The sequence below is a fragment of the Pelophylax lessonae genome (genome assembly GCF_965119305.1).
Source record: "Pelophylax lessonae genome assembly, chromosome: 2".
NCBI lineage: Eukaryota > Metazoa > Chordata > Amphibia > Anura > Ranidae > Pelophylax > Pelophylax lessonae.
The window spans coordinates 581198730-581302375 of NC_138769.1; the positions used below are offsets into that span (position 1 = coordinate 581198730).

Here is a 103646-nt window from a genome sequence, read left to right on the forward strand (position 1 = left end):
TTATTTCCCTTTTTTTTTTCTTGATAATTTCTCCGGGCATCATCCTTGATTCCCATTAACGTTATTACTCAAATTCAAAAACGCTCTCTTGGCTTAAGCCTGCATGAGTCGGACCCCCGCTTACATACTAGTGCAATGTGGTTTGGGGCCTTGTTTTGCATTGATGTTTTCCATGTGATTGGATCTATTATGTTCCAAGAGACATACAGTATAAGATGACAATGTTTCTGATGTGCATTGGATTTTTCATTATTCTTATTCTTGTGTGCCACATGACTGTAATTGTTATGCCTGTTTCGTAGACTACTTTTTGTTGTAATGTACTGTGTACTTTGCTGAAGAGTGAAATAAAAACTATAAATTAAAAAAAAATCACTTTTATATAATATTACTGTGATTTTAAACGTTGTTTTCATGCTTTTTAAATACTGTATGTAGCATTCATTAAAATATGCTCAGTAATCATGCCATGGAGGTGCCTGTTCAGGCATGGTGACAATGATCTTTCTCAGTCTCTCACCTGCTTTATTGCATTGTGTATGTATTTATATAAGCTAGTTTGGACTTTGTGGCCATGTTTCTGGTCATATCCATATGATACTGGTTTTATCTCTGTGGGCATGTGGATGGTTAGTATGGTACTGGTTCTGTCTATGTGAGTATATTTCTGGCCATGCCAACACAGTAATGGTTCCACCTCTAGGGAGATATTTCTCATTGTGTCCACAGTGTGTACTTTGTGGAAGTGATTATTTTCTGTTGCTTATGTGGAATTACTCCTGTGGTGTGTGCGTGGGGAGCGGAGGGGAGGTAAAGTCCAACAAAGTGGTTGAAGAAGGACAAGGGATGATCACAAGGTAATCAGTCTAGGGGTAAAAAAAAGGCCTTCATGTACTACCATACCTGGAAGTACTGGGTATTGGTGAGGTAATGTGAGCATGTCCATTCTGGGAAAGAAAGAGGCTTTAACCACTTGCCTACAGTGCACTTTCACCCCCTTCCTGCCCAGACTGATTTGTGAAAGTTATAGAGTCCACAAGTTATGGTGCTAATCATTGAAAATTTATCACACTTGATCACACCTGATGTACTGAAGGCCTATCTCATTTCTTGAGACACTAAAAAGTCAGGAAAGTACAAATACCCCCCAAATGACCCCTTTTTGGAAAGTAGACATTCCAAGGTATTTAATAAGGGGCATGGTGAGTTTTTTGAAGTTGTAATTTTTTCCCACAACTCTTTGCAAAATGAAGATTTCTTTTTTTTTTTTTTTACAAATTGACGTATTAACAGGTTATTTCTCTCACACAGCATATGTATACTTGCAACTACACCCCAAAACACATTCTACTACTCCTCCTGAGTATGTCGATACCACGTGTGAGACTTTTTTCACAGCCTGGCCACATACAGAGGCCTAACATCCAAGTAGCGCCGTCCGGCATTCTAGGAGCATAAATTACACATAGTATAAACAAAAAAGTCCTGGCGCTGTGGTTGCGATCATCAGACGGCGGGGCTGGGATAATGGGGTCGGACAATGTCCCAAAGGGGTCTACCTTGAATGTCACGTCCAAGTCTGGGCTGCTGCCTACCCTAACCCAGATTCCAACTGGGTGGAGAGAATAGCAACACAAAAAATGGGGTATGATGGCGCTCCCGGACAAAATGACATGAAAAAGAAAAAACTTTTGTGCTGCTCAGGATCTGGATAATAAACTTGTTTATTAAAATCAATAAAATTGCCTCCCGGTCAAGGAAAAAACAATGGTGTGCCAGGGAAGTAATGCTGAGCATGTAGACTCAAACAGCAAGGAGGACCCAGAGGCAGGGAAACAACGCCTTACCACCAGTAAGGTCTGGACAGTGTGTCACCTGTGGATGGGCTGACCGACAGCCTCGATCGGATCGGGAGCCTTCGCTGCGGGTGAGTCTCCAGATGGGGCGATGCCTGGGGTGAGGAGAGGTTGATGGAGGGATGGTATCCTCAAACCCCGACCTGCAGCTCCGGTGGTGGTGCGCGCCCGAGGTGGAAGCGGCCGCTGCTCGTCAGTCCCTGCTGACGCGGCGCCGGGAGATGACGTCACCAGGCGCCTAGTGCCGATGTGCACACCAGGGGCTGAGCCCACGATGTAGCCGGAAATGTGGAGGTGGCTCAACAACGACCCAGCTCTTGCATCACCAAAGAGTCACCTGGCGGAGCTATTGGAAAATGCCACAATTGGAGGGAAATGACATGTTTCGGGCCAAGCCCTTCTTCAGATCTGAAGAGCTGGGTCGTTGTTGAGCCACCTCCACATTTCCGGCTACATCGTGGGCTCAGCCCCTGGTGTGCACATCGGCGCTAGGCGCCTGGTGACGTCATCTCCCGGCGCCGCGTCAGCAGGGACTGACGAGCAGCGGCCGCTGCCACCTCGGGCGCGCACCACCACCGGAGCTGCAGGTCGGGGTTTGAGGATACCATCCCTCCATCAACCTCTCCTCACCCCAGGCATCGCCCCATCTGGAGACTCACCCGCAGCGAAGGCTCCCGATCCGATCGAGGCTGTCGGTCAGCCCATCCACAGGTGACACACTGTCCAGACCTTACTGGTGGTAAGGCGTTGTTTCCCTGCCTCTGGGTCCTCCTTGCTGTTTGAGTCTACATGCTCAGCATTACTTCCCTGGCACACCATTGTTTTTTCCTTGACCGGGAGCCAATTTTATTGATTTTAATAAACAAGTTTATTATCCAGATCCTGAGCAGCACAAAAGTTTTTTCTTTTTCATGTCATTTTGTCCGGGAGCGCCATCATACCCCATTTTTTGTGTTGCTATAAATTACACATATAATTTCCTGACAACCTATTGCACTTTTGAAGGCCCATTTTGGAAAGCAAACAGCCCAACGTATAATGTTTGAGGCATAATGAGTCTTTTGAATATGTCATTTTTTTCCACAAGTTTTTGGAAAATGTGGAAAGAAAATGAAAACGCATTTTTTTTACACAAAGCTTTCCATTTCTGCAATATTTCTAACACATAGCATGTACATAGCAAAAATTGCACCCCAAAATACATTCTGCTATTCCTCCTGAGTATGGCGATACCACATGTGTAACACTTTTACACAGCCTAGCCACATACAGAGGCCTAACATCCAAGTAGCACTTTACACAAAGTTGTCCATTTATCCACTTTAAGACTGGGCCTATTTTTGACACTTGGTGTTTACAAGCTAAAATCACACCATATTTGCGCAGCAGTCTTCCAAATGCAATTGTTTTGAAAAAAATTAACTTTTTTTAACTAAAAAAATTTGAAAGTAGTAAATTTTCTTTCCATAATGTGAAAGATAATGTTACGCTGAGTAATTAGATACCCAACATGTCATGCTTCAAAATTGCGCATGCTCACAGAATGGCGCCAAACATTGGTACGTAAAAATCCCCATAGAGTTACAGAGGAGGTCTAGGGCTCAAATTATTGCTCTTGCTCTAACGATCGCGGAGATACCTCACATGTATGGTTTGAACACCGTTTACATATGTGGGTGGGACTTGAGTATGCGTTTGCTTCTGCGCGCGAGGGACAGGGCGCTTTAATTTTTTTTTCCTATTTATTTTAGTTATTATTTTTTTATTTTTACACAGTTTAAAAAAAAAATGTTTTGATCATTTTTACTCCTCATTTTTACTCCTATTACAAGGAATGTAAACATGCCTTGTAATAGAAATAGGCGTGACAGGTCCTCTTTATTGTGAGATCTGGGGTCAAAAAGACCTCACACCTCACAACTACACTAAAAAAGAAAAAAAAAATTGTTGAAAAAGAAAAAAAAAAAAAAAAAAAAAAAGCGGCCCTTTAAACCGACTTTTGACGTAGCTCCGGTCCTCCAAGACCATAGAGTCGAGTGAGGGCCATCTTGCCCTCACTCGACTTCCTGTCTCTGAGGATCCGGGACCGGATAGTTTTCCCCGCTGCCGGCGGGTCCAGTAAGCTGGGAAAACGTCGACGCGGCGGGAGGGGGGGCACCTCTTCCCCTGCACCGTAAGGGTATTTCCGCGGTGAATCCGCCACTGGGACCACCCTTATCTGAAAGCCGACCACCCGCCGTTTAAAAAAATACCAGGGTTATGGCAGCTTTTTTCTGCCATAACCCCAGTATTTAGCTTTTAATGGCCGACGTATATAGTCGTTAGGCGGTCGGTAAGTGGTTGCATGTATATAGCAAACAGGTGACGATGACTGATGGGGTGACAGGTGACGATGACTGATGGGGTGACAGGTGACAATGACTGATGGGGTGACAGGTGACAATGACTGAAGGGGTGACAGGTGACGATGACTGATGGGGTGACAGGTGACGATGATTGATGGGGTGACAGATGACGATGATTGATGAGGTGACAAGTGACGATGATTGATGGGGTGACAGATGACAATCACTGACGGGGTGACAAGTGACGATGATTGATGGGGTGACAAGTGACGATCACTGATGGGGTGACAAGTGACGATGATTGATAGGGTGACAGATGACGATGACTGATGGGGTGACAGGTGACGGTGATTGATGGGGTGACAGGTGACGGGCGATGGTCACCGATGGGTGACAGGTGACGGGCGATGGTGCACGGCGGTACTGATGGAAGTCTATGGTGACAGGTGCACTTTAGGCTATGTTCACATGTGTGCGTTGCCCGTGATTTGCAATAGCACCCCAAACGCTGTGCGATGTTGCAGCGATTTCCGCCTGCCGAATCGCGGTAACATCGCGCAAACAACGCATGATGCCCCAAAGAAACTCTTGTACCTTTTTTGGGCGTCATGCGTTGTTTGCGCGATGTTACCGCAATTCGGCAGGTGGAAATCGCTGCAACATCGCACAGCGTTTGGGGTGCTATTGCGTTGCCAGTGATTTGCAATGATTTCCAGATCGCGGCAGAATCGCGGTGATTCTGCCCGCGATCGCTACGCTCACATGTGAACGTAGCCTTATGGGTGTCAATTTCTGGGCACTGATGAGGTGACTGTTGGGTGACAGGTGCAATTGGGGGGGGGCTGAGGACTGTGTGGGGACATTTATTGCTGTGATTTTACATTTGACAGGTGTACAGAGCAGTAACTCACTGTTTCTGGCTCTGCTCTCCTCACACTGGAAACTGTATGAGGGGAGAAGAGCTAGTAACAGTGAGTTACTGCTCTGTGTTTACATTTTGTGATCGGCTGTGAATGGATTCACAGCCGATCACATAGTAAACAGTCACTGTCAGTGACTGTTTACTACTGCCGGTGACTAGCTGTGTTCCTAGGGAACACAGAGCCACCGACATGACCGCGCTGCGCGCTCCCGATCGCGCATGCGCAGTCTTCTTCCGGGCTTTCCCATTGTGATCGGCTGTGTCATTGGAACACAGCCGATCACGTGGGAAACAGCCATGCCCATTGGCTGTTTCCCCCCTGCCGGCAGTTCAGGGCGGCGCGCACACGATCGCGCGCCTGCCCTGCATGAATAAGATCACGTCATATGACGTCCGCCCAGAACAATGGCCGCACCGTCCCGCCGTCATTTGACGGCGGGCGGGCGGCAAGTGGTTAAAATAACATTACAATAAATCTGCTACTTTGCCTTGCATTGTGCATTGTAACCAAATTGACTAAGCTGAAAGTTAAACTAGGCACCACAGACAAGACAAAGTATTTGCTAGCATATAAGCCACACCTCCCAAGAGTTCTGGGGTCCAGGTTCCAAGCTTTAACACAGACCCAGCATCCCACACATTTGGGCTGTGTTCTGCTGCCAACTGGATGTTGAAATGTTCAGCACCAGCTTCAGCTTCTTTGATGCTCTTTTAGTCAGAGTGGATTCCTGTTCAAAAGGAGCACTATGGCCCTGACAAAGGGAAGTAAGGACGCAGGACACAGAGTGTGGATAAGTAGATAATCCATTGACACCAATGACCTCCTTGCTGTGTTCAATTGGGGACCATTTTGGGCCACTATATATTTAATGAAATCAAAGAACCAACATTTATATTCATATTCATCCCTGTGCACATCCTGCTTGTTTATACTGTTACTGACGGTGCAGCCCTGTTGCATACACGTGTGAGCGCACATGCATAACCACATATATAGCCCACAGGAAGCTTGCAGGCAAATGCACATACGCGCGCACACATGTACGCAACATTGCTACTGTACACCATCCACATATATTTAAAAGGAACCCTCATCTGATTTAACGTGTGAGTCCAAACAAGAACTATATATATATATATGTATGTATCACACGTTAAATCAGATGAGGGTTCCTTTTAAATATATGTGGATTGTGTACAGTAGCAATGTTGCGTACATGTGTGCGCGCGTATGTGCATTTGCCTGCAAGCTTCCTGTGGGCTATATATGTGGTTATGCATGTGCGCTCACACGTGTATGCAACAGGGCTGCACCGTCAGTAACAGTATAAACAAGCAGGATGTGCACAGGGATGAATATGAATATAAATGTTGGTTCTTTGATTTCATTAAATATATAGTGGCCCAAAATGGTCCCCAATTGAACACATAGAGGGGTAGAGGCTCTGCAAGTGGAGATAGCAGCACTATCAATACCCGAACACTGCAATAGGAGCGCCTATGTAGAGTGTAGTGGAATAGGATGCTGTACATGGTGGGCGGTATCTGTCGGGCCAATGCCGGGATAGAGAGAGTTGCCCTGGAGACGGACCGCCCCTCTGTACACTGTTTTCGTCGATACAGGAAGTGACGTCGGCGGATGTGACATCGGCGGAAGTGACGATGGGTGGAACGCATGACGCAATAACCCGGAAGTAGGGCAGCGACGTGCGTTCCACGGAGCCGGGGATCGGTGCAACATGACCGATCAGCTCCACGGTCTATTACGGTCTGTGCCCCACTAGTCTAACGAAGCAGGTTAGGGGCACTGAGTACACTATCGTCCCTCTACTCCCCTTTGATCCCTCTTTTCAGTGTAAACCCCCCCCCCCCCAACAGGATGGAAAACATGGAGAGGGAGGAACACCACCACTATGAATAGAGGAATTTCTAGCCTAGATCAGGTACAGCAGAAGGTACATATAATAGAAAAATTGTGGGGTAATTACCTAACAAAACTGATATTGGTTGCTCTCTACTGTCAATTCAGGGAGCATCTACATTGATTTTAAGTGCACTGTGAAAGCAATTTTATTTATTTATTTGTTTTTAACATTAGCCCATGGTGGTTTTTAATCTAGATTTTGTTGTACTGTTTTTATGGACATGTGTCTATTTCACGTATATAATGGTATTATTTTAGCACTTGTATTGTACGTTCATGATTGATGTATGCCACTGCATACTACTATTAATGTCACAAGAGAAGGTGGGTGGTGCTCTAGCCGCACCCCCCTGGGGGAGGAGGCACTCCCACTTGGGGGTGGTGGCTGGATCGCTACTTCACCACATTACTATTTAAACCAGAGAGGTAGTCATGACACAGTGGCTCTGAGGAAGAGGCTAGGCCTCGAAACGCGTCAGTCATCTCATCATGGACAACCATATGGACTAAAACACGGACTTTCGAGCAATCCAGCTTGATATGCTTTACTTTTATCTACGTCTGTGAGTAGCCATTTTTTATGTTATTTAAATAAAGCCTTTTATTGAGGATAATGCGCTAGGTCGGTGCGCCCTTTTTTGTTCTTTTTGCTTCTAGTATTGGTGGACTACCCCAGTCCGACAAGGGCAGCAAGATCCTAGCCATCTGAGAAGCCAGTTGTCAGTCCCGTGAAGTGTGTGGCCAAGGGGCCTGGATACCAAGCGCAGGAGAAGGGTGGTTACACCTTATTGTTTTTTAGAGCCATCGCCTCTCGCCAGTTTTTCCTCCCACTGACCACTGTCATTTTCTCCTCCTGATCATGGGCATTTTCCTTTCTGCTGACCAGCAATAGTAAGACACATACTGCTAAACATCACATTATATACACTGGGGTTGATTTACTAAAACTGGAGAGTGTAAAATCTGATGCAGCTGTGCATGGTAGCCAATCAGCTTCAAACTTCAGCTTGTTCAATTGGGCTTTGACAAATAAAACCTGGAAGCTGATTGATTTCTATGCAGAGCTGCACCAGATTTTGCACTCTCCCATTTTAGTAAATCAGCCCTATTATGTTGCTGTGACGGTATTCACCGTCATTGGAAGTGAAAAAAACTGATAATTGATGGTTTTAATTGCTTCAGATTGGACAATAATATTCATCAGAAATATCTCTTAGGAAATGTAGGAAGATGAATGGTTTGACTTTTCAGATTTCTAGATAGTGAGATGGGGTGGGGTTTTTTATTGGTAAGTGTCTGTATTCCTTTGTTCTATTGTTCCTGTCTGCCTTAAGATAAAATTATTATGGGATGTATATGTGTATGTGCATTGGCTGCTAAGGGGGATATCCCACAGTTTATATCTCTTTGTGCATGTGTTTGAATAAACAGTCTGTTTTTACCTCTTCATGAAGTCTCGACTCATGTTTGGGGGAACCTGCTACGAGGGATTGCTATGCTCTTTATACTCCCTTGGATAATCACTAAGCTCTTGTAAGAGCTTGTTCCTGCTTCACTCTCTGGGGAAAGAGAGGTTCACCCACTGGAACCTGGAGCCTTGTCGTAGGTCCAGGGTGGGTAGGAGGCGACGAGACCCCAACCAAGCTGGTTCGTGGGGTCTGAGATGGTTATGGTGTCTGGTAAAATGCTTGGAGCCCTTGAGAAGCACTAGGAGCATCCGTCAATGGAGGTACCCAGTCGGGGTGCCGGTTGATCAGTTACAGTTGCACATAACAAAAAGTGCTCACAGCTGTACATTACATACCCCTGACCAAAATGCTTATTGCTTCAATAGTTTTAGGTTAAGTATTTTCTGACAATGTAAATAAAATTCCTAAAAGTAGGGCCAGACAAAGTGTTAGCTCTCTGTTTGTGTTCTGTTTTATTTGTTAAGAGGCAAATATATTTTTTTATTGATCCCTTACAAAAGTAGACAAGAAAAGAAGCTGTATTGCAGAGTCAAAAAGAGTTAATAGACTCAATAAGATACTGGATGACCAGGTGAAAAATGCACAATAAAATGGATATAAAGAAGTACAATTTATAATGCAAGCAATGATTGTCAACATAAAGCACCTATATCCTTACAATAGTAAGGGTAAACATAAAAGGACAGTCATAGGTAAGGAAAACCACTGCATGCCCAGTAAGATGCCCAACTGAATATACTGGGATGCTTTATTTGTTTAAAGTGGAACTTTACTCATAACAACTTGATAAAAATGTTGTTCTTTAGCAAGGAACATACATTCCACATTAATAATTATGCTAACAAAATGTCTGTGCTGTAAATTGCCTCCAGCATTGCTCCTGTTTCTTTTTGTAGGAGGCTGCCATTTTGCTGAATCCCAGACCCCCTGAACAGCAGTAAATCTAAACCAATGGATTTAACAGTTTAAAAAAAAAACAGATGGCAACTCTGACATTCCAGGAATGTAACTGACACATTTGCTTGTGTTCTCAAACAAACTGTCAAACCATCAAATGGCCAGTGCCATAACTGGTCACATGGGTCAGCATCAGGGAAGTTGCAGATCCAACAGAAGCAGCTTCCCTGGCTGTAAAGGATAGGATGGTTTAATTCTGCTTTAAGGCTGTCAGCATATCGGCCTCTACAAACTCGGTAGTGTCAAAAAATGCCTAAAAATAGAGAGCAACTGAGCATGTGCAGAGCAGGGTGAGACACTATATTACTGGATTTAAAACAGTATAGGCACTTATTTTTAATGTTTTACATAGATATGCCTGCAAAAGCAGCCAGCCTGAAGTCATCTAACAGGACTTAATTTTCTGACTAATGTTCAACTTTAACGGTGACCCTTTAAGTTTGCATGTTTATGAATTTCTCACTTGTGCTACAGTAGATAAGGAGTATTTTGTAGGTACAAGGACTGCAGCATATGTGCTACTGAAGCAGTCATGATTGGATGACACAAAGCGTCAAGGGCGTGGCCAGATGACATCACTATGCTAGCTGGAAATCGGAAGTCAGTCATCTTAGATACGTATCTGAAGCCAAAGTCTAACCTTAAGGGAAAAATGCTTGTTTAAAGAGGCAATCATTTCTACGCGCACTGGGATTCTTTTTGTTCCTTTGAGCTAAATAGGGAGGAATGGTGTATACATGCAGATAAAGACTCAGATCAAACTTGCATTGAGACAGAGCCCTCTTTAAAGGGCAAGGTATATACATTGACCTTATTTTCAGTAGGTCAAATTCTGAGGTAAGCAGCCAGGTTGGAAGGTGGAGGAGGCGCTTTTGTGGTGGTGATTTGTTAGACTATTCACTTGTTCTTCTACTGAGGTGCAAGAATAGGTGGGCAATTATTAATATATATTTTCTCACATTTTTTTTATTATTTTCACATAAGTGGATAATACACTGAATTATGGACTTTACACTTTATATTTAGTGATGATAAATACTGAGAAAATGTTTTTTATACCTTATTAATCAGCTATATGAATTGATTATATATACATATGGTTTAGGTTTTAGGTGTCACAGTTCTAGATTTGTTTGATTGCGCGGAGTTAACTTTTTCATTTTATATGTGTGGAATGCGTATTGATTCTGTCTAACCGTGTTCCTTTGGGCCATGCTCTATATTCAGCACAGTGTAACCATAGTGACCTGTTATATAGCTTTTGGCACCACTCAAAGTAGAGGTGAAAATATATTCCTGGTCCCAGAGCATTGGGTGCAGGCTTCTCCTGATACCAACCCAGAGGGTTAGTAAATATAAAGAGTAAAGGATTGCTGCTACTCCTGACCAGCCCAGGTTAACAAACGATAAGGAGTGACCCCAGTCTACATGTCTCCACCATACACACACCCTGATGTATTTTGCCCTCCACACCGGGGCTTAGTCATAGGGGGACTTATGATTAAGCTCCGGTGGGCGTAGCGAAATGCATTAGAGGGTATGACATGGTTGAGACGTAGGCTGAGGTCACTCCTTATCATTTGTTCACCTGGGCTAGTCAGGAGTAGTGGCAATCCTTTCCTCTTTATATTTACTAGGCCACGATGTAAACATACCTAATTTTTGACACTGTGCACAGAGCGAGTCACTTTTCTTTCGTTTCTGGGTTTTTCTTTTTTTGCAGATGTAATATTTTAAGAGATATTCTGAATCTTACTGTAGCCGATGGTTATGTTTTCGACATTTACTTTTTAAAAAAAACTGACCCGCGAGTCTCAAATAAAAGCAAAGATTTACCAGCCACAAGGGCTATCTCTCTAGAGGTAAAAGGTAACTACTGCTCTGTATGATTGTCAGCCTATGGGCTCTGGGTGGGTCACATGCCACTTTGTTGTTTTATGATGGTTCATCTGTAAATATGTTCACAGAAACACTTCGGAATGAAGCCAAGAGTGTTTAAAATATAATTTCTCTGGTGACCTTGTCCTGACAGGATTCCCTGGATGACATTTGTACAAACACGTACAGCACCAGCTCACAGCTTCTTAGACTACACCAACAACAAATTAAAAGAGGCTTGCAAATTAAAAGAGGCTTGTAACGTTGCAAAGAGGTTTTAGAACAATCATTTTTGACTATGTAATTTTGAATTCTGTGTGTGCCAATTTTGTCTGTTGATACAATATAAAATGACAACATTTGCACTTCCAGCATGATACACCAGTGGAAGAAGATGTGACTGATGGGATGGCCTTATATGTAGTGAAACCTAATCAATGAAAGATGGGCTAAATGTGATTCATTTATCTTTATACCTTCTCTCTGAAGATGACTCTTGGTTTTGGGTTTTTTCGACCCAAAAATGCATAGGTCTTCTAAATTGTAAAGGATCTCCATTTGTTTGCACGCAATTTAACATGAAAGGTATTACACTCTAATGAGGCAGACAAAAATAGGGAGGATGACATGTCCAAATACGCTAATTTCTCGGTGACTGATTTTAGATCTTTTCACTCTTGCTGGAAAAAGTGGATTCCATTGATCAGATTGATTTAGAAGATGTTAAAGAACAATCAGGCAGCAACTTCCATCCCCCAGTCTTTGCGTAATAGGTCAGATAAATTTCCCCCCACTTAATACCAACCAAGGTATTGCCACTTATGTTTGAGTGGTAACTAAATAAATTGAATCTTTAAACATTAAATCTAATAGTTCCAAGAATCTGACAGATGCACAAATGACACCCAAGGGGAAGTTGACTAGATTGCTATAAAACCTAAGGGAGGCAACACAGTAAATACGGACAATTTCGAGTATTAGCGGATGTGTATGAAGATTCTAAACAATAAGGACTGGTATCATCCTTTTTTTCCCCCTTTTGATTCACAGTTTGCACAGTAAGTTTTAGAAATTAGTTAATGGAGCTTTTGAGCAGGGAACGGTTTCCAAAACTGTATCGGATTTTATCCGCATCGTGTTCCCTAAAACTTCAGTTTTGCATGCTTTTTCCAAAATACAGAAAAATGTGTTAGATCCTCCAGGCAGGCCCATTATCTCGGTGTGAGGTTTGATTTCCAAAAACCTTAGTCAGTTGGTGGACTCCATCCTTAGGCCCTATGTAATGAGATTTCCTTTCAATCCCTGTCTTGTTAAAAGGTATCAGACAGCACCCAAAGAGAGGGGAAATTGCAAAAGGGAAATAGTATTTTGATTCTGACATAAGTTGTACCTCTACCTTGCTCTATTAAAGACAAAAAAAATTGTGAAATTAGATTTTTGTACTTATGCAGAAACCAATGTGATTCTTGGTATTATTGTAGCAAAATCCAATGTGTCCTTTTCCAATACACAAAATACAGTGGGGAGAGTAAAGTAGATTTTACATAAAAAATTAAGGTACTGCTATTTCGTGGAGCTCCCATGTAAAAACAGTTGTAAAATTATGCAGAAAAAAAAAGGGAAAAAATAAAAAGCCACCTTATACCCCAGCTTTTTCCATCTTTGCTTAGGCACAAGTGACATTTTACCTTTCCAACATTATTTTGAGAAAACTGAAGATCCCAAATCTTGCAAGAATGCGTTTTCCGATTTGTTATTAGCGATTTTATGTCGGAGGGCTGGGGTCCACTGATTAGTGTACTGGGAAATTTTTTGTTAATGTGCTAAGCCCCTTCCATGTGCACCTCACTGTAAAGGCTAGTTATAGATTGGGGTGGTTGCCACTTGCCACTTATTTGCACAGCTTGTTGACTGAATCGTGCATGGGGATGCATTAGATGCTTTAAGCTGCATTGTGCTCTTGCTGGGCATCCAGTTTGCCCCTGCGCCTTTAAGGAGGAGTGGGCTCCCTCCAGGCAAACCTATCCTTAATTTATCCACTGCTATATACGCTCCAACTTGGAGACTCCCAAAACTATTGAGTTAGGACTATAGTATACAGAGGAGCCCTGACAAGGCACTGTGGCTTTTTCATAAATTATTTGCAAATGTGTGCAACTAAACCCTCTGTCTTTAACAATTTTTTTTTTTTTTTTGTGTGTGTTTTTATTTTTATGCCGCTGGTAATTGTGCTGGGATTTTTTTTCTGTTGTTTGTAATGTGCTAAGCCCCTTCATTGTGCACATTAGCTGTAAAGGCTAGTTTTAGATTGGGCTGGTTGCCTTCAAAGTAATATGCCTGTATTCTGATGTTTTAATGCAAAGCCAATTAGTTCCAGGTATTTTACTATGTACTGCTGATTTATGAGTTAATAATGACCCAAATGTATAGTACAGCTGATGGTCAAGTACAAGGTAAATATTTAACATGTACACAGTGATGTGGGTGGATGCGCACAGAAAGCTTATGCAATCCTTGCACCTGGAATGTTTCCAAAAGTCATTAGCCCACAAAAGGCAAAGTCCCAAGTCTTTACATGGGCTGATTATTATCTGAAAGGATTCCCAGCCATGCCACATTCTCAAAGCAAGCTGACCAGCCGTTAAGCTTGATAGCCTGCAGATTTGTCTGCATCAGTTCAGTAAACACATAACTAGACATCCACAGGGCCTCATACACACTTAACTGAACTATAAAACATGATGTGTAATGTGCTACAGGTTGTCCCTTACTAGAGAAACCATGAGCAAGGCTGCTGTCATTTTTTTAGTACAAATGGACACACAATTGCCAATTGTTGGTCACCAAAGACCATTTTATACCTAAGTTTATAATAACTGCCTTTTGCATTAATCTGCTCTTGCAATCTGTTGGTAGGAAAGCCCATCCATTCATTAACCCAAATATGGCAGACGCTCTATTCATGATATGTACAGATCTTCCTGCTGTACAGCCATGGTGTTGCCAAGATCTCTGGTGGATGCATAAAAGATCATAGATGTTCAGTTAGCCAAAGGGGCATAAAAGAATGATTTTTTGACAAACATTATGATCCTAAAATGGGGGCTAAACTATTTTTTTCAACTTTTTGTTGAAATTGATCCCTAATGTTTCAAGGTGTGGCTTACTTTTCAGTGCTTTTAGGGGCCATTTAGTTTATTTTGGACCTACTTCCCAAAAGCTAACTTCCTGTGTATAGCTAAGAATCCAGGTCTAGAAGGTCTACCCATATCTTTTTTCTTTAAACTCTGTTAGTGAATGGCTTCTGTCCATGAAACACTACAACTGTGTTCATATCAGAAAAGTCCACTCAATTTACCTTTTTTTTAGAGTTGTATAAAATTAAGATTTAGAATTATTCTGCACGGTTCAACCTTACTCTTATTTATTTACAGCACTTTAAGGTCCCAAACTCACATTCATACATATATTAGGGCCAATTTAGACAGGATCCAATTAATTTACCAGTATGTCTTTGGGGTGTGGGAGGAAACTGGAGTACCCAGAGGAAACCCACACAGGCACAGGGAGAACATGCAAGCTCCAAGCAGGGAGTGCCATTGTTGGGATTCAAATCAACGAATGCTTCTAGGCTGTAGTGCTACCTAATTAGTCACTGTGCTGCCCTTGTGCTGTAACATGTGTGGATTTAGGCTACAGTGGGTTGAAAGAAAGGGAAGCTCATGAACCAGTAAACACTATACTGGGGGAGATTTACTAATACTGGAACACTCAGAATCTGGTGCAGCCCTGCATGTTAGGCAATTAGCTTCTAACATCAGCCTTGTTCCACCCAAAACAGGAAGCTCCGCTTGTCTGCCAACTCCACCCCCTCCACTGCCAATGTTGGCACCTTTTGGAGGGGAGCAGGTACCTGGTTTTGACAAGTAACACCGCTCCCACTTCCGACTCAGTTCGCCGCGGCTCAGGTGAGGACACCGCTGGATGCCTGGACAAGTGCCCTAATAGTAAAAGTCATTAGCTACAGTATTTGTAGCTGCTGATTTTTAATTTTTGTTTTGGGTGTGAGGCGGAACTCCTCTTTAGGCTTTGACAATAAAACCTTGAAGCTGACTGGTTTCTATGCAGAGCTGCACCAGATTTTGCACGTTCCAGTTTTAGTAAATCCCCCAGACTTTGTTGAAGTTCTGTTCATGGCTATTTAGATGCTAAGGCTCCGTTCACATATTGGTGCATTAGCGGCTAGCTTAGTGGCTAATTTTAATTTTGGAATTCATCTTGTACATCAGGCTGCCTTGTCTTGTAAATCCCCACAGTTGCTGGAAATATTAGGCCCCGTTCACATATTGGCATCGCGGAACACCGCTCCCACTTCCGACTCAGTTCGCCGCGGCTCAGGTGAGGACACCGCTGGATGCCTGGACAAGTGCCCTAATAGTAAAAGTCATTAGCTACAGTATTTGTAGCTGCTGATTTTTAATTTTTGTTTTGGGTGTGAGGCGGAACTCCTCTTTAGGCTTTGACAATAAAACCTTGAAGCTGACTGGTTTCTATGCAGAGCTGCACCAGATTTTGCACGTTCCAGTTTTAGTAAATCCCCCAGACTTTGTTGAAGTTCTGTTCATGGCTATTTAGATGCTAAGGCTCCGTTCACATATTGGTGCATTAGCGGCTAGCTTAGTGGCTAATTTTAATTTTGGAATTCATCTTGTACATCAGGCTGCCTTGTCTTGTAAATCCCCACAGTTGCTGGAAATATTAGGCCCCGTTCACATATTGGCATCGCGGAACACCGCTCCCACTTCCGACTCAGTTCGCCGCGGCTCAGGTGAGGACACCGCTGGATGCCTGGACAAGTGCCCTAATAGTAAAAGTCATTAGCTACAGTATTTGTAGCTGCTGATTTTTAATTTTTGTTTTGGGTGTGAGGCGGAACTCCTCTTTAGGCTTTGACAATAAAACCTTGAAGCTGACTGGTTTCTATGCAGAGCTGCACCAGATTTTGCACGTTCCAGTTTTAGTAAATCCCCCAGACTTTGTTGAAGTTCTGTTCATGGCTATTTAGATGCTAAGGCTCCGTTCACATATTGGTGCATTAGCGGCTAGCTTAGTGGCTAATTTTAATTTTGGAATTCATCTTGTACATCAGGCTGCCTTGTCTTGTAAATCCCCACAGTTGCTGGAAATATTAGGCCCCGTTCACATATTGGCATCGCGGAACGCAGGCAGAATCACTGCGATTCTGCTCGTGATCCCGAATCATGGCAAATCGTGGGACACCCGTGCGATTCCCGTCCCTTCCAATGGCACCTCAAATGTGGTGCGATTGTCTCCCGACAAATCGCGCAAACAGAATCGCCGGATGCCTGTCGTCCAAAAGAAGTACAAGAAATTCTGTTTGCGTGATTTTACCATGATTCATTGGGCAACAATGGCGGCAAAATCGCGCTGCGTTTGGGGTGCCATTGGAAATTACAGGAATCGCACGGCCGTCCCTTGATTTGCCGTGATTCAGGATCGCAGGCAGAATTGGACGTCAATATGTGAACAGAGCCTAATAATTCCCGCAACTGTGGGGATTTACAAGACAAGGCAGCCTGCTGTACAAGATGAATTCCAAAATGAAAATTAGCCACTAAGCTAGCAGAATTTATATCCCTTGGCGCAGGTTACATTTAAAATCTTGCAGTGCATCTGAAGAAACAAACAAATGTGCATTGGCATACACCATTTAATTGTGTGTTGCTTTCATGTAACAGCTGCTACAGTATACCTACAAAGGCCTTCTTATGTGATTCAGGCAGAATAAACCAGTAATTGTTTACACATACATTTTACATTGTCTAATTATTTTCGAGTTATCCTTGGCATTAACAAGGTCCCATCTGGTTTATTTTGGTAGAAATGGAAGAAAACCACGTAGTTCAGATGTACAGAAGCTCTTAAATACCCAATACAGGCTTTAAATGATGGAAGTGTGTGCACTCTGTGAAACCCAAGTGTTTCTTATTTATTTTAAAAAGAACAAGCATACAAAATTGCCAAGAAAATGATAAGTGGTCAGATGGCATATTTGTTGCTGTAAGTGGACGTTATCGATAATTCTTCAGTGCTCTTTAATGGTGAATGGCTCAAAAGAGCGTGTTTACTTGGAAGACAGAACATTCTTTTATATAATACTGAGACATTGTGGGTCATTGTATCAAGTAAACAAGCAACATGTATTTGGAAAAGAAATAGTTTTTTGGTTATCATTTTTAGCTGCATAGTTCTGTTCGGGTAATAGATTTTAAAGGGAAAGTCCACGAAAAAGTAATATTTAAATTATAGATAGAGCCTGGTGGACTGAGTAAGCCAGTGGCTTTTTAAATGATTTGATTATTCCCAACACTGCGGAGGTTCTTTATTGTGGTTTGTTCCCAGCCTGCATGCCTCTCTTGAATGCGAGGTTTGTTTGTTAAGTTTCCTGTGTGTGTGGAGCCCACAGGTCACACATTCCTCACTAGTATGGGTGGAGTGTCCCCTCCTTTTCCTGTCAATGAGACACAGTTAATGTTGTAGCCACCACCCCGGGTAGTTCTATTTATACTGCGCAATGTTATGTTCTGACCACTCCCCTGACGATGTCATAGATGATGAAATGCATAAGGAGGAGTCGTGATGTGTGACATCATTGCGTACCGGGACATGACGGCCATCTTGTTGGTTGGAAACAATTGGTTTACTTGTTTCAAAGTCCAGAATTTATACAGCTCAGAAAACAGAGGCTGGAGAACTGAAGTTACACTCTGCAGAGATTAATGAAAGCTGCTTGGATGGAAGGGAAACCCCCCCCCCCCCCCCACACACACACAGTGCACAGGAACAGAGTGGAGGCTAGAGATCCCTCCCCTGTCACCTTTTTTCTCTTGGTATCAGGAAAACTTGTCAGAAGCGACTCATGCAGATAGCAGAGGAACAAAGCAGCAGAGAGAAATTACACTTGATGCTCTTGATTGAGACAAGTACACACTACAGAGGGATATCCTTTGTTCCTATTTCATGTCTGAAGTTTACAACCAGTTTAAAGTACCCAATATAAGAAATTGTCTGGTGCATGCTGCAAAGAATGGTGCTCACATATTGTCTTCTTAACCTTAAAATAATTTTCAAGTTCTCTGGGAACCCCTGCTAAAAAGGATTGTACCTACAGCTCATGGTAAATAAGCATGATCAATAATTTATGATTTTTATTAAATAAAGGAATCATTTATGTTCCATACTTAGCATATATGACACCCAGGGCAGAAAATGTCGTTACAAACCCTCTACAAAATTTTTTTCAGTAATATTCTTGAAAAAGTATAATAATATGTGCAGAAAAAACAATTCAGAAAGTAAAAATGGTGGTGTCTTTATCTTTGTCTCTACCTTTAGTGTAGAAGTGAGCCCTTGCATTGGTGGTTAGTGGAAAATTGCCCCTTGTACTAGTGGTCAGTGTAGGTGGGAGGTCAACTCCTCATTTTGCACTGCTTAAAAAAACTCTAGCAAAAGAAAACCTCTAGCAACCTCAGGAGGAACCTTAGTTAACAAATACTTGCAGTTTAATGACACACACATTTGTGTTGTTTAACTGGAAAGATTACTGAAGGCAGGGGGTTTTAGTCTGGCTCATGTTTATATCTCTACTCCTGTGATCAAATCAGAGGTCCACTACTGAGCACTTCACTAGGTACCAAAGAAGCTTTTTTTCCCCAAAAAAACTGCATGACCACCACGCCACTAATACCACACCAATAACTCTCATGAATTACCCAAACATGACACCAACTGTAATTTATCCAGTTTACATCAAGCAAAGCTCTCTGGTTTGACAGACCATCATTTTCCACAAGTTGGAGGGTGTGTGCCATGCAATGATGCAACTAAGGTCTGACACTTGAGCAAGCCTCATTCCTTTCACCATGTTCGCTCAGCTGTCTCGAAGCACAAGCATCACTCTGTCTTTGGTGATTCCTCAGTCTTCAAGCATGCCTATAAACCTTTCTCTAATGTACTCCCCAGTGTGGGATCCTTGCATCACTTTTGTATTCAACACCAAATGCCTTCTTGTCTATCCGCTGTCAATGAAGTGGCAACTAAGACTCATTAGTGACTCTGTTTGTCCTGACCAGCAGTCAGTGGTGAATGAGAGTGAGTTGCCAGCATTCTCTGGTTTCAGCATAGCCTTTACTTTCTCAACGACCTTTTGGTGAATCTTTCCCAGCATTTTGGTTTGATAATACTTCTCAGTCTTCAGTGTGTACCTTGGCTCAACTATGGACATCAACCGCTTAAATCCAGAGTCAGAAACCATTGTAAATGGTTGGTTATCAGTGACCATCATCTTTATGATTACTCTGCCCAGCAGTTGGGATCTTCCATCCAAATTTAGCCACTTGTTTTTTTTCTGAAACATATGTTATTGTTGCCTGGGATGCTGGTATTTCACCTTGTGATTTATTGTGTTTTTTCTGTGATGCATGATATAATTTAACATGATGAACTCTTAGATGGGCCCAAAGATTTTACATATTTTTGGTTTTTGCAATGGCTGATCCCATGCTTACATTGTTTGTGCACGTGTTGCACACTGCTGCTTTTCCTGGAGATGGAGACGAGAAATAGTCCCATATCACACTTTTACTTTTTCTATCTGCATCCATCTCCATTGAAATTTGAAAGACACTACTAAAATGTAATATAGGGTTTATACAGGGCCTTTGGGTGGCTGGCTGTCTGGCACCCTGTGGTGGGTGGCTGGCTGTCTGGCACCCTGTGGTGGGTGGCTGGCTGGCTGGCACCCTGTGGTGGGTGGCTGGCTGGCACCCTGTGGTGGGTGGCTGCTGGCTGGCACCGTTTGGTGGGTGGCTGGCTTGCTGGCACCCTGTGATGGGTGGCTGGCTGGCACCCTGTGGTGGGTAGGTGGCTGGCACAGGGGCTGTGGGTGGCTGGTACAGGACCTGTGGGTGGCTGACTGGCTGGTACAGTGCCTGTGGCTGGCTATCTGGCACCCTGTGGTGGGTGACTGGCTTGCTGGCACACTGTGGTGGGTGGGTGGTTGACTGGCTGGCACCCTGTGGTGGGTGGGTGGTTGACTGGCTGGCACCCTGTGGTGGGTGGCTGACTGGCTTGCTGGCACCCTGTGGTGGGTGGCTTGCTGTCTGGCACCCTGTGGTGGCTGGCTTGCTGGCACCCTGTGGTGGGTGGGTGGCTGGCACAGGGTCTGTGGATGGCTGGCTAGTACAGGGCCGGTGGGTGGCTGGGTGGCTGTCTGGCTGGTACAGTGCCTGTGGCTGGCTGGTACAGGGCCTGTGGGTGGGTGGCTGGCTGGTACAATGCCGGACCTGTGGCTGGCTGGTACAGGGCCGGTGGGTGTGGGTGGCTGGCTGGCACCGGGCTGCTGTGGGTGGGTGACTGTATGGCTGTGTTACACTCCTGACTAGTCCCGATGGTTAGGCCCAGTGAGTGGAGGCGCATGGCGCAACATACGCAATGACGTCATGACAATATCGGTAATATCGGCAAGTTTCGGGGCTGATAACGATATATCTGGAAAAGTGAATATCAGCCCTCCGATAATCGGCTTTGGCGATAATCGGTCGATCCCTACTAGGGAGACTCATCCTTTTTATTAGTCCTGGTGACCATTGTCACTGCAACAGAAAGTGATGGCAAAAATAGAATTTTACAGTTGTCACCAGAAGAGGAGTTTTGAGGTGGTAAAGTCTCCTCCATGGCACATCAACATCTAAAACCCCTAAGGTTTCTACCTTTTTCTGTTCTATCGAAAAAAAAAATGTTTCCTATATATATATATATATATATATATTGTAAGGGATTAGCTCGGTGGCGGGTGTGGATGACCCCTTGGGGGGTGCGTTTTCCCAGAGAGGTAGCCAACAAGTGCTTGCAAACAAACAGTGTGGTTTATTAAATGGTGTTTTCTTCACCAGGCTGTATGCAGCAAAACATCCAAAATAAAATAAAACAGAAAATAAATCCTTGCCTCTGTGGGCGGCTACCTTCTCACAACTGGAACCTGCCTAAGTGTCTGTCTCCAACCTACCGTCGGGCAGACTTCCTTGTCCTACAGCGGACACTCAATAGTCCTTTTATAATAGCTTCACAGGGCAACACAGTCCTTTTGTTTCTTTCACATCAACAGTTCGTCTTCTCACCTTTGAGACGTATTCACCCTTGGTTACCGTCCCGGGCACACATCACTCCGGGGGGTCTTCTCCCAGGCCCACACATCCTGTCGGGAGGCACACGCTGACTGTCCTCCTGCTCCCAGCCCACATGGCTTCAGGATGCAGCTTCTGGAGGCAGCAAACAATAGGACTTTCTCTGAACAAATTATAGAGCCTTAACTCCCTCATTCTGAACAGGTGAAGGCCTTTCAACTTCCTGCTGGCTAGCTCTGTAGCCAACACCCTAAATTAATTAATGGACTTTCTAAATCAGGTGGAAATGTATCTCCTTCCTGTGACTACATTCCCAGATTTAGCTGACTTCCTGTCACATACCCCCCCCTCTTGTTTCAACCCTAGGGTTGGGACACATATTTCCAGGCACGCATGTGTCAGGCACTGCTGACTCACTGATAAGCCTCCTATTATCCTCAAGCTTCCGGATGAAACTGTTTTGTCATCTTCATTGACGGATTTCTCATAAATGCCACACAGTTTGTCTCTCATCTCATATACACATTCTTCAACTGCATTTTTGGCATCATTTTGCTCCTTCTCGTTTCTGTCATCTTCATTGACAGCTTTCTCATAAATGTCAGACAGCTTGTCCCTCATAACCGTCTGTCCAATCCACCATGGAGGACCGTGATCCATAGGCAACTCAATTGGGCTAGTCTTAATGTCTTCAACATTCTTAAGACGCCTCTCTCTGCAATCCATAAATGTTTTCCACAAAACTTTGAGAACCTTTGCTTCACTAAGCTTTGTTCCAAGTAGGGACTCTTGACATCCCTCTGTGACTTGAGTTGCCTCTCCATACAGCTGTACACAATCATTGACTTTTTGTTGTAAAAGGGAATGATCTTCCTTCTTGAGCTTTGCTTGCTCTAAGATGCTGTGCAGAGGATTTTCCAATTGAGACAACAGGCTGTCACACATTTCTTCAAAGTGACCCCTGTTCCTTTTCCCAGAGATATCAATATCATTCACCAAACATTTCATATTCATAGGCAGATCTGAAGTATTTGCACTCATCAACTTCTTAAACTTTTCGCCCTCCTGAGCGAGTCGCAGTAAAGGCCTACTATTTGATTTGATATTCAGTTTATATTTCTTGCCAAACTCTTCACAGAAGAAGCCAACCAGAACATCATCAACTTTCCTTCCACCAACATAGGGGTCAAAGGCAACAACACAGTTGAACCCAGCGATCTGGGTGGTATCCATTATAGACCTCCTCTCTGCATCAGTGAAGAAGCATGGAACTGCAACACATTCTTTTACAGGTTTCTTCAATGCACTTTCTGCTGAACTATTTGACCGCTCAAGGTCACCTAGTTCTTTTTCTCTATCTGAATTCCACATGGAATGCATCTCAAGATCACGATCAAACTTCTGCCACCCGTCTTTCACCAGTTCCATTTTGGAAACACTCCCTGAAAGGCACTTATTCATTTGCTTCACGTTTTCACCAACAGCCTTAGTTTTCTCCACTAGGTGGCGTTTGCTTTTTTCTCCCAGATTTATATCACTTGCTTTAGTTTTCTCCGCTTTAGTTTTCTCCACTAGGTTTTCAGCCTGAACTGAGAAATCATCACATTTCTTACACAACTCTTTTGTTTGCTGAAGCTCTAATGATACATTTTCCAATGCTTGAAGTTTTTGAAGGAACGGTTTATTCCAAAGGGGTGATTCAAGCCACGTGTCATCACATTTCTGAGGCTCACTCAGGACAGACCCCAAAACACTGATCCTTTTAAAAACTGCATCAGGCACACTATCCCCTCTTTGGGACAGATCCTCTGTTGCCTGGAATTCCTCTTCCAGTTCCTGCAACGGAATCTTCATCTCTTCTACTTGCTGTTCTAAGGCTCGCTTAGACTTTTCTAGCTCCTGAACGCTTTTCACAACATCATCCTTGGAGCTGACCAAATCTTCCATTTCTGTACGCAGCTGTTTGTTAACACTTTCTAGTTCAGCCTTACACTCTAGAGCTTCCTCCAAAGAGCGAGCCAAGAACAGGGCTTTGCTCTCGTTATCACGCACCTCCGTTTCTGCACGTGCGCGTTCTTCTGCATATTTTGCAGACACAGTCTTCTCTTCACCAAGCATCTGATCAAACTTCTTTTTCACATCTTCAACACACTGTAATGAACCAACGCTTTCTTCCATGCGTTTTTTCATATCCGCTATCTGAGCTTGCAATGTTGCGACTTGCTCTGATAGGTTTTTCTTTGCTTCTGCCTCCTCTTTTAATTGTTCCAGGAAGCCATTTTTCTCATCTTCCATTTGTTTGAGCTTTGTGCTAAAACTCAGCCTTTGACACCTCTCTTCCTGTAAGAGTTCCTGCGTGTCTTGCAGCTGCGATTCCAAGATAGAAAAATCTTCCGCAATTTCTCTAGATTTGCTGTCTGCTTGAGAAAGCTGATTTGTAACATTGTCCAACTCAACCTGCAGTCGGTTTGCCTTCTCTGACAGCTTAGCACACAATCGGTCACCTTCTGACACCTTGACTTGCGATTCCAGAAGCTGTGCCTCTACTTTTTCCCTCTTATGTTCACAATCTCCTTTTCCCTGCATAAGAGCCTTCACCTCATTGGCTAGCATCTGGGAATAAGAATGTAATTCTGCCACACAGGCTTCTTTCTCCTTTAACTGCTGCTGGACACGTTGGGCTTCCCCTTTCCAACTTTCACAGTCCGCACGCCATTCATTTACCACATTGCTCAAAGTAGTGTGCTCATACACAGTACTCAGTAATTTAGCCTCTCTTTCACTTTTCTCTTTGTCGCTGAGAGACAATGTCGCTTTCAGAGCAACATTCTGTTCCTGCGACTCCTGCAGGTCTATTTTTGTAGCTCCCAAAGACTGAAGACTTTTTTCCAGCTGATTACGCAACTCCAACATATCAGCCATACTTTGCTTCTGCAAAGTCTGAATTTCACTTTCCTTTTCCATGAGGATGGTATCTTTCTCCATTATAGTCTCTCTGCGTTTTTGCAACTCGACCAAAAGAAGAGCAGTGGATTCTTCCCACTGTAACACATGAGACTTGAGTAGTTCATTCATTTCCTGCAAGTTTCTATGCTCCATTTTAAGCAATTCCAAGGCTTGTTCCTTTTCTTCCATTTTCCGTTGCAAGGCATCCAACTCAGCCCTGCACACATACTCGGTTTCCTCCAAACCGATGGCCTCCATTGGCTGCTGGCGTCTCTGTTTCCAGCCTGCCATGCTCTCTTGGTGATCCTTTTGTTGAGCTGCAAAGCTCCGCTGAAAATCCGCATTTGCCTGCTGTTGAGCTGCATTTGCTTGCTGTTGAGCTGCATTTGATATAATCAGATGTTTCAACATCTCCTCCATTTTGAGTTTACTTTTCATCTGAGCACACTGCGTCTCCATAGCGGTTTCATCAGTGTTGCTAGGGACAACAACCTTCCTCTTTAGTAGACTCTCTTTAGGCATGGATGGGGCTGGTTCAGACGGCAACATCCCCTCCATCCATAGAATCCGGTCTCTCATTTCATCTATCTTTGCATTCTTCAGGCGTTTTGAACGCCCCATCTTCAATAACTCCACAAACAAATTTTTCACAGTCCAGCAAAAATTTTTCAGACCACTGTCTCTTTAACACATGTAGTTTTTCTCTCTCTCTTGCAAGATCTCTTTTCCTGCACACACAGTTTGTGCAGTCACTTGCACCAGACACAACAAAGTTCATCAAATAATTTTGAGACCGCTGTCTCTTTAAAACACTTTTTTTTTTTCTGTCAGGATCTTCTCTCCTGCACACATAGATTGTGCAATCTCATGCACCAGATAAAGTTCATCAAACATTTGCACTTCCTTGCAGGGATCTCTGCTTATGCCCACTGCATACCTCCACCATATGTAAGGGATTAGCTCGGTGGCGGGTGTGGATGACCCCTTGGGGGGTGCGTTTTCCCAGAGAGGTAGCCGACAAGTGCTTGCAAACAAACAGTGTGGTTTATTAAATGGTGTTTTCTTCACCAGGCTGTATGCAGCAAAACATCCAAAATAAAATAAAACAGAAAATAAATCCTTGCCTCTGTGGGCGGCTACCTTCTCACAACTGGAACCTGCCTAAGTGTCTGTCTCCAACCTACCGTCGGGCAGACTTCCTTGTCCTACAGCGGACACTCAATAGTCCTTTTATAATAGCTTCACAGGGCAACACAGTCCTTTTGTTTCTTTCACATCAACAGTTCGTCTTCTCACCTTTGAGACGTATTCACCCTTGGTTACCGTCCCGGGCACACATCACTCCGGGGGGTCTTCTCCCAGGCCCACACATCCTGTCGGGAGGCACACGCTGACTGTCCTCCTGCTCCCAGCCCACATGGCTTCAGGATGCAGCTTCTGGAGGCAGCAAACAATAGGACTTTCTCTGAACAAATTATAGAGCCTTAACTCCCTCATTCTGAACAGGTGAAGGCCTTTCAACTTCCTGCTGGCTAGCTCTGTAGCCAACACCCTAAATTAATTAATGGACTTTCTAAATCAGGTGGAAATGTATCTCCTTCCTGTGACTACATTCCCAGATTTAGCTGACTTCCTGTCACAATATATATATATATATATAAAAGAGAAAAAGTCCACAGGGATTGCTGCACAAATATATATATATATATATAGCCTTTAAGATGGCTTGATTGCTTTGCACACAAATTCAACAAACCATTGCTGTTGTGCTGTTCACCGTACCTGTGAAATATACAGTGTATATATATATATATATATATATATATATATATATATATATATATATATATACAGGGCTTTTTTTCAGCGGGAACGCGGGGGAACGCAGTTCCGGCACCTCCAGCACTGACTGTATGTAATAGCAAGAGGAGCTGCGGTGCACTACAGGGTCTGTTGATGCTGGCTGCTGGGGGGGGGGGAGGGGGTTATTCCACCTGGAGAGGATCTATTTTTGCAGGGGGGTCTATTGACCCTGAGAAGGTCTGTTGTTGCTGGTGGGGGACCTACTGTTGCTGGGGGTGGGTCTTATACTGCTGGGGGAGATCTGCTGTTGAGGTAGGGATCTATTAATGCTGGCTGTGGGAGATCTGTTGTTGCTGCTGGGAGTCTATTGTTGCTAGGGGGGAAATTTTGTTGGGGGTGGTCCATTGCTGTTAGGGGAATCTATTGTTGCACACGGGGGGCTATATTAATACTGCCTGCCAGGGATCTATTTTACCGCTTTTCTTATTATTACCATATTCCATACAAATTACTTAGCACCACAAAATGATTCTTGGCTCTGTATTCTCTAAAAGGGCAGTACTTGGAGGTGGGTAAGGAGTGGAACCAAGGAATAGGGCTCGGAGGTGAGTAGGGGCAGAGAAAAGGGGTGACTCGGAAAAGGAGAGTTCCTTCTCCTATTCTCTGAGAAAAAAAACCCTGTATATATATATATATATATATATATATATAAGGTAATATTCAAGAAATATTAATTTTAAGACCATTAACTAGTCACAAGATTAGTTATTCAACGGTAAAGCTGTGAGTCAGAGTAGAGAGCAATACACCAATATGTTTGGAAATCTGAATTTGATAAGTAATACAGAAATCAGCAAGTACAGTTCCAGTGACTGCAGTCCATTATTGGAATACTGTGTTTTTATGTGTCTACATTTATTAATGCATTAATTCAATTAAATTTGTAATGTCTGGAAGTGCACTTTTATTGGATTCTGACCAGAGATGTATAGTAACGAAGTAGAACTACTTAAGTACTGTACTTAAGTACCGAAATGCGGTATCTGTACTTTCCTAGAGTAGAATTTTTTTCTCCTACTTCTACTTTTACTTCACTACATTTTTTCGATGATTTCGATACTTCTACTCAAGTATTTTTTTTTTGTGCTGCATAGTTACTCGTTACTTTTAAAAAAATTACCACTGCCAGAACAGTAGATGGCAGGTTGCATAAAGCTCAAAAAAATGTGTATAATGTCATTTGTAAATCAGCGCATACGAAAAAAAAGGCTGTGTATAATAAAAGCTGCTATACCAAATCTTTCCAATAAAAAGAAAATATGAAACAAACAAATAAATGGTGCTACAGCGCTTGAAGTGCATCAAGAAACTACTAACAAACACAGGTTAATCATTTGAAATAATAAAAAACAATATGATGTTCAAACGTTTGACTTCTTTCTTTAATAACTACATAACACAGTACTTGTACTTCTACTTTCAGTACTTGAGTAGAATTTTTTTTTCAAAACTACTGGTACTTTTTACTTTTAGTACTTAAGTAGCAAATTTTTTGAAAAAACTACTTGCAATACTTAAGTAAAAAAAATGTTGAATACTTTAGTACTTCTACTTAAGTAACTTTTTCTGCGAGCACTTCTACTTCTACTCAAGTCACTTTTTGATCGAGCACTTGTACTTTTACTCAAGTAGAAATTTCGAGTACTTTATACAAGTCTGATTCTGACTCATTATTTTATTTAGCTTACTGCATGCTGAACCACTCAAAGGGGTTTGATATTGCCAGAAATACAGATAATAGGGCTGACACATACCAGAGGCATCAAGTAAAAGCAAAGCCATAGCACTAACTGCTCACTCCTGGTACTTGTTGATCGTGTTTTTGTTCCCTTTAGCACCCAGAGAAGACCTGAAAAAGGTTTACCGCTCCATGATCCATTCAGCTATAATAGCGGTGATATCATAAGATCCTACTTTAAAAGAAAAAGAACAATTTCTAGAGCTATCATCAGACAAAACTCTCCAGGCCAAATTAACACCTTTCTGTAAATTCTGGATGTCAGTTAAGACAAATACCCAGAACTGACAATATAGCGGTTCTTCATTTAGATAACACTTTTGTTTTTAAAATTAATCTAATGCCTCTGCTATTCCAAATTTCACAGCTCTTACAGTTTAAAAAAAAAAACTCTTCCTGTGTAGCTAGGATTTCACATTTTCTTTGTGCCTAACCTATGGAAAGACATAATCAATCAGGTCGTTTATATCATTAACCACTTTACCCCCAGCCCTATTTCGGACACTTTTTGTTCACAAGTTAAAATCAGTATTTTTTCCTAGAAAACTACTTAGAACCCCCAAACATTATATATATATATTTTTTAGCAAAGACTCTGGAGAATAAAATGTCGGTCATTGTAAAATTTTTTGTCACGCGGTATTTGCGCAGCGGTCTTTAAAACGCCATTTTTTTGGAAAAAATTTGAAAAATCACATTTCACTGCATTTAAAAAATACTAAACAGTAAAGTTAGCCCATTTTTTTTGTATATTGTGAAAGATGATGTCACGCCGAGTAAATAGATACCCAACATGTTACGGTTTAAAATTGCGCCCCCCCCCCCCGTGGGATGGCAACAAACTACGGTCAATAGAGATCTCAATCTGCGACGCTTTAAATTTATTTAACGGTTACCAGTTTAGAGTTAGAGTGTAGCTCTTTTTTTTAAATTATTGCCCACGCTCTGGCGATCGCGGCGATACCTCACATGTGTGGTTTGAACAGCGATTTCATTCGTGGCTCGACTTGCGTATACGTTTTTTTTTGTGTGCGAGCTAACGGTGACGGGGGCGGCTAAATTTTTATTTTTTTTTTCCTATTTATTTTTTCTTTTTTTTTAACTTTATTACAGGTTTTTTAAAAAAAAAAAAAAAATCTGATCACTTTTATTGCTGTCACAAGCAATGTAAACATCCCTTGTGACACCAATATGTAGTGACAGGTACACTTTATGGAGGGATCGAGGGTCTAAAAGACCCTAGACCCCTCCACTACACTTCCCTGTATGCAAAATGCCGAAAACGGCATTTTTGCATACAGCCGTTTTTCAAATCTGCCGCCTTTTGCAGCACAATAACCCGGAAGTGACGTCATGGACGCCGCCTACGGGTTACGTCATCGGAGACCCGATCGATGCCGTTTCCGGCATTCATCGGGACTCCATCCAGCCGGCGGATGTGCCGGCTGGGTGCTCTGGGCTCCCGGTGGGACGGGACCCCCGAGCAAAGCCACGGAAGGCGGCGGGAGGGGGGGCGTCCCCTCCCGCCCCCCCGGGTAACGATCGTGCGGCTCCCGAGCCGCATCGGTCATTACCGACGGAAAGCCAACTGTCGGCTCTAAACAACGGTACCGGGATGATGCCTCTAGCTAGAGGCATCATCTCGGTATAACCCCTTAAAGTCAGCCGACGTAGGTCTACGTGGCTGGTCGTTAAGTGGTTAAAAGACATGAATAATTGTACTTAAACTAATTAGAGTTCTTATAAAACCACGTCGATTAGATTCCAAAAGCATAAACATTTTTACAAAGATTTACACAGATTTAATTACAATGCAAGTGCTCAAAAAATGTAAAAACAAAAAAAATAAATAAAAAACAATTTTAATTTCTTTAAATCAACTCTTCATGTTGAATATGACCATAAATATGCAACTGTATAAATGTAGAAATATATAATACTGTATAAATGGTGTGCCAAATGTACTGCGGGTTTTACATTGTAGTATTGTTCTACGTATATTCTATATTGCCCCAACTGTTTCCCCTAACATGTAAAGCCAGCCATAGATGAAGCGATTTTCTTTCCTGCAACCATGGGTTGCAGTAAGGAATATCACTTGCTTGATGGGGGATCCCTCCCATGGAGCTATTGTGTTCTCTTCTGGCGGGGGGGGGGGGGGGGGGTCGGGATGGGGATGGTTTAGATGGTTTAGTAAGCCATTCCACCACCTCCTCTGCATGCTGTGGCTCAGATAGTTGGATAGTTACTGCATGTGCCCAAAGAATGAGGTCAGCTGACTACCTGAATATACTGAATGACCAGGTTATTCCATCAATGGATTTTTTATTCCCTGATGGCACGGGCATATTCCAAGATGACAATGCCAGGATTCATCGGGCTCAAATTGTGAAAGAGTGGTTCAGGGAGCTTCAGACGTAATTTTCACACATGGATTGGCCCCCACAAAGTCCAGAACTTAACCCCATTGAGAATCTTTGGGATGTGCTGGAGAAGGCTTTGTGCAGTTGTCCAACTCTCCCATAATTGCAGAAGCTTATCCAAACAATGCCACAGCAAATGCGTGCCGTAATCAAAGCCAACAAAATATTACAGTGCGTGACTTTTTTTTTTTGATGGCAACTTTTTTTTCTTGGCCAGGCAGTGTATTTACCCGGTGCAACGCCATATTTTAAATTTTACCACAAATTTGGGTATGCACACATTTGTCTCTGTGTGCATTCAAATTTCTTAATACTGTGTGACATAAAAACTTGCAAAACCCACCATTTTTTTCTCTAGGGCCTCTGCTACAAAAATATATAATGTTTCGGGGTTCTAAGTAATTTTCTAGCAAAAATACAGATTTTTACTTGTAAACAAAAAGTGTCAGAAGAAGGCCTGGTCTTAAAGTGGATAATGCCTGAAGGATTTTCTTGGATGTTGCGCTACTCTATGTGGCCAGGCCGTAAAAAATGTCTCTCACATGTGGTATCACCAAACTAAGGACGAGTAGCAGAATGTGTTTTGGAGTGTAGTTGCAAGTATGTCTATGCCGTGTGTGAGAAATTACTTGTAGATATGAGATTTTTGTGGAAAAAAAATGTCCTAATATTCCAAGGAATTGTGGGAAAAAATTACAACTTCAAAAAAAACTTGTCATGCCTCTTACTTAATACCTTGGACTGTCTAGTTTCCAAAAAGGGGTAATTTGTACTGTCTTGACGTGTTAGGGCCTCCAGAAATGAGATTTGCTGTCAGTACATTAGGTGTGATCATATTTCAATGACTGGTACCACAGTTTGTAGGCTCTATAACTTTTACACAGACCACATATTATACACTGATTTGGGTCATTTTTACTAAAGAAATGTAGCAGTATAAATTTTGAAGAAAAATTACTTATATATATAATGTTTGGGGGTTCTAAGTAATTTTCTTGCAAAAAATACAGATTTTTAACTTGTAAGCAACAAGTGTCACAAAAAGGCTTAGTCTTTAAGAAGTTAAACTGCCTTCACTTACAGATGTAAGTTCATTCCTTAGATCTAAAAGAAGGAAATTATACATTGTAAAGCATTGTGTTTATAGGTACCGTGTTTTTCTGAAAATAAGCCCAGGTCTTATATTATTTTTGGCACCAAAAGACACAGTAGGGCTTATTTTCGGGGTAGGACTTATGTGTAATGTGCTGTCTTCTCTCTCTCCCTGCCTGTTAGGAATCCCCTATGGGAACCTAGTTTGGTGTTTGTACAATCCTAGAATCCACTTTATTACTGTTTTATATATTGTCCAGTGTGTTTCTGTAATCTAATAGTGTGAAATACCTTCAGTACAGCGCCGCTCAGCTAATCTCCTGCTCTGCTCTCCTCTCCTTCTCTTCTCATAGCTGTCAATAGGGGATCTCAGCCCCTCCCCTCAGAGCGGCTCACAGAAGCGCCAAGCATTATATTTTAATAGTGTAAAATACCCTTGGTACAGCGCCGGTGCTCAGCTGATTTCCCGCTGCTCTTGCTTCTCTTCTCCTCCGCTGACATCTGGGGGTCACGGAAGCACTGAGCGGTGCTGTACTGAAGGTATTTCACACTATTATAATATAATGCTCGGCACTTCTGTGACCCGCTCTGAACACTGCAGAGGGGAGGGGCTGAGATCCCTCGCTGACAGCTTTGAGAAGAGGAGAAGAGCAGAGCGGGTAATCAGCTGAGCTGGGCGCTGTACCAAATGTATTTCACACTATTAGATTACAGAAACACACACTGGACATTATATAAAACAGTATAAAAGTGCATTCTAGGATTTTACAAACAATAAACTAGGGCTTATTTTCAGGGTAGGGCTTATATTGTAGCACTCCCCAAAATTACAGTAGGTCATATTTTCAGGGTAGGTCTTATTTTTGGGGAAACGGTATCTAGCAGCCTTAACAATGTTGATAAACATTTGCTGAAGGCTTTTTTTTTTTTTTTTTTTTACAGTTGTGAGTGAGCAGAGAACAGCTCTGTAAGAATTGAGGACATGCAGTTTTAAGATCGTGATTTTTTTTAATGATTAATCGTGAAGCTCTAGGCAGCAGCTGTGCGCAGGATCAAGTATATATACGTGATCCTGCACTTCCAGGTAGGTGGCATGAATGCACGCTGCCGGCGGCTTGTACCCGCTGTGATTACACACAGTGGGAGCCGATCAGGACTTTCCCTAGAGCGGGCCGCCCAGCCAAACTGAGCGATCAGGGCAGAAGGGCTTTAGTCAGGGAGGTGACCAAGAACCCGATGTTCACTCTGACAGAGCTCCAGCATTTCTCTGTGGAGAGAGGAAAACCTTTCAGAAGCACAATCATCTCTGTAACACTTCACTAATCAGGCCTGTATGGTAGAGTGGCCAGATGGAAGCCACTACTCAGTAAAATGCACATAACAGCCCGCCAGGAGTTTTCCAAAAGGCACCCTAAGGACTCTCAGATCATGAGAAACAAAATCCTCTGGTCTGATGAAACACAGATTGAACTCTTTGTCCTGAATGGCAAGCATCATGTCTGGAGGAAACCAGGCACCGCTCATCACCTGTCCAATACCATCCCTACACTGAAACATGGTGGTGGCAGCATCATGCTGTGGGGATGTTTTTCAGTGGCAGGAACTGAAGGAGTAGTCAGGATCGAGGGAAAAATTAATGCAGTAATGTACAGAGACATCCTTGATGAAAACCTGCTCCAGAGCGCTCTGGACTTTAGACTGGGTTGAGGGTTCATCTTCCAATTGGACAACGACCCTAAGCACACAGCCAAGATAACAAAGGAGTGGCTATGGGACAACTCTGTGAATGTCCTTGAGTGCCCAGCCAGAGCCCAGACCTGAACCTCATTTACCATCTCTGGAGAGATCTGAAAATGGCTGTGCACCGACACTCTCCCCATCCAACCTGATAGAGCTTGAGAGGTCTTGCAAAGAAGAATGGGAGAAACTGCCCAAAAATAGGTGTGCCAAGCTTGTAGCATCATACTCAAAAAGACTTGAGGCTGTAATTGGTGCCAAAGGTGCTTCAACAAAGTATTGAGCAAAGGCTGTGAATAATAATAATTATTATTATTATTAAGGATTTCTATAATGCCAGCAGTTTACGCAGCGCTTTACAATATTAGAGGGAGACAGTACATTTACAATACAATAAAATACAAGAGGATTAAGAGGGCCCTGCTCAGAAGAGCTTACAATCTAATGGGGTGGGGCAAGTGTTACATGTACATGCGATTTATATTGTTTTTTATTTTTAGTAAATTTGCAAAGATTTCAAACAAACTTCTTTACGTTGTCATTATGGGGTATTGTTTGTAGAATTTTGAGGAAAAAAATAAATTCAATCTATTTAGAAAAAGGCTGTAACATAACAAAATGTGGAACAGGTGAGCACTGAGAATACTTCCAGGATGCACTGTATGTAAACAAGGCAGATTGCCGTTCTGTCAGTAGGGAAAGCATGGATCAAGTGTTTCTGCAAAGCAGGAAGTAGGAACTCAAGTTTAGTAAAACACTAGTTAGTCACACAATTAACCCTTTGATCGCCCCGATGGTATCCCTTCCCAGCCAGTGTCATTAGTACAGTGACAGTGCATATTTTCAGCAACGATCACTGTATTAGTGTCACTGGTCCCAAAAAAGTGTCAGTCAGTGTCAGAATGTCCGCAGTGCTGCTGATCGCCGCCATTACTAGTAAAAAAAATAAATAAAAATATCCCACTGATTGTAGACGCTATAACTTTGGGCAAACCAATCAATATACAGTACGCTTATTGGGATTTTTTTTACCAAAAATATGTAGTAGAATACATATTGGCCTAAATTTATGAAGAAATTAGATTTTTTCATTGGATGTGTTTTATAGCAGAAAGTAAAAAATGCCGTTCCTTCAGAGCGCATGCGCAGATGATGTCATCGGCTGCATGTAATGTAAAGTCTGAGTTATTACCTGATAACTCGCTTTCCAGGAATCCTCCAGAACGGTCATATGAGAGATAGGCTCCTCCTCCTCCTACAGGAAACACAAGCACAGATATGTTTAAAATGGACGCCCCTCAGTTGTATAAAGATGAGCTGAACAGCATAGGCTTTTAGCCTGAAAAAATCCACCATTCCTGGAAAGGGAGCTATCAGGTAATAACTCACCCTTTCCCAAGTCATCCTCCAGGACGGTCACATGAGACTCCAATAATGCATACCCAGGGTGGGACTACTGCTTGTAGGACCTTACGACCAAAGGACAGATCTTGGGCGGAAACCAAATTAATTCTCTAGTGCCTCAGGAAGGTAGAGTCACTGGACCAGGTGGCTGCTCGGCAAATCTGGTCCACAGATGCCCCAGCCTTTTTGGCCCAAGATGTAGCTACAGAGGGGGTGGAATGTGCCTTAATATCTGGAGGAAGGGTCTGACCTTGGGTTAAGTGGGCTGCTCCTATAACCGACTCGATCCATCTGGCTATAGATACTTTTGAAGCCGTTTACCCTTCTGAGCGCCTCCAAACAATATAAAGAGGTTGGACGCTTTCCTGAATGGTTTAGCGACTTCCAAATAGTGCAGGACACACCTCCTAACATCTAGCATAGCGAAAAGTTATTCCCCCTGGGAAAATGGGTTTTGACAAAAAGATAGGAGTACCACATCCTGCGAGCGATGGAAAGCCGATGCCACCTTGGGGAAGAACAGGGGGTCTGTTTTGAGCACCAATTTATCTGGAAAAAATGTCAGAAAAGGTTCCTTCATGGACAGAGCTTGTAGTTCACTCACGCACCTGGCTAAAGTAATGGCAACCAGTAGCGCAACCTTAAAAGTGAGGTGTTTTAAAGAAGCCTCCTTGAGAGGTTCAAAGGGGTCCCTGACGAGTGCCTTGAGCACTAACGAGAGATCCCAGGGGGCTACCTTTAGGTGCTTACTGGAATGAGTCCTTTCAATAGAATTGAAAAATCGTTTACCAACAGATTATCGCTAACCTGCTTTTCCAGAAATACTGATAAGGCGGCTGTCTGGACCTTGTTGGTACTCACAGCAAGTCTCGTCTCTGCCCCATCCAGGAGAAAGTCCAAAATAGTGCCAATGCTTTTCAAATTTCTATCTTTGGACTGCATCTTTGAAGTATATACTTTGCATACCTTGTACATTTTCCTGGTTACCGGCTTCCTACTTTGGAGTAGGATATCCGCTACCCTGGCAGAGAGACCTTTATTCAGTAGCAAGCACCGTTCAGGTTCCACGCTGCTAGATTCAGGGTCCGGATATGCAGATGATGGTCCCCTGATTGAACTAGAAGGTTGCTCTGGATTGGAAAGATCCAGAGGTCTTCTTCCGCCATCTTTTTTAGGGGTGTGAACCATGCTAATTTTAGCCAGTAAGGGGCTACCAGGATCACCCTTAATCTTTCTAACTGGATCTTTCTGATTGTTCTCGGAATGAGTTGGGTTGGGGGAAATGCATAGGCGAGGCTGAATCACCACGGAAACCCCAGGGAGTCTATCCCTAGAGCATCCTTCTATCTGTGCAGAGAGAAGTAGTTTGCTACTTTCTTGTTGTCTGCTGTGGCAAATAGGTCGACCTCTGGAGAACCCCATCTCAGAGTGAGTGCCTCGAAGATCCGATGGTTCAGTTCCCACTCCGTTGGATCCAGCTGTCTGCGACTTAGAAGGTCCGCTAGTACGTTGACCGTCCTCTTTATGTGGACAGCTGATAGGGAAAGCAGGTGAGTTTCTGCCCATGAAAGTAAGTCGTGGGCTACCCTCATGAGATGTTTTGATTGTGTGCCCCCCTGGTGGTTGATGTAAGCCACCGCCGTGACATTGTCCAACAGTATCTGGACATGTTTGCCTATCATTTCCTTTTGGAACGAGAGTAGGGCTTCCCGTACTGCAGCAAGTTCTCTTATGTTGGAAGAGATTTCTGCCCCAGAGTGGAACTGGTACCTTGTCTCACCTGGTGCCCTATGTGGGCTCCCCATTCAAAAGCATTTGCGTCCGTGGTGACTCTGATCTGAATGGGTGACAGCCAGAGTCTAGCTAGGGACTTCCTGATGATCGGGGGGATTGCGATCTTTTCCTCCAAAGAGGAAGTTTTTCCATCCCAATGGCCCAAGAGCTGGCACTGCAGGACTCTCATGTGGAGTTGGGCCCATTGGACTGCTGGAATGGAGGTCCACATGAGACCTAACAGGACCATTATGTTCCTTCTTGTTGCCCTGGGCACTGAGATCAACTGTTTTGTCGTGTTTACCATTTTTGTATTTTTTTTTGCCCAAGAAAAATATCCTTTGAGCTACTATATCGATGGTGTAACCCAGAAACACCACCCTCTGGGATGAGGTTCTGTTGGACTTTTGTCTGTAGATCTCCCAGCCTAGGGAGGTAAGAAAGGTTTCGGTCATCTGAAGGTATTGATAATACTTCCGACTCTGTCCGACCATAAATGAGGAAGTTGTCCAAGTAAGGAACTATCTGGACTCCCTTCATTCTGAGCTCCTGCATCATCTCTGCCTCGATTTTTGTGAATATGCAAGGAGCTGAAGAAATCCCAAAGGGGAAAGCCTGGAACTGAAACAGGCAGATCTGCCTTTCCGAACGGATAGCAAATCTCAGGAATGTCTGATGGCTGGGATGAATCGGGACATGTAGGTAGGCGTCCTTCAGGTCTAAAGTTACCAGAAAAGCTGCCTCCGAGAGCAAGGATCTCACCGAAAAGATGGATTCTGTACTGAATTAAATGGTTGAGACCTTTGAGGTTCAAGATTAAGTGGTGTTTGCCCGAGGGTTTTGTTCTGAGGAAAACTTGAGAGTAGAAGGCCGAAATATGATGAGAAGGATGAAGCTCTTTGACCACCCTCCTGATTAGTAGATTAGTGACCGCAGCCTCCATGGCTTCCCTTACTTCAGGTGATTCTGGAAGGGATGTGGTCCGAAAGTTGTGAGGTGGTTTTATCATAAATTCTATTCTGTAGCCCTCCCTGATGATCTGCAGGATGAAGGGGTTTGAACAAAAGCCTCGTCGTTGACAGAAAAAGTACAGAAGTCTTCCCCCCACTGGAAAGCTGGCGTCGCTGGGGTTTGTTACTGTTACCCCCTGGATTGGGGAAGAGGACGCTCAATTTTCCCTTGTTTTTGTTAAAGACCCATTTTCTTTGGGGATTAACCTTTTCTCCTTTTGACTGGGTTTCTACTCTTGAGCAACGAAAATATTTCTTCGGTTTCTCCTTTTTTTTGGACAGAAAACCTTGGACTTATCGACTGATCTTGCCCAGTACTTTGTCCAGTTCTGAGCCAAACAGAAGGCTCCTGTCAAAAGAGATGTTACATAGCTTGTTTTTTGACGTGTAGTCACCATCCCAAGTTTTGAGCCAGAGGGCTCTTCTGGACGCGTTGATAAGGCCTGTGGTGCGAGCTGATATTTTGACTGCTTCTGCAGCCACATCAGCCATGTACGCTACTCCTTTTGCTATCAAAAGTAGGGAATCTTGAGCCTCTTCTGTGGGAAGGACCTTTTCTAAGTGCCCCCGCAGTTGCTCTAGCCAAAAAGCCACATTCCTGGCTACACAAGTATTGGCCATGTTGGGCTGGAACCCAGCAGCCCCTGCTTCGTATGCTCTTCTTAGTGTCACGTCGATCTTTTTATCCAGAGGGTCTTTAAGAAGGCCCATGTCCTCAAAGGACAAGTTTGATTTTTTGGAAACTTTGGCCAAAGATGCGTCCAGCTTAGGGCATTTGTTCAGGACTCCTTTCGTTTCTCGAAAGGAAATCTCCTTTTTAGTGCTTTAGGGAAGAATAACTTTTTTTCCGGGCACTCCCATTCCTTACTAATTATCCTTTTCAGGGATTGGTGGACCAGAAAGGATCTGTTCTTGGGCTCTTGTAGACCCCTATATAACTGGTCATGCACCGAGTTGGGAATCTCAACCTCCTGCAAGTCTTCAGTGATGTAAATGGCTTTAAGGAGTTCCTCTACGTTTCTTCTGCTGGGAATAGATGCCTAGCTATTTTGGGAGGCACTGCTCTGTCTAGTTCATCGGAATAAGAGCGGTCTTGAAGTAGAATCTCCCCTTCTTCCTCAGGCGTTTCCGAGTCGAAGGAAGAGATTTGTGCCGGAGGAACGGTTGGTGGTCTTACTGTCTTCATTCAGAGTGCAACCCTAGAAACACTTGATGAAGTAAAAGGTTGATCCGCGTTCTTGATCTCAGAAATGGATGTCTGTAGAGATTTTAGCATTGAGATTATTTATTTTTTGAAGTCTAAAAAATCCTTAGCCAGAGGTTTGGTTTCTTCACTGACAATCTTTTTAATGCATGTAAGACATAATAGTTTGTTGGTATCCGCAGATGCGGCAATACTTCTTCTTCTTAGTTTTGTCCCCTGCCTCTGTAGTATCTAAAGACTTAGGCTGGTAGAAAAGAAGACAACAAAGCAGTGGGGAAGGAAGGTCAGCATAAAATACAGAAGCTAGCCCCACCCCCCCCTCCTCAGGGGTAGCGCCCAAGGGGACAGCACTCCAGAAAACTTCTCCCCTCCACTTACCATAAAAAGGCTGGGGCTAGGATCAGCAGCCTCTGGTATGAGGGCCAAGTCCTCCGCCATTAGGACCGCCTGGAGGAAAGGTAGCACACCAGCTTCTGGGAATGCACATCGGCGCTATTTTGCAGGCTTTTTATTAATAGGCTGAGGGAAGAGAGGGAAAGGCCCTAGACCGCCTCCCCCAAGCAGCTACCGCCAATCCCAGACAGGGAACTTTTTTCCCCTCCTTGACATGCGCCTTTCCCTGATTCAAGATGGCCGCCGCACTACTGCTGGTAACGACGCCATCTAGAAATCATCACTTCCGCTGCGGCCAGCTGGCATCCTGCACACTGAGACTTGGTCCCCTGGAGCTCCGCGCACGAGCCGTAAAGAGAGGGGTGGCGGGCAGCCTTGCACAGGATCTCCGGCTGGCTGTGAGAAGAAATTCCCCCCCCCCACTAAGGCTCTGCATAAACCCAAACCAACCTGAGCAGAGGTAAGTGCAATCACCTTGCCTTAGGAGGACACAGTCCCCTTAGCCCCTGCCATAGCCAAACACCCCTGGTGTACAGCAAGGAAAACGGGGAGCAAGACCCAAGAGGGGGAGACCTGTAAGGATTGCAGGGTTTAACCCCTAAGAAATCGCCTTCCTCACCCCAAAAAGAACCTAAAGCAGGGGGTCTCACCAGCTGGATACAGGCGGAGGGAGGAGGTGTCCAGGGACACCTGCCGTGGACAGGGTATAAAAAAAAATAATAATAAACAGGGGATGGATGTTACTTCAGCTCGTGTATTCAGGACAGGAAACACTAGAACTGAGGGGGCAACCATATATCTGTGCATGTTACTGTACTGGAGGTTGACTTGGGAAATATCTCCTAAACGGTGCATGTTTAGGAGATATTTACAATACCTATAGGTAAACCTTATTATAGGCTTACCCATAGGTAAAATTTATTCCTTAGAGTTTACTTCCTTTGAGGGATGAGCTTGGGCGTGTTAGTGTTCGCACGTGCCCGATCCCGCCAGGAAGTAGACACTGCACTCCGCTAATCATAGACATTGAGACATTTCTTGATCCGCAGCTGCACAGACCGGGAAACGTCTCACTGTCTGTAATTAGCAGCTTGCAGTGTCGACCTCCTGGCGGGATCGAGCATGTGCGAACACTAACACGCCCGAGCTCATCTCTGCTTCCTCTTTAACCACTTAACAATTGCCCACCGCAGATTTACTGAGGCAGGCAGCCACTCCTGGGCAAACCGACATAGTAGTAGTACGTCGCTCGCTCAGGAGACTCTAGGGGGCGAGCGCGCACCGCCAGCGGCACGCTCCTGCCCGTCAGCTGGGGAGCCAGTGCGTGTGACCGGCGGCTCCGATGGCCGCCGGCAACTCACGATCTCCCGTAGCAGGACAGACGGCTGATGTAAACACAGCCATCTGTCATTCTCCCTTAGATGATCACAGAGGCTATGCGATCCTCCTATATAGGATTGCATGTCTCTGTGATGACTTCACAAGCCACGCTCCCTGACAGTTAGATTCACACCCCTAGGGACACATTTAACCCCTTGATAACCCATACTGTTAACCCCTTACCTGCCAGTGTCATTTTTTACAGTAACAGTGCACATTTTTAGCACTGATTACTGTAGTAATGTCACTGGTACCCCTAATAGTGTCAAAAATGTCAGTCAGGGGTCAGATCTGTCCACCGCAATGTCGCAGTACCACAAAAAATAGCAGATTGCTGCCATTACTAGTAAAAAAAAAAAAAAAAAAGAAAAACAATAAAATCATTCCCGTAGTTAATAAACGCAATCAATTTTGCGCCAACCAATCAAAATATGGTTATTGTGATTTTTTTTTACCAAAAATATGTAGCAGAAAACAAATTGGCGTAAAATGTTGAAAAATTTTGATTTTTACATTTTTTTTGAGAATTTCATATAAAAGAATGTGAAAAATATAATTTTTTCAAAAATTTTGCTTTTTATGTTTATAGCGCAAAAAATACAAAATCGCACAGGTGATCAAATAGCACCAAAAGAAAGCTCTGTTTGTGGGAAAAAGGACGTCAATTTTATTTGGGTACATCGTCGCACGACCGCGCAATTGTCCGTTAAAGTCGCGTAGTGCCGAATTGCAAAGTAGGGCCTGGTTATTAAGCAGCCAAATCCTCCGGTCTTAAAGTGGTTAAATGGACTGTAGCGCATGCACTAAAAAGCGCATAGGTGTGAACGGGGCTTAGGAAAGAGATATAATTCAGCATAGAGGGGTGACATTCAGCATGGAGAGGGGGCCCCCCGTAGAGGGTCCAGGACATTGTCTCCTTGGTGTGTGAGTAATAGGCCCACATGGACTCCTCCATAGCTCTGCACACAGACTATTCAGCTTTGTTCCTCACACGTGGCGCTTTATCCGCCCGCTCTATGACGTGTCCCAAACAGGAAGCAGCATGGAGTGAGATCGGCCATGTACATGGAGGAAGAGAGCGGCCTGAGGGATGTGCTGCCGCGGGATCTGGCCTCTCTCTTCTCCGACACGTACACGGAGGAGAGCTGCTATACGTTCTGCGGCCAGCGCCTGTCCATCACTCAGCATTACGGGGCCAACCTCGGGGTGGCGGCTCCGGTGTGGGAAGCTGTGAGTAAGGGGAGGGGATATTATTATTGCTGGGAGATGTGTACAGCGAGATACTATTTCCTCGTGTGTGCACATAGCCTGTCCTACTAACGCTGTACACTCCACATGGGACCACACTCTCCTCTGTGAGGAGAAAATCCTATTCATTGCTAAGGAATTATCAGGCATCATAAGGGAAGACAGCCTTTCCATAGTAATGAATGGGATGCAGGCGCACTGACCGGGGAGGGATGATTGCTGCAGGAACAGCTGTGTGTCTGTCAGGTGCAGTGTGTGTGTAATATAAAAGGGTGCAGTGTGTGTGTGGTATAGAAGGGTGCAGTGTGTGTGGTATAGAAGGGTGCAGTGTGTGTGTAATATAAAAGGGTGCAGTGTGTGTGGTATAGAAGGGTGCAGTGTGTGGTGTAGAAGGGTGCAGTGTGTGTGTGTAGTATAGAAGGGTGCAGTGTGTGTGTGTGGTGTAGAAGGGTGCAGTGTGTGGTGTAGAAGGGTGCAGTGTGTGTGTGTAGTATAGAAGGGTGCAGTGTGTGTGTGTGGTGTAGAAGGGTGCAGTGTGTGTGTGTGGTGTAGAAGGGTGCAGTGTGTGTGTGGTGTAGAAGGGTGCAGTGTGTGGTGTAGAAGGGTGCAGTGTGTGTGTGTGGTGTAGAAGGGTGCAGTGTGTGTGTGTGTGTGGTGTAGAAGGGTGCAGTGTGTGTGTGGTGTAGAAGGGTGCAGTGTGTGTGTGTGGTGTAGAAGGGTGCAGTGTGTGTGTGGTGTAGAAGGGTGCAGTGTGTGTGTGGTGTAGAAGGGTGCAGTGTGTGTGTGTGGTGTAGAAGGGTGCAGTGTGTGTAGTATAGAAGGGTGCAGTGTGTGTGTGGTATAGAAGGGTGCAGTGTGTGTAGTATAGAAGGGTGCAGTGTGTGTGTATGGTATAGAAGGGTGCAGTGTGTAGTATAGAAGGGTGCAGTGTGTGTGGTATAGAAGGGTGCAGTGTGTGTGTGTGTGTAGTATAGAAGGGTGCAGTGTGTGTGTGTGTAGTATAGAAGGGTGCAGTGTGTGTGTGTAGTATAGAAGGGTGCAGTGTGTGTGTAGTATAGAAGGATGCAGTGTGTGTGTGTGTGTGTGAGGGGGGGGGGTGAAGAAGGATGCAGTGTGTGTGGGGGGGATATGGAAGGATGCAGTGTGTGTGGGGGGGATATGGAAGGATGCAGTGTGTGTGTGTGGGGGGGATATGGAAGGATGCAGTGTGTGTGTGGGGGGGATATGGAAGGATGCAGTGTGGGGGGGGGAGATATGGAAGGATGCAGTGTGTGGGGGGGGGGATATGGAAGGATGCAGTGTGTGTGTGGGGGGGGGTATGGAAGGATGCAGTGTATGTGTGTGGGGGGGATATGGAAGGATGCAGTGTGTGTGGGGGGGATATGGAAGGATGCAGTGTGTGTGTGGGGGGGGGATATGGAAGGATGCAGTGTGTGTGTGGGGGGGGGGGATGGAAGGATGCAGTGTGTGTGTGGGGGGGGGATATGGAAGGATGCAGTGTGTGTGTGGGGGGGGATATGGAAGGATGCAGTGTGTGTGTGTGTGTGTGGGGGGGGGGATATGGAAGGATGCAGTGTGTGTGGGGGGGGGGTATGGAAGGATGCAGTGTGTGTGGGGGGGATATGGAAGGATGCAGTGTGTGTGGGGGGGATATGGAAGGATGCAGTGTGTGTGTGTGTAGTATAGAAGGGTGCAGTGTGTGTGTGTGTAGTATGGAAGGGTGCAGTGTGTGTGTGTGTGTGTGTGTAGTATGGAAGGGTGCAGTGTGTGTGTGTAATATAGAAGGGTGCAGTGTGTGTGTGTGTAGTATAGAAGGGTGCAGTGTGTGTGTAGTATAGAAGGATGCAGTGTGTGTGTGAGGGGGGGGGGTGAAGAAGGATGCAGTGTGTGTGGGGGGGATATGGAAGGATGCAGTGTGTGTGGGGGGGATATGGAAGGATGCAGTGTGTGTGTGTGTGTGTGGGGGGGGGGATATGGAAGGATGCAGTGTGTGTGTGGGGGGGATATGGAAGGATGCAGTGTGGGGGGGATATGGAAGGATGCAGTGTGTGTGTGTGTGTGGGGGGGGTATGGAAGGATGCAGTGTGTGTGTGTGGGGGGATATGGAAGGATGCAGTGTGGGGGGGGGGGGATATGGAAGGATGCAGTGTGTGTGTGTGGGGGGGATATGGAAGGATGCAGTGTGTGTGGGGGGGTATGGAAGGATGCAGTGTGTGTGGGGGGGGGGTATGGAAGGATGCAGTGTGTGTGTGTGGGGGGGGGGGATATGGAAGGATGCAGTGTGTGTGTGGGGAGGGATATGGAAGGATGCAGTGTGTGTGTGGGGAGGGATATGGAAGGATGCAGTGTGTGTGGGGGGGTATGGAAGGATGCAGTGTGTGTGTGGGGGGGATATGGAAGGATGCAGTGTGTGTGGGGGGGGTATGGAAGGATGCAGTGTGTGTGTGGGGGGGATATGGAAGGATGCAGTGTGCGTGGGGGGATATGGAAGGATGCAGTGTGTGTGGGGGGGGATATGGAAGGATGCAGTGTGTGTGTGGGGGGGGGGGGTATGGAAGGATGCAGTGTGTGTGTGTGGGGGGGCGGGATATGGAAGGATGCAGTGTGTGTGTGTGTGTGGGGGGATATGGAAGGATGCAGTGTGTGTGTGGGGAGGGATATGGAAGGATGCAGTGTGTGTGTGGGGGGGTATGGAAGGATGCAGTGTGTGTGTGTGGGGGGGGATATGGAAGGATGCAGTGTGTGTGGGGGGGATATGGAAGGATGCAGTGTGTGTGTGGGGGGGAATGGAAGGATGCAGTGTGTGTGTGGGGGGGATATGGAAGGATGCAGTGTGGGGGGGATATGGAAGGATGCAGTGTGTGTGTGTGTGTGGGGGGGGGTATGGAAGGATGCAGTGTGTGTGTGTGGGGGGATATGGAAGGATGCAGTGTGGGGGGGGGGGATATGGAAGGATGCAGTGTGTGTGTGTGGGGGGGATATGGAAGGATGCAGTGTGTGTGGGGGGGTATGGAAGGATGCAGTGTGTGTGTGTGTGTGGGGGGGGGGGTATGGAAGGATGCAGTGTGTGTGTGTGGGGGGGGGGGATATGGAAGGATGCAGTGTGTGTGTGGGGAGGGATATGGAAGGATGCAGTGTGTGTGTGGGGAGGGATATGGAAGGATGCAGTGTGTGTGGGGGGGTATGGAAGGATGCAGTGTGTGTGTGGGGGGGATATGGAAGGATGCAGTGTGTGTGGGGGGGGTATGGAAGGATGCAGTGTGTGTGTGGGGGGATATGGAAGGATGCAGTGTGCGTGGGGGGATATGGAAGGATGCAGTGTGTGTGGGGGGGGATATGGAAGGATGCAGTGTGTGTGTGGGGGGGGGGGGGTATGGAAGGATGCAGTGTGTGTGTGTGGGGGGGCGGGATATGGAAGGATGCAGTGTGTGTGTGTGTGTGGGGGGATATGGAAGGATGCAGTGTGTGTGTGGGGAGGGATATGGAAGGATGCAGTGTGTGTGTGGGGGGGTATGGAAGGATGCAGTGTGTGTGTGTGTGGGGGGGGATATGGAAGGATGCAGTGTGTGTGGGGGGGATATGGAAGGATGCAGTGTGTGTGTGGGGGGGAATGGAAGGATGCAGTGTGTGTGTGTGTGTGGGGGGGGGGGATATGGAAGGATGCAGTGTGTGTGTGGGGGGATATGGAAGGATGCAGTGTGTGTGTGGGGGGATATGGAAGGATGCAGTGTGTGTGTGGGGGGGATATGGAAGGATGCAGTGTGTGTGTGGGGAGGGATATGGAAGGATGCAGTGTGTGTGTGGGGAGGGATATGGAAGGATGCAGTGTGTGTGTGGGGAGGGATATGGAAGGATGCAGTGTGTGTGGGGGGGTATGGAAGGATGCAGTGTGTGTGGGGGGGGATATGGAAGGATGCAGTGTGTGTGTGTGGGGGGGGGGGGTATGGAAGGATGCAGTGTGTGTGTGTGGGGGGGGGATATGGAAGGATGCAGTGTGTGTGGGGGGGGTATGGAAGGATGCAGTGTGTGTGTGTGGGGGGGATATGGAAGGATGCAGTGTGTGTGTGGGGAGGGATATGGAAGGATGCAGTGTGTGTGTGGGGAGGGATATGGAAGGATGCAGTGTGTGTGTGGGGAGGGATATGGAAGGATGCAGTGTGTGTGGGGGGGTATGGAAGGATGCAGTGTGTGTGGGGGGGGGATATGGAAGGATGCAGTGTGTGTGTGTGGGGGGGTATGGAAGGATGCAGTGTGTGTGTGGGGGGGATATGGAAGGATGCAGTGTGTGTGTGGGGGGGGGTATGGAAGGATGCAGTGTGTGTGTGGGGGGGATATGGAAGGATGCAGTGTGTGTGGGGGGGGGGGGGTATGGAAGGATGCAGTGTGTGTGTGTGGGGGGGATATGGAAGGATGCAGTGTGTGAAGTATAGAAGGGTGCAGTTAGTGTTTGAGGTATAGAAGGGTGTGGTGTAGTGTGTGTGGTACAGCAGGGTGCAGTGTGTGTGCGCACCCTTCTATACCATGCCCTTTTATACCCCACTCGCTGCGCCCTTCTATACATCCTAGCAGCATAGGTAGGTGGAAATGGCCACCTGCATCCTAGCAAAAGAGGACACTAGTGAGGAGAGCCACCTGCATGCTTGAAACGGAGGACACTATTATAAATAGAAATTTGCATTCTAGCAACAGGGGACACTTGGCACCAAAAGCCAACTGCATCCTAGCAAAAGAGGACACTAGTGGGAATAGCCACCTGCATCCTAGTAAAAGAGGACACTAGGAAGCAAGGTGATACTACTTTCCATGGGCTATGTTTGGTCATTACTACCAATTATTCCTGTATATACCACAGCCAAAACTAGAATAGGATAGTCTCTCATCAGAGCTGCTATACGCACTTGTCTGGTGTGATCATCTGCGAAACCGTTGGAAACCTAAACTATCATGTAACTGTGATAGAACGGCAACAAAGGACACTAAGCAGAAATGACCACCTGCATCCTAGCAACAAGGACAATAGTAGGAATATCTGCCTGCATTCTAGCAACAGAGGACACTAGGCAGCAATAATCACCTGCATTTAGCAACAGAGGACACTAGATGGCAGTAACCGCCTGCTTCCTAGCAACAAAGAACACTAGTGACAGGAGCTACCTTAAAGAGGAAGTAAACCCTCCTCTGCAACTTTTACCTATAGGTAAGCCTATGATAAGGCTTACCTATAGGTACTGTAAATATCTCCTAAACATCCACCGTTTAGGAGATATTTACCTTACATGCAGCCAGTGACATCACTGGCGCATGCGCTCTGAAGGAACGGCCGCTGGTGCCGTTCTTTCAGAGCCCCGTGCTGTGACCGTTGGCTCCCACGTGTGTGCGCGGGAGTGACGTCACTGCGGCTCCGGCCAATCAGATGGCCAGATGCCGCGATCCCGGGCGACTGAACATGTCGCCCGTCATACAGGTAAGCGGGCGGCACGGCGGGGGCTCGTTCTAAGGTAAGTATTTCATAATGAGATAGTATGTAATGCATACTAGCTCATTATGTGTTTCTCTTTCAGGTTGAAAAAAAAAACAAAACATTTAATGAGTTTACAACCTCTTTAATCCCAGCAAGCAATAGGCTGCATTAACGCTGTACGCATATAGGAGTTAAAGGGTACGTTTTTACCTTTTTTAAAAAAAAAATAATAAATGTACTTTTTTATGCAGGTTTAAAAAAATTGTGGTTTTACAATTTTTTTTTCTTGGGGGCCTGTAAAGCATTGCGCCTACGATCAGCAGATCACTAGTGCAATGCCAGGCTCTTACAGACTGTCAGTGTAGCTGTCTGCCCATACCTTCAATACAGGCAGGAAGTTACTTCAGTCCAGGAAGAATTAATGAACAAGGATGCTCACCAGCGCCCTCCTAGTTCATAGAGAACTACAAACCATCAGCAGCGAATGCTGTCGGTACTTGTAGTTTATTCATTCACAGAACTCTGTGCATGAATGATGTGGCCACGCTCTTTTCAAATTGTGACAGAGGGTGAGGGGAGAAGATCTCCAGACACTGTCACGGGGGGAGACCTGCAGGAACATGTTATACTGTATGTTCCACCCTAAAAACAGGTGGAACATAAACTTATATTTAACAGTGTGCAGTGCCTTGTGAAAGTATTCACCCCCCTCCTTTTTTCTGTTTTATTGTATTACAACCTAGACTTAATATAGATTTTTGGGTCTTTGTACAAATGTGCAAAATATTTATTTTTGTCACACAAACAATAATTAAAGGAGTCGTAAAGGCAGGAGAGTTTTTTTCTTTATCTTAATGCATTCTATGCATTAAGATAAAAAGCCTTCTGTGTGCAGCAGCCCCCCAAATAGTTACCTGAGCCCCATCTCTGTCCAGTGATGTCCACGAGTCCCTCGGCCGTCTGCGACTCTCCCTTCTGATTGGCTGAGACACAGCACAGTGCCATTGACTCCTACGGCTGTCAATCAAAGTAAGTAGCCATTCAGGGGAGAAAGGGGGCAGGGCTGAACTGTAACACTGTGTCTGAATAGAAACAGGGAGTTGCACCTCGGCTCGGGAGCCCCCATAGAAAGCTGTTTGCTGTGGGGGGCACTTGACAGGAGGAAGGGGCCTAATTCTAGACTCTGATAGCTGCATGTGTGTTTGCAAATAAGGCTGAGTGCACAGGTGAATTTTTCTAGTCTGCCTGTGATTTCTCACTAGTGATCACATGCAGTTGTATGTAGTAGCAACCACCCTAATTTTCAGCATTGTGCTACTATTAGGGATTAAAGGCTAACTCTACCTTTTTCTACATTTCATATTTAGGATCCGACTTGGAGGCGACTTCCATAAGTCTATGGGTACAAGTCAGATAGAAGTCACCTTGAAGTAGTACTGGAACCTTTTCTTATGTCAGCACAACGTCAGTAGTGCTAATTAAAGACAGCTCTCCTGATTGAACCTGGGCTTTTCAGCAAAAGCTTCCTACGTTATTTTATCTTGTAATGCGGTTGCTGTTTTAACAGTTGCTTTAATAAACGTCATCACTGACCTATAGCTGCAGGCACTGTGGAAAAATTATTCTTCAACAATACAGTAGTAGCACTGAATTGACAGCTCCTCTCTGCTTACTTTTTCTGGAAACCAGGACTAGGCAGCCTTCCAAGTTTCTAATGTAAATGGACAGCAGATGCTCATAAGCTCCTCTCCTCCTCTTTGAGGATTATTTAATCCTGAGCACCTGCAGCTGCTGAGGTCAATGAGGGCTTTGTTTTGAAGCTCTTTTTGCTTTTTTTTTTCAAAACTGTCCAGTTTTTATATTGGCATTTTGTACCTGCTGAGGAAAGTCGCCCTCTCTATTTATCCTGGTGACCATTGTCTCTGGGACTTAGTGGGCCTGTTACCACTGGGCCGCTTATAAAAGGCCAGCCCTGTAAAAGAAACCCGTCTACACACACCTTCCTGGATATCTGTGTCTTAAAATGCCCCCACTTCACTGATCCCTTGTTGCTGCAGCTATTCACCCCTTTTGGGCAGGTTGATTTTTTGTGTCACCCACCAGCTTGTACACAACTGCAACAGCCAGGGAGCAGTAATGGATTTTCTTCAGAGCTAACCTTATTGTTTGTTTGCAGCAACCTTATTGTATAAGTGACTGTGTGTTGACAGGGTACCTTGAAGTCCTGGTGACAATGGTCACCAGGCTAAATATAGAGGGTTAGGGCTCTTTCACATGGTCCGCCTCCGCAGGCGGATCCGTGTTGCTCAGCGGGGATCGATCCGCGATCCCCGCTGAGCCGGGCGGATGACAGCTCCGTCTCCGCTTGCAGAGCGGAGAGGGAGGTGTCTCAGCACCCGCTGCCCTCTATGGGGGATCGGAGGAGAGCGGACCGCTTGTCCGCTCTCATCAGATCCGCTCCGCTCCGATTACTGAACGGATGGAAAAATAGGGTTTCCATCCGTCCAGATTTCAGCACAGGATCGGATGCGGAGGGCAGCGGGTGTCAGCGGAGGTCACCTCCGCTGACACCCGCTGCCCCATAGAGCTGCATGGAGGATCCGATCAGATCCGCCTAAAAAACTGACAGGCGGATCTGATCGGACCGCCCGTGTGAAAGAGCCCTTACCCTCCCAAGTAGGGACACAACAGTAATAAATTGACAGAATTGATAATACTTATTCACTCTGTCCAAACTGGCTTGAAATACATTTTAGATGCATGCTGAATTCTGTCCTATAGTTTTACATGCTATGGTTTAGGCCTGTGTGCTTGGGTGAGGTTAATCTCTAGTCATTAGTAATGGTATTTTATTAATTTGATCTGATTTTGCATTACAGGCTCTGAATTTGTGCGCTTACTTTGAAGAGCAGAAACTGAACTTCAAAGGAAAGAAGATTATTGAGCTGGGTGCTGGAACTGGGATTGTGGGGATCCTGCTATCTTTACTAGGTATGTCAGTAAGATAAATGCAGTGTCAATAAAACCCTTGCACTGCTTAGTGGTTACTGTCTGAATTGACCTAAATAATTAATGCTGAAAAAGAATATTGGTAAAGGTTATTATGAATTATAGATTTTTATAAACTTTCTTTTACCAGAATTTTTGTGATTAATGATATTTGGATACAAGATGGATACAGAGGTTCAGTGCAAAATAATGCAAGATCAATACACACGTACATAACAGAGGTCCAAAATTAGGCATTAAGGGTAATATGCTGAATACTATTTTTGCCCTTGTCCCCCAAAGATTAGTATGCTTTCAGTAGCTAAAGTAGAACTATAGGCAAAACTTTGTATTTTTTTTTTTCATTTTGGATAGAGTAAGGGAGAGTTCTAACCCCTGTCACATTTTTTTTTTCTGCAATCTCTGTCCTATTGAGGAGATTGCCCTTCACTCCCTGTCTCATAGCCAAATAGGAAGTGAGAGGAAATCCCTGCAAATGAAGGGTATTCCTTGGAAGATTTCCCCTCTATTACTTTTCTGAGGACAACCTAAAATTTGGGATTGTCTTTTACTTTGACTTTCAATAATAATGGTAAACAGGACAAATAGAGAGGGTCAATCTCTTTAACAGGGGCACAGACAGCAATAAAAAAACTGACAGGTGTTCTAATCCCTTTTTACTCTATCCAAAACTAAAAAACAATTTTGCCTTTAGTTATACTTTAAGGTAATAGAAGGGAGAAGACAATCACAGGACATCCTATGTGTGCCATAATCTGTTACAGAGACCACAATATGTGTACTGCGATGATTGGATCCATGAGGATTAACCGTATAATGCAGGTACAACAGGCACATCGCAAGGTGATTGCTTCAATCACTACTTAAGATTTTTACCTTGATACATTCTCTTTATTAAAGTAAAAAGCCTTCATTTTCCAGGATTCCCCCATACTTGAGCCCAAACTTGATCCAGCTCTGTACAGAAGAGCAGCTCTCTTCCCTCCTCACAGGGCAGATTAAAAACAGCAGGACCCATTGGCTCCTGCTGCTGTCAATCAAATCCAATGACAAGGGAGCAGGGGATGGGACAGTGTCTATGGAAACAGGCAGCAGGGCTTGGGAGTGAACCCACACAAGTACTCCCCCAGCAAGTAGGATACTTGGAATGCATGTTGAGCCAGGAGTGCTGACAGAAGACCCCAGTAAAGGAGGATTGGGGCTGCTCTGTGCAAAACCATTGCACAGAATAAGAATGACAAGTTTTTGTTTTTAAAAACAAAATTTTAAGGTTTACAATCACTTTAAACTCTGCTGCAAATAGAAATGATCTGACGTCTACATACCTCAGTGCATCAAGAACTGCTTTCTGCAGCATAGCCGCATAAGCACAGTACAACAAGTTCAGACATAAGAAGTCTGAGTGCTATAGTATTTTTTTCTCTAGATCCTACTGGTGGGCGGACAAGAAATGAAAGAGGCACTTAGCTAAAGGTACATTTGTCTTTTCAGTTTTTGTTTCCTTAGTTGCAGTCTTTAAAAGCTTAAACAGAACTCTTTTTGTTTGGTGCGAGTAATGGGGCCCATTAACATTTTAAATCTGGTGCAGGGAATGCAGGGAATGTTCTTCAAAGTGTTGTGTGGCTCCTCGCATGAACAGAGAAGTAGTGAAAATTCAGTTGTTTAGAACAGCGTATATACATATTACACCCACATATGGTTACTTCAAATTAAAAAATGTTTTTTTTTTGTGAGTGCTTTGGTGGTAGAAACATGCGATATTGTAAATCCATTCCCTGTTAATGATTGGGGTCTGATATCAAGAGCTGTTTGCTGCCTCCAAGAGGCTACTGGGCAGAGCTGTTGTGTTTTCAATCAGCAATGATTTTCTAAATGGAGAGGTTGTGTCAGGTCAGACATCTGGCAGACAGTACTGAAGCTTTTAGCAGGCCTGTCTGTGTTAATTGATTTAAAGTTACTGTATGAAAGTAAACAAGTTGTTGATGTGATCTTCGTATCTTTATCACTAAATGCAGGCAGGTTAAATTCTACCTAATCATTTTCTCCATTGGTACATAGATACCCAGAATAAACTTAAAACATTTCTTTGGGTAAAATTTAAAGCTGAACTCTGGGCAAAAAAACCTTCATATAAATGTATTCCTCAATAGCCACAAAGGGACATCAATCCACTCTGTGTGCACCAGATGTGTTTGCAAATCCATTTATTACCTTGTAAATGTAGGGGTGACATAATCACTGTGCTGCACATAGCCTGTACGTAGAGCTGTGGGTGGAGCCCATGGAACTGATGCTCATAGGAAATCAAAATATTAAGCAAAGTACAGTCAGAATTTGTGATGGTTGGGCAAATGCATGTGACATTTGCCCAACAATTTTTTATTTTTTATAAATGGACCCCTAGATATCAGCTAGTGTTGGAGCTCACAGGAATTTGTGACAGTGCTCAGGCCTAGCAATTGCCCACTTGACTTGAGAACTGCATTGTGGAAGAAAGTCACAATTTCCCCCATACCCAGAAGCTGGTTGTGACAAAAAAAAAAAGAAGCAGAAGGGAGCACTATAAAGGTAAATAGAACCAGGGCCAGGTCTAGCTTGTCTAATATGGGGGTGCTGTTAAAAATGTCAGGGGCAGAGGATAGGCTCAACAATTTGTAGGGCAGTGTACAGGGGTACGCAGGGCAAAGTACAGTGATCAGCAGAGCTGAGGACAGGAGTCAGCAGGGTAGAGAACAGGGGTCACTGTTGGCAGAGCACTTGGCAGTGGACAGGGCTCACTGCTGGCAGGGCAATCCCCCCACACTGCACACAGCCTGGGTACAGGCAGCAGATCTACTCCCCACCCACTACACATACCTGAGATTGGATTCCCTTAAGCCCCGTACACACGTACCGATCGTCGTCATACAAACGTTCGTCTTTTCTCCCCGGGATGTCGATGTCTGTTGAAAAGTGCAAAGACAGCACAAGAATTTTGTCCGCCGACTTCAGCTGACTGCAGAAGTGATGTCATGTAATGGTTAACTTTCCCTGTGTTTTTTCTTTTCTGAGCATGCCCAGTCTTGCAAATCTGCGGTCTGTCGGCTGATTTCTGTACTGACTGGCGAACAATCGTCCGTTCTGGTGTCGGCATACAAAAATTTTCATGTTTGCAAGAAAGACTCTTGTCCGCAGAATGTGCGCAGACAGCTGTCGGAGGCACCATACTAACAAGCGTACAATCGGCAGATCTTTCGTCCGCCGACGTTTGTATGACGACGATCGGTACGTGTGTACGGGCCTTTACACTTAGCCACGATCTGCACAGTGTGTAGCTGGCTACTGCAGCTGTGCTGCCATTCCAACCAGGGAATTTCACAGGTTAGACATGGCAGCCAGCTACACACAGTGCAGTTTGTGGCTGTGTGTAAGGAACTCTGATCCCAGCTATGTGTTGTGTGGGTAAAAGCTCTTCTGCTTGTGCCCAGGCTGTGTGCAGTGCAGGAATGGGACAAGGAGTTCAGCACAGTTGCCAACATTTTAAAAACTTTTCTAGGGTCATTTTTTTTGCTGTGCATCCAGAAAACAATTGTATACAGAGAATATACTTTATTTAGGGATGGGGCATTAACCACTTAAGGACTGAAAGGTTTTACCCCCTTAATGACCAGGCCATATTTTGGAATACGGCACTGCGTTACTCTAACTGAAAATTGCGCGGTCATGCGACTCTGTACAAAATTGATGTCCTTTTTTCCCCACAAATAGCTTTCTTGTGGTGGTATTTGATCACCTCTGCGGTTTTTATTTTTTGCGATATAAACAAAAAAAGAGCCACAATTCTGAAAATATATGTTTTACTTTCTGCTATAAAACATTTGCAATAAAATTAATAAATCAAATTTTTTTCATAAATTTTGGCCAATATGTATTTTACATGTTTTTGTTTAAAAAAATCCCAAGAAGTGTATATTGATTGGTTTGCACAAAAGTTATCGCGTCTACAAACAAAGGGATAGATTTATGTCATTTTTAATTATTTTCTTTTTACTAGTAATGGCGGCGATCACCAATTTTTTTTTTTTTTAGCCGGACTGCGACATTAGGGCAGACGGATCAGACACCTAACTGACACTTTTTAGAGGACCAGTGACACTAATACAGTAATTGGTGCTAAAAATATGCACTGTTGCTGTACTAATGACACTGGAAAGGAAGGAGTTAACACGATTTAAAGGGTTAGGTGTGTCCCTAGGGAATTCTTTCTAACTGTTTTGGGGATCGACTCATTGGATGAACACAGAGACCTGTGTTCCTAAATAGGAGGAACACAGGATCCCTGTGTTCATCGCTGACAGAACAGCGGTCTGCCTTGTTTGCATTGGCAGACCGCTGTTCTGTCTCCATGGGGAGCGATCGTGGGTGGCCGGCGAACATCGCGTTCGTCTGACCCGCTGATTGGCTCCCCCTCTGGCCAATTGGCGCGTATGCGCTCCTTTGGTGGCGTGAGCGCCCCCACTATCTGCTGCATGAATCAACGCACAGGTACGTTGTTTCACGTAATGGAGCCGAACTACGGCGACTGGTTGGCAAGAGGTTAATTTTAAAGCAGGCATGGTTTCACAAGCAGCATATTATTACCTTAATGCCATACTTTAAAAACACAGCATAGTGGCAGGTTAGGGCAGTATAGTGGCAGTGGCAGGCTGTATGTAGTGACAGTGTGCTTTAGTCACTTACAGCATAGCTGGTGATGAAGACTCCCGGGCTGCTGTGTCCACTTCTCCCCTTTCCTCTACTTCAGCTGTGAGATCAGCCTAAGTAAAGTAGTCTGTGGAGGAGGCAGCCACACCTCCGGTCCTGCCCACCAACACTGGCTGTTTCAAGAGCTAGTGAAGATCCACAAAGGGACCATCTAAACTTATTAGGGGACAGGTACAGGCAGCCCCCACCGCCCTGCTGGGCCACCTGATGATTGTCTTAGCTGGACAAGACACCGTAAAACTGCAATGACAGGGAAAGTGCAGCTGTCTAAAGTATGATTTAGCGGGCAGGCAGTGTCCGGGGGGGGGGGGGCTCGGGTGTGGTGTAGCCCACCCCAGCACCCCCTTAGATCTGGCCCTGAATAAAACTAGATCAGATAGTGGGATTTTGAGGAACTGTTGCTGTACCCTAAATGGGCAAAGTGACAGGATCTCTTTTAAGTGGCAAGGTCAGCATGGTAAGATCGAGCACAGTGTTAATAGGCATCCATTGCATCCTCAGAACTTCTCTAAATGCATCTTCCGTTTTACTGAATTGATGTAAGGCTCATAGTAAATCTAAGGACTGTGCTGGGGAGGCCTGGGATGTTGCCTTAAAGCTAAATGCAAACCTCTGGGAATGAGCCAATTATACAAGCACTGGTTGGGATTTTTGGGGTGTTTTTTTACACACGGTTTGCAAAATGCCCATACTATTGCCATGAGGGAAGCAACATTTGCTTTTTTTTTTTTTTTCCAAGAACCTGACAGGGTCGTTTTGGAGAAAACACAAATGTTTTCAAAACTGACAAAAATTCAAGGGAAAAGTTGTTTGCCTCTTCAGCGGCCCGTGTTTTCTTTCAGCCCTGCAGCTTCTGCAGTCCCTTCAGCATTGAAACTTTCTGGGAGTGTCTGTGGTTCCACTGCTGAGTCCTTTAGTAATGTACGGGTCAAGGGAACCACAGCAAATAGTGGAGGACACAGTTCAATTGCAGTGTTCATAGAAAATGCACATAGTCTCCTTTAGTGCAGCATTACAATAAAATAAAAGTAATCTGATCAGGATTATAGAATCCTTCAGACCTTGCAATGTTGGCAAAAGGCTGCATTGAGGGGAATAAATCAAAACTGGAGCAGGCAGTATCTGGAGCAGCTGTGCATGGCAACCAATTGGCTTCTGTCTTTTTATTTTCAAAGCTTAAAGCATTTGTTATCCTAAAAAAAAAAATGGATCCTGCTCCTTTAAAGTATGTTATACAGCACAGTGCTTATGCTGTGTCATTTGGTCCCCTTTATCACCTAAAAAACCTGGCTGATCCTGCCCTCCCCTCTCTACACTGACCACAGTGTATCATGGCTGCTGAGCCTTGACACCATGGTCAGTGTACGTACCCCTGTCATCCAGGGCCCTGCTCTCTGCTCTCCTCTGTCCCCCTCCCCTCCCCTCCCTGCCTGTCAGCTCTTACCAATCCCCCCCCCCCCCTTCCTGCTGCTGAAATACCTTTAGACCTCACACACAATCTCCTCTGTTACACTGCAGCATAAGAGGCTTTATATGTCCTTTGTAAAAAAAGATGCCTATTTCTATCTGATTTCACAGCGCAGATCGGCGGTCACATAACTCCTTGAGGCTCCCCTCCTCCCGGCTGATGTTTTGGTTCTCTCCTCCCAACTGACGTCAGCGGGGGAATCTTGGCCCCTCCCGCTCTAGCTGTCAGATCGAGAGAGGAAGCCTTGGAGTTACGTGACCCGCTGATCTGCTTTGTGAAATAAGGTAGAAATAGAATCTTTTTTACAAAGGACATACACTGCAGCATAGGAGGCTTTATAACAGAGGAGATTGTGTGTAGTTTATGAAGTGGCTTAACAACCACTTTTACTGAACAAGCTTAAGATAAAAGCTGATTGCCATTAAGCCTGCAACAAATGATTATTTTCATAATCGATTAGTTGGGTGATTTGTGTCGATCCATCAGATAAAAACCTAAAAAAAATTGCAGTGTAAAATTTAGGTAATATGTAAAGTTTAAAACAAGACAATTTAGTGTTGAGTAATTATATGTAGTGGTAAATCTAAATAACCAGCTATATGGTTAGGGAACAAAATATCTAATCCAATCTGCGAATAACAGACAGAAGAGATGTGTACACTATTAGAAGTTGGATCTGGTACATGTCATCGGACTCGGAGATCAAAATGTAACTGTTGCTTTAAAAACTTTTTTTATTGCTGTCACAAGGAATATAAACATCCTTTGGACAGCAATAGGCATGTGACAGGTACTCTTTATGGAGAGATCTGGGGTCTATAAGTTTCCAAATCCTTCCTCATAACGCCAAAAATCAGTGTTTTTGACTGATTTAAATTTTTTTTAAAATGGCGCTATTGACATCCAGGTAAACTGGAAGTGATGTCATGTCATCGCTCGCGGATTACTATAGCAGGGAGCCGATCAAAGCCGATTCTGGCTTTGTTTGACTATACTGCCAGCCGACAGATGCAACAGCTGGTTACTCTGGTCTCCCAGTGGGACGGGAGAGCCAGAGCAAGCTGCAGCAGGAGGGGGGGCGGTGTCCCCTCCTGCTTTTTGTAAAAGCAATTCAGCGGCTAGTTAGACAACTGGGATTGCTTTTACAAGAGAGTAGACCACTGGCTCTAAAAAAACGGTATCGGGGTGGTGCTGGTCTAATCACTGAAATTTCAGCACTGAACGAATACGTCGGTGGCTGGTAAGTGGTAAAACGTGACGTGTTTGGTATGTATTTACTCGGCATAAGATTGTTTTTTATATTTTACACAAGAAATGGTTATGTATTGTGTTTTTTTTTTTTTTACATAATTCAAAAAAGTTTTTTTCCCATAAAATTTTGTTTAAAAACTGCTGTGCAAATACCATGTGACAGAAAAAATTGCAATACCCACCAATTTATTCTCTATATTTTATTCATTATATATAATGTTTGGGGGTTGTGTAAATTTTCTATAAAAAAGAAAAAAAAATGTATTGCATGTAAACAAAAAGTGCCAGAAAAGGCACCGTATGGAAGTGGTTAATTTCAAACATAGGTGCCCAGTCTGGAGTGTCTTTATTGTGTTTGCAATCGCCTGTCTTACCACCCCAGTGGTCACCAGTGGTGAGGCTGCCTGAAATACTCATGCTCCTGGCTGCGGATATACAATTATATGATAATGCTACAGTTTAGCGCCTAGAACCCTATTTAGCTATTTTTGTCACTAAAGGCTCTTATACATTATAATAAAATCGGGGGAACATTTTTGTCCGAGGAACTTTTGTACGATTTTCTTATAGTGTGTACACCACTTTCTACAGCCGATTCTGATCTTCTGAACCAAAATTTCCAAAGGGACAGGCTCCAAAAAGTTTTCTCATACGGGAAAAGAAGGAAGGATTTTCCTTTTTTAAAGTGTACCATTTTATTTTCCTACAAGAAATATCAGAAACGAAAGACTGCGCATGACCAAAAAAAAAAAAAAAGCCTTTTGTCGTGCAAGTATTTTCGTACAGATTTTTCCTTCATTGGTTCCGATTTGCTGTGAAATGACAGGGAAAACCGAATAATCAATTCACCCAAATTTTCTTATAGTGTTTACCCCACTTAAGACACTTGGTAGCAGCAGCATGTTTCGCACCTGTCATTATGAGGTTAAAAAAACAGCAATTATCTCTTTACAGTACAAAAGCCGCAGATAATCACTGCTATGAAGGTTAATTGTTATATATATGTATATGTTCTCATTCAAAGAGTTTTCTTTATTTTCATGACTATGAAAATTGTAGATTCACACTGAAGGCATCAAAACTATGAATTAACACGTGGAATTATATACATAACAAAAAAGTGTGAAACAACTGAGTTCCCAGAGATGCTTAGCACTTGTTGGCCCTTTTGCCTTCACTCTGTGGTCCAGCTCACCCCAAACCATTTCGATTGGGTTCAGGTCCGGTGACTGTGAAGGCCAGGTCATCTGGGGCAGCACCTCATCACTTTCCTTCTTGGTCAAATAGCCCTTACACAGCCTGGAGGTGTGTTTGGGGTCATTGTCCTGTTGAAAAATAAATGAGGGTCCAACTAAATGCAAACTGGATGGAATAGCATGCCGCTGCAAGATGCTGTGGTAGCCATGCTGGTTCAGTATGCCTTCAATTTTGAATAAATCCCCAACAGTGTCACCAGCAAAGCACCCCCACACCTCCTCCATGCTTCACGGTGGGAACAAGGCATGTAGAGTCCATTCGTTCACCTTTTCTGCGTCACACAAAGACACGGTGGTTGGAACCAAAGATCTCAAATTTGGACTCATCAGACCAAAGCACAGATTTCCACTGGTCTAATGTCCATTCCTTGTGTTCTTTAGCCCAAACAAGTCTCTTCTGCTTGTTGCCTTTCTTTAGCAGTGGTTTCCTAGCAGATATTCTACCATGAAGGCCTGATTCACACAGTCTCCTCTTAACAGTTGTTCTAGAGATGTGTCTGCTGCTAGAACTCCATGTGCCATTGACCTGGTCTCTAATCTGAGCTGCTGTTAACCTGCGATTTCTGAGGCTGGTGACTCGGATGAACTTATCCTCCACAGCAGAGGTGACTCTTGGTCTTCCTTTCCTGGGGCGGTCCGCATGTGAGCCAGTTTCTTTGTAGCGCTTTATAGTTTTTGTGACTGCACTTGGGGACACTTTCAAAGTTTTCCCAATTTTTCTGACTGACTGACCTTAATTTCTTAAAGTAATGATGGCCACTCGTTTTCCTGTACTTAGCTGCTTTTTTCTTGCCATAATACAAATTCTAACAGTCTATTCAGTAGGACTATCAGCTGTGTATCCACCTGACTTCTGCACAACACAACTGATGGTCCCAACCCCATTTATAAGGCAATAAATCACACTTATTAAACCTGGCAGGGCACACCTGTGAAGAGAAAACCATTTCAGGTGACTACCTCTTGAAGTGTGACTCTACAATTTTCATAGTCATGAAAAATAAAGAAAACACTTTGAATGAGAAGGTGTGTCCAAACTTTTGGTCTGTACTGTATATCTACACACACACACACCTTCATACCAGTGATTATCTGCGGCTTTTGTACTGTAAAGAGATAATTGCTATATATGATAGACAGCACACTGGGAAATTTAAGTAAGTGATGGTCCAGGAGGCTGGGCTTAGTTTGACAGAGGCCTGTGTTTCAAATCCAAGCTGTGTAACAGCTGGAGATCCCCACTCTGTATGATCACACCGGCTCTCCTCTCCCTTCTCTATGGTTTCCAGCCGAACACTGGGAGATACACACACACACACACACACACACACACACACACACACACACACACACTTTATAGATGAACCTTTACAGTAGTGATTTCCTCCCTGTGATCCCATGCAGTAATAGGCTGCACGGGTGGGCACTGATAGGCACTGTTAAAGTTGTTTTTGGTAATATTTATTTTTGTAACTTAACTCTGCATAAAATATTTAACAGTGTCTTTTCATGAGAACATTTCCGAGGGCGTGCCTAGGGTCGGGGTTGGCTGGGGCAGCTGGTGGTAAGTAACTCTTAAGACCTGGCTAGTAACTCAGGACTTAACATTTTGAACTGTGTGTGTGTGTGTGTATATGTGTATAAATAAATTATATATATATATATATATATATATATATATATATATATTATGCCGTGGCAGGCTATGAAACCTGACTCTGGTTTTGCTAGTCTGTTTGTAATTGTTTATTGGAAGTTTCAATCGGTGGATTTATGTTGTAAGCAGTTGAATACTCCGCGGGAAATCCCGAGGTTGTATCTGAGGGGAAAGGTGCTGACAGTCAGCGATTTGTCTTGAGAAAATATCGCAGGCACATTAATGAACAGAATTACCAGCATGTATGGAACACCCACAATCCAGCATTCTGGTGAAAACCAGTGTCTTTCCAAAATAGAATTCATCTGTCTATTTTATTTGAGCCCTAAAGACCCTTTGCAAGTCGGTGTACAGTAGCAGTGTGGCAGCATCAAGCAGGTGTACTGGCGTTTCATCTCACCAGTCTTAAGCCTTATTGACCCCCAGACTGAAATAGCTGAGGGTCCATTACTTCTGGTGAGTGGGGACACAGGAGGGAAGTGAAACACCCCGCACTGTTTGATTTGTTTGAAGCACTCCAGCATTTTTATATCTTCAAGCACTTTTTAACACGCTTTAGTGGACATTTTGGAGCACTTCTAGCACTTATTATTATATTAGTAATTTTTTGGAACACTTTAGCACTTTATTGATATGTATGTACTATATTTCTGCACATGCACACTTTATTGTATACGTTTTATGATAGCTATATATTTTATATATTAGGGCAAGAGCTGCTGTTGTTGTTCATATTTCTGAGTTTTATTACACTTGAACAGCAGCTGCACATTATATCACTTTAATTTGTTGTATATACCTAGCATGGGTTAATTTAAATATTTTCAATGAAGTATACAGGTCACTCAAATGTGACAAGTGTTCTGTAGGCCAGGAGGTCCAAAAAACAAACTATTTAAAATTTCAGGGGAATTTAAGTTCCCAAACAAATGGATGCCAACTCGCCAAAATTGTAGGTGTGGGGGATATGATCAAATATCGCTTGTATAAAGATAATCCCGGGTAAAAAAGCGATCTGTCTCTCCCCACGTGGCATCAATCCAAACAAGTCAAAACTGAGAAAGGATGAGAGGGGCAGCAATTTACCCTACATAAAAATGTCTATATTATCAAGTTTAAATAGTACCAAACAACCCCACAAAAATGTAGTCAAACCCTTAACCATTCAATTGAAATTAAAAAACATTGTTGTCCTACAACACATCCATCAGTCCAGACCACATCATGAGCCACTGAGAATATGCCCCAAAGTCCTATATGACTCAAAATCAATATTTATAAAGCGAGTTAATATGTATGACTGCATTAATCTAGACACAGTGCCCCTCATCACCAGCAAATCCACCTAGATGCCTCTATTATTCATGTTGACATGTATCACAAATCTATAAGCTACCAAAAGATATGTATTCAGCAAGCAGAGAGCTTATAGCAGTGTCTATTAAACGGAAAGTCCTTAGCTAATTAGTAACTTGTGCACATAGCTTGACTTGCAGATCTATAGGCAGGCTGATAATGCACCTTTTAGCAGGTAGTATAGATGTGACAGTTTAAATGAATCAAGAAGTCATCGGCAGGTTAGCAGTAGATTAAAGCAGAGTATAAGCACCGTACAGTAGGTCAGAGAGCAGTCAGTGGAAAGTGCAGCATCTCCAGGGTGCAAACTCCACCAGTGAGTATGTATACAAACAGAAACTGACACAGCTAAGCTAAATTCCACAGCCTCCAGCTTTATCATCACCAGGCATCAAGTATATCCACAACTAGTTCTCCATGGTTTTATGTCAGCAACCTAGACTATCAGTATCTTCTGATAGTTGTAGTAATTGCTGCGCTTGGCAAAGAACTGAATTATAAATGAATGGAAGAAATAGCAGCTAGCACAGTATTGTCTATCAACAACAGAATATAGGATGTAAAAAGAAGGTGCAACGCTAAAATAAACAAGCGAAGTCCATAATTGATCAACCATAGTTGAAAATAGTTGAATAAGATAGCCTTCACCAACACCCAATCACACAGCGCCTTACCAGAGAATGTAGACCTTGCTATTCAAACGCCACACTTATCAACACACCGGGATCACCAGTATTCAATGTGAGTGGCTACTTTTTAATTCAAATAAAATACATGCACTGTTAACACTATGAGAGGTTTTCATCATCTTTCCACATATACCTGGTGAATGCTGATGGGGCTGCCTATGGTTCTTGAGAGAAATTAGGATATGGCTGGATACTGATAATTTCCAAATGAGCCTGCATCTTGGTTTCCATTGGGATATTGTGTATCTATGACCATCATGCCCAGATAGATCTCTGTAGTGGGGGGTCTGCGTTCTCTGGTAAGGAGCTGTGTGATCGGGTGTTGGTGAAGGCTATCCTATTCAACTATTTTCGTGATTCGTTCATATGGATGGTTCATCAATTATGGACTTTGCTTGTTTATTTTAGCGCTGCACCTTCTTTTTAGATCAGTATATTCTAACTGCTTCATTCTCACGCACTTGAATCTGTCCTGCTCCTCTGCCGGCATCCGCCTTGGTTTCTGTGCTTCTGCCTCTCCTCCAATGTGGCTCCAGTGCTACTGCTATCCCTCAGGGGCCACGTAGGGGGAGAGGGATCGCTTTTTTTTTTTCCTGTGATCTTCACTTAGGGTGTTCTTTGTAGGAGGTCCTCTAAGTCTGCATTTCCTCAGTGACTGTAGGTTTAGAACAGGTACCAGTGAATGTTCCTGTGGGATAATCGCATACAAATTAGGCAAACCTGTACATATGCGTCAGTGCAAAGTGCAAGCTTTGTGGACAACTGTGTGTAAGCCACAAATATCTAACTGGGTATGCAGCTCCACATTTTGCAAAGCCATAATAGAGCTTACTCTTTATCTCACTCACCATCTGAAAGACCACCCCTAACAATCTGAAGGATCACAAACTGGTCCTTTGTGTGAGAACTCCTACTACAGAGAGTCTGACATCTGGCAGACTCTTGGATTATGGTCTACATTAATCGTCTGTGAAGCTGACTTTAAACCAGAAATGTACTATGTATTAAATATTGGGACAATGTAGAATGACCAAGTTCAAAGGTAATTACTGGAAATAATTGTTTCTTATTCTTGCAGGTGGTAATGTGACCCTGACCGACCTTCCACATACTCTTTCACAGATTGAGAAAAACGTATCCGCCAATATTCCCGATGGCCATTCACTTAACGTGTGTGCATTGTCTTGGGGACTGGACCAGACCAAATTTCCACAGGACTATGACTTTGTCATTGGGGCAGATATTGTGTATCTGAAGGAGACCTATGACCACCTTCTCCAAACATTGCAGCACCTCTGTTGTCCCAGCACCACCATATTCCTTTCTTCTAAAATGCGGGCTGAGCATGGTACTGTGGACTTCTTCCAGGATGTCCTGCCCAAGTATTTTAACGTGGAACTTGTTAGGAGAAATGCTGAGGATAACATCAACATCTACATTGTGACCCGGTATCAGAACTAAACTCAATCATTCTTAAACACACAATTCCTTCTATTACATTCCAGAAAATTAAAGTAAGCCCAGTAATGTGAAACCGAGGGCATAGCGTTAAAGATGAACTCTAAGCAGATACAGGCAAACGCCATTTATTACAGTTGTGTAGTCACCGATAAAAATTATTAATTGTAGAATACATTTAACTTCTAGAAGTACCTTCATCTAACTGTGAATCCTTGTAAGTACAAATCAGACTAGCAAAGGGAGGGGGGCAATATGAGGAGATTTTCAGCCAGCCTCTATAGCATTGCACGGTGCTATTAGTCTCCCTACCCAAATATGCATACGGGGAGGGGGGTAAGGGGGTAGAGCATAGGGATGACATCATCATTGTGCTGCTTCTTTGGCCAATCAACAGGCTGGTGATCCAGCTGGATTGTATAAGTGAGGTGGAGCAAAGTTTGGTCACCAACTCAGCTGTGCTGTCTGAGAAGAAGTTAGAACAGAATTAAAAATATTTTGTTGGGTAAGACCGTTTACATTCATGTATCTCAACAGTGTATTTACCTGTTGCCTTGGAGTTCACCTTTAATGCTTTGCTGCACATAGGAAGGGTTCCCCGGGAATTTGGAAAGGAAGATGTTTTTAGAGAAGAGGTTTTAGGACACGTTTTAACGATGAATTTATACCTAATGAATGCATATGGGTCTGTTCAAGAAGATATTTCACAGAACAGTGATGATGAGTAAACTTGTAGCAACCAATCAAATTTCATTTTTGGGTAGTCTGACCAATGAAAGATGAACTTTAATTGGCTGGAGTTAGCGCACATTACTTTATAGGATTCTTCCACTCGGCTAAAACTGGTAGAGTTTTCTGATTTTTGCATTACTATATGCTGGATTTGGCTGTACCTTTTACTGAAAAAAAACAGAGCCCAACCTACTGCTAAATTTTGCAACTTTAAGCAAAGCCGGTCAAGAGGATATTCGCATGTATATGCGTGTAAGGGCAGTACTTGATCACGTAAGGAAGGGGTGGGGGGTTCACATTTACAGAAAAGGGGTATATTTTTTTTATTCCAGGATTTTGGCTTAAAGGTTAGCAGGCTAAATACTCCCACCCGAAGAGAGAACTATTTCCACCAGTTTCAGAGAAGCCACTACAGTCAAGCAGTTATCAGTCAATGGGATGACAGGAACCTGAGGGAAATGTATGACTGTACAATTTTTTTAGTCTTAAATAAATGCGGTAGTAAACCACCGCCTTTTTTTTTTTTTAACCTGCAAGGCAAAGATAAAATTTGCTAGCATGCATCGCATACTAGCAAGTTATGTGAAATTATCCTTAAAACAAAGCCCTCCAGCGGCGTGCTGTCACCGCTAACATGGCTTCCACCTTCACCCGGTATTCTTTCTGGGTTGGTGGGCTCTGGTCCTTTGATTGGATGAGTCGCGATGATGTCACGCGGCACAGGTATCCTGGTCTTTCAGAGACCATGCACCGGTGACGTCAGCGGTGGCTTTGCAAGTAAATATCTCCTGAATGGTGCGTGTTTAGGAGATATTTACAGTACCTATAGGTGAGCCTTATTATAGACTTACCTATAGGTAAAAATCAATCAAAGGAGTTTACTCCCACTTTAAGGCTGCACTATTTTAAAAACTACACTTGGAATTCCTGGACTACAATTGGCATTTATTGATAAAGACCAGTTTATGACACCAATAATGGATCGGACACTGGCCTTGGTCAAAGGTGTTAGAAACTTGCTGGGATTTTCTGTGTTTCTATATGGGATAGTCTAAAGCAAAGGTGAGAACCCATTTAACTGAACAGACATTAACTGATTTACTAAAACTGCTGCACTCAGAATCTGGTGCAACTGTGCATGGTAGCAAATCAGCTTCTTACCTCAGCTTGTTCAATTAAGCTTTTATAATAAAACCTGGAAGCTGATTGGTTTCTATGCAGAAGTGAGCAATTTAGCAAATAAATCCCACAGTAACAGCATTGCTAAGTGCTAGTTTATATCATCCCTATGGGAGTAATATTTAGCCTGTGTAACCCCATAACAATTTGACTTAGGACTGAGTTCACAAACCAGGAGAGCCTTCTGTTCTACAAATGGCACTCTTATCCCTGTCAGGATATGTCCAACAATAATTCACCTATGGATTTAAAGGGTGTTGGCCAAAACAAGTATTTAAGTTTTTTGTTAATACTGTACACTAGTGCTAAATTCTCTTGTTCTTACTGAGGCTTCAGTGGGGAGATTTCTGCACTTGAAGTCCCAGATCTGCACATTTGTAAAAGAACAAGGGGTCCTACTCTACTATTTGGATTATTGTTTAATATATTGACAACTAGTGGATGATTTGGCATAACAAACTTCACCTGCAACATAATGTACAGTAGCACATGACCTTAATTCCTGTAAGTCCTGCAAATTTCCATACCTCCACCTGGATGTAAGAGTTGCTAATGACAGATTATATACCATATGCACAAGATAAAGTCTTCTTAATCTATATTTGTACTCCAATGTGAGACTGGTTTCCTGAAATACTTTGTAATTAAAATGCACATACCATTTTGTAAAAATAAATATTTTTTTAAGGAAATTAGATTTTTTTATTACCCACAAAATACCAAATGAGTTTTATCATTTTCAGATGTACTGCTGTTTTTAAAGAACATAAATTGAAGATTTTATGTCCATTTGAATACTGTAATGTTTTTAACAAGTAGAAAATAAATGACAATATCACATTAAGCGGCATGTGTTCTCTTAGTGGGAAAAGCTAGTATTTTTGCATGATTTTACAGCTTGCTGTACAGCACATTTGAATACATTTCTAAAGTGTACCAATTCATGACCCTAAAATGAGTCACTCTGCACATGCTCAGTTTTGTGTGTATTGCTAGAGAGTTTTTTTGGGAGGGTACATGTGATCAGCACATGACAGAGCATCAGGAGTCACGCAGCCTATTAGGACAGTCAGAGGAGAATGAAAACGTCTTCTTCAAGCTTTAACCAGATGCTGATAGAAGTCACAAGACTGCTATATACTACTGATGAGAAAAGGTATTTAGCAGTTTACATTTACTAAAATAATTGCATTACCATGTTCTGTGTACTGTGGGAGATGAGATATAATGAATGCAAGGTCATGGGTTTAGTAACACTTTAAATTCTTTCCAGATTCTCTCTTACATTTCTGTATATTGCAAAATGCTAATTTCTCTATTGTTCACAGACAGACGCAGCTCCATCTCTTCAGAGACCATTGGTTAATGATCCTCCAATCAGGAATAGGCACTAGGCCGGAAAAAAGTCTAACCACGCCTATGGGGCTGTCCCTGCAGGCATAACCCCACACACACTGCTATCAGCAATCGGTTTGTTTTTGCCTAGTTTTAGGAATAGGACCTAGCTCCCTGCTGGGAGTTCGGTCTTAACTTTTAATAGGAAAATTAGTGTCTGGGTCTGATGGTATCAACCTTCGAGGTGGTTCTGTTTGCTCAGTTCCATACCAGACCTTTGCAAAGGGAGATTATTTTGTTAAATGGAACAAGGATCCGAAGTCCTTGGACTCTTTGATTTGGTTGAGCCACAACAAAAAGTCTGCTCTGTTATGGTGGATTCAGTCTCCAGCACTATGCCGGGGCAAGTCCTTCCTCCCGTTGTTTTGGATGGTGGTAACCATGGACGCCAGCCTGTTTGGCTGGAGCGGGATGCTGGGGAAGCTCTGTGCCCAGGGTTCCTGGACAGTGCAAGAGTCGAAACTACCAATAAACGTTGTGGATCAGAGCAATAAAGCTTTGTCTGAGCCATTGGATGACTCGTCTGTAAGATTGTCTGGTTCGGATTCAATCGGACAATGCCACAGCTGTGGCTTACATCAATCACTAGAGGGGCCCAAGAGTGTATTGGCGGCCAAGGATGTGGCCAAGATTCTGGCCTGGGCGGAAAGGTTTGTTCCAGCCCTCTCTGCTGTGCAAACGGCATGGCTGTTGAAAGCCAGGTGTTAAGAGATAGAGGTATTTCTGACTCTGTGATTCCTACGCTTTTGAAGGCTAGGAAGTCGACTTCAAGGAAGATCTACAGTGCTTTGCAAAAGTATTCACCCCCTTAGCATTTTTTGTGTTTTGTTGCCTCACAACCTGGAATTAACATGGATTGTTTGAGGATTTGCATCATTTAATTTACAGAACATGCCCACAACTTTGAAGATGGTTTTTCTTTTTATTTTTATTTTTATTTTTTTTTTATTGTGAATGAAGCAAACAATGAATAGGACAAAATAACAGAAAAAGTCAACGTGCATAACTTTTCACCCCCCTAAAGTCAATACTTTGTAGTGCCACCTTTTGCGGCAATCACAGCTCCAAGTCACTTTGGATAAGTCTCTATGTGCTTGCCACATCTTACCAGTGGGATTTTTGCCCATTTCTCCTTGCAAAACTGCTCCAGCTCCTTCAAGTTGGATGGTTTGCGCTTGTCAAGAGCAATCTTTAAGTCTGACCTCAGATTTTCTATTGGATTGAGGTCTGGGCTTTGCTAGGCCACCTCGAGAAGTATTGACTGCGTCTGCTGTGACCATATCCAGATGGATCAGGCAGACGGTTGTTCAGGCTTATTCACTGAAGATTCAGGTTCCTCCTTTCCCTGTGAAGGCGCATCCTACTAGGGCGCTGAGTGCCTCTTGGGCTTTTCGTCATCTTCGGATTCTTCCTTTGGCCACAATGTTTTGCAGGCTGCTGTTTGAAGAGTATCTTTTTTGTTTCTCTTTGAGGGTGTATGTTTTTTTTTTTTTTTCAAAGTAAGCTCCAGTTGTTCCTGGTTGAGCTCCATGTTACCTTGTTGGCGAAGTTTAGCCTTTGGGGAATTATGACTTCTTTGCATTGTCTTCCCACCCCTCATGAATATACTGCTTTGGGACATCCCAATGATCTCTGAAGAGATGGAGCTGCGTCTGTCAATGAACGATAGAGAAAACTGGATTTTTGTAAGAATTTACCATAAAATCCTTTTCTCTGAAGTTCGCAGCCACCCGTCCCTCTACTTCTGAGTGAATGTTTTTTTTTTTTTTTTTTTTTTGTATTTTAAACACTGCTTGCAACTAAACTAATTGCTGATAGCAGAGTGTGTGGGGTTATGCCTGCAGAGACAGCCACATAGGCGCGGTTAGACTTTTTTCCTGCCTAGTGCCTATTCCTGATTGGAGGAACATAACCCAATAGTCTCTGAAGAAATGAAGCTGCGTCTGTCGAACTTCAGAGAAAAGGATTTTACGGTAACTTCTTATAAAAATCCAGTTTTGCATAAGATGCAGTCAGAAGTTTTTTTTTTTTTGTTTTTTGCTTTTTTTGTAGTAACTCAATCTCTCCCCTCTGGTTACAGCTAGAAAGCGTAAATGCACATATCACCTTTTATAAAAATAATAATAAATGCACTCATATTGCAAAAATAAAATAAAAAATGTGCATTTGTTGTTTTTGCATTGACGCCTGCAAAGGATTGCAACCGTGATAAGTGCATCTCAGGTGCAATGCACAGACTCCTGCAGACTAAGGTAACACACTTTCTGGCCTTGGATGAAGTCCATGAAGATGCTGCACTTTAAATCAAATGATTTCACCACTGTGAGGGTAGAAGTAAATCATGATCTCCCTCCAAAACTGAAATGGGTCACTCACTAGATCATTGGACCTTGACTTGAAAAGGTGCATATGCGCTTAATAGGATTTCTTCTGACTGATTCTCGACAGGATCTTCTCTGGTAGTAGTTCATTGGGGTGCTGTTTCTGATGAAATCCTTTTTGGATGACACATGTAGGGCGGAGATGAGTACTGATGTCAGACAGCACATACCCGTAGCAGATGTTAGTGGTTTTATGATGTTTGTGTGTGTTGGCATTTTTCTACTTTAATGTGAAAGATTTTAGACTTTGTGCACTTTTCCTTTCCATTTGAATTGGATATTCATCTGGAAGCTGGTCAAATTTTTCGAGTGGATGTAGTTATATCTTGTACAGAGCGGATGCTGCCAAGAATCAGTGGGATGATATCCTATTGTGTTATATTGACATTCCTTTAACTTGAGGTGCACCAGTCTGGAAAGTGATCTCTTTCAGTTTTGGTTGGAGGTTATTTCTACTCTCACAGTGTTGAAATCATTTGATTGGATTTAAGCACTGCACTTGGAATTTTTAACTGTGTACTTGTGTGCTGCTGACATAAGTTTTTGGATTTATACTATTGTGCACTTTCTGTACAACGGTCACTCTCTTTACTGTATCTATGGCAGTATTGTCACCTTAGGACAGGATGTGTGTAGGACACAACATGTCTCCCTCATTTCCATAATCTGAGGAAGTGTGTTCTAGTCCACAGAGGTAACAGTCAAGGCTGATAACACTGCAGGGTGTGAAATGCACAAGACAGCACTGGATTTCTGGTGGGACCAACAAATGTTATATACAGATATAACTGCTTTTTAGGCCCCTTTCACACTTGTGCGACTTGGGACTGCAAAGTCGCATGACAAGTCGTACCCTGTGATTTCCAGTGAGTACCGTTCATATCTATGCGACTTCAAAGTAGTCCCTGCACTACTTTGGTCTGACTTTGATGCGACTTAACGTCCTCCTCAGACCTCAAGATTAAACAGGCATTGTCTCACGTCTCGTCAAAGTCACAGAACTTTCAGGTCCCACGAGTGCGAAAGGGGCCTTACTGTGTTTTTAAAACTGACCACAAGAAACAAATGTGGTTCATTGTTAGGGTTTACATACACTACAGGTTAGTCTTATGTTACCACACAATATCAACAGATAGTAACATTATTACTTTATGTGAAGGAACGCCTCCTATGTAAGAAAAAAATCAAGCATAAAAGACTCCCCATCAATTCTTAGTAATTTTTCAAGAAATATTTAAAATCGGCATGTAAGAAAAAATATGAGAACTGCAATTGCTGATGTGGCGTGCTGTAGTTAGTAATCTTTAGAGAGAAGATTAATTATGTTTGGCTTTGGGTTACTGCACATACTGCCATTTTACATGTGGTTGATTTTACATGTGGTTGATAAATTTTAGTATCTTCTAGGTCTTCAGGAAAGTATCTTTGATTCCAGAAAGATCAACTTTCCCTTAAAACAGAGGCATTACATTTCCTCCCTAACTGAGAACTCTAGTATTATCAGTGTGTATTAACCCTTTCCTGACATAGTAATCATGAGTAGCCTGGATTCTTTATTCACAAAATGTCTTCATCCTGTAGATGGCAGTGTGCCTTTGTTAGTGTCCCACATCGTAAAAAAAAAAAAAAAAAAAACTATCAATAAATGTTGTATTACATGCCGTTCATACTCACTATGTCACTATGAGATTCGTTTTCTGTATTCTTCAAAAAACCTGGTTGATCCTGCTGCTCTCTTTCTCTATTGTTAATTGACTGACACAGCTCCTGGTCTTCTTAACTATTGGGTTATACTGACCCCTACAGGAGTAGGACACTAGGCAGAAAAAAAGCTTGACTACGCCTATAGGCAGTCCCAGGGGGTATACTCTCAGCTATAGGCACTCAGTTTTTTTTTCTGCCTAGTCAGGAGTAAGGACCTAGTTTCTTGCTGCGATCTTCGGTCCTGGCATTTTTTTTCCTTTTTCTTGGATTTTTCCTGTGAGAATCTGCAATCAACTGCTTGACTGGGCAACGGGCTGGACATTTTTTAAAATTCAGTGGTCACCCCAGTCTGGCCAGTGCAAGCGCGCAGGCCTTAGCTCCGCGCTAGGTTAGCCGTTAAAAAGCCCCACTGGACAGGGGCTGGCCTGCGAGTTAAACTACTCACGACCTGAACTCAGTGTTGTGAGTCACAGCGTTCCTCCTGGCTGACAGCCCACAATTTTGATGGAGAGGAAGTTCTGTCTGGAACAGTGCCCACCCTGTTCCTGGTATAGTAAGTAGTTCCCCCCCCCCCCCTCTTCCCCTAAAGGGTTTTGGGATGAAAGTGGGCCTGTCGGATCCCCGGGTTCTCCCACTTCGCATGCAGCATCTCCCCTCTCTCGGTGGTCCCTGCGGACACTTTGCCACACATCTGCCCACCCCCCCCTTCCCCATGGGGTGGCCAATACCACCTTCTCAGGTCAGTCTGGGGTGCTGCGATGGGGGGGAGGGGGGGGGGTGCGCCGCCAGCGACTGGACGATCAGTTTTTTGGAGGGGGCTGTATCTAGTGGGGGCCCCTCCAAGCACCCCTCTTTCTGCTGGTGTAGTTTTCAGGGCTCTTGGGACCCCTCCTGGGAGCCGCTCAGGGCTGCCATTTTCTTGTAGCCTGTGTGCTGTAGATTCAGCAGCCATGTTTGTGTAGCCTCAGTGGCCGTTTTCTAGTGGTTTCTCATTAATAGCGGCAACCTTGACTGTGAAGCCTATATGTGGCGGTGATTTCAGTGGTGGGGGCCCCTCCTTATCCCCTGGTGCTGATTCCTGGATCTTTCTCTTCCTGATCGCTGCATGCAGTGCTGTATCCTGGCCTAGGCCAACAAGGCCCAGGCCTAGGGCGGCACTTTGCAGGGGGGCAGCAGAAAAAATATTTCATTATTTGTATAATGACTATGGACTTTCTATTTATTATACAAATAAGTGAAATAATCCTATCATTACAATCAGTGGCAGCAAACACAAGTCCAAATATCTTAAAAGAGTAATCTTACTAATCCCATGACATAAGGCTGTACTAATGGGCACTGATGGGGCTGCACTGGCGACCACTGATGAGCCCACACTGATATGCTGCACTGATGGGCAGTAAAGAGGCTGCACTGATGAGGCTGAACTTATGGGAACTGATGAAGCTATGCTGAAGGGCACTGATGACTGTGGTTGTGGTCTGTGGTGTACAGATGACAGGGTGGGTCATAAACAGGAAGGGGCGTGGCCATTACAGGAAGGGGTGGGTCATATTTAAATTAGGGGGTACACAAGTTTAGTCAGGCCTAGGGCAGCACAAAACCTAAATACGCCACTGGCTGCATGTATGTGCAGATAGCCTGGTGCTGCGGGGCCTGATCGGTGGGTGATGAGTCTGGTGGGGTCCTCTCCCTCTCTGCTATAGGATCGGTTGGTGCTCTGTGCCTGGCGACCTGTGGTGCTGCCAGCGCGGTGGGGGTGTCCCTAGCAGTCTTTTTACACCTTTTTTTTTTGTGGGTCCTTCTTTTTCACCCATGGAGTCCCTGGAGCACATTTCCCCACCTGATCCCCTCTCAGAGGCTGCCGGGACCCAACAATCCCTTACTGCACTGATGGCAGTCCTGCTGTCATTGGTGTCCAAGGCGGATTTGGTCCTGGGGAAACAGGCTAGCAAAAAGCATCCCCCGCCTTCACCTGCCTCATGTCTCTTCAGATCCTGAATCTGATTCGGCCGCCGCGGACGCAAGTCACCCTGCTGGGTCTGTGTCCACACACCCTGATTTCTCAGATGGTGAGCATGATTCCTCTGCTGCTGTAGCTGTGCATGAAAAGGCACTGGTGGAAGCACTGATTGTATCTGTGTGTGAGACTTTTTAAAAATGAAGGATGTGGCTTATGGCTTATCGTAGGCATCGGTTCCTTTTGGCACCCACAAGCCCTCCAGAGCGGCAAGGGTGTTTCTTTACCCGCTTACTTTGACAAAAATGTCGCTAAACAGTGGGGTTTTCCAAAACGCCCCCTTGTGTGGTCCCTAAGCGTTTTGCTATGCGGTACCCTTATGAGAACTCCCTGCTTAAAATGTGAACTGTCTCACCTGTGGTGGACTCTCCAGTTTCTAGGTTAAACAAAGCAACCATTATTCTGGTTGAGGAGTCCCCGGCCTTTAAGGACCTGGCTGACAGAAAAGCGAATGCTGTGACCCGCCAAATGTACACTGTGGCTGGTTCGGCACTTAAGCTATTTTTTACTATTGCCCTGGTGTCGCAAACACTAATGAGTGGGCCAAGCTTTTACGCCGGGACCTGCAGGGGGAGCAGCTTCCCCCTGCCTTTGCTGAGCTGGCGGACCAGTTGGTCCAGGGGCTGCAGTTTGTCTGTAATGCCTCTTTGGATGCGGGTCCTCTGATTGCGAGGCTGTCTGTCTCAGCAGTGGTCCTTAGGTGTGTTATTTGGCCTAAATGCTGGTCTGCAGACCAGACTTATAAGAAGGCCTTATCTGATCTGTGGGTCAGTCCACAAAGTCATACAGTCCGGCTACAAGAATGAGTTTCGTTCTTTCCCTCCGGAATGTTTTTTTTCCCTCCAACTTCCGCCTGTCCTCAGACCACTTATGGGGTTTCTTTGGGGCAGTGCAAGACTTGCTGAGCCAAGGGGTGATTGTCCCGGTTCCGACTTCGGAACCTTTTCAGGGGTTTTATTGAAACCTGTTTATAGTTCCCAGGAAGGATGGCAAGGTGCGTCCAATTCTGGACCTCAAGGCGCTAAACTGCTTTTTGCGAGTGCCGAAGTTCCAAATGGAGTCCGTTCGCATGGTAGTGGCATCCCTGCATCAGGGGGATCTTCTTGCTTCTATCAACATCAAGGACGCTTACCTTCACATTCCAATATGTGTTGGTCACCAGCCCTTCCTCCGCTTTGGGAGAGGAGCATTATCACTTTGTGCCATTGCCATTTGGTCTCGCCTCCGCTCCTCGGGTCTTCACAAAAGTGTTGGCCCCGGTGCTGGCATTGTTGCGTCAGCGGGGGATCGCGATACTGGGGTACCTAGACGTTCTTCTGCTGTGAGCGGAGTCTCTGACTGCTCTGGTGGACAACTTGGAGATTACTCTACGAACTTTGAGGGGGTTTGATTGGATCCTGAACCTTGAGAATTCTGCTCTGGCTCAATCCACAAATCTGGACTTACTGAGACTGACTCTGGACTCTGTCTTAGCCAGAGTGTTCCTTCCTCTGGAAAAACTCCAGAATCTGCAGGAAGCATTTCAACTTCTGTTGTCCAGCAGATGGTCATCCCTTCAGACTTGCATGTGGGTGCTGGGCCTGATGGTGTCGACCTTCGAGGCAGTTCCTTTTGACCGTTTCACACGAGAGCTCTGCAAAGAGAAATTCTGGCCAAATGGGACACAAGAATCCACAGTCTACAGACAATCTGATCCTTCCCGCTGAACTAGGGTACAAGAGGGTCCCTGATCTGGTGGCTTCATTCTCTGGCTCTTCGCCAGGGCAAATCCTTTCTCCCCCTGTACTGGACGGTGGTCACCACGGATGCCAGCCTGTCCGGGTGGGGAGGCGTACTCGGAAAAGATTTTGCTCAGGGGGGTCTGTACAATGGAAGAGTCCAGACTGACAATTAATGTACTGGAGCTCCGATCGATCATTGGACGGATCATCTTCAGGGGTGTCCGGTGCGAATTCAATCAGACAATGCCACAGCTGTGGCCTATGTCAAACACCAAGGGGGCACAACAAGTGTCCTGGCGGCTCTGGAAGTAGCTGGCATTCTAAGGTGGGCTGAACGTTTTGTTCCAGCCTCCTCTGCTGTACACATTTCGGGAGTGGAAAATTGGCAGGCGGATTACCTTAGTCGACAGGCATTGGACCAGGGGGAATGGTCACTTTATCCGGAGGCGTTTCATTCGTTGTGCCTCCAGTGGGGTACTCTCGAGGTGGACCTATTGGCCTCTCATCTCAAAAAGGAAGGTGCACGGTCTCGTGACCCTCTGGCGGACGCACAGACGCGCTGGTGACCCCGTGGGGTCAGTATCATCTGATTTACGCCTTTCCCCCTCTCGAGCTTCTGCCAAGACTTCTGCGCAGGATCGAGGGAGAGGGGATTCCGGTCATCTTAATGGCTCCAGACTGGCCTCGCCAGTCTTGGTACGCCGTTCTGGTATGGCTGGTTCCCTTTGTTCCTTGGAGACTTCCTCTCAGGGAAGATCTGCTGTCCCAAGGGCCAATCATTCATCCTGCTTTACATTCACTGGCTTTAATGGCTTGGCTGTTGAAAGCCAGGTGCTTAAAAATAGGTTTGTCTGATTCAGTGATTCCTCTAGGAAGAGCTACCATAGTACATTGCGTGGTGTGAGTCTCTTGGGGTTCATCCTCGCTCCTTTTCGGTTGCTCGGATCTTGACCTTCTTCTAACAGGGGGGTTGAGCAGCGCCTGGCCTTGAGTACTATCAAGGGCCAGGTCTCATACTTGGCAATCTTCTTTCAATGATCATTGGCCACACTTTCCTTGGTGTGTATATCCAGGGAGTTCGACACTTGGCTCCTTCGGTGTGGTCTTCATTGCCGCCTTGGGACCTCAATTTGGTGCTTTCAGTCCTCTAGAAACCTCCTTTTTAACCAATAAAATATTATTTTTTCTAAATTTTCGCATTTTTTTTATTAATATCGCAAAAAATAAAAAGCGCAGAGGTGATCAAATACCACCAAAAGAAAGCTCTGTTTGTGGGAAAAAAAGGACGTAAATTTCGTTTGGGTACGGCGTTGCATGACCGCGCAATTGTCAGTTAGTCGCACAGTGCCGAATCGCAAAAAGTGGCCTGGACGTAAGACCGCAAAATCCTCCGGTGGTAAAGTGGTTAAAAAATCTTAGCGAGGTTCCCCTGCTTATGTTATCGCAGAAGGTGGCCTTTTTGGTGGCAATCACTTCTGCGTGCAGAGTGTCGGAGCTGGCGGTGTGGTCTTGTCGTTCACCTTACTTGGTTGTTCAGAGATAAGTTGATTCTTCGCCCCTGTCAGTCGTTCCTTCCAAAGGTTGTCTCTAATTTTCATTTGAATGAAGACATTGTGTTGCCTTCCCTGTGTCTCAGGCCAAAACATCCTAAGGAAATTGCCTTGCATTCCTTGGATGTGGTTTGGGAAATTAGGGTGTATGTACCTGCAAGCTACGGAGTCTTTTAGGAAGTCAGACTCACTATTTGTGCTTCCTTGGAAGGGGTAGCTGTTTCTGCTGCGACCATTTTCAGATGGATCAGACAGACGGTGTTTCAAGCCTATTCAATTAAGGGTCAGGTTTCTCCTTTCCAAGTTAGGGCACTTAGTGCCTCCATAGGCCCTCTAGTCTTCAGGCGTCAGTGATGCAGGTTTGCAAGGCGACTACCTTGTCGTCTGTGCACACCTTCACAAAATTTTATAAAACAGATGTTTTGGCATCTGCGGATGCTTACTTTGGCCGCAAGGTTTTGCAGGCTGCTGTTTAGAGGACCTAGTCCTCTTTGAGGGTGTATTGTTTTTTTTTCTCTCTCAGGTGAGCTCCAGTTGTTCTTGGTTGAGCGCCATGTTACCTGGTTGGCTATGATTTAGCCTTGGGGAATTTTTTTCTGCTGTTCCCAGCCCTAATGTTTAACACTGCTTTGGGACGTCCCAATGGTTAAGAAGATCAGGAGCTGTGTCTATCAGTGAACAATAGAGAAAATGGGATTTTTGACTTTCCGTAAAATCTTACTGTAAAATCCATTTCTCTGATGTTCATTGACGGACACTTTTGTAACACAAATAAATGTGCCTATAGCTGAGAGTGGGAGTATACCCCCCGGGACTGCCCATATGCATAGTCCAGCTTTTTTTTTTTTTTCCTAGTGTCCTACTCCTGTAGGGGGCAGTATAACCCAGTGGTTAAGAAGATCAGAAGCTGTGTCCTTCAATAAGCATCAGAGAAAAGGATTTTACGGTAAGACAAAAATCCCATTATCTCCACCTTCTGTCCAAGTACCCAATTCAGCTAAAGATTTTGCAGCTGCGTTGGTAACTGCACATTCTCAGTTTTCAGTGAGCTTTTATGCTGAGCATTTTCTTCCTATCACATCTGAACAGCCTATGTGACTAAAGAGTCACACATGTAGGCGTATACACAGTGGTAAATGACAGCCCACTCCATCCCTCCCTCCTCACCTCCATGCTCACTAACCAGCTAAACACAATGGGGGCAGGATAGTACATGTAGATTGAGGGGATTCCCTGAAGAAGCCACGTGAACGGAAGTGGCGTAACGCGTAGGGACGCTATACCGGAAGTGACGTACGCAATAGTGAGGACCGCGATCTCCCCATACCTAACCTAAGGCGCAATGTTTGTACCACGAATGTGAGTGTTTTTAATCCTATACTTGAAATAAATTTTATTATCTACGGCAATATTGCACTATTGTGAGCCCTTTTTACTTTGAGATCCGCTGGCCATTGGGACATATGGAAGGCTGATCCATCCTTGGCTATTTGAATACCATTATCCACAGAGAGTCAGAGCAGGAGTGGAGAGGAGCTCTGGGAATCTGAATAAGGCGCATTATCTGAGTTATAGAGGTGAGCGATTAGCACACCCAGAGGGGTACACAAGAGAGAAGAAGCACCCCATATCTTCTACACGGTGTTTAGGTGGAGGGTCACCACTTTATGGCAATTCCATTACTTGGACATACAAGACTATTTCTTCACCTTAAGGAACTGTTTAGTCACCTGTGGCACCTTATAAAGGATTGAATATTTTTTGCACAATTTTTTTATTTATTTAAAGCACTGCACTTTACCTGTCACCTGATTATTTATAAGATAAGTGTTACATTTTTAGAATTTATTGTAAATTATGGAGCACATTAATGCACTTCACACCTGATGATTTTATCCTTTATTTTATGTACAAATTCACTGTAGCACTTTATATACACCAATATTGTTTTAGTGTGCCCCTACCTACAAGGGACCTGAGTTTTTTATATATTTAAGCACTTTTCCACATATTTTTACATTCACATTTCACTTAAATATTTATTTCACGATTGGCCACCAATACTTACCAGAAGCTCAGTATCCCCAACCCAACTACTAGGTCCGAGATACTGTTGTGGAGAAATTTAAAGCCGGATTTGGATACAAAAAGATTTCCCAAGCTTTAAAAATCCCAAGGAGCACTGTGCAAGCGATTAATATTGAAATGAAAGGAGTATCAGACCACTGCAAATCTACGAAGACCTGGCCATCCCTCTAAACTGTCAGCTCATACAAGGAGAAGACTGATCAGAGGTGCAGCCAAGAGGCCCATGATTACTCTGGATGAACTGCAGAGATCTACAGCTGAGGTGGGAGACGTTGTCCATAGGACAACAATCAGTCGTATACTGCACAAATCTGGCCTTTATGGCACTAGTGGCAAGAAGAAAGCCATTTCTTAAAGATATCCATAAAAAGTGTCGTTTAAAGTTTGCCACAAAACACACCAAACATGTGGAAGAAGGTGCTCTGGTCAGATGAAACCAAAATCGAACCTTTTGGCAACAATGCAAAACGTTATGTTTGGCGTAAAAGCAACACAGCTCATCACCCTGAACACACCATCCCCACTGTCAAACATAGTGGTGGCAGCATCATGGTTTGGGCCTGCTTTTCTTCAGCAGGGACAGGGAAGATGGTTAAAATTGATGGGAAGATGGATGGAGCCAAACACAGGACAATTCTGGAAGAAAACCTGATGGAGTCTGCAAAAGACCTGAGGCTGGGACGGAGATTTGTCTTCCAACAAGACAATGATCCAAAACAAAGCAAAATCTACAACAGAATTGTTCACAAATAAACATATCCAGGTGTTAGAATGGCCAAGTCAAAGTCCAGACCTGAATCCAATCGAGAATCTGTGGAAAGAACTGAAAACTGCTGTTCACAAACGCTCTCCATCCAACCTCACTGAGCTCGAGCTGTTTTGCAAGGAGGAATGGGCAAAAATTTAAGTCTCTTGATGTGCAAAACTGATAGAGACATACCCCAAGCGACTTACAGCTGTAATCGCTGCAAAAGGTGGCGCTACAAAGTATTAACTTAAGGGGGGTGAATAATTTTGCACGCCCAAGTTTTCAGTTTTTTATTTGTTAAAGTTTGAAATATCCAATAAATTTCGTTCCAATTCATGATTGTGTCCCACTTGTTGATTCTTCACAAAAAATTACAGTTTTATATGTTTTGAAGCCTGAAATGTGGCAAAAGGTCGAAAAAAAGTTCAAGGGGGCCGAATACTTTCACAAGGCACTGTATATATCAATTTGGAAAAAGGTACTTCTTTATAAGTATAATATATAAATAAATGTTATTCATGTATGCAAATTAGTCATGCCTACCTTATTTCTCTTTCTGGAAGGGTCCCAGTGTGACTATCCAGCAAAGCTGCCTCTCCTAGGGGCTTCTGATTGCAGTTGCACCACTGCCTCCTCCATGCACAATGCAGGGTAGTAAGGCACTTGTTGGTTGCTAGGATGCTGGCAGCCACCTTCATCCCAGCAGCTAAGGAGGGTACCTTCTCCATGTTAAGGGCATGTGGGCTAATATTCATATCGTAGGTGTGTGCAGCCTATTGCATTAGAATGTGCACCCCAAAGCCACAGTAAATTGTGAGTGTGGTTAAACTGTGTCTACAGTGAGAGGGGCTTAAAGGGCGTGGTTAAATAATAAAAAAGACTTCCTGTACACATAAAATATGCTTTTGGGCTTCCCTCCCCCCAGTAGGGTACATATACACTGATGCCATATGGTTTACATGGTTGCAGCGCAGTGTACCTGCATTTTTCATGTGGGTTAGTTGCAGTCTTTCAGAAAGCGCATCAAAACCATAGGGCATAATAGAAGTCTATGGCAAAGTGCAGCTAACCCACACGAAAACCACGGTTACATTGCGCTGCCCCAATGGTGTGGAAAAACTGCAGAGCATTTGTCTGAAAGCCAAGCTGATCATTTATTATTACCGACCTCGGAATTGTCTGTTAATTGCTACTGACCCCCTGAACTCCACCTCACTACTGACCCCTCAACTCCTCACTACTGACCCCTGAACTCCACCTCACTTACTAGTGACCCCTGAACTCCGCCTCACTTACCCCCGCCTCACTTACCACTGACCCCTGATCTCCGCCTCACTTGCCACTGCCCCCTGAACTCCACCTCACTTACTACTGACCCCTGGACTCTACCTCACTTATTACTGACCTCTAAGCTCTGCCTCACGTCTGACCTCTGAACTCCGCCTCACGTCTGACCTTTGAACTCCGCCTCATGTCTGACCTGTGAACTCCGCCTCACGCCTGACCTCTGAACCCCGCCTCACTTACTACTGACTCCTGAACTTCGCCTCACTACTGACCCCCAAACCCCGCCTCTCTTGCTTCTAACCCCTGAACCCCGCCTCTCTTGCTACTGACCCCTGAACGCCGCCTCACTTACTACTGACCCCTAAGCCCCGCCTCACTTACTATTGACATCTGAACCCCACCTCAGGGAAAGAAAATCCATCACATCCCCACTGACAGAACAGAGCTCTGCCCTATTTACATAGGCAGAGCTCTGTTCTGTGTCCCCTCCCCATCGCCTATCAGCAGGTGCCTGCAGATATCCATTGGCCGGAACACACGGATTGGCTTGTGCTGTGACTTAGCACAGCGCGTGCGCCCCCCTACCCAGCAGTTCCGGGTCACGTACTAGGTACGTGATCCAGCACAAGAGAGCTGCTCTGCCGCCATACAACTAAGTAAAGCTGTCAGTAAACGATTAATGGGTATTAAAAGGGCTGTTCCCCATTGACCTGTGTATTTATAATTCATACATGTCCCCAAGGGTAGTGTCCAGCTCCCAATGCCATTTGTTTGAATTTGGGGATGTTCCTATAAAAAAAAAAAAAAAAACTGGGTAATTTACACATGGGGAAAAAAAAATAACTGTGCAATATAGCAATAAAATGAAAACATTTAGGATTTGTTCACACCATATGTGCATAAAAATAGTTGGGGGAAAAAAAACGGATTTATGTGCATTGAATAAGCGTAGACAGCTCTAAAAACACAACAAAGCACACTGGCCTCAGGAAATATATAAACACATATATATCAGATGAAAACACAAGCATAAAACATCAAAGTGCTTACTAACTTGATCATCAGATTTGCCATTTTATAATGTGTTTCCACAGAAAGTCCGGTCAGATCTCCTTCCAACCTACTTAGAATACAAAACCACTGCATGCTTGAAGCCAGTGCCACACTGCAGAGTGGATAAGTGCTTTGAACTTTTATTGTAATGAATGTTTTTTAATGTGATATAGTTTATTAAAGTGAATTACTCAAGTCCCTAGCAAAGGGTGCAATTATATGTCATCTTTGTAGTAAAAAATTAACATTTCACAGCACATTACCAAAAGGTGAGCAGTTTTTAAAATGAAATCCTGGGAAATATTTTTTTTTCTTTTATGTGCAGATGGTAAACTATTTTATAAGCATATTTTCCTCAAATAGTCCATGATACCGGAGATGGTCATAGACTTGCAGACAATACAGAAGATGGTCAGAGACTGCAGACATGATACTGGAGATGGTCAGAGACTGCAGACATGATACAGGAGATGGTCAGAGACTGCAGACATGATACTGGAGATGGTCAGAGACTGCAGACATGATACAGGAGATGGTCAGAGACTGCAGACATGATACTGGAGATGGTCAGAGACTGCAGACATGATACAGGAGATGGTCAGAGACTGCAGACATGATACTGGAGATGGTCAGAGACTGCAGACATGATACAGGAGATGGTCAGAGACTGCAGACATAATACAGGAGATGGTCAGACACTGTAGACATGATCAAGGCGATGGTCAGAGACTGCGGACATAGTACAGGAGATGGTCAGAGACGGGCGGACATGATACAAGAGATGGTCAGAGACTGTGGACATAATATAAGAGATGATCAGACACTGAATATTATACAAGACATGGTCATAAACTGCTCCACTGAAAATTGAGCAAAGCTCAGGTCACTTTTCAGAGGCATTTGACATGCAGTGAGGAGGGTATATTGCATCTCCTCACTGCCTGTTTAACCGATAACTACCACTTAAAAGCATATAGGGCAAAATACTGGAGAGAGAGATATCAAACCACATGTGAGGTATCGCCGCGATCACCAGAGCGTGAGCAATAATTTTAAAAAAAGAGCTACACTCTAACTCTAAACTGGTAACTGTTTAAAAATTTTAAAGCGTCGCCTATTGACCGTAGTTTGTCGCCATTCCACGGGTGTGCGCAATTTTAAACCGTAACATGTTGGGTATCTATTTACTCGGCGTGACATCATCTTTCACAATATACAAAAAAAATGGGCTAACTTTACTGTTTAGTATTTTTTAAATGCAGTGAAATTTAGATTTTTCGTAATTTTTCCAAAAAAATGGCGTTTTAAAGACCGCTGCGCAAATACCGCGTGACAAAAAATATTGCAATGACCGACATTTTATTCTCCAGAGTCTTTGCTAAAAAATATATATAATGTTTGGGGGTTCTAAGTAGTTTTCGAGGAAAAAATAGTGATTTTAACTTGTAAACAAAAAGTGTCCGAAATAGGGCTGGGGCTTAACTGGTTAAAATAATCACGTTTTGTTGCTCTTCAACCTGAAATGAAGACAGACATCGTTTTTGTTTTATCCAGCCATATTTACTCAGTGCAACTTATAACATCCAAGTGAAAGATAAAACACTAACATGTCAGGAAAAAATAAAAAACAGAATGACTGAGTTGGAAAAAAGATCACCCCCTCCTAGAAATGACTTGTAAACTCAATCTGGTGTCTCAATCACCTTCTCAATGGCACAAAAAGCCATTTGACATTCAACTGTGATCAGCTGTGGTCATTTTGATTACAAAACATGAAAAGAGCTTTCCTGGAGCATTCAAGTCCCTGGTAGTGCAACTGAAGCAAACAATCAACTATGGGTGGCAAGGCAGTGTCAAAAGATCTCCGGGATAAAGTTGTGGACAGGCACAAGTCAGGGGATGGATAAAATGTTTTTTTCAAAGGCTTTATCAATGGCTAGAAGCACAGTGAAGTCTATTAGTAAGAAGTGGTAGGTATTTGGTACAACATAGACCCTTTCTGGATCAGGACATCACTCCAAACTGGATGAAAGAGCCAGGAGGAAACTGGTCAGAAAAGCTATCTATGGAGATTTTAGGTACAAAAGTTTGGCACGATTCCCAGACATACACATTTTTCAAGCGTGACATGTTTGGTATCTACTTACATGGTGTAACATCATATTTTATATTTTACCAACAATTGGGAATTATATTGAATTTTTGTGCATTAGAAATTACATTTTTTTCCCAAAAAAATGCTGTGTAAATACTGTGTGACATAAAAATATACAGCACCCACCATTTTGTTCTCTAGGGCCTCGGCTTAAAAAAAAAATATGTACGAGGGTTCTTCAAAAACTTTCCACACTTTTTTTTTATAAGTTTTGCAGCCATCTGCACCACAGCAGGAAAACTCTTAAGGCCCGTACACACGTACCGATCGTCGGCATACAAACGTCGGCGGACGAAAGATCTGCCGATTGTACGCTTGTTAGTATGGTGCCTCCGACAGCCGTCAGCGCACATTCTGCCGACAAGAGTCTGTCTTGCAAGCATTAAAATCTTTGTATGCCGACACCAGAGCGGCCGATTGTTCGCCAGTCAGTACAGAATTCGGACGACAGACCGCAGATTTGCAAGACTGGGCATGCTCAAAAAAGAAAAAACACAGGGAAAGTTAACCATTACATGACATCACTTCTGCAGTCGGCTGTAGTCGGCGGACAAAATTCTTGTGCTGTCTTTGCACTTTTCAACAGACACCGACAGCCCAGGGACAAAAGATGGCCGATTGTTCGCTGAGGATCGGTACGTGTGTACGGGCCTTTACACTAAACGGCAAGGACAGCAGGCTGGCCAGACAGACTAGTCACATGACACTTTAGACACGACCAATTACTACTTCTCCCACCCTCACCATTTAGGAAAATATAAAAATGCAGTAACTTTTTTAAGACCCCATGTATAATGTTTGAGGGTTTTAAGTGGTTTTTCAGCAAATGATAATGTTTCTTATATGTAGGAGAGAAATGTCAGAATTGGCCCGAACTGGAAGTAGTAAAAAAACTAACTTTACCCATAACAACGTGATAAAAAATAATGTTCTTTAGCAAGGAACATACATTTCAGATTAATATTTATGCTCCCAAAATTAGTGTGTGCTTTAATTGCCTCCAGCATTGTTCCTGTTTCTTCTTGCTGGAGGCTGCCATTCTGCCGAAGCCAAGAGCCCCTGAACAGCAGTAAATCATGAAGCAAAACTGAGCCCATTGATTTAACGGTTTCAGAAAATAGTTACATTCCTGGAATGCTGGGATTGCTAACTGTCACATTTGCTTGTGTCCTCAACCAAACTGTCAAATCATCTATTTTTAGGCACTGACAAGTTTGTAGAGACCAAACTGATGACAGCCTTAAAGCAGAATTAAACTCTCCAGTCCATCCAATTCAACCTATGATGAGTGTGTGTTTGTCAATAGTACATTGTATACCCCTGTATGTTGTGGTTATTAAGGTGCCCATCTAATAGTTATTTTTAAACTATTGATGCTCCTCCCTGATACCACTGCTTGTGGAAGAGAATTCCACATCCTTACCGCTCTGACGGTAAACAACCCTTTACGCAGTTTAACCACTTTACCACTGGAGGATTTTGCTGTCTTACGTCTGGGCCACTTTTTGCGATTCGGCACTGTGCGACTTTAACTGACAATTGCACGGTCGTGCGACGCTGTACCCAAATGAAATTTACATCCTTTTTTTCCCACAAACAGAGATTTCTCTTGGTGGTATTTGATCACCTGTGCGATTTTTACTTTTTGCGCTATAAACAAAAAAAGAGCAACAATTTTGAAAAAATAACAATATTTTTCACATTTTTTTATATGAAATTCCCCCCCAAAAAAATGTAAAAATCTAAATTTTTTTTAATTTTTGGCCAATTTGTTTTCTGCTACCTATGTTTGGTAAAAAAAAATCGCAATAGGCGTATTTTGATTGGTTTGCGCAAAAGTTATTGCGTTTACTAACTAAGGGAAAGATTTATTGGTGTGTTTTTTTTTTTAACGAGTAATGGTGGCGATCTGCGATTTTTTTTTTTTTTTACGGGACTTCGACATTGCGGCGGACAGATCGGACCCCTGACTGACATTTTTTACACTTTTGGGGGTACCAGTGACGTTACTACAGTAATCAGTGCTATAAATATGCACTGTTACTGTAAAAATGACACTGGCAGGGAAGGGGTTAACTTTATTGGAGAAGGAGGGGTTAAATGTGTCCCTAGGGGCGTGCTTCTAACTGTTATGGGATGTGGCTGTTTGTGTAACTACAGAGATATACGATCCTACATAGCAGGACCGTATGATCTCTGCACTTACACAAGGGAGAATGACAGGCGGCTTTGTTTACATTAAGCAAAGAAAACAAAGAAAGGGCGCACCTTTCTTTGCTTTCTTTGCTTTTAGTATCGGTGGACTACCCCAGTCTGTTATGGGCAGCAAGACCGTAGCCATCTAAAAAGCCAGGTGTGAGTCCCGTGAGGGGTGTGGTAGAGGGGCTGGGATACCAAGCGCAGGAGAAAGGTGGTCACACCTTATTGTCTTTTGGGGCTTTGTTTACATTAGCCGCTTGCCTTTCTCCCTCTGTAGCGGACGATCGCGAGTGGCCGGAGGACATCGAGTCCGCCAGTCACACGCGCGGGGATCACAGTGAACGAGCGGGGGCGGGAGCGTGCCTCTGGTGGCGCGCGCTCACCCCCTATTGGCTCGGCTCACAGGCGAGTGATGTACCCATACGTCACTTTGCCTGCACGAGGCTGACCGCCGCAGTATATGTATTTGCGGCGGTCGGCAAGTGGTTAAGGTTAAACCTCTTCTCTTCTAATTTTAGCGAATGGCCGCAAGTCTTTTTATATTCTCTGAATAGTTTGTTCCTTATGCTAGGGTTGCCAGTACAGTATTTGTACATTGATATCATATCCCCCCTCAATCGTCTCTCCAGAGAGAATAAGTTTAATGCTTGTAGTCTTTCCTCATAGCTGAGATCCTCCAGTCCCTTTATTAGCTTTGTTGGCCTTCTCTGGACTCTCTCCAGTTCCAGCACATCCTTTCTGAGGACCAGTGCCCAGAACTGGGGGCCCCAGCAAAAGGAGCCAGCCTGAAGTCCGCTATCTGGACTTCATTTTCTGACTAAAGTTCCACTTTAAGCTTTGGCAAAAAAAACCTGGAAGCTGATTCGTTTTCATGCACAGTGGCACCAGATTTGGCACCCTCCAGTTTTAGTAAATCATAGCGAATGTGCCATTTGTTGACCATTGACGGTGAGCAGCGTCTCTTGTGCTGGTGCAGCAATAATGAGCGCACTGTGCATAGTTGCCAACATTTAAAAAAAAATTCCAGGGACACTTTGCAGCACAGCTATCAATTACCACACCCACTTCCCTGAAGCCACGCCCACTCTGCATAATTAATCTCGCCTACTTATCAGATTATAGAGTCTACTCCAATATAGAGAGAATTACAAGAAATTAAAAAGGGAATTTTAAACTTAAGGCCACAGTAGCAGAGTTGGAATAATTCTCCCATTCAGCTGCACTACTTCTGCCTAACATTTATGGGCATCCCGATTAACAGGCGCTTCTAGGGACAATATAAATTACCTGGGACAGGCTCCTATTTGCAGAGACTGTCCCAGGAAAAAAGGGACAGTTGGCAAGTATGACTGTGCATGCCCACACCATAGTTGACAATGGTATAACACACAGATGTGCCTGTGTTCTGTCAGATTATGTAATGGAAGTGATACAGGTTTGCTAATGTGACAGAACACCCGCATTAGTGGAGTCTTATTATGTTTAGAAAATGGCCTTTTTTGTATTACACAGCTGTAGAATGACTTACTATTAACACACAGAAAATCATCCCTTATACTGCTACAATGGTCTCCGGAAAAATGGCTGCCGAGATGACCCGGAAGAGGATGGCTTCGTTTGGTGTTGCTGCACTGCGTCATCCGTGTGCGCCGCTGTCATTCATCGTGGGGAAGGTGTCAGGGATGCTGCGGTGTAGGGTAAGTGATGACATTGTGTGTATGGGGTGATCGCTGTGTTCTGTCTCTCCGGACATTCTGCTGGGGGGGATGGGATAAGTCACTTATCATCTCCTCTTCCATGGCAGCTCCTCTCCTGGCACAAAGCCGCCCTCCTTCACACATGTAGCCGGCTGCTGGCCGCAGACAAGGACCTCCTGCTGAAGCTGAGGAAGAAGACCGGCTACTCGTTCACCAACTGCAAGAAGGCCCTGGACAGGTTCAGCAATGACATCAAGCAGGTGGGGGCTGTTCTCAGCTTGGGGGGTTGGGGACACACAGGGGACCTCCCAACCCAGCATGAACTGTATAGAGCCCTATTTATATTTAAAGCAGGCACACGACATTTTAGGGTCACCATACACGTTACAATCTGGTCATACAACCAGTGTTATGCTTTTTATTTATATGTTTTATTAATAGAAATCTGGGAGGTTACAAATAATAGGAAATCGCTTCACAGGAAAAGCCCTGCAAGGAATTTTCTAAAATATCTCATTTCATTATTATTATTATACAGGATTTATATAGCGCCAACAGTTTGCGCAGCGCTTTACACTATGAGGGCAGACAGTACAAATACAATACAATTCAATACAGGAGGAATCAGAGGGCCCTGCTCCTTAGAGCTTACAATGTAGAAGAGAGCTTACATAGACTATATACTGTTTGATCCGTCATGCGATGACCATACGATCCATAGTAATGAGGATAAAATATTGTTTTTAATCTCAGCCTTAACCACTTTACCACCGGAGGATTTTCCTGCTTTACGTCCAGGCCACTTTTTGCGATTCAGCACTGTGCGACTTTAACTGACAATTGCTCGGTCATGCAACACCGTACCCAAACGAAATTTACGTCCTTTTTTTCCCACAAACAGAGCTTTCTTTTGGTGGTATTTGATCACCTCTGCGCTTTTCATTTTTTGCGATATTAATAAAAAAAGCAACAATTTTGAAAAAATAACAATATTTTTCTACTTTGACAGTTAAAAAATATCCAATATATTCAATTTTTGTCATATATTTAGGCCAAAATGTATTTAGCTACACGTCTTTGACAAAAAAATTCTCAATGAGCGTATTTTTAATCACTTTAAGACCGGAAGATTTTACCCCATTCCTGACCAGGCTATATTTTGCGATTCGGCACTGTATTACTTTAACGGACAATTGCGCTGTCATGCAATGCTGTACCTAAATTAAATCGATGTCTTTGTTTTCCCCACAAACAGGGCTTTCTTTTGGTGGTATTTGATCACCTGTGCGATTTTTACTTTTTGCGCTATAAATAAAAAAAGAGGCACAATTTTGAAAAAATAACAATATTTTTCACATTTTTTTTACATGAAATTCCCCCCAAAAAATGTAAAAATCAAAATTTTTTAATATTTTAGGCCAATTTGTTTTCTGATACATATTTTTGGTAAAAAAAAATCGCAATATGCGTATTTTGGTTGGTTTGCGCAAAAGTTATCGCAGCTACTAACTACGGGAAATTTATGTCATTTTTTTTTTTTAACGAGTAATGGCGGCGATCTGCAATTTTTCTTTTTTTTTTTTGCGGGACTGCGACATTGCGGTGGACAGATTGGACCTCTAACTGACATTTTTGACACTTTTGGGGGTACCAGTGACATTACTACAGTAATGAGTGCTGTAAATATGCACTGTTACTGTAAAAAATGACACTGGCAGGGGCTCACTTTTATTGGTGATCAAGGGGTTAATGTATGCCTGGTGCTTACTAACGTGTGTGGGGGGAGGGGACTGTGTGACACAGGCACAGATCGCAGGTTCAGCTATGCTGAATCCTGTAATCTGTCCCTGCCTGTCACTTAGGAGATCCGCCCGCTTTGTTTACACAAGCGGGGGGATCTCCACACTCGATCGGGGAAGAGCGGCGGTGATCGCCGCCTCTCCTCTCCTGGCCCAATTCCCACTGTGTCTGAATACAGCGGGAGCGAGCCTCCGGTGGCACGCGTGCGCAGCCCACAAGGGGAGGAGTCCAGCGATGTAGACCTACGCTGCTGGATGATAACGAGCCACTTTGCCGCAGTACGCTCCATGTGAGCGGTCAGCAAGTGGTTAAAGTGGTTGTACAGGCAGAGAGTGCTTTTTTTTTTTTTTTTTCTTCCATTAACCACTTCTGGACCGGAAGATTTTCCCCCTTAATGACCAGGCCATATTTTGTGATTCGGCACTGCGTTATTGTAACGGACAATTGTGCGGTTGTGCGACGCTGTACCCAAATAAAATTGATGCGCTTTTTCCCCCACAAATGGGGCTTTCTTTTGGTGGTATTTGATCACCTCTGCAATTTTTATTTTTTGCACTATAAACAGAAAAAGAGCAACAATTCTGAAAAAAAAAAAAGATTTTCCATAGTGGTGCACCGAAATTTTGGCAACCGAAATTTTTGGCCGAAAATGGGTTAAAAATGCCAAAATTAATGGCTGTCGCGAGGAAGGGGGGGGGGTGCAGCGCAGGTTTTAAAAGTCCCGCCTCTGTCAGGCAACACTGGTATTCTTCATGCAGCTACAGCATATCCCCCGAAGATGCCGGTATCACATTCTCACACCTATTGTCTTCAGGAGGTGCTGAGCTGCACCCGGCGAGAGTTTGTCAAGCTGTACTTATTACTTATGGAATGCAGTGCAACCCCCTGGCTCAGACATGCATCTTTTTTTTTTTTTTTTTTTTCCATCAGCTAAGCAGATTTTTTTTTTTTATTCCTTTGTCAGGGACATGCCTACTTCTCCATGTAACTCACCTCATACCTACCCCAAGGAGCACTGACCCCCACTACTGGCTCAGCTGCCAGCACCAGCCTTTCCAAAAAATACATTTTTGCTAAAACGCAGGAAATTGAAGAAATCTTAAACACATTCAACAATCTGCTTTGTCGTCCAAGTTCTCTTTAGAGAGAATAATGAGCGTTTCATCAGAACTGGGCTGCAAAGCCAGTAAAGCAAAAAGGAATCTTAGCAGCCATGTTTCCAAGCTGAAACAGGCATGGGACTTATTATGGCACAGATCGACAAATAGGGGGCGCTGAGGGGAGGGTTAATTGCCAATGGTATTAGTATTATGCAGCATGAGGGGGTTAATGTATTGCCACTGATGCATTAGTGACCGACCAGTGGCAGTTAATTAACCCCTTTGTGCTGCATTAGTGCAACCAGTGTCAGTGCAACCAGCGTTAACACTGGTACTGGTGCCACTAATGCAGCACAAAGGGGTTAATTAACTGCCACTGGTTGGTCACTAATGCATCAGTGGCAATACATTAACCCCCTCATGCTGCATAATACTAATACCATTGGCAATTAAATTAACCACTTGCCAACCCGTCACAGTGTACATATACTGTGACAGGGTGGCAGCTACAGGTGCACGTTGCTGCCTGTTTCTGGTGTATGCCCCTCTTCTATCTATTCTAAAATCATTTGGGGGGAAAAGTCATTTTGGGTTTTGGTTTTCGGCCAAGGGCATCCTGAATTTTTGGTTTCGGCCCAGAATTTTCATTTCGGTGCATCCCTAATTTTTCACATTCTGCTATATAACAATCCCCGAAAAAAATTTAAAAATCAAAATTTTTTAACTACTTTTCTGCTACATATTTTTGGTAAAAAAAAATTGCAATAAGCATATTTTGATTGGTTTGCGCAAAAGTTATCACGTCTACTAACTATGGGAAAAATGTATCATTTTATTTTTATTTTTTTTACTAGTAATGGCGATGATTTGTGATTTTTTTTTTTTTTTCGGGACTGCGACCCCTAACTGTTGTTTTTGACACTTTTGGGAGGACCAGACATTACTACAGTAATCAGTGCTAAAAATATGCACTGTTAATGTAATTATGACAGGGAAGGGGCTAACACAGTAAGTGATCAAGGGGTTAAATGTGTACCTAGGGGCGTGTTTCTAACTGTGGGGGGGCGTGGCTTGTGAAATGATCATAGAGATCTGTGTTCCTATATAGACGGATCACAGGAGCTCTGTGATCATTCCAGAGAGAACAGTCAGCTGTGTTTACAACAGCTGCCCGTCCTTCTCTCTCAGCGGGGAGCAATCGCGGGTGTCAGGCGGCAATCGAAGCTGCCTGCCCCATGCATTGGCATTGGCCTAGCTGCAGGCGCGTGACCGACCTATACCTACGTCCGTTTGCGCAGGGGGGGCTGCTTGTGCAGTATAACTGCGGCGGGCGGTCGGGAAGTGGTTAAGGGCCACACCCAGTGTTCATTTCATCGACTAAAATATTTTCATTAACTAAAATACGACTAAAACGAAAAGAGTTCAGATGCCTAAAACACGACTAATACACACATGCAGATTGTCGGCCGAAAAGATTCGGCCGACGACCGATCGGCCGATTGTAGGCTTGTTAGTATGATGCTGCCGACAGCGCACTTTCGGCCGAACAGAATCTGTCGTGCAGGCATTATAATTTTTGTTGGCCGACACCAGAACGGCCGATTGTTCGCAAGTCAGTACAGAATTCGGCCGACAGACAGCAGATTTGCAAGACTGGGCATGCTCAGAAAAGAAAAAAGACAAGGAAAGTTAACCATCACATGACATCACTTCTGCAGTTGGCTGTTGTTGGCCGACAAAATTCGTGTGCAGTCTTTTGCAGTTTTCAACAGACACGACAGCACCGGACAAAAGATGGCCGATCGTTCGGCCGACAATCTGCACGTGTGTACGAGGCATTAGTCCTCTTGCACACTGCAGCTTAATAAATGTAAAATACAGCCCATTCATTGTAATGTGCCTATGCACACAGGCGCGTTAATGAGCGCCATGCATTCTTCAGTAGGAACAAAAGAGAAAAATCTGCATTTTTTGGACAGTAATTTATGCCTAATGCGTGCAAATACGCGTGATTGCGAATATGAACGCACGCAAACATAGTGTTGATCTGAAAAATGCTAATTTGCATATTTTCCAAGAACGCGACAATACAGTTGCAGGAAAATACGCAAATTTTGGGCATATGCGCAAAAATGCACGCAAATTCGCAAAAATGCGCTCATTTTAACTACTTCCTGTCCGCTATAGCCGAAGTACGGCTACAGCGCGTACTCGAATTTCCGGGAGGCCATCTTCAAACGGCCTCCCAGAAACAGGCTCCCTCGTGCGCGCATCGGGGAAAATCTGTGTTGGCCGTGTCCCTTGGACACAGCCAATCACAGATTGTGGTAAATGGCCAATCACAGCGGCCATTTACCACGTGATCGGGCCGTGCAATGAGAGATGATCTCGTATGTAAACATATGAGATCATCTCTCATCGCCAGCGCTCCTTCCTCACACGGAGACTGCAGTGTGCGGAAGAGGAGAGCCCGAACAGCGGTAAGGGGACACAAAGGAATGTAATCAGGGCACTGATCACCAGTGCCCTGATTACAGAAGAGGGGAAATAATGCCACATTTTCCCACAGTGCCCGCCATCAGTGCCCACAGTCAGTGCCCATAGTGCTGCCATTCAGTGCCCATCAGTGCCTGCTCATCTAGGCACTGACTAGCAGCACTATGGGCACTGAGTGTGGGCACTGATGGTGCTGCCCATCAGTGCTGATCAGTGCCACCCGTCAGTATCCATCAGTGCCACCCGTCAGTGCCGCCTATCAGTGCGCATCAGTGCCGCCTATCAGTGCTCATCAGTGCGGCATATTAGTACCTCCTCATCAGTGCCCATAAGTGCCACCTCATCAGTGCAGCCTATCAGTGTCCATCAGTGCCGCCTCATCAGCGCACATCAGTGAAGGAGAAAAATGTATTTATTTTCAAAATTTATTCACAGAAAATAAGAAAAACTTTTTTTTTTCAAAATTTTCTGTATTTTTTCTTTTTTTTTTTTTTTTTTTTTTTTGTAAGAAATAAAAAAGCCAAAGGTGATTAAATACCACCAAAAGAAAGCTCTATTTGTGTGAAAAAAATGATAAAAATGTAATGGGTACAGTGTAGCATGACCGCGCAATTGTCATTCAAAGCGTGCGAGCACTGAAAGCTGAAAATTAGCCTGGATAGGAAGGGGGTATAAGTGCCCAGTAGGCAAGTGGTTAATAAGATTAATACACCTGAAACTTATGGCTGAAAAAGGAGATGCTCAAACAGGAGTATCGTGTGTAAGAGGCCTAAAACTAAAGTGGCATTTTAGTCAAAAGAATATGACTAAAACTAAATGGAAAATTGACACCAAAATGAATAGTACAGTACTCTGCTGCCCATTTCTAAATCGGCAACAAAATTCCATCCAGAGCCAGTAATAGCACATTAAAGTTTAAAAATGTATTGCACTACCGCATAAAGATAAGTAAGAGGCATCTACTAAGCTGCTGAAAGAGGAAAAAAAATAAGAAAAAGGCTTTTTTTTCATTTTTTCTTATTAATTAATGTTGGTATTATATTCAGGTAATATGTGCAATGACATTACTGCCAATAGAGTTCACAGCTTTTTTTTTTTTTTTTTTGTATTTTAAAGTTGCACTTCGGTTTGTCAAAAAGCAATATTTTTGTTTATTAAACTTGGTTTTATTGATAACAACGTTATTTATCACAAATCTGTCTGTAGTGCGTGTTCAAACCTTAATACCATAAATAATAACATATTATTCGATTTTTACTCCAGAAGTATGTAATGAGTTTGGAAATTCTAGAGAAAGGTTTTAAATAATGCATTACAATTTACCTAAACCCATTTGATTTTTAGTTGACTAAAATGTACTGGAGATTTTAGTCGACTAAAATATGACTAAAACTAAAACAATTCAGATGACTAAAATACTACTAAAACTAAATTTGCATTTTAGTCAAAAGATTATAACTAAAACTAAATTTGCTGTCAAAATTAACACTGTTCACACCACATGCGGTGCAGTGCATTTGTTTTCTGCATCAAGAACGCATGGATAGTAGGCTATTCAATGGCATAGCTCACACCAGTGCGGTAGTTCCAGTGCGTTTCAGTTTCAGAAAAAAAGTCGAACATTCTACTTTTTTTCTGCACTAAACTGTACTGGAATGCAAAAAAACACAAAGGAACACACATGTCCTTATTTAGGGCCAATTCACACCATAGAAATGCTGTCTGGATGCATTCCAGATGCTTTTCTGCATGCGTGTTTTTGACGTCTTTTGGTGCGTTTTTTGATGCAGTCTAGTGCATTTTTTTTCTCCCTCTTTTCTTAAAGCAGAGTTCCACCCAAATGTGGAACTTTCATTTTAGGCACTCCTCACCGCTTTATTTGCAACATTTGGTATGTCATTTTTTTTTTTTGGGGGGGGGGGGGGAGCGGGTACTTAGTTTTGACAGGTACCCGCTCCTACTTCCGCTCAGGCCACCTAGGCGGCTCAAGCGGATGTTCTTCTTTCCCCCTCCCTCACTGTACACTTCACTGGTCCCAGAAGATTGCCCGGCCCTTTAAGGAAGCGCAGCGCAACTCGCGCACACTTGTGATGCCGGGGAGAGGAGTGAGGCTCTGGGCGGCCACATCGCTGGACCGTGGAACAGGTAAGTGTGTGTTTTTTAAAAGTCATCAGCTACACTTTTAGTAGCTGCTGACTTTTAATAAACCGAAAAACAACTGGAACTCTGCTATAACCTTAAATAAAGACCTGTGTGTTCCAGTGCATTTTTGGCACGTCCCGGTCCGTTCCAGTACAATCCAGTGCAGGAAAAATGCAGCATGTTCTACTTTTTTTCTGGAACTGAAAGCATTGGTGTTAACTATGCCCTTAAGGTGAAGAAAGGAGGGAGAAAAAAATGAAAAATGGGCATGCAAAAAAGCATCTGGAAAGCATCCTGGCTGCGTTTCTATGGTGTGAACTGTCCCGAAAGTGGTTGTAAACCCCATTTATGAAATTTGGGCTAAGCACATATATCTGTAGTGTTTACTCATCTCTTTCCAAAACTCTAAGTGTCGTTTCTCTCTGGTGCTTCGTTCCTCTGTTATCAGCAGTGTCACTTATGACAAGTTCTGACACATGAGATAACGGTAGCTGAAAATTAGTGTCGGGGAGGGAGATTAGCAGAGAGCTGATCTATTCAGACTACAGCTCTGCATGTTCCTTCATTCCTCTGCCATTGTGGAGGGGTGTCCCTTTCCTCCAACCAACTCACACGCAGTGTAAGCCCATTCTCCCCACCCACCCCTATGTGCTGCTGAAAGAGAAAAAATGTTAACACGATCTGCACTTTCCAAAGAGCATAGAGAGGAGAAGACAGCAGATATACAAGTAAAACATAAGTAGGTAGATTTGTTTCATCTCTGTGTTTCACCTGAGGCTGTTTACTTCACTGCAGCTTGCTATGGGGGCACTTTAACGGACAATTGTGCGGTTGTGCGACGCTGTAGCCAAACAAAATTTACGTCCTTTTTTTCCCCCCACAAATGGAGCTTTCTTTTGGTAGTATTTGATCACCTGTGCGATTTTTATTTTTTGCGCTATAAACAAAAAAATAGCGACAATTTGGGAAAAAAAAAACAAACTATTTTTCACATTCTGCTATATAACATTCCCAAAAAAAACATTTGAAAATGGTTTGCGCAAAAGTCTGTACCATGTTGATACATCACATATCAATATAAGCTATGTAAAGAGGAAGTAAACCCTCCTCTGCAACTTGTACCTATAGGTAAGCCTATGATAAGGCTTACCTATAGGTACTGTAAATATCTCCTAAACATGTACCGTTTAGGAGATATTTACCTTACATGCAGCCAGTGACGTCACTGGTGCATGCGCTCTGAAGGAGCTTCATGCGCGGGAGTGACGTAATCGCCTGTCCGGACAATCAGATGGCCGTATGCCACGATCCCGGAAGACGGGCGACTGGACATGTCGCCCATCATACAGGTAAGCGGGTGGCACGGCGGGGGCTCGTTCTAAGGTAAGTATTTCATAATGAGCTAGTATGCGATGTTTCTCTTTCAGGTTGGAAAAAAAAAGTTTTAATGAGTTTACAACCTCTTTAAAGGTCAATATAAGCTACTTAAAGGTCAAATTCCAATTTATATAATTTTAATATACTACCAGTGCAGTTCACATTTTGAAGGCCTTTTTAACCATTCTGTCTTCTTTCAAAGGCAGAAGCTTGGCTACATGAACAGGCCCAGAAAGAAGGATGGAGTAAAGCCTCGAAACTGCAAGGAAGAAAGACTGCAGAAGGTCTTATAGGACTGCTAAATAAAGGCAACACTGCAGTGTTGGTGGAAGTAAGTACGCACACTTCTTTATACATGGAGACTAGGGTAGGGGAATGTGGATGTACTGTACATGCAACAAACTTTAGTTCCGCTATTTCTTGTGCTGATCAGAATATAAAACCCCAATCCAATTTCACTGTTGAATTACTTTACGAAAACATAAACCACCTGCTTAATTGTATTATATGTTCTGAAAATTAGGAACATAAAATCTTCAGAGCTTGTTATATTTCTATATTAACTAGTTGCTGGCAAATGACACGCAATTCACACAGCTTCAACCCAGGATTCTCACACTTTTCCAGTTGGATAAAAGCTTTGTGAATGGTGTGCAAAGTCAACTATAAATAGAGAAAAACCATGTTAAAGCTGAAGTGTAGTGTACATATATAGCCTTCCCTTGTTACCTCCTTCACCCAGATCAACGTTTTTTTATTTTTTTTTTAAACCCTCTTTTGGGACCCAATTACATTCTTTGGGGGAGGGGGCTGGCAGACTCCTGTAGACTATAGACATCACACCATTCTGCCTCTGATCTTTTTCAGTATCAATATATGAAAGAAAGCATCCCCAGGGTGCCTTTAGACATGCCTGGCTGCTTCTCCTTGCTGGCCACTGGTTGTGCAGACTTTAGCTGTGCAGTCTTCTGATTGAGTGCTTATGGTCATGCACATCTAAAGGGATGCTGGGTATGTGTTCTTTCACATAAAGCTCCATGGTATATTGAGATGATGGGTGGGGAGGCAACAAGTATGGATCAGAGAGAATCGATTGATGAATGACTGATGTCATTCAAAAAGAAGGGGCTTAAGGCTATATTGTGGGGATATAAGTTTGCAAGGAATTGAGAGTAGACCATTTCAACACAGACCAGGAGTGTGGGAGTAAAGGGAAGGCTGGAGTTCAGCTATAAATATAAATTATTAGCGCAGAATAAATAAATAAAATAAAATGATTTAGTTGAAACACTTGGCTCTTTAATCAGTCTGTGTGGCACCCCTCTGTCATGTTGAATGACTTCCAACATGTGGCTGTACAGAATGGTACTAATATGTCACTATGTGAGCAGTATTCTTTGTTAAAGTAGAACTATAGGCACAATTTTTTTTTTTTTTTTTTTGGATAGAGCAAGGGAAGGTTATAGTCCCTGCCAGATTTTATTTTTCCCATCTGTGTCCCATTGCAGAAATTTCACTTCCTGTCCTATAGCCCAACAGGAAGTGAGAGGGAATCCCTGCAAATTAAGAGAATTTCTTGGGGACTCCCAGGTCACCAGAACTAGTGTCCCCATTAGAAGATCTCCCCTCTGTCCCTTTCTGGGGACAACCCAAAATTTGGATTTTCCTTTACTTTTTCTTTCAATGATAATGGTAAACAGGACAAATTGAGAGGGGGAATGTCCCTAACGGGGACACAGACAGCAATAAAAACCTGATAGGTGTTCTGATCCCTCTCTACTTCATCCAAAACTAAAAAAAAGGTGTTGCCTTTATTTATACTTTAAGGACTACTGATGCCAGGTGGGAAGAGGAATGACTTGTGACGTCACCAGACTGGCCAGAAGACTTGTGTGTAAGGGGACAGGGTGGGGGGTAAAAGTGTCCATATGGTTTAACTTTTGGAGGCTTGGCTAAAGAATGTCCCATTCCATTTTTAATGTAGAATAAACAAAGAACTGAGAGATGAAAAGTGGAATATTCGTAATGGCATTGTCGGCGAGGTGGAGAAACAAATGGACACTGTATTTTCCAAGAGACTTCTGGGATTTTAATTTATCATTGGTCATCCAAAAAGTTGATCCTAATGTGAAAAAGCTGCTGCGATTGTTAAAGTGGAGTTCCACCCTAATTTTATACTTACCTCCATCTTCTCGCTCCGGGTCACCTGAAAAAGAAATGGATAATCGCATTTTTTTTTTTTTTTACTTACCTCGTAGCGAAGAAAATATACTTACCTTACTTCCTTCTTCCTCCTTCCTCGGCCGCGGCCCGTCGTCACTTCCTGGCTCTGCAATGATTCCTGGGAGCTGAACGTCATAGCTCCCAGGAATCATTGCGCCTGCACCGGCCCCGACATCAGTTCCGGGGCGCGCGCGTCATCCCCTTCTAAACAGCTTCTGGGCATGCCCAGAAGCTGTGGAGGGATGACGCACGCGACCCGGAAGTGACGTCGGGGCCGGCGCAGGGCTTCGTGGGACCGAAGAAGGCGGAAGAGGATCTCGCTGGCTTCAAGCTGCCCACATCTGACATGGCAGCGCTGGACAAGACGTTTTCAAGGTAAGTATTTCTCCTAACAGGTAAGTGCAACCCGGGACAGATCAGGGGCTATCCATTGTGGAATGTACTAGCCCTGACTGTCCCGGGGGTATTTAAAAAAAAAAATTCCAGGGTGGAACTCCGCTTTAACAATAAGAATAAAATTAAATGCCCTTTTTTTTATTTAATTGGAAATCATGCAGTCAGGAGAACCATGCTGTTACCTACTTGAAATGCCTTTACCTCTTAAGAGGACTACAAGAATTGCTATTGACTCTTCCAGGTGAACTGCGAAACAGACTTTGTTGCCAGGAATGTGAAGTTTCAGCAGCTGGTCCAGCAGGTGGCAGTCTCAACAATAAAACAAAGCCATAGTACAGAGAGAAGCCAGACCTCATACTTGAAGGTGAGATTTTGGAGACAAAACATTAAGATTTCTACATTAATTGGTAGCAGCCTACAGCTACAGATATATTGGAGCTCTGATTGTCGCCTTATGTTTGAAGATGTAAGCCTCTGACCCCGAACAAGTATGACCCTGCAAAGAATACATTTAATATCTATAACTAAACCCTCTTCAGCTCTGGCAACTGTGTACCCCTTTATGGAGCAGAGCAATCTTCACAGTTCAGCCAATTGCCATTGCTTTTGTTATAAGATATTATTATTATTCAGGATTTCTATAGCGCCAGCAGTTTACGCAGCGCTTTACAATGTTAGAGGGAGACAATACAGCTACAATACAATAAAATACAAGAGGATTAAGAGGGCCCTGCTCAGAAGAGCTTACAATCTAATGGTATATAGTGGTATATATATATATATATATATATATATATATATATATATATATATATATATATATATGTGTGTGTGTGTATATAATGTATTAAATGTTCTTTGTGTTTCTGTTATTACAACACAATATTTATGTAGATGTTGTACTGTTGTATCTTTATTACAGTTGGCTACAACTAAAAAGTTGACAACAAAGGCCCAGCTGCTTGATTGCTATTACAAGCAGCGGGTATTGCCCCCTCCACCCACCTTCCACGGGTCTCTTGGGCCCTCCTGTCCCACCGGGAGACCCAAGCGGCCAGCCAGAGCGTCCGCCGGCTGTTCGGACGACTAAGCAAAGCTGGGATTAACTTTGATTGGCTGTTCATATTAGTAACCTTGAAGCGATGACATGACATGACTTCCCAGTTTACTTGGAAACTGTCAACGACATTTTTTTTTAAAATCAAATGCATTTAGAAACACAGATCTTGGTGTTAAATGCTTTTAAAGAGGAAGTAACGCCTAAAGAATAATCTGTATCTATAGGTAAGCCTCTAATAAGGCTTACTTATAAGTTCTGTAAATATCTTCTATACGTGTTTAGGAGATATTTACATTACATGCAGCTGATGAGGTCATTGGCGTATATGCTCTGAAGGAACGGCCATCCGTGCTATTCCTTCAGATACCTGTGGCGTGAATGACAGCTCCCTCGGTGCATGCGCCTGAGTGACATCATCATGGCTCTGGCCTGTCACACAGCCGAAGTCTGCGGACCCAGAAGGAGGACCAGGAGAAAATGGATGCTGCCTCCAGCGACTACATCGCATCGCTGGAGGGCTTCGTTTTCAGGTAAGTTTGACATAATGTGCTAGTATGCGATGCCTTTACCTTGCAGGTCCTAAAAAAAAAAAAAAAGTTTACAACCGCTTTAGGTGCAGAGGAGGGATTTTGGATCTTATTGACCCCCAGATATCTCCATAAAGAGGACCTGCCACATGACTATTGCTGTCACAAGGATGTTTACATTCCTTGTGACAGCAATAAAAGTGATAAAAAAAATAAATAAATAAAGCAAGAGTGTAAAAATAAAGAAAATGTATAATTTAAAAAAATGTAAAGTGTCCCTATCCTCCCGTGCTTGTTTTCAAAGGGGAACGCACACTTTGGTCCCACACGCAAGCAGCGATCACCTCACCCATGTGAGGTATCCCCGTCAGGTCATGGGCAGTAATTCTAGTACCAGATCTCCTCTGTATATCTAACATGGTAACATGTAAAGGCTTTTAAAGCGTCGCCTATGGATAGTAAAGTTGACATTGTTTGTCGGCCTTGCACGGGTGTGTGCAGTTTTAGAGCATGACATGTTTGGTATCAGTTTACTCAGTCAAACTTCATCTTTTATATTTTACAAAATAATTGGGTTATGTATTGTGTTTTTGCATTAAAATGAAAAAAGTGTTTTCTTTTCCCAAAAAATTGCGTTTGAAAAACTGCTGCGCAAAATACCGTGTAACATTAAAAACATTTTTTAATTTCCCCATTTTATTCTCTAGGGTCTTTATCTGCATATCTGTTTTAGGTTCATGACTCAAAAAACTATTGAATCAAGAGGGTTGGCATGTGAAGTGTTTTCAGATTGTGAAGTCACATCCATGTTTCTCTTCCATTGAAAGCATAAAATCCAAACAAGCACAACATAGAAATGTATTAGAAATAAATGTGTATGATCCTCCTTTCTTTATCTGCTTGTTTCCTTATCTGCCGTTCTAATCTATCCTGCACACAGTAGTTTTACATTCATTTTTCATTACTATAGGGTTTCCTTGCTGAAGAAGAGTTTTTACAAATGAAGACAGAAGAGTCCTCATTGAAAGACCTTCTTGCAATGACGATTGGTAAAAAATGTATTTATTTTATTTTCCGATATATATTCTATTTCTGGTGTTCTACTTCTGAAAGAAAACGGAGTTTGTGCTGCCGTCATTTATTTGTATTTTTTTAACTTTCTTTTCTTTCTTATCTTGTGTTTTGAAGGAAAACTGGGCGAAAACATGACCATGAAGAGAGCTGCATGGGTTACTGTCCCTTCTAGTATGTTTATTGGTTCGTACATGCATGGCTCCCCACCTGCAGATACGCCTTCCTTGGCTAATATGGCATTTGGGAAGTATGGAGCCTTGGTTGTTTTCAAGCCTAATGATCACTGCAAAAGCAACATTACTGAACTGGGGCGTAGACTGGGCCAACATGTGGTGGGCATGAGCCCATCAACATTGGGTTCTCTAGAAGATGAGTCTACTGGGGAGACAGAAACCAGGATGCTGGCCCAGCCTTTCCTACTGGAGCCCAGCCTAACTGTAGGACAGTATCTGCAACCACATGATGTGGAAGTGCTGGATTTTGTACGCTTCGAGTGTGGGGAGGAAACACAGACCACTCAATCCAACCAGTCCTAGTGAGTCATAACATTCTCCTGGGAAGTATGAACAATGTAACGTGTATATACATATTTTTTTCCGGTGAAAAATAAATGATACCTTTCACTATTATGTTCCGCTCTAATTTGTCAAGTTAAAGCAGTAAGTTATAAATTATACATAGGATTTAAAAAAACCTCTGTTATTAAAATTATTCATTTTTAATCTCTAGACAGATCTAGCTTGCCTACAATTTGTAATTCTGACTCCTCTCCACAATCACCGCATGCCTGGTGTGCACAGCTTATTCAGGAAAAAGAAAAAAGCAGTAGCACAGTCTTCTCCATTGAAGCCAGACCCAGTAACCAAATGCACTAAATATGTTAGTATCACAATTGATAAACTTTTGCACTTTGTAGGCTTTGCCAGTTACAATCGATTTAAATTGATCTCGTCTGGTGAGATGAACAATAGCGACATCTAGTGCTTCCACATGGTAATGATCCATTGGTTAGGAGGCTTCAGTCCTGCCGATTAGAGCTATCAAACAAATATCGTGATAAGATGCTGTTCAGTGAGGGAAGTATTTTACTAATACAACAATACAACAGCCAGCAGATAAAATGTAATCTCTGGTCTATAAATGTCAATGTATCTGACTCTGGACCACATGATTGTGTTACTGAATAACCTTTACTTGTGTAAAAAAATGTTAAAGACTGAGTATTCCCTTTTAAATGTGCATATCAGGGAGTTTCTGAGGATTAAGGTTGCCTAAAATGTAAACTAGGTAGAAAATCATAGCTTTAAATGCAGAACTACCATTTCAGCAGCCAACACAGCTTCTATGGAGGATAGGTGCTGGTAGTGTTATTGCAGAAAGCTCCCTTTATTTTCTATCAAAGGAATAGTTAAAAGAATTGTAGCCTG

At 43.6% G+C, this 103646-nt stretch overlaps 1 protein-coding gene across 1 annotated transcript; it reads left to right on the forward strand.

Moving 5' to 3' along the window:
- Nucleotides 1–41545: 41545 nt before the first annotated feature.
- TSFM (Ts translation elongation factor, mitochondrial) lies at nucleotides 41546–102840 on the forward strand. Its single transcript, XM_082246425.1, has 9 exons — nucleotides 41546–41749; nucleotides 50108–50219; nucleotides 63736–64115; nucleotides 87857–88024; nucleotides 88132–88284; nucleotides 97142–97270; nucleotides 99800–99922; nucleotides 102116–102194; nucleotides 102334–102840. The coding sequence occupies exons 1-9, from the start codon at nucleotides 41579–41581 to the stop codon at nucleotides 102753–102755; spliced, it is 1737 nt and encodes a 578-aa protein (XP_082102551.1). The 5' UTR covers nucleotides 41546–41578; the 3' UTR covers nucleotides 102756–102840.
- Nucleotides 102841–103646: the final 806 nt, after the last annotated feature.

Bases quoted from the DNA above. Each gene is read 5' to 3' on its own strand.
- TSFM (XM_082246425.1), top strand. From the start codon at position 41,579: ATGTACATGGAGGAAGAGAGCGGCCTGAGGGATGTGCTGCCGCGGGAT. The intron at 50,220-63,735 runs GTATGTCAGTAA...TTATTCTTGCAG, and splicing joins GATCCTGCTATCTTTACTAG to GTGGTAATGTGACCCTGACC. The intron at 88,285-97,141 runs GTGGGGGCTGTT...CTTCTTTCAAAG, and splicing joins TCAGCAATGACATCAAGCAG to GCAGAAGCTTGGCTACATGA.